The sequence below is a fragment of the Chelon labrosus genome (genome assembly GCF_963514085.1).
Source record: "Chelon labrosus genome assembly, chromosome: 2".
NCBI classification, from domain to species: Eukaryota; Metazoa; Chordata; class Actinopteri; order Mugiliformes; family Mugilidae; genus Chelon; species Chelon labrosus.
The window spans coordinates 1,342,248-1,453,880 of NC_140338.1; the positions used below are offsets into that span (position 1 = coordinate 1,342,248).

The 111,633-nt window shown below is 42.7% G+C and overlaps 2 protein-coding genes across 2 annotated transcripts in view; one reads left to right on the forward strand and one right to left on the reverse strand.

Annotated features, from left to right (window-relative positions):
• Positions 1–6,233, reverse strand: part of LOC311498098 (uncharacterized protein) — a gene marked incomplete at its 3' end in the record, with an annotated part of 10,536 nt that extends 4,303 nt beyond the window's left edge. Inside the window, exons 1-2 of the mRNA XM_084558540.1 lie at positions 5,836–6,233; positions 47–161 (exon numbers count right to left, since the gene is read on the reverse strand). Of these exons, the coding sequence (XP_084414666.1) occupies positions 47–161; positions 5,836–6,085 (365 nt within the window). The 5' untranslated portion in view covers positions 6,086–6,233. The remainder of the gene's footprint in view (positions 1–46; positions 162–5,835) is intronic.
• A 6,650-nt stretch (positions 6,234–12,883) lies between these two features.
• Positions 12,884–86,252, forward strand: lcor (ligand dependent nuclear receptor corepressor; the record flags this gene model as incomplete). Its single annotated transcript, XM_084558399.1, has 7 exons — positions 12,884–13,111; positions 57,292–57,357; positions 65,386–65,465; positions 69,598–69,730; positions 74,446–74,922; positions 79,174–79,264; positions 85,124–86,252. The coding sequence occupies exons 1-7, from the start codon at positions 13,015–13,017 to the stop codon at positions 86,250–86,252; spliced, it is 2,073 nt and encodes a 690-aa protein (XP_084414525.1). The 5' UTR covers positions 12,884–13,014.
• Positions 86,253–111,633: the final 25,381 nt, after the last annotated feature.

Genomic DNA, 111,633 nt, shown 5'->3' on the forward strand with positions numbered 1-111,633 from the left:
GAATAAAGATTTAAGGTCAAACGTTACCAGGAAGTGAGGCACAAACCTGGAGCCGTCAGGAAAGACCAGCAGCCCGCAGCCGTTGAAGAGGCCGTTCTCAAACTGTCCGATGTAGCACGTCCCGTCGCTGAAGGTCAGCTGACCCAGGCCATGACGCAGACCTGCAGCAGCGGGTCATAAAAGAAGAGGCTCATAAAATCAGCTCGACAGCCACGCAGATATGAAAAAACTCAAAAACAGAAGATGGATGATGGAACGTGCAAAATAAAAACAAGATGGTGATGATTATGAGATCATTAGGGCACAAAACAACAACTCCTCCAGGCGTAACTGAAACATGAACGCCTCCATCTTCACTGATTATATTTGTTCATCCTGGCGTTAGAGCCCATGTTTAGTTCATCCATACAAAATCAGAAAAGCTGCACAAACGTACAAATGAACCCATTATTTTCCATTATTAAATCTTTCTACTCCCCCTCTAGTTCAGTATGTTTGCAGCAGTTTTTTCATGGATTCATGTCAAAACAAGACATTATCTGATTGATCTGAATTGATCTGTTTCAATAATCTGGTCAGTGGCATCTCAGGAAGCTGCACATCCGTTCCCGCGGTCAAAATTACTGGAAAACAACCAAACTGCTGCAGCGTTGACGCAAACCCTTCATTGAGCGAGGGTTCAACTACATGCGGGATGTTAGATGGGAAAAATACATAAATACAATGTTCTGATGATTCAGAGCATCAGGCCACGTTTCATTCAGGGGTACATGATGAGGATGCTGCATGCTAAATTTATATCTGTTCTTGTATCGTTGGAATGTTTCTGAGATGTAGAGGTTGCGGCCTCGGGAATAAAAGGCTAACTAAAGTTCATTCATGTACAAAAGCACTGTTAATTATGTCCTTGAAGCCAGATGAGTTGTGGAGGTTAACTCTGAGGAGACTGTATCCCTTGTGTTTACTCTATCTTCTGTTTTTACCATATCTCTGAGAGAGGATAACCTGGATAACTTGAACCTTAACAGATCGAAGACGAAGCATTGCCATGAACTTCCACTGTGCAACTAAAAGACACAACAGAGCAAGTACATACAGGCGTTGTTAGTCTGTGAAACATCCGCCTGCAGGGATACGATCTTATTTATGCACACAAGCAAGTACAAAACTTTAGGAAACAAAACGGTCAAATGTAATGGTCACTGCAAACTGCATGGCTAATGTCCACAGTTAGAGTAGTGGTAGTGATGAGACCTGTTTGTGTGAGATCCACGGCAGCATCTTTGAGCAAACTCTAAAAAATCTGCAAAATCCCAAACAACGTGGGTTCACATGACGATGGAGATTTACTGCAGAAGTCATTTTGGGCTGAGAAAGAGAGGAGGAAGGCAGACATATCATTATGCCTTGGTTCAGCTTTTTAAGTTAGCAGGTTCATAATTGTGTGAGATGACAGAAGGTGAGCCACTCTCGACCGTTTTTCAGTTCTTAAAATGTTCCCACTGAGCTGAGACCCAGTTTTCTCTCTAATTCTGCCGCTAATATCCAGCACCGGGAGGATGGTAGTCGACAACGACGTGGAGGGAGAAGAGGTGAGCGCTTCTCCTCGCCAGCCTCCAGCAGGAATCAGAGGGATAACTGCATGAGAGGCACAGTTGGATGACGGGTTGAGGACGTCCTAAAAGCAGACTGGGAGGCACTGGTGGGTAAACTGGCAGCTTGTCAGAGGGTGAGGCGGGGGGTGGGGCTAGCGGGTGTTGTCCCTTGCTCCCAGCTAAGGGCAAAGTAAATTAGGCAGTCCATCTGTCACGGCTGCTTAAAGTCCTACTCTCTGCCTAATCTCAGCAGGGTTCTCACAGGAGATTTGGAGAAGAGATTTGGCTGACACTAAACCTAGAGCTCTGCATTCCTTTTTCCTGAAACACCCTGCATCCATATATTTAGATGCATGTGACTCCATTAAGTATATTTATGTAGAATATGAACTGAACGCTTGCAAAAGAGCCCTGACGAGAAAGCAACAGCCCGAGGCCTGAAATGTCACGGACTAGCCGTCTGTTAAAGTATGAATGGTTTTACTGAATCTAATGGAATCAAGTGGCGTCGGTGTTGGCGTTTCTCAGACAGCTCTGAAGAATGATTTTGTTTTACTTGGGGTGCAGATTATCAGCGGACTGCTGCAGCAAGAGACAGTAATTTCCTTTCTGTCTCCTTGGATTTGATCCCTCCAGACGGACTCTAATCTGTCATTCAGCTTCTTTGTAACGCCTCTCTCCAATCTCTTGTTGGGTCACGGTCTTCGGCTAATTACGGTTTAGCTGAATTTGTCTGGCTTTTATGTCAATCAATAGCGGTAATGCATAGATGTTAAATGACCGCATGGGTAAAGTACAGTAGTAAATGGCTTCTGGCTGTGCCTCGGCTGCTGTGGATATACCCAACCTACTTCCTGTAACCTGATAGCCCCCAGGCCTGTCTTCAACCAGCGCTCCACTGAATTATTCATGTGACACCATAGACCTTTGTCTGGAACACACCTACATGTTTGTGTGCAAACAGTGACTTTGCATGCACGGACGCAGAGACATAATGCACAGCACGCATCAGGCTGCGTTCAAGACAACACTTTGCAGCACGCACGCGCACGTGCCCGCACAATTACATATTACTGTGCAACGTCAGCTGTGTTAATTCAACTGTTCATGAGGAAGTGTAATCACACATATTTTGAAAACAGCTAAAAATCTTAGACTCTCTGGGACAGGGAATGGGAAGTGTTACGAAATAATTCACAGCAGTAATTTAGCACTGTTTACACAAGGGTTTGTATAAGACGGGGAGAAATATTTAATTAGAAGATATTAACGGTGGAAATTAAGCATCTAAAATGATCCATTATCTAATTATTTAGCTCACAGGGATGGAAAAAAAAAACATAATAATTTTAACAACAATTAACACTGTTTAAGGTGTGTTTTAGAGACTCAAAGTCAAGGGCTCTGCTTTTTTATTAGACTGTTGCAACAATTTCTAAATACACAGATCAGGCATAACATTATGACCACCTTCCTAATATCATGCAGTATCTTGTGGTGACTCCTCAGTGAATGGACATGGGCCTTCTGGGGGTGTCCTGTGGTGTCTGATCAGTTTGGGATCTAGTGAATCTGGAGGCCAGGTCAACACCTTGTGCTGTTCTTCATGTTTTTGTTTTTAGTTGTTCCTAAAGTGTTTTTGTGTGTGTGTCTGTGTCAGGCTGCATCCTGCTGGGGATGGCTGCTGCCATCAAGGAGTGTCATTGCTATGGGGTGGGGGTGTCTGGTCTGGTCTAGGTGGGTGCTACATGTCTAAGTAACATCCACACCAATGAATGCCAGGTCCAGAAGTTTCCCAGCAGAACACTGAACTGTCACAAGATGGTTTAAATGTTATTGACTTCTCCTGTCAGTGGTCATAATGTTGTGGCTGATCGTTGTATGTTTGCTTAAGAAGGAAGTAAGATGCCTGAAATGCAGTCACAAAAAAAGAAAGAAGGCAGTTGTACGTTGGGTGTTATTTTACTACACACCTTCAAGTCATAAACGTAGATACCAGATAAGGCGTTAGGTGTGACAGGTAGAACCTCTTGTTAATTATCAGTCTTAACCTTTGAAACTCCTGTTATAATAGTGTTTGTTTTAATAGTCTAATTTATCTCAGCTTCTGTGCACACCTCCCAGGAGTCTTTTAAATGCTTAAGAAACTCTGTTATGATGAGATTGTTCCAGACTCTGTGTGTTTTTCTATCATCTTTCTAAAGCTTGAAAACAGATGGAGTGTGTAGTGAGACGATATCCTCAACCGTTCAAGTTCAAACGTCAAGAGGAAACTTTGTAAACTCCATCTTTTATTTCAACCTACACTCAACTGATCTGCAGCAGCAGTGGCTCGTGTTTAATGTGTGATAAAAAGCCCAGGCAGAGCTGCATCTATTAGTGGACTCGTTTCTCCTCACTTAGAAACTCCCATGTACTAAAACCAGACCGTATCAGTGCATCACAGCCAAACCAGTTTAACAGTTTTTTTTTTTTTTTTTTTGCTAATCATGCAGAGACCATATGTTTCTCCCCACGGCCTCACGCTTGTTTTTGTGCCAAACTTTTGTTCTTTATTTAACCTTGCCCTTAAGGTTGTCTAAGTGTTTTTGTCAAAGTGCAAATACTGGTATAGGTAGTGTGATATCCTGCCTCAGCATGCTCACTGCCACCAGATGGTCTCTGTCTGCATGTGTGTGTATAGATTGGTTACGGGCTTCGTTTGGTTTGACACCTTTTTCTGTGATTATACTCCCGGACAGGGTCTCCTGGTGGTGCTGGTGGTGGAGGAGGAGTATTATTATTTAACTTGCTAATGTGATTCAGGAAATTTAAATGGATGTACTTAACATGCTCATCAGACACCTAAACACCTGCACCATGGTATGTAAAACTCAGAGGGGATGTTATGTCTCAGGAAGGTCATCACAGCAGCAAATATTTTATCATCATCTTGCAAGTTGATAGAACTAAAATTGTAAATAAACTAAACAACCAATTATTACCATTTGGAGCATCTATAATACCAAATGCCCTCTGCATGATAGTGCTGGTATCAGACAGGTCCCAGAGGTATGCAAGGTAAACCAGCCTGCCCCGAGCTAGTGGACAGTAAGTCTGAGTTGACTTGGGCCAAAGAAGTTTGTGGGGCCACCACTATGGTGCCCTATGGTAACATCTACAGTACTGTGGTTTTATGGACTACAAGTGAAGTCATGATGCTTTAAAAACTACTCCATGAACTGGTCTAGTTATGAGCTAACTTCTGTCAAAGTGACGTTCACACAGTTAACCCCAGATCAATGGTGTTTCCGATAACACCAGATATGTTCAAACACTGTTTTTTTTTAAAGGTATGCCGGTAGGTTGTAGGACAGTGCCTTGAAGAACAATGTACAGTTCTTGATGTTGAGATCAACTCTGCTGCAGTAGTTCTTCCAAAAAGCGTTTTTAAAACCTTCTCTAAACAGAGGAGGTGGACTGAGAGTCAATCTGCCATCAGTTTACAACACAGTTTTAACTTCTGTCCCCAAGAAGTTTCAACCTCATTCACACCTTCCCAATGAAGCCTCTGACTGACAAAGTTCCTTAGAGCACCATTCATAGGGCAAGAGGTCAAGGACAAACAGTCCCCCCTCAACGACAGGTAAGTATCTAACTGTTAATGGAAATTAGCTGCACCAACTTCCCACCAGTCCCTTAGAGCTGAAGAAGCTACTCAGTTGAGTGGTGAAACGTTTTCTCAAAAACTCTACAAGTCCAGTTGCCCTTTTTTTAAAAACGCTTTTTGGATAAACCTTGACCTGGATGACTGAGAACCTTCACAGACACATGCAGTAATCCTTGTTCCTACTGATTCTGAAGATAGTTCTTCATGAGTCTGGTTGCATGTTAGGGCTCGCCGTGCCGTCGCAGAACGAATATGGGATCGATCGGGCGCCTTCCTGATTGTACTGCGTGATAGATAAGAATCTAAACGTCTTGAGTGCCTAAACCATTTGCACAGTATGTTGTATCTCAACGGGACATCACTGAGTCAGTGAAAAACTCCACGGTGGCAAAAACACCAGGGCTGAGAAGCTGTCAGGGGTTTTAATGTTGTGGCTGATTGGTGTGTGTTTATGGAGAGTGCACTTCTTATGTTTAAGAGCATTATTTCATTGCCATGAGGTATTTACATGGGCTCTGCTGCTGCCTGTGAATTATCGTCTTACGTCTCACTTCTCATCAACAATCCTGCCGTTCATGCAAATGTGGCTACGGTGATGGGGGATGGACGGGTGAAGGAGCAGGTGAAGGAGCAGGTGAAGGAGCAGGTGAGTCTTGCCTTCTTTCCATTCCCCGTGGTACTCCTCGCCGTTGGAGTAGGTGAAGGATCCTCGTGTCAGGGTCATGGGTCCTGTTGGCAGACGAGACAACACACAGGACCGATCATGTAGACCTGTAGCTTTGACACTCTGACACATGCAAACAGAGCTGGGATGTTCATCAAGTAATGGCCCCACTTTCATCAAATAATGCCCCCCGCCTGAGGAGCAATCAACCTCAGATTGTGCATTCAGGGGATCCACGGAGCATGCACACGCCCAGTAACCCCCGCCGTAATGAGAACTGCTCAGTACACAGCCTCTGATGAGAACCGAGATACGCTGAAAGACTCAAAGGATGTGGCCACCCCAATCTTGTGTGATTGTTGAACATCTCATTCATTCATTCATCACATTTTGGAGCTGAGCTGCAGGGACTGTTCTCCAGCTCAGTGTCCACAGTGGACATTCCAGGTAGGATAGAAAGTACAGACAGTACCACAAATCAAATAACTGTTTAAGCTATAAACACATGTCCATAATAATCCCCCAGAGCCCAGTGTCATGTCCTATTCTGTTTGACTCAATGACATAACCAAAAATAAATAAATAAATTAAATTTACTGTGACGTAAAACACAGAGGAATGAAAAAAAATTAATATCTGACAAGCTGTAAACAACATTTTAAGGATTTCTGGTTAATAATGGCCTACATATTTTAATGAGAAATTGTGGACATCTAATTTTCTGCCTATTTGAAGATAAGTTAAAGTTCATCCTAAATGTGTTGTGACTGGGCAGAGGGAAGGCGACCGGCTCGCATGAACCACGTGATGAGGTTGTGCCAAGGCTGCCGTGTGACTCCTGTTCCAGATGTAAGAAACCCTCAACGGTTCGTTGAGAGTTTCTTACATCTGGAACAGGAGTCACATGGTACCACCTTCACTTGACCCTTTACTTGGCTACGACATTAACGTCTCCCTACATTGACGACCTAAGTCTCAAGACACTTGCATACAATGACTGACTCTGGTTTGTTGCACGGTACACACCACCAGCGTGTTGCCCTTCTTAAATATCAGCACTAACTTTGGCGTTCAACACCTCCCTGTTCTGCTGCCATCAAGGAGTGTCATTGCTATGGGGTGGGGGGGGTCTGGTCTGGTCTAGGTGGGTGCTACATGTCTAAGTAACATCCACACCAATGAATGCCAGGTCCAGAAGTTTCCCAGCAGAACATTTAATATCAAAGCTACGTGTCGATACTAAATTCCAGGGAAGTAAAACTGGTCTATCTTCGTGCCCCTATAAGCTCCGTTGAACCTGCTTGGTGAAGTAACACAAGTATCTTGTTTCATACAGAAATGAGCAGCACAAACTCAGATCAGATCCTAACACTGTGTCTCCTTGTCAGCGACTCCATCCTAGTCCTGCTTAAAGATTAACGCAGTACATGGGATGGTTGTCCCCGAAAAACAGTTTGGTGATCAGAGGCTGCATGGTGTACGGACAGGGGTGGTGGTAACTGTGTGCATCAATCCCGAACAAGACGTGACCTAAACAGCTGCTGTTAGAAATCTATTTATTGACCCTCCAGAATGGAAACAGCCTCGAAGCCAAGGCCAGCGTGAAGTTGGTCTGGAGTTGCTCCGTTGGGAACTTATTATGATCCTGCAAACATGTGCTCAGCCAATCAAATCACTCAGGAGGGATTTATGTGGACAGAAGAGTCACAACCGAGTCATCCACATCATCTGATCTCTGTGGAGTGGCTCTGATTGGTTCTCTCTGATAAGAACTGAGTTTGGCTATGCTAGGCTAGAATTAAAGTGTTCACATTTGTATTTTATTAATTGTATACTTTTGTGCTATTTACTGTAGTCTTTTAAACTGACAATGTGTGAGTATTTGAGTGCATTACAGTGAGATTTATTTCAAAATAGAGAATAACAAGTTTTATTGTAATGTCCAGTAAAAAACAACAACAAACAAACAACGAAATACAGTTTAGCAGCTCTCTGGTTTGGAAGCAATAAAAATAAAAGATAAAAACTATGGTAGCAACATACAATAAAATATACAAGTGACACAAAACTTGAGGTAATTAGTGCAGTGGTGGATGAAAGGGAGATTGAACAGGAATGTTAAAACAACACAGAATGAGAAAAAATAATAAATTACGTATTTAATAGTGGTACATGTGGACTAGGGGGTAGGGATGAGGGGTTATTACACAACAGTCTTATGAAAGAGAGGTTGAAGAGTATAGAAACTGTTTTTAAGTCTACTGGTTCTGGATCTGATGACATCTGTACCATGTAGATGTTATGTTGTACGTTGGACCATGACCCGAAAAAAAGGCTAAACCCTTAATGTCCACAAGCTTCTGACCATGTGAACAACCTATACCTGTACATGCAGCTGTATATTCCATAGCCATATTTATACTGATATTCAGATATTTTCCCTTTTCTTCCTGTTTATCGTGGTGTGGTGGTCAGCACTGATGCCTCCCAGCTACCAGAAGGTTCTGGGTTCTAATCCAGGCCGACTGGTTCCTTTCTGTGTGTAGTCTGCATGTTCTCCCTGTGTCTGCGTGGGTTCTCTCCAGGTTCTCCAGCTTCCTCCCACCGTCCAAAGACATGCTGCTTAGGTTCATTGGTGATTCTAAATTGGCCGTAGGTGTGAGTGTCTCTCTGTGTTAGCCCTGTGATAGACTGGAGACCTGTCCAGGGTGGACCCCCCCTCTAGACCAATGACAGCTGGGATAGACTGGAGACCTGTCCAGGGTGGACCCCCCCTCTAGACCAATGACAGGTGGGATAGACTGGAGACCTGTCCAGGGTGGACCCCCCTCTAGACCAATGACAGCCGGGATAGACTGGAGACCTGTCCAGGGTGGACCCCTCCTCTAGACCAATGACAGCCGGGATAGACTGGAGACCTTTCCAGGGTGGACCCCCCCTCTAGACCAGTGACAGCTGGGATAGACTGGAGACCTGTCCAGGTTGGACCCCCCCTCTAGACCAATGACAGCTGGGATAGACTGGAGACCTGTCCAGGGTGGACCCCCCCTCTAGACCAGTGACAGCTGGGATAGACTGGAGACCTGTCCAGGTTGGACCCCCCCTCTAGACCAATGACAGCTGGGATAGACTGGAGACCTGTCCAGGGTGGACCCCTCCTCTAGACCAGTGACAGCTGGGATAGACTGGAGACCTGTCCAGGTTGGACCCCCCCTCTAGACCAATGACAGCTGGGATAGACTGGAGACCTGTCCAGGGTGGACCCCCCCTCTAGACCAATGACAGCTGGGATAGACTCCAGACCCCCATGACCGGCCTCCAGAGGACAACAGGTTAGAGAAGATGAATGAATGAATGAACTTATAATCTTAGAAGTGCATTTACGTACCTTTGTAAATCATAGATATGTAATATCGGCTCATTTTCCAGAATAAACAAGTATTATATTTTTATATTTCTGTTTCATTTGTTTGGTTGGATTCTCTTTGCCTCTGCTGATGTTCTGAGTCATTTTTATGCAGAAATAGAAAATTCAGAGTGACGCAAAACATGTAAGGGGCAGTGTACAGGCGGTGTATGTATTATAATGTGTACGTACACATTTAGCCTGATCATCAGCAGCTTTGGACTACATTTGCAGTGTACTGTATTAGCTGGGATAGGATCCAGACCCCCACGTGACCCCCCCAGAGGACAAGAGGTTACAGAAGATGAACGAATGAACTAGTGTTTATTTTTATCTTTTGAACACCTGCAGAGCTGTAAACAAGATCTGAATAAAGGAGGTTCTATTCTAGTCTATGGATTGAACACAGTAGGAGTAAGGAGGAGCTGCTAAATACCAGGCTGGTAGGAGGCCTATTGTTAATCTAAGAGTGGTGTTTTATTCATTTAGGTTTCCTTGTGATAAAATAATCACATAATCATTAATGTGGTCCTCTGTGATGTGTCTTCTCCTCTCCATTGTTTCCTAAATGAGATGACAACAAACAACCAGCCACCGACGGACGCAGAGCAGGACAGGAGCATTTAGGCTGCTGACCCGGGGAATAAAGAAAGAGGAAGGAATGATTGTTGGTCTGAATAATAATAATAATAACAGGAGCTGAGATGCCACCAGAGCCCGTGTCAGATCAGACGGGAGGAGGAGTGTGTATCCCTCCATCTAATGTTGCCACAGTAACGGCTCCTCAGTCCTCTTTCATCCTGCCGGCATGTCGCTGTCAGCCTCCAAACACACACACACACACACACACACACCGGAAGCAGGTCTGGATAAATAAATAAACGCTTTACCTGTTTATTAAAGTCCCTTTTTCTCTACATCGCTGAAAACAAGGCGGCAGTTGGAGGATTTCTGCTCCTCTCACCGACTATTTACCCCTTTTTTTTTCCTCTTGAGGCTGTTAGCTTCCTGGCAGAGCTGCCTCAGCGCCGCTCTAAAGCCGCGCGACGCGATTGGCTGCGACTCGCCCACCTCGATACAAGACGCGCTCCCATTGGCTGCTCCGCTCCGCCGTCCAGCCCTCCGCAGGAGACATCTTTGTCGAGGGCAACGGGTTCAGCGGACTTAATTAGCCGGAGTGCTCCTCCGTTAAAGCGTTTTGCCCTTGCCTTTTTTATGTGCTGCTGTCCACCGTCTCCGTAGGATTAGATATAAAAAGGCCCTTTAATGATCCCGTGTCATTTCATGTTTCAATTTGGTGATTAGACCCGCGTTTTGGCGAGTTTTATGGAACTTGATTTATTGTTCTGCCGATGCGTTAAAACAGCTGCACTGAGGCGCTGAGGGTTTGTTAAATGGGCTGATATGGATTCAAAGCCAATAAGGATTTAATTCAGTAAAAAGCTAAGAAGGAAAAAAGAAAAAAAAAGAAAAAGAATAATCAAGGTGACCCAGTTGAAACAAAACTCTGGTGTCCTCGTTTTGTTTCTCTTGGGGGAAACCGGGGCTGATTTAACCAGAGACTTATGAATATTAATGAGGCAGGAAACAATGAACCGATCATTTATCAATAAGAGCCTTAAGTGTCTTGACTGTGTTGTGAAGTTATGTCATATTTTGCATATGAAGCCAGTGTGAAGCCACTTGGGCATTTTCTTTCTCTTTATTAAAAACACAACACTCACAGCCATCAGCTCCCAGGTTCTAGTGTGTTTAGTTATTCAGTTAAACACTTGGTGCAGCTCCTAAAAGGATATGATGATGTTAACATTTCACACCACTCTGTCACACCACACAAATAAAACTAAACACAGCTCTGGAAAAAAAAAAAGAGACCACTGCAAAATGATCAGTTTTGCTGGTTTTGCTATGTGTTTATTAAAATGAACATTTTTGTTTCATTCTATAAAGTGCTGACAACATTTCTCTCAAATTTGAAATTAAAATATTGCCATTTAGAACATTTATTGGCCATCTCTTGAACAACACAACACTAATATTTTAACTTAGGAAGAGTTTAGAAATCATTATTGCTGGGGTAATCTCAATCTTTAATCACAGCAGTGTTTTTTATAATCTTCCTCATAAAATAAGATGTGGTTCAGGTGATCAGCTGATCAGTGTCTCAGTCAGTAGAATGAGGAGGTTTGTGTTGGAATCGAACAAACACTGGGATGGACTGGCTGCCATAGATGTAGAGATGCTGATTTAAGAAACATTGGTGGGAGTGGTTTTCCAGAGATGTATATAAAAAAATAAATAGGCGAGTGAAGTCCTGGATTTCCGCTTTTTTAAAATCGCTTGGAGCAGAAACATCTTGGAGAGCTGAGTGATATGTGTAACAGCTGATACGTTTGAGTTCAGACTGTTTGCTTGACATTATTTCCAATAAACTGATGACTTTTGGGAACTAATTGAGTGTACCCCTTCTCGCCCCAGTCACAGCTGGGATAGGCTCCAGCCCCCCTGTAACCCTTCACAGGACAAGCAGTTACAGAAGATGAATGAATATTTTTGTGTTTCCATGACGTTCTGTGTGTTTGTACTTTTCCTCCTGTGGTGCTGGTCATGTCCTGACGTCAGACTCTATTTTGACGACTTTTCTGCGCTGAAAGCAGCTGAGGACGCCGACATCACACCACTACTCCTCCATCCAAATTTTAATTACTGGCAGCATGGAGACGATGTTGAACATCCTCATAACACATGAGGTCTGTAATTTGGTAATGATCTTTGGTTCTTATTTGAAATGAATGTAGTCTGGTAGCCATCTAATAAAGGCTGCTAGCCCAGTATCATTCTTATTTAGTCCTTATTTTTGTTGGTTTTAATTACTTGATGCTCTGTTTAAATAAATCTGTCAGAAAATATGACAAGTTTCTTTTTGTAGTCGGGGTAGAGTATCTAATATCCCATCTTTGAACACAGGGTTTTGTAAAATACCCTAAATGTCACATGTGGAAAATCCTGTGATGGAGGCCATGGAAAAAAGATGCAATGGGTGGAAACAGCCTAATGACTGCACATTAATGAATGAATTTAAAACTGTCCTAATCCATTAATTGGCTAAGTAAGAAGTGTGCAGATGCTGTTACCACTCTGTCTTACAGGAACATTATGGGGATCTTTGAGAGACGCTGGCCCCTAAGAGCTGCAGGCCGTGTTGATGTTTTAATAGATTTGGATAACAATGCCTCTTCATATAGGCTGCAGCCATGGAAATCTGGGCCTCACTTTATTTACTACCATGTTAAGCAGTGCACTGTAACACATCTGTTGGTTTAAACAATGCTGCGTCTTTATGGCCGCTTTTTAAATCCCCGGAACACACTCGCCCTTTGACACACATAGCTTAAAGCCATGGTAAATTTGGAGCACAGGCGCCATGTGCCTCACTCCAGCCTATACAACATTAAAACAGACAAACATCCCATTAAACGGCCAATGGCAGCACGTCGCCGCGCAGAGATGCTGCGAGAGAAGGAGGGGAGGGGGCGCATTTCGGTGGGTGGGACGAACGAGCGCTATAGAAAGGGGGATGCTGCAGCCGCGTCCCCCTCACATCGCTCTCCACCCAGCCCTAGAATAAAAACCACCGGTGACGTGCGCGCAGGGAAGCACCCAGCAGTATGTGCGCGCCCACGGGAGGGGCCGATAGAAAATGGCGAGTCTGTGCAAAAGGCAGCAATGCACGATAGAGAGGCGCGGCTTTCGGCAGGAACTTGACTCTTGGAGGCACAAACTCATTCACTGTGTAGGTAAGCTCGTTTGGCATTGTGTGTGTGCGTGTGTGCGGCTCGGTCCCGGCGGCCGGGGGGTGCCGGTAACTGTGTGTTTTAGTTTGTTTTTGGGAGTGTGTCGGGCAGAGGGAGCCGGGGCTGCAGCGTCCAGCTATAGGGTCTCCATGAAGCTGTCATTTTTTGTTGCGCACGGCTGTAGCCTGGCGCTGCCCTCCTCCTACCGGACACATCCTAAACGAGCCCAAGTTTTTGGTGTCATGTCGGGAACGTCTCCAGGTGTTCCACCTGCACACTTTGTGTTTATGTGTGAGTGGTCTGTGTGGTTTTAGTCAGTGTTTCTGTGTGATCTGGGTTCATTTTATACATTATTACTCCATAGCTGTTTATTTATTGTAAGCAGGGCTGGTCACGTGTGCAGATGGAGCTGCGCTTCGGCCAATGGGCTCCTTCGCTATAGGCTGACTCGTGCCCGAGTGCGCGTCTCCGGATTGAGTTATTTTTTTTATTTTTTATGATGGTGGAGGTGGGGGGGGCAGGCCAGTGCGCGCTCTCGGTCTCCAAACATGACGCCCCCTCCTCCTCCCACTCCGCTGCCCTGGAAAGCGGCTTTTGGGAGCGCGCTTTGCTGCATTGGGGGGGATATGTCAGTGGAAATAATTTTAGTATTTTAGGGGGAAGGTAGCTCGTGAGGGGAGCGGGGGGTCGTTGGGGAGCGATGCCTCTGCGCTTGCCTGTAAATCGGCCTTGATACTTGTTGAAACGTCGCTCCTGGATGCGGAGGAAAAGTCCGAGGTTTGCCCCGCGGCGCAGTTTGCCTTCAGACGTGTTTATGATTATTTTAATATGTTTATGACATGACAGCATCCAGAGCTCTGCAGAGCGGCTGGAGGCAGCGGCTTGGCTCAGGCTTTGTCTTAATGTGGAGGAAAAAAGAATCAGTCCTTCTGACCTCTTCCTGCTTTGGCCGTTAGTTAGTTCATGTCAGCTTTTATTTGGGGTTACTCCTGTATACATCCCACCACCCCTACCTCCCCCTCCCCTCCTCCCCCAAATCCTCCATCATTCCTGGTGTATTTCATTAGCTCAGTTTAATCCGGTTACTCTGACCCATCTCGATGTTATGGCAAGATTATCATCCACTCTTCGCCTCTGATCTCCTAACCTCTCCGGGTTTCCTCGCCTCTCCGCCAGGCTCCTAATCTGGCTTTTATCAGCGGTTTAAAAAAGCAGCAGCTCCACCTCCACCACCTCCTCCACCACCACCACCACCGCTGCAGCAGCAGCAGCAGCCTCAGCAGCAGCAGCAGAGTCGGGGTGTTGCTGCTCCACTTGTTTTTGGATGCGTCTCTGTGTCCAGATGTTGCGTGTTGACCTGTCACCTAGCCTACTTACCCGTCCAACCGCTTTATAATAACTCCAGTTTCTGAGCAGGCTGCTGGAGCCTGTTTAGTGTGTGGTGGAAAAAAATAAATAAACTCGTAATCTGCAACCTTCATCTGATCAACACGAAGCCAGGAGGTATCAACAAAAGAAACCAAGGCTCATCTCATGCTTCTGTCCTCCATGTGTCTTACATCTCGTCAGTTTAACTCAAAAGTCTCTTTTCTGTTTCGTGTGCTGGCGTTGATGGCGCCTCATGCGTTGGGGGGGGGGGGGGGGGGGGGGTTTCTGCCTATATTCATAGTGTAATTAGTGCTGTTTAGATGATTTATTGGGTCACTGGGTTTGAGTTAAAAGCTGGATGATGTTGGCCCCTCCCTAAAAATGTAACGCAGCTCGGAGAGTCCCAATTACCTATAATGTGAAAGAGCTGCATGTAACCCATTATAATGATAAGAAATCTGATGGGGGGAGGAGGGAGGAGGGAGGAGGGGGTGATTCAACACACCTCAAGCTCACTATTATGCACAGAGCGATGCTACACTACAATGATTCCACAGGGCATTCAGATACTACAAAGCCCAACCATTAACTCACAGGTGGATGTTAAAGCTTGCTTCAGCTCGGTGCAGGGTGCCGCGTGTAGGCAAAGTAGTTCAGCATCGTTCTTTATAGCTGGGTGTTCGTTGGTTTGCAAGGCCTGGCTGGTCCTAGTGATCGGAGACGTTGATATGTTTGAATCTGTTGAATCTGGAAACTGTGAAAAAATAAAAAAAAACAATACTTTAAAGTGTTGACAGTGCAGTAAGTAGCCTAAACATGTGCCATTATTAATCTTATGTGCTGTCAGTCATCTTGTGCAAGTTTATAGATAGATTAGCACATTATTAGGCTGCAGTAGTCAATAGTTTTCTTAGTTCATCAACTGCTTTGTTAAGAAAAGGTCCAAAAGTAGACAGAGTGTTATTTTGTCTGACTACCGATCAGACATAACATCAAAATAAGAATAAGAAGCTTTGTTGTCACTGTCTGATGAAAAACAATGGAATATAGTAAATTATGACCACTAACAGGAGAAGTGAATAACATTTAAACCATCTTGTGACAGTTCAATGTTCTGCTGGGAAACTTCTGGACCTGGCATTCATTGGTGTGGATGTTACTTAGACATGTAGCACCCACCTAGACCAGACCAGGCACCCCCACCCCATAGCAATGACACTCCTTGATGGCAGCAGCCATCCCCAGCAGGATGCAGCCTGACACAGACACACACACAAAAACACTTTAGGAACAACTAAAAAAAAAAACATGAAGAACAGCACAAGGTGTTGACCTGGCCTCCAGATTCACTAGATCCCAAACTGATCAAGTATCTGTGGGATGATCCACAGAGGCCCCTCCCCTCAAAGACCCCCCTACTAATATCATCCTGTTGATCAGACACCACAGGAGCATACTTAACCTTAACTGCAGTGATGTTTTATTTTGCTAAAATACTTCTTTAAAGTCCAGAATTACACACAAAGGAGGATTGTAGAGAGAGCATGAAAGTTCCCACCTTTATCAGAAGTTTCTCAGAGTTCACTGTGTGGGAGACATTTGGTTTCAGAAGGTCAGGTAACAACAAAGGACGTCTAACAGTTTATTACAGCTCATAGTCTTGCACATGGATGCAGCTTGTCAAGCCTCATCCCGCCTCTCTCTGCAGGACCGATGATGAAGTTCAGCCTGTGTGCCATAAAAAGGTTAACATTATTAGTTGGTGGCAATTATAGTCCAACTGCTGATTCCTTTGGCACACATTCTGGGTAAGAGAGTGCAGCTAATTTGATTGCTGAAAGGTTGGCAGCGCTGGAGAGAGACAGACTGTGGAGGAGAGAGAGAGAGAGGTGTGAGTCTGAGTGGCAGCAGATTGCTATTTTACTTCCAACACTTCTCCAAATGCAGCGCTGATGCCGTCAGGGCTGCAGCTTTGACTCACTCGAGCTTCCAACGCGGTGTTGGTCCGGTTGAGCACAGGTTGAGGCAGGCGTCAGGGCAGGGCTGCTGCTTTAGTTTTTTTGTTAATTTTATTTGAACAAATAAACCCCCACCGACGTTAGCGCCGGTTAGCGCCAGACGACACAACGCCAGGCCTGCCAATGAAACACTATGAGAGGAGGACAGGTGACAGGGTGTGAATGCTCCAAGGACAGAAAGTCGCTGTTAATGAAGCTAGAATGAGCAGAAACAGTGATGTGAAAAAGGAAACTAGCAGATGCACTGGAGATGCATGTTTGTCTTTTTTAAATTCGACAGGAAAACATTTCACTCATTAAAGGACTAATGGCTAGAATTCAGACATCCACCTGTGAGTTAGTCCTGTCCCTCTGACTGATGTGACTCTGGTTAATGTCCTTTTGTTATCCGCTGATTAATGAACGAGCTGAACATGAATCATGCTGATTTTGCGAGAGGGATTTAAGAGAGTGGGCCGGGGCTCTAAAGGCAGGAAACGTCTTCAGTGATTACAGTTAAACCGTGATGTGCAAGATCAACCCTTTTGTTTAAAGCTATCAGTGAATGATTACCCTTTGGTTATCTATCTATCTATCTATATGTCTTTCTATCTATATGTCTTTCTATGTCGTCCCTCGATTACTCACAGTATTACAGCATCAAATCCGCATCAGGTCAACAAAATCCCTCCATCACGCCTCCCTCTCTGAGCGGACAGCTTTTATTTCAGTAATGGACAGATGGACGCCCCGAGAGATCTGCCTGCTACTTTCTCATCTTGCTAATTCTTTTCATGGGCTTTCTGAAGGAAAACAAAACATGGCACATTTATCTGGAGCCGGTGGGGGAGGAGGAGGAGGAGGAGGAGGGGACGGGGATGGGGACGGGGCGGGGGTGGAGTGGCAGCGATCCACCCATTTGACCAGACCGGATGCCAACACTGTAAATCTCTGCATACACTCTTCATTACACATGCATGCACACACACATACACACTGCTGCAGTGGATATATATGCGTGTGTGTGTGTGTGTGTGTGGAGCTGTCTCAGGGGCTGATCCATGCCAACCAGGAGACCCGTGGGAGGAGGGCTGCTCTCTTTGGGGTGGGGGTGGGGGTTGCAATCTGTGGAAAAGCAAAATACACCACTGGCACTGAGTGGATGTCGACAGAAGGCTAGTGTGTGTGTGTGTGTGTGTGTGTGTGTGTGTGTGTGTGTGTGTGTGTGTGTGTGTGTGTGTGTGTGTGTCCGCTGAGCGATGTGCTCTTTTGCAGCAGCAGCATCCCACCTCACGTTCAAACACGCTAACACGTTTATCCAAACCGCCGTCGCCATGGTTGCACGCGTTCTCCTGAATCTGTGTCTCAAAGTGTTTTTGTGTTTTTACAGGATGTTGAGAAAGTGCGACGCTTTATTACTAACTGTGTGTTTTTGTGAGTCTCTGGAGAGGAGGAGGAGGGCAGCCGAGTTTTTTACATGGCGGGATGTTATTCTCTTTTATTGTGTGTGTTTGTGTGTTTGTGTGTAAGACACAGTCGTCTCTTTGAGGTTTACCTCCCGTGAGATTTTTGAAAACACGTAATGTAGAGCGGCTGATTATTGGACCATCTTCACTGGAAATGTTTGTGCCTCGAAAACCACGCGAGAGGCTGAAAGGCTTGTTGTTTTAAGTCCATGAGAAGGGCTGGGCCTCAAACTGCTCAGGCTGATCAGATTAACTTCTCTTCTTCTTCTCTTCTCTTTTTATTTTGAACCAAAACAGTCAGTTAATAGACCTGGTTCTCTTAGTTAATGGTTTACCAGGACTGGCTGTCGCTGCTGTGACTCACAAGGTCCTGATCTGATTCAGTGTCGGTTCATTTAGAGATGTTTGTTTCTTCTTAACATAAAAATATCACAATAATTCTCTGTCCTGTAATTGTAAAAATGAAGGACTGATAAACACAAGGTTTAAGTTAAGATAAATATCAAACTAAAACTAATCATTGTGATATTTTCTGCAGATTTGTCCTTCTAGTTCACATCTTTTTTTTTTATTCCTTTGGTTTCGGTGCAGCTATTCTCTGTCTGTGTTTTTAATTTTTTGGATGTCCCTCCTACGTGGACTCACCTCATTGCTTACCTCTCCAAAGTATTGTCATGTGAAACCAGTCTCATGAGGCCAAAGCAACACTTCAACACTTCAAACAAGAAGATCCAGGACATGCAGGTTGAAAATCGATCTGAGGATTTTATGAATTGAATGATCTTCCAAATGAGGGTCAGTTGGAATTAGGAAATCATTTTTGTTTGAACGCAGCCCAAGGTTTAATGCTGCGTTCCAGAAAACTGGGAGGTCCTACTAGGAAAAGTGATCTGGAACGCCACTTGAAGCCGAAGGTCCTACTAGTGAAGTTGGGGCTAATCGATCTACGTTGACTTCACTGAGACGTCCCAGAACAATGGCAGCACCCGTGGAGATGCACACTGTGAGAACATAATTTACTAGACTTTAAAATGCATTTATCTGTGAGGATAAAATCTCTCTGCATAAAGTTATTAGATGAAGTGTAGCCTGACCTTAAAAACTAACAAAAACAAACGAACAAGTCTGACAAACAGAGAGGAGGTTTGTTGAGCGTCTACCGTCGTTAGCTTTCACCACAGAGAGAAGTATTTCACCTGTTGCTGGTGGAAAAAACTCAATTTCAATCATTGTCAGCAACTTCAGAAACAAAACAAATATTATCTTATGGCGGTCGGCCATGTTTGTAGTTTAGGTTCAACTTGGTTCTCCTGGAACGTTTTGAGGTCACATCTAGTTCACTCCAACGTCCCAGCTTTCTAGAACGCAGCGTTCGTCTCGTTATAAGTGGAACATCTATGATAATAATCTTCCATCTTCATAATCATTATTAACAGTCGTTAAAATACTGTTAATGATTGACGTGTGTCCAATCACAGCAACAGTAGCAGAAAACAAACAAGTGTTTTATAGACCCAGCTGAAATAAAGGAAGCAGCAGATTAAACAGCCGTCGTTCCACCGCTGGTCGTCGCCTTCATCAGCTCAGGATCAAACACGTTTAAGATGTTTCATTATTGAAAACAGAGCTTGGTTTTCAAAGAGTCTTCAGAGTTCAAAGACTCTAAAGTGTGTCTGAGATGTTAAAAGTAGCACTAGCCTGTCATATCATAGACACCTTTCTGTTTTTACAACATGAAGCTACAGAATCAAGCTCTGAGAAACGTTTGAGACCTGCTCCGCGGCCTTTCGGTCCCTTTTTCTTTCAGCGGGCCAAAGTCCTCTATTTCCTCAGTCTTTGTACACGGCGTGCCTGACTCAACCCAAAATTTATGTAAGTGCTCCATTGTGTACATGTGCCTGAGTTCCTTTTGTTATGTGAGCTACCTGACCTCATTGGTACAGTTCTTTGGACGCTGACGCCATGTGGGCTAATGCACGGCTTGTAGTTTGTGTTTGGAGTACACACACACACTCACACACACACACACACACACAGGATGGGTGAGAGGTGTTGAGGCTTTAGAGCAGCAGGAATGTTTACTTGGACCCGCCTTTAGTGAATTCCTCCTTGTTCTTCAATAGGGGCTGCTTTTGTGTGGAAGGTCATATTTGTGCAATCTGCTTTTCAGAGTGTTTGATTAATGGCACAAAGGAGCGTATATATATATGTATATATGTGTGTGTGTGTGTGTGTGTGTGTGTGTGTGTGTGTGCACTGCCAGATTTTTAAAAGCCGCAGTCTTAAAAGAAATTTCAGAACATCGAGGACAATTTGTTCATTCTTAACCTCCAGTGAGAACAGCGCGGGGGTTAAGAGCTCGGACTAATGGAGCGCTTGTAAGGAATGCCGTGTTATTTTAATTCGGGGGAATTTTCCCATCTCTTCCACTTCTCCCCGAGAATTTAGCATTAATGGATTTAAAAATGTGTGTCATTCCGACTGCCATTAACAATTAATTAATACTAAGCAGCACCTCGGTGTTCCTGCACAAGAGGAAGCAGCTAATGAGATAATGATGGGGCTGAGCAGTCGGTTAAGCAGTGGTAAGCTGTCACGGTTCACAGTTAAAGGGGCAGTCCGTGGGCAACTCAACACGTCTGCTCTGCATCACTAAAGCAGTTTTTTAAGCGAATACATGTTTGTGATGTAGTTTGTTGCTGGTAGATATAAAGTTAGATGTGTACCCAGCTCTACAGCAGTGGAGTTTCTCTTCCAGAGTACATGATGTTAGTTTTCGGCGCTATCACAGGATCACTGTGACTCAGTTTGGAGTGTCTCTGTAATGTACACTGACTTATCAATAATTGTAGTAGACCGATAAGAAACCAAACGGACATTTCTCCTGAAACGTATCGTTGTTTCTGTGAATTATTGACTTTAAGCAGCTCGTGCAAAAATTTAAGTGAAATACGGTGAATACTGGTGAATACTGGTGCATATACGAGCCACCGCACTCTAAGTTTATATTTCAAGTTTACAGTCTGTATTTTATATTGTTTTTCTCAGTTTTACATTTAAACTTATATTGTTTACCTCGTGTGTTATGTGCAGTTATTACTGTTTTACTGTAGTACTACTTTACTACTGGCTGCAGGTACAAAAATACATTTCACTGTCGTTGTACTATGTATAACTGTACATGTGACAAATAAAAACCTATATTATAGGTGAAGCGTAGTGAAAGATATAAAACACTGAATTTAATATCATGTGTAACGGGTCGTAACAGACTGAGTCAGGCTGATGTATGACATGTGTCACTTATAAATTAATTATTCTATTAAATTATTTAAGAATGTGTTATTTCTTCTTCTAAAATACACGTAGTCTTGCTTTAAGTCATTTCTAACACATGATAATAGTTGAGAATCCAATAATGTGATTAGTGATTAATGTATGAGAAGAATAATGAAATAAAAGGCACGAGGATAGTGAATAAATGTCAGGGTGAACATTTTAGAAGCTGAGTTTAATTTGGGCACGTTGAGTTTGAAAGACTCTACTGATGCACCCTGGGAAATGGCAGATGGGCGAGTCGGAGCGAGTGAGAGAGAGAGAGGAGGGAGTGTTTATTAAGGTATGTTCTTTTTTTTTTTTTTTCGCGGAGGACGCGTGACGGATGAGGTTTGCACAACAAATGACACGGAAACAATGAGCAATTATTTGCAATTCAAACACCGAAAGGGACTTGATTATTATTTTGGCCTTGGACATGAGATTGCTCATGGAGACGCAGATAAAACCTCTGCTGCTGACTCACAGACGAAAAACAACGGTGCTTCAAAGGACCAGTGAACAATTAAAGAACTCTTTTTGTTTTTTATTCTCAGACTCAGAGTGAGTGAACCTTTCTCAGCTGACTGTGTTTAATAAGAGAGACTCAGAGAATGTGGAGGATCCAAACTGAAACACTTGATGTGATAGATGTGTGTAAACTCCCTCACACACCTATGTGGACATCATATAAGCTGCTGTGTTCTCCCTTGTAATCATCAACTCGGGGCAGTGATATTTTTTTTTTTATTACAGTTCCCGGTGTATTAGTCACACAAAAGAGTGTTTCTCGGATATGATATGATTCTAAAAGTAATACGTTTAGCCTTTGAAAGTGTTTGGAAAAAGCTGCGATGCACCAGCACGTTCAGGAGATTCAGATGTGAAACCCCAGGAAACGAAGAGGTGGAGTGACGGCAGGTTTAACCCTAAAGGTCACCTGCTACCAGGAAGGTGGATCTGAGGAGCGTGAAAGAACTAGAGGAAGAAGGTATGATCTGCTCCAGTTAGCTTTCAGTGAAACCTTTAGTTCTTAAATGTTTTTGGTTTCACTTTTCCTGATAACCTCTCGCTGGCTGTAAAGCAGGGCTGCCCAGTACGTTGATCGCGGTAGATTGTGAAGGAAGGTAGTGTTGGTAGCTCGATGTTAGTCTGTCATTTATCTGTTGCACAGCATCTTCTTTTTAACTTTTTATTGCACCAGTCCCTCAGTTCAGCGGCAGCACAACAACAACTCAGGACTACTGTCTTTCTTAAAGGGACAGCGCTATAGTTCTAAAGGTGCCATGCAACACATTTTCTTCCCACCCTCTAATATCTGTTTGGACCTCCTTTATCTTTGATTCCAGCTCATTCTCTGTATCATTGTTTCTATAATCTTCTCCAATGTCTCCAGATTTATTTCCATCCAGTGTTTCATTCATTTTCCACCAAGATCTTGTATTGATGATGGGAGAGTCTGACCACTGCACAAAGCCTTCTCCAGCACATCCCAAAGATTCTCAATGGGGTTCAGGTCTGGACTCTGTGGTGGCCAATCCATGTGTGAACATGATGTCTCATGCTCCCTGAACCACTCTTTGACAATCTGAGCCCCATGAATCCTGACATTGTCATCTTGGAATATGATCCATTGATGGAATAACCTGGTCATGCAGTATATTCAGGTAGTCAGCTGACCTCATTCTTTGGACACATAATGTTGCTGAACCTAGACCTGAGCAACTGCAGCAACCCCAGATCATAGCACTGCCCCCACAGGCTTGTACAGTAGACACTAGGCATGATGGGTGCATCACTTCATCTGCCTCTCTTCTTACCCTGATGCTTCTCCACTATCCTTCCAGTTTTTAATAATGCCTTGGACAGTTCTTAACCCAGTTTTAGTAGTTTCTACAATCTCCTTAGATGTTTTCTCTGCTTGATGCATGCCAATGATTTGACCCTTCTCAAACAGACGACCACAGGATGTGTCTTTAGACATGGTTGTTGAAGAAATGAGAAGCTACTCATTGCATCAGTTGGGCTTAAATAACTTGTTGTCAGCTGAAAGATAATCACCCATGCAGTAATTATCCAATAGGAGGCTCCTACCTGTTTGCTTGTGTATATGTCGGTAGATCACTTTGACTTTGTAAAAATAGCCTGCAGGCCAAAAAAAGTGTGGGCATCCCTGCCGTAAAGTCTTGAGTGACAAAGACTGAGGAGAAAGCTCCAACCTTCCCTCACATGTCACCTCTGTCTTTTAGTTTCATCTCATTGTTTCACTGTTCACTCCTTCCTCTCTATAAATAAAACTCGAGCATAGATGTTGTGATCGAGTCTCCACCGCGGGCTCAGTGTCCCTGTTTCCATCGTCGACGGTGAGAGCGCACGGCGATGTCAGCGTTGTCACCAACACACAGTCGTCATTGTATGAGGAGAAGGACAGAGGGGGTGATCCCCTGCGATGGCTTCTGAAGCCACGGGGCGAGTTAGGGCCTGACTCACATCGCCTAAAGAAGACTGACCTCATTGTTTGCCGCCGCCACCGCTGAAGCTTCTTCTGTTCAGACCGAGAGATTTGGCGTGTCAGTGCAGAGCCGCGACGTTTGAGTGACACAAAATGGAATTTGATGGAAATGTTGCCACAGCAGAGACGCTCATTTGGTTTGTTAATACGGAGCCAGAATCTCTTGAGCTCCCTGATGACGGATCTTTAAATTCCGGCTTTTCCATTTTATATTTTAATGTAATCTGTACGATGCACTCTGAAGAATTTATTATGTTGGGAATGTATTGCTCTTAAAATGCTTTACAATGATAAATTCACCCAGGTCATGTGAGGAATATAAATCTTAAAATCTGCAAAAACATATTCGTAGATTCTAAACAACACTTTCTTATAGCATCACCTTCGGCCAAAATATCTGCTCCAGTTATCTTTTAGTAAAACCTTTAGTTCTTGAATGTTTTTGGTCACATTTTTCTTGATAACCTCTCACAAGCAGTAAAGTCTTGAGCGACAAAGACTGAGAAGAACGTACCAACCTTCCCTCGTTTAGTTTCATTTCATTGTCTGTTGATTTTCTTTTTTGGGCATTTTTAGTCTTTCCTTGTTGATGTTGTGATTGAGCCAAATTACTTTCCCTGTGGCACCACCACAGGCCGATACGACCTCCTATTTATAACCACACAATTATATAACCAAGCAGTTTACATGATGCGTCTTTGGAAGAGCGACCGTCAGCTGAGTAGGTCGTCGTACGCTTCCGGAGCTCATCTTCTCCGTGGTGTTTGGTAGTAGCAGTGCATCTTCTCCTCATAGTCTGGATGCTTGATCAGACTGAACGGATGTTGCTCATAAACAGGACACTGATACTTGAACCACAGAACAGCAGTAAATGCCAGCGCCCACAGCTGCTGCTGATGCTCCACTTTTGATTCGATTAATTCCTGAAATCCAACCGATCGCTAAACTGCGCGCCAGAACGTAGAGTCGAGGACGTGTCAGGATTTTTTCTTGGTGTTTTTGTCTCGACTGCCGGCGCGTCCAAATCACATGACCGATTTAAGACGATGTAGCAACTGGTGTAGAAAGTGCTAACTTCAAACCACAAACCAGTTTTTAAATTGTGTTGATAGACCAAGTAAAACTAGACTCATTATAAATAAATTACGTCAGGCTTTTTCCTGATTCCTGCCGTCACGTTTAGTGCAAGAAGAAATGCTAGCAAGCAGAGAGCGCTAGCCTCCCCTCTGCATGACGCCCTCTTTCCTGTTGGTGGAAAAATGCATCACGTCAACCAATCAGAAAATGATATAGCAATGGTTGCTGAGGAAGAGGGAAACGTTGTGGGAGTGACGCTGTATACAATCTATGGAGAGATGATGGTGAAAGAAAGAGTTTTGAGATTTAAGAGATTTGTGACCTTTAGACGTTACAGATTGTGACGCCTGGTAGTTTTGTAAATGATTGTAAATAGTCGTACAAATAATGCCTGATGCATTTCCTGCATTTTAATGTAAACAGTTGTAAATAACTTTTGTCGTTTGCCAAATTTTTACACAAGGTTTTAAAATGTACAGTTTAGATTTGCATTCTAAATTATAAAAATGGTTCGTTAAACATGTTTGTAGTTTTCACAGTGAAAAAGTTTTTACTGCTTGGATTTTATGTTTTTAGTTGGGTTTTAGGTCCAAAGTATTAATACAGTTTGTCAGAATGAAAAAAATAACTGTACAGTCACACATGAGAGGTTGAGATGAAGAGAATGACACAAGGACAAGGAGAGGTAAAACCAACAGTAGTCAGTAACGGCCAATTATACCAGAGACATCTGAGGGTTAAACGCAACATTTTCAACTAGAGATGATGGGACGTTAGCGAATGAACCGAATCTAAAAAAAAAGCATCTGTCCATGTAGAATCTATATTTCAGATATAGATAAGACTCAGGTATCCCACAAAGAGAATATGTTCAGGTGGGAAGTCTAAGTTTGAATGATTCTGATCCAAATCTTACCCTGTCACAGCGCTTAGTTCAAGGATAAAATAAGGCTGGTATCTTTTAAATAAATAAACATGTGGAGGACCAGCAGCTGTTTTCCATCTATGTAGGTCAGTGGTGATTTTGATCAGTAAATGTCTGTGTATTAATGTATTAGTCTGTCCCTTAATGTCCCAAATCTCCAAAAGTATTGGTTTCTGATGTTAAATCTTTAGAAACCGCAAAGGGATATACATTTTGATTTCTTTAAAGGTAATCTCAGTAATCCTGACAAACAGCTGGCCAGCGGAGATTTTTAGCAAATATTACTCGAGCAGGAGGAAAAAAAAAAAAAGCTGCATTTGTTGGGGATTATTTTTTAGCAGCAGATTAATACACATTTCATACACTAGTAAGTACTATTACTACTACTACGACTAGAAGTACATGTGGGGTAGAGTTAAAATGTGTGTGTGTTGGTGGTAATGAAGCTAAGGCCGTGGATGTGGTCGCTGCACAAAAGGCTTTGGAGAGAAAAAGAGAAAATATATCAGAGTATAAACTGTACACAGTTAATATTATACATCTGTTTAGCCATTAGACTATCAGAGCTTTGCAGACATTACGCTCGGGGAGTAGTACGTGAACTGACGAGCAGCGATGCAGATTTCTGCTTCCAGATTTGTTTTTCATCGCCGCCTACGACCTACCTTATCTCCCACCTTATCTCCCACCTTATCTCCCACCTTATCTCCCACCTTACACGCCATTTTCATTTCTTTGTCTACAAACCTGCAGTCTGCCGTTCAGCCTGCTTCTCCTGCCCGCCGCTAGCACAGCTCCTCACATGTGTAGGTGTGCAGTCAAACGCGTCCGTTGTTGTTTTGTTTGTTGCAGCGTTCAGGTTATTGTTTTATTCGTGGGTGTTAATTTCATTGTCTGTGAGTACAGGCGTAAATGGAGGTGATAAATTAGCCGCGGCTGGAGAGAATTTAGATGAAGACCGGCCTGATTTTCAGACACACTCTCGACCTTGAGTTAAAGCGGAGATGATTGAATCAGCGGTGAATCTATTTGTCCAAGCTCTGGCTGCTTTTCTCTGCAACGTGGTTTTTAAGATTTAAAGCACAATTAAATAAGCCAGTGCACTTATTTAATTTATTTATTTTTGGCAGCATCCACTCATCTGTACCTCCACTTAATAAGATAATCCTTTATTTATCCCACAGTGGGGAAATTTGCAGCCTTGCAGCAGCAGCATGCAGTTTAAGGGGCGGTGCACACAGGAGATGACAACAAAGTAGGGACATTGGGGAAATTTGTAGACATACGTAGGTTATTGCACATATATTACAGATGTTACAGATGATGCTGCAAGAAGTTGTCCTAACTATTATTGGGTGTTAGTGATTTTATGTGGTTTAAGCCGTTAGACAGAGGTTATTTCAGAGCTGAAGTCATATATCATAAAATCCCCATCCTAGCTTGAGTACCCACACTCGATTCTTATCAGATATGAGTCTGTAACATGACATTTGGATTTTATTATGAAAAAAAACATATCTCAGCATGCATTTGGACAGTCCTACAAGTAATCAGAGGAACGAAGTAAAGCATTCTCGACATAATCGGTTCACAACGGAGAGACTCCAGGCCGCGTGGAAGTTGTTCTTGCTTCCTGGTTGCATTCTCGCTGCGACCAACCAACCAAAGCTGCCGTCCTGAAGCTTTACGGGACGTTAACAATTAAACTCACCGTGTCCACGAGGAGACTTTGTGACCTTCATTTTTGTTCTAAATCCGCCGGCAGTTATTAGTAGTTAGCACTGGACGACCAACCTGGCAACCCTTCAGATAATTTATGGTTCCACTGAGCAGTGGGACAGTAAAATTTAATTTGATGCACTTTAATGCTCACGAGCTTTTCCATCTGGTTTTTACTCAACACTGTACTGGATACACACACACACACACACACACACACGGTACTGTACATGTGGTCTTGGAGGCTGGTGGGATAAGTGGAGGTGACAGGGCCAGCTGTGCTGTGTGAGGGCCTTGCTGGCTGCCAGAGCTGGGGGCTCTCAGCTGTCCTCTGTGTGTGACCATGTCACCCTCAGTTAGGTGTCAAGCCCACCAGGCTGCATAAACACACACACACACACACACACGCACACACGCACACACACACACCAGCAAAACTGAAGGTCAAGCAATGAACACCAGCACCGCCGCTCCCGTCACCGTCGAGAGAAATGTCACTTGTATTTTTATCTTCTTTTATCTTCTCCCTCCTGGATCTTTTCCATTGCTCGTCTTTTTCTTCTTTTCACTTTAGTTTTTTTATTAATTCACCCCCCACACACACACACACACACACACATACTTTTTCTATATTTTTTCTATCGTCTTTTTATTCTGACCTTTTTCTTTTCATCTCCTCACTTTTCCACCTCAGTCGCTCGTCATTTCGTTACATAATCTTATTTGCGTCTCAGTATATGTATTTTTAGTTTTTACAAATGTTTTCTGTCTACACTGACTTGTAAGTATTTTGACATTTTATGTCACACGTTGCCTGAACAGGCAATTTTTGGGGGGAGGTAGGAATAATACACATAACGCACATAAAATAACACTTATGAACAACAAGTAAAAGGAAAAACTAAACTAAAAATCTATTAAAATAAAATAAAATAGCATAAGCAAAAATGTGCAAAATAAAAATAAACAAATGTACAAGAAATAGAGACAAGTAAATATTAAACAAAGGATTAATGACCAACCGTCCCTTGATGAGTCCGCAGCGAGCTGAAGGATCTCTTGTATAATTATAATATTTTTTTTTTTTTCATTTCTGCCAAGAGGCACTTATATTCTGCAAACTTTTTCATCCTGGTAGATTTTCAGACACCTACCCTCAGAATGAGTGTGTTCCTGTCTAGACGTGCACACACACATGCTTGCAGAGTGTGTTGCAGTGGCAGCTATGGATATTTTTCTCTCAGACTTAATTCAGGCGTGGGTGGATGTTTTTTTTTTTTTCTTTCCTCCATATTTCCTCCTTATTTGTGTGTGTGTCTTTTAATATATATATATATATATATATATATGTACATACACTTTTCTAGTGCTTATTGCACATATGTACAGATTTGGTGACGCCATGGTTCAGATCATGTGAAGGCTTTGAGTAGCTGCACCAAGGACAAAAAAAAAAACCCAACTCACATTCCACTTGTTTCATTTAGCTTGGATCACAAAAACATACATCTTCTTTCAGCACAGCACAGACATGTGATTTCATTATCCAGATGTAAAGCCGTGGAGAAAAAAAATCTACGTTCAGTTTCTGTGCACTCAATAGTTAAAATAACTGGAGATGAACTGAAGAGAAAATGTTTCAGAAGTAATTGCTTTTTCCGACAGTCAAAGAAGAGCCAGAGGATGTTCAAGGTTTGGATGTGACTTAAATGTTACGGTTTTTAGCGTGATGTACCGAACGGGCTCATAACACGTCAAGAAGATTTCAGCTGCCAGCGTTTCTTTACACAACAATGAACGCACTGTGTCGTATGTCAAGAAGCTGGAACCCGTAGTCGAATGAATGTGAGGGTCAAAAGCAGAAGGACAAATTCCTTTGAAATATCATCTATGAGAGAAACGGTGCTAAAAGGGGGAGGAAGGGGGAGGAAGAGGGGGTGGGCTTCAGTAGGGTAGTGGAGTGGGTTAAAGTCAGTGGAGGGTGACTCTCAACTGGAGTTTTCATAAAACTGCAGAAAATTGTATGGTCATGAAGTTCTGAGTTGAATAATAAATAAATAGACACTTTATCGACTTGCACCGATCAGCCACAACATTATGACCACTGACAGGAGAAGTGAATAACATTTAAACCATCTTGTGACAGTTCAGTGTTCTGCTGGGAAACTTCTGGACCTGGCATTCATTGGTGTGGATGTTACTTAGACATGTAGCACCCACCTAGACCAGACCAGGCACCCCCACCCCATAGCAATGACACTCCTTGATGGCAGCAGCCATCCCCAGCAGGATGCAGCCTGACACAGACACACACACAAAAACACTTTAGGAACAACTAAAAAAAAACATGAAGAACAGCACAAGGTGTTGACCTGGCCTCCAAATTCACTAGATCCCAAACTGATCAAGTATCTGTGGGACGATCCACAGAGGCCCCTCCCCTCAAAGCCTAATCAGCCTAATCAGTGCAGCTCACTGATCAGTTACAGAGCGTACTAGATGCATGTTTGTGGTTTGCCCTAGAATCAGCTTGAATCACATCTTCCAATATTTTTCATAACGGTAAAATAACCATAAATCCTATAAGCCCTGCAGTATATAGGTTTAATAGACGTCATGTGAAGGGAAGAAATCTATATAATTTCTCAGTCTGTTCAGTTTACAATGTGAAAGATAAAATCAGTTCTGCGTGTTTACATGAAGAGACACATTTGTCGTCATTTTGCCTCTACAGTTAATCATCACTCGTTCCTCTGCAGCAGTTCACACGGCCGTCGTGGCTTCACCACAATAATCGAAGCTCTGTGTTGCTCACTGAGGGGCAGACAAGCAACCTATAAATCAGTGTAATAGATCAGAACCGCAAGGATAAACTCGTGAATCATATAAAAGATAATACTATTATTACCCGACCATGTCTGCCCAGGGAGCGGTTACTTGACGGAGTCCTGTCGTCACGGCGAGGATGCCGTACCGTGAGCTAACTGGTGAGCGTTAGAGGATTAGTTACCTTTGGACAGTGACATGCTGGGCCCTCTTCCTCCTGATTCCACAGATAGACAGATAGAGGGATACATTTCTCATTTAACAGTTAAAAAAAAAAATGCATTTGAAATGTTTCTCTCTTTGATTAACCAGCTCTGTTGTGGTTGACAGTTTCCAAATGCTTTGTGGTGCATTTGTTAGTAGCATGGTTGCATTTCGTTATTTCGAGCCATTTAAGAGATTTGCAGAATCTGATTAAATTAAAACAGGTCAGTGATTTTAGAGTCAGCTGCAGAGAGACCGTGATCCTGAAGCCTCAAACTGCTGAGTAGTATCTGGACCTGAGGCCGTTTCTGGTTCTTTTCCGTTTAGGCAGCGTAAAAATGGAATAAAATCCAGATAAGTGGGGTTTTATCTTTGTCACACTGTTTTGCAATGTGTCGGATTTGGATGAGGTTAATGAGTGCTGAACGTTTTTTGTAAACTAAGGTGTGTTGCTGCGTATCAGTGGCTCTTTGGACCGGCCACCTTTAGACCGTGTGGACAAATTGGGCAGAGGCTGTTTGAGGAACGGTTCAAGGATAGATGCAGCCATAAAAAAAAAGAAACGCCCAGAGGGATGACTTCCTGTGTGTGTGTGTGTGTGTGTGTGTGTGTGTGTGTGTGTGTGCACGCTGCATTCCTCCATATTAGTGATAACATCATCTAATATTAATGTGAGGAGGCTCTTCCACTGCTGTGTCAATATTGGACTGTAGAGATGCTCTCTCTCTCTCGCTCCTCTCTCTCTCTCGCTCCTCTCTCTCTCTACACACACACACACACACACACACACACACACACACACACACACACACAGAGGCAAACTAAAAGAGTTCACCACACCTTTGATTTGCAAAAATGGAAATATTTATGACCAGCTGTTAAAGGCCTCCTGGGTACAGTGATATATGTGTGTGTGTGGGTGTGTGTGTGTGTGTGTGTGTGTGTGTGTTCACTGTATGCAAGTGCACTGCATATATTTCTATTTAAAAACCTCCTTCTCTCTGTGCACGCTCTTTGAAGGTTAGTATTGTGTGTGTGTGTGTGTGTGTGTGCGTGTGTGTGTGCTGTAAGATAACTTAAAAGCAGACATGTGGTCCTATGTGTGTGTGTCTGTGCACACACCAGCTCATATATATCTATATGTGTGTGTGTGTGTGTGTGTGTGTGTGTGTGTGTGTGTGTGTGCAATTATGTATGTGTGTCACGTGGTTCCCTATTAAAATCAGTGCAGCACTAAGCCTTGGCTCCAAAATGGCTCCAGGTCTGAGACTCCCTGGGCTGTGGGGAGTCTTTCTTTCTTTCTCTGTCTTTCCAAGGAATTTTTTTTTTCTGCTTGGCTGCTCTTGCAGGTCTACCTGCCCCCCCCCCCAACCCCCACCCCAGCAGCTTGTAAGCATCTATTAGATGTGTTTTGCTGCTTTAGAGACTCATAGGTAGCAAATAAAACCTTGTGTTAGTCATGCATATCCAAAAGCATTGTGTTATTACGATGGTGGAAAAATACACATGACACCGTGAAATAAAATAAAATCTGTAAATTACAAAGGATCCAGATTAAAGACCATCTAAGAATGGGTTCTAGGCTTCCCACCTTTCAGGTCGTCTGATAATCTGAGCTGCTCAGTCAGAATTAAAGCAATAACATTTGAAAACATAACAGAGACCCTGCACACTGGTGTGGTGGTTAGAACTGATGCCTCACAGCCAGAAGGTTCTGGGTTCTAATCCAGGCCGACTGGTTCCTTTCTGTGTGTAGTCTGCATGTTCTCCCTGTGTCTGCGTGGGTTCTCTTCAGGTTCTCCAGCTTCCTCCCACTGTCCCGCCCTGATCCTTCACATGGCAAACGGTTACAGAAGATGAATGAATGAACACAAACCCTCTGGTTCACCTTTTGTACTTGATGCAGAGTTGTGTCCACTAGCAGTTTTTCCATGTAGGTTACTGTTTACGAGTTAAATCATTTTAAAGGAGATCTAGGCTGTCAGCGACAAAACAAAGCAAAGCTTTAAATAAAACACACTGAACGTGTCCGTGTCCGTGTCTGGGATGGAGAGCTGACTGTTTTGTGTTGGACTGAATCATGTGACACACCGGAGCACAAAAATGTGATTTCATGTCTCAGCTTTAACAACCAAACACATTAGAGCTCGTCGTCTCGTCCTTTAGATTCCTCTCCAGTGTTACACTCAACAATGTAAATAAGGTTATTGTTGGATTCGTGGCAGTGAATGTGCTCCAGCTGTCCTACATATTGTCTCGGGTCCGTTTGCTTTTCAAACTTTGAAGCGTGTAACGTGCAGCGCCACCAGGTCTGACCAGTCGGGTGTCGTCACCTGTAGCCACACCCTGCAGAGATATCACAGCGTACTCACACACTGTGCAGAACAAGTTCAACTCTTGGCTGAGCTTTCTTTCCTGGAAAACAGCCTCTCAGATTTTAAGAGAAATAAACCGTGTGAGCTCCCAGAGCCAGATTACCGCCCGTATGCGTCTCTTTTGATACGAAGCAGAGGCTCCATCTGTGGTTTGTAGGAAGTCGGCTTCCAATTATAACAACACACAACAATCCTTATGTGTGTGTTGGTGTGTTTTAGGGGAATTTCATTCATTAAATCCATACATCTTTGCCTTATGTGCACGACTGGCTGCCTTTGAATCGCTTCCTTTGTCCTCCAAACAGTGAGCAGCTCGACTTCATGTGAAAATCATATGATGACAAGAAGCCTACCCTCACACACACTCACACACAGTCACACACACTCACACACAGTGTGCACATTTAACAGAAATACAACAAAGTCCAAAATGTGTCTTTGTTCCGTCGGCTCCAGGCTTCCTGACCTTGTGAACTCCCCCAGATATGAGCCCGTCTTAACATCTGGCCAATGCACAAGTATTTGTGTATGTGTGTGTGTGTGTGTGTGTGTGTGTGTGGGTGTGTGACTGCGAATGCATTTGCATGAGCTAACAGCTGCTATAAACATAACTTCAGTTGGTAAATTTAAATGTTTGAAGGTGGACACCTGAACGCATCGTTGTTTTTTGTGTGGGCTGTTTTTAATGGAGAGATGGCTTCCAATTATAACAACAGAGAATATAGTTGTGCGTGGTCGGTGAAGGAAACACAAAGAATATTGTGAAGAATATGAAGTTTATGATACATTTTTTCCATCTTTAAGCATCTGTTCACACCAAATTACAAATAAAATGTATGTCCAGTGTTTGAGTATCACAGAAAACACTGCCAGGTTTTGTTTTTTCTTTTATACCAAGTGGGATCTTCCAGGACTGAAAGACGAAGCCAACGTTAAAATGTCCATCTGTACGGCTGAAATCATTTAATTCAATTCACTTTATTTGTCTCCATTAAGGGTCAATTTAAAAGGACATAAAGTAGCTTAAAAAATAGACACAATCACAGTCAATAGAAACAATTAGACTCAAAAATCAGTCCCAGATAATTTATAGATGTTTTGTACATTTGTGCATTTATTAAGACACTTAAATTGAGTTTGTGCTGCTGCGTCCGTGCGTTTTAAGAGCTGCACCTCCCTGCTACGTTCAGGGTTTTCCTGGTTCTGTAAAGAGATATTGTCGTTGAATCTTGTGCAGACAACTCTCCAGCGCTTTAGGGACCACAAACTAAAACCCGTTCCACCTCCATGTACAGTTCTGAACAGATTAAACGATCATCTTTGGTGGACTGACCCTTTAATCCGAGCTGCTTCTTAATCATGATGTTTCTCTTCCACTCCTCCCTGTTGACTGATGGTGATGAACAAAGTGCCATCAGCTTCTTCTGCTGTGAAATGCTTTAGATAAAAAGGCTCAGATAAAGGAGAAACTGAAGCTGTAATATTCTTGACGGTTCAGTTCTTGGCGCTGACCGGACCGCTGCATTCCAGCAGACTCAGGCTGGTGTAGAGTGCTCCACCTTTGACCTCCGAGCGGCACAGAGACTTAATGTCAAGGAGCTTGTTGCTGTGTTTCCATCTGAGCACGGCGCTGTGCTATTATTTCCTCCTCATGCTTATATAGTTTGTGTGTTTGTTCTTTCCAGTGTTCCACATCGACGCCCCTATGAGGTTGTACCGGTTAACTCTTTTTTTAGAAAGTCTCTGTCGCCTCTTTCACCTCCAGCGTTTCACCCAGTAACCCAGCTCCTCCCACCACACAGTGTTGACATGTATAGAGAACGTGTTGGTCTGTGGTCGTCGGTGGATTCACGTCGTCGTAAACTTTCCGTTTTGCGTTAAATCCGTCAGGTGTTATTGACAGCGCCAGAAGAAAGCAGCAGCTAGCATGAATATGGGCCCAAATGAAGTAATAATGAATACATAAATGCATTAAATAAGATTAAAGTTGTTCCAAGAATGTACATAAACTCAGAAGAGATCTAATTCCATTTGTACAATGGGTGCAGTCTGAGGTCTGTAATGTCTGAATAACAAACTGCTGTTTCACATGTAATCACATCAAACTGCAGTCAAGGAGTCTAATCTGTTTAGCTCATTTCAAATGAAATTATCCAATGAAACCTTTTTGTGCCAAAAAACATTACTGCAGATAAACATTCACTCACACACTAACTGGGAATTGGAGTGTCGTTGCTGTTATTGTTGCTGAGAGGACGGTGATGGCGTGGCTCTGAATCCTCCCTAAAAGACACAACACTGGTAGACGTCTTGATTTTGTCTCAGACTAAGAGTTATTGTCTCTAAGTCACCTCAAAGGGAAGCAGGCTCCTTACTCCAAGACAAAGCTGGGTATCATTTAACATGTTTCAATACTCATGGTTTCTCATACCATGATGGCAGCGTGCTAGGGTCTGATTTACTCTGCCATGGTTTCAGAACGAATCAGAAAACCTGATGTTCGTGCTCTTGATTTTTAGACCATGGAGATGTAACATTATTAAAAGAGAGTTGGTCAAAAACATAGTCTGTATATAAATATGAACAACACGTCTCCACTTCCTCTCATTGGTCAAACTGACTCTATTTTCACGGGGATACGGGCGGCGTATATATTTATCCAAAAAACGGACACTTCAACATTCAAAAAATATCTGATGTGTGATTCAGTATTTTAGTTTGGTCCAAGTCCCGCCCACTAACATAGAGGGGGCGGAGCTTATGATATATACTGCAGCCGGCCACCAGGGGGAGCTCTACTTGCTCTGGCTTCGCTTTAGAGGAGCAGTTCCATCGTCCATCTTTATACAGTCAGTCGGAAGAATCGACTCCAGACGTGACATGAACTATCTTAACTTTATAGCAAAGTACTAACATACATTTGTCCACAGAATGCCACATTAACAGCTTATGTTTAGTTTTCCTGTAGATGAGCTGATGAACTGCACAGACTGCTGCTATTTGTCACTAATTCCAATAATTGTTACTAATAATAGATGTAATTTAAAGACGGACTACGTGCTCTTATGTGCAGACATTTCATAGTAAATAGTTTTTAACAGTTGGGATAGGATCATGATTAGCAGCACCCTCCCCCGGGTGAAAACAAATAGGCTGACTAACAATAGCTAAGTCAACACAGATAATGAATTCAGGCCTTGATGTTTGTGCTGGTATCTGTTTTGAACGCTGTTAAATTACACATTTCATCATGTGACTACTGCCTAACATACAGAGGAGACTTTTACTTGAACGACTCCAATGTCCAGCGGCGGTGGGGACGCAGTGCATATCAGGACTGTAGTATGGACTCATCCAGATTTAGTTTTAAAATGAAACGTTGAAATGTGTATCAGTGTTTTTTCGTTTTGTTTTGTTTTGGAAATCGATGCCTCTCTGTGTGTTGGAGATCTACGTTTTAAAAACATGAATTCGTAAAGTGAGAGGAGGAGTAGATGCCAAATCTAACCCATGGTGTAATTATATTTGGCCCATGAGATAATATCAAATGTCTACTATATAGCACATGCACCAGCAGGACTATAGATCCCACAATGCTTTGCTGACGCTACTGATTAGCAGCCAGTCACTCAAAAAATGTCCAAACGAAACATGGAAACCAGGAGAGAACTTGAACGGCCACAGACAGAGACAAACATAAGAATTTATTTTATTTTCCGTTTAACTTCTCATGTGTTTATCATATTAAACTTTGCTTGTTCCACATTGAAGTGTTTAAATAAATCTTCTGTGTGAAAAGGTTTTTCATTTTATATCTGGAGAGGAGGGAGAACATGAGAACATGAGAACATGAGAACATGAGCGTTGTCAGTCAGTTTTTTAATAAATAGTTTTTAATTTTGGTCCAGCATGTCTGAGAGGCCTGGCCTAGAGTGATGGGATGACTGCATTAATCTGCCTCTATGTGTGTGTGTGTGTGTGTGTGTGTGTGTGTGCGCGTGTGTGTGTGTTGCACAGGTTTATAGATTTAACGCCATAATGGCTTCTGTGGGCGTCGCTCTTTTCCTCGTCCATCAGTCTGGTGGGGCTCATTTAGAGCATGTTTGTCTATGAGTCAGTCGACAGGAGGCCCAGGTAACAACCCACAGAGCTCTGGGCGTCATGTGACTTTATTTGTTGACACCTTGGCAGGAAAACTCGGAGCCAGCTCTGATTTCAGGACGTCAGAGTTTACTGAGCACTTTGAACAGATAGAAACTGACCAGTACAAGACATAACTCCACAGATTATATATCACAGACTCTTATCATGTGATTTTATCGAGCATTGAAACAGCTGGTGTGGACAATGTTCCTGACCTGCAGTATCCAGATATATATAGAACTACCTCATTAACTTAATGTTTCTGAGCAGGTTCATGACAGTAACACAACTACAATAACAAGTAACTGTTTAATCCTGAGTTTCTTTCTCATTGTGAATAGTTTTAGTTCTGAATGATCAACACCTCTTTATAATCCACGTTATAAACATCAGCCTAACTTCTCTTTATGAACAGAAATCTGTTGGACATGGTGTTAAAACATGATAAATATACAAGACATTACACTTGGAAAACTCTGGATTCTGTCCCTGATATAAAGTGATCATTACACAAGACAAACCCGTCTCTTGAAGGATCCCACCGCTCCGTTTTCTCCTTCCTGCTTCTTGAGTGTTTTATTGCAGTAATCCACATCTGACGTCTTGAGGGATCTTTGGGAATCCTAGAAAACCATTTGCTTGTCCCAGACTATTCTGACATCCTGGGACACAACAGCTGTCGACCATTTTTGGATGAAACTGGTACAAGGACAAGTTAGTTAGTTGCTGCAGTTGTCACTGTATGTCAGTTAGTAATTTGAAAAGCGCGCTTTCCTGCCAGTATGGTGGTGCAGTGATTGCTGGTGCAGGGTGACGTCAGATACCAGAGCTCTATACCGTGGGTTCATGACAGCGGGGCAGATTTCCTCTCTTGGCTGGTGCTGGATCGCTCCATCAAATCTTTGTGTCTGATGACAAAAAGCATGCTTCCTTTTGTTTTTATTTCTTATTAGATTGTAAAAGTGAAGCTACTCCATCTATGAATTTCCTCCATCAGCGTAGAGCAGTGGTGGTATTTTAGCAGCACGAGTCAACCGTGTCATCCAGAGGCAGCGAATCAGTGGCGACGCTCAGAGCCCAGAGCTGCAGAAATCAAAAAGTGTGCACTCAACACTGTTCTCCTGCGTTTGTGTTCACTGTGAAGAGACTACATCACAGAATACTTGTAATTATCATCATGTCATGTGTCTTGTATTTTGTACCAGACATTGAGAAGAGTTGTGTTACTTTCCCTGCAAAAAAAGAAAAAGAAAAAGGATTCACCAGGATGCTTCCAGTACAGATATGTGTTTTTAGACTGTCCAGACTGATGCTGCAACATCTGGACAGCAAAAAAAGAAGAAGGTTTTAGAGCGTGATGAAACGAGGCGTTAGATCCACGCTGGAGACACGGACCCAAAATAAACCACCTGCTTTGCTCGTCTTCTTCTGCACAATGAACGCTGGAAGAAATCCGAAAGCGCCAGACGATGTAAAGCTATGTCAGCGCCGTAGCTGCTAGTTAGTGACACCTATGTGCATCGTTACCACGGCAACGCATGCAGAGGGAGAGAGGCTGGCGGCGTGAATCCTATATGATCGCTTTCAAAAAACAGTGTGGACGTTTATGATGAACGCCGTCCTGAAGATCTGGTTTGAGAGACAAGGTGCGTTTGTCCTGCAGTCTGAGCTAAGCTTTGGTTTGTTCATATAAGAGATCACCGGTTCTACATCATTAACACAGACGTCTAACACTTGCAGAAAGATTTGCTGATGGTTCTCTGATTTTATTTAGATGCACACGACCGCCACTGCCAGAGGTCTTCTAGTTAAATGTCAGCCGCCTTTAACTGATTGAGACAGAGTGTGAGATGACTTTCCATGTAATACGTTTCATCTGATAAATGTGAAAAGATAAAACAAGATCCGGGAGAACTGAAACATGACAAAAATAAAACTTGGACACATGGTTTGCATCTTTCTGCTGGTTTGTTTCTGTAATAACTCCTGGCATCGCCTTAGATTGTTGTAATAATAACAGTATTTGCATAACGCAAGCGTTATTTGCACCCGTGTTGATAAAAGCATGAAAAACTTGATCGATGCTCGGCCTTTCCCTCCTTCCTTCAAGCTCAGGTCTGCTGCCACAGGTCTGGGAGCTTCAGGGTCCTGCTCGGTGTCTCAGCTCGTTCCTAGTGCTGCACTCTTCTGGACAGATATCTCAGTCGCCTTCAGCTTCTGCATGGCTTTTAGTTCTTCTTTCAGGCCTTGGTGTATTTCACAGGATGTCAGGATTGCTGCACCAATCACTGCAGATGATTTACTCAAAAGGACATGAAAGAATGGAAAACATTTATTCATATTTATTCGTATTCGTAAGACGTTTCATAGAGCAAACCATTAATGTGTGCTATTAAGGTGTGAAGCATCTCGATGAAGGCGTTAAGAGCTGTGATCATTTATGTTTTGTTACTTAAACAATCCGTTCATCCTTCTTAACTCTGAGTATCTTGACCTGTATGTGAGAGAGGGAGGGAGGTCTAGGATGGTGCATTGTTACTGAAGAAGCAGAGTCCGTACAAAAGGAACAATGAAGGACAGGAGATATGAATATAAAATGAAAGAAAAAGAAATGAGAGTGAAAAGAATAAAAGGTTTAATTTAGGAATTAGTTTCAAAATGAAGGAACAGAGGAGCCCAACCCTGAGAAACAGGTATGATTCAGGAAAGAACGGAGGCTTAAGGAGGATTCAGGTTAGAGTTGAAGAAACTGAACAGCAGCGATGGGGAGGTGCACAATGATGGAGATGGGAGTGGGAGGAAAATGAATAAATGTAAATAAAGAGCGGATAAAAATGGTATTCATGAGAGAGAGGAGGGAAAAGGCATCTGTGTGGAGAGAGAGAGAGAAGGAACAAGAGAAGAAGCCGTGCAAAGAATAAAACGGACTGAATGAAACGAACTCAAAGACGAGTAGTCGACAAACGTTGGTAAAGACGAAGGATCATGTGTTTGTTCACCTGTTGTCTGGGTTCAGGGACCAATCCAACCCCTCGCTGTTGTTCTGTCTGTGAATACAGAGCCACGATCATCTATCTGAGCATGTGGAGCCCTCTTGATTCCTTTTGTCTCATCTAAATCTTTAAATCTCGTAAGGAATTTACCCACGTGCCCCGGCAGGTTAAGAGGAGCGAGGAGAGAAGGGTTCAGCTCTGGAGGTTTAGTCAGCTATCAGCTGCTTTATATCCAGCAGAAAGCACAAATAAACTGTGGGCTCAGTGGATCACAGCCGGGGATGAAGCGCCGTGGTGGTGCTGGTGTGGAGCAGTGAGGGCAGCTTCCAGTCCAGAGCCACCACTTCAGATCTGAGCTCAGCTTCGTGCTCTGCGTGCAGACAAACACCAACGTCACTGTACCAAAATACTGCTTCTCTACTGCTGCTGTTAGGAGCATTTGGGAACAGGATATAAATCCTGGAACGTAAAGAGCTGGAGAGTCTCTCATTTATCGCCACCTTGACGTCAGCACAAAGCTCAGATTGTCAGATTTTTGGTTTTGGATGAATTTGCAAAGTGTGAAACGTACTTGGAAGACTTTCCACTAGGACGAAATATTTTAGTAATCGTTGCAGAAATAAGGCAACACTGAGACTAACCTGTAGATGGCAGCAATGCACCCAAGTTGCACTTATTTTTCTTAAAAATAAGCTCTGGGAGTTTCAGGCCGGGTTTTGTAAAGCGTCTTGAGACGATTTGTATTGTTACTGACACTATATGAATAGAACTGAATTGAATTAAAAGATTTTAGACATAATTATTCATTCATTCATTCATTCATCTTCCGTAACCTCTTGCGATGTCAAGATGGGATGTTGAGATGTCGTTATTTTAGGTTATCGTCCTGTTATTTTACTGCTCCGACCTGTTTAAGATCAAACGTCTGTGGCCTCTGGACTAAAATGACAGCACAGCAGTCAAAGACACATCTCTGGTAATAAAAGTAAAAGGCACTCCTCATTAGTGAACAGTATGTACCTTAACTCCACATCACTAGTTTGCATACATCAACATAAACACAAATAGTTATCGGCTCATTAAAGAGGACGACCGAGGGAAGCTGCTCCCAAACGTGTCTCGGATGCATCGTGGATGTTTTTGGTGTGTTTCCTCTGTGGACTGAAATCTGCCCTGGATCAGTCCGATCAGTAAACCATCGTATTTTATGCCAGAAATAAGGTCCAGGTTGTAAAAAACAGTGGTTCCCCTTAAATGTTTAGTTGTTAAGGAACAACTGATTGGCGGGTTTCAGTTAGGATCTTATGCAGCATGCAGCCATTTGCACGCCTCACATCTGAATCCTCTTATTCAAGGAGAAATAAAAGCTCCAGCATTCAAAGTTTAGTTTTTTTTAGTTACAGTATACACGTGTTCAAACATGCATCAGTCATGGACTACCTCAAGTAACTCTACTTGACTGTCTACATTTCAGTTTGCACACGTACAGTATTGCACACTCATTGCTAAATGTTGCAGCCGATGCAGTTTCTATTTTATACTTCACATTGTGTGGCGTTCTTTGCGGACACATGAGGGACAGGGAGACATGTTTCCTCACCGCTGCATACGACAATAAACTCATCTTTGAATCTTGAAAGTCAGGACTGATTTTAATGACTTTATTTACAGCAGAAACTCAGCAGTCGTCAAACGTTTCCCGTGAATCAAATGACCTGCGTTCATGTCGGGATGTGCATGTGTCTGTACGCACGTAAAACCATGGTAGCCAAGAGCCTTTTGCGGATGGGCAGTCGAGAACGTCGCGCTGATACGTGGACGTCGTTTGGGACGTGTTCTGTTGTTAATTACATGAGGAGATGTCGTGTTTTGTCGACTTTAAATTGATGCTTTTATCTGCAGGCTGCACAGGCTGTTTATCTACTGAGGCTCACAGGTCAATAATAATAAGCCACTAGACTGGGACTCTGCAACCAACGCCCCTCTACAGCGGCAAGTTGTTCTTCATTAGACTTTATATTTATTTCATTATTTCAAAAAGAACACCTCTTATCTTGGAAGTTTGAGGCGATACTGTGACTCTGATGAATGCTGCGTTGGTGCCAGGATCATGATCTGTGAAACGGAGAGCATTAGTTTCATCCTCAACAAACTGTAACAGGGAAGATTCTTTAAAATTTTAGGACAGCTGGAATAAGAAGCATCCAGTAGAGATTAAAACCTGACGGCAGCTGGTCCGGGTGGCAGATGTCCCACATCTGTCCCCTCAGCTCAGCTGTGCCTTTAAAAAAGAGAAAAAAGATTCAGTGCTTAGTGAAGAACCTCCAACGTCGCCTCTGGCTTTAATCACTGGCATTAAAAGCTTTATAAAAAAATCCATCTCACCCCTCTGCTGCTGCTGTGTCTGGATGTAGAAGGGGTGGAGTGGAGGGGGTGGAGCGGCTGGGGGGCAGGGGGGAGTGGAGGAGGGTGTTAGAGCTGAAAAAGCAACCCCTCGGTGTGTCGGGTGGCCGAGGTCCTGCCTGAGCAAATTGGATTTTCTGCTCTCCAGTAGCTCAGCTGTTCAGTACGCATGATGTCACTGGTGCCCCCCCCCCCCCCCCCCAGTCAGAGTGAGTTTTAATTCATGTGAAATCTGGGTCAAGTGGGAACCAGATGAGATTGTTTAGTGCAGTAATGCTGCCTGATGCTTCTGCTGCACAAAATCAAAACAAATAGTGTGTAACGTAGTGCATGCACGCATTAGTGTCCCTGTGTGTGTGTGTGTGTGTGTGTGTGTGTGTGTGTGTGTGTGGAAGCTGCACATCATGCTACAGTTTCAGTTTCTAGCCTTTGAGAAGTTATGCTGTGGTGACACGAACATGCAGAGTCATGAATTCCATCCATTTATTTTCTGTTCTTGTGACCAGAACTGATCCTGAGAAAAATAAATAAATGTGTGGAGAAAGTCAACAGATTTACTCCTTATTTAATCTTGTTCTGTGCTCCACAAGAGAAAATAAGATTGTTCTTGCTCCTAGGGCTGCGAGAACAAGAACAAAGTTCGTTCTGGTCAGGTCATTTATACCTCGCTAGCCTTCTTAAAATCTCTGAACAGTCACAGAATAGTTGCCGGACACCACACGAGACAAAAGTTCTGCCTGGTTGATGTGTTGAGAACAAGCTGTTAGAACAAAACGGCGCTGATGTTGATTTTACTGACATGAAATGAGCCGCGATAGTGAAGAGGTCAGAGGTCAGAATCACTGATAATAATCTGCTGGGGAGCATGTATCTACACAGCTGACTGAATAAGTATCTGGCCAGATATATACTGAGATAAGATGATCTGGAACACATGTTTGACAAGCAACACACTCATCACAACAAATCTATCTGTTTCTGCAAACCAGGAACTTTCTAAAGCTGCTTAACAGTCCACTGATCTACAGAAAAATAATTTGAACCTAGTCTGACGCCTGATTGGCTGATTATTAAATCTGTTTTAAACATGAATGCCAAATACTTTCAGGCTTTTCTGTCTTTTGAGATAGGAAGGTGTATTTGAAAATGTTCCAGTAGCATTTAGGAGTATTTTTTATTTAATTTATTTTTTTATTATTATTATTTTTTTAATTTTAAATTTTTTTTTATTTTTTATTTTTTATTTTTTTTGTTTTTTGTTTTATTTTTTTATTTTATTTTTTATTTTGAGCAGAAAATGCAGCGTATAACTCCAGAGGATTTTTTTTTATTTTTTTTTATTTAACCTTTAATTTCACCAGGTTTGTCCTGTTGAGATCAAATATCTCTTTTACGAGGCCTGACCAAGAGTGAATTAACATAAAAACATAAAATCACAGAGTTGCTTAACATAGAAAATGCTCTGGTGAAACATTTGCACACAGACAAACAGGACTCAACAGATTCCAGCATCGTTTTAAAGTCGTTCAGGGACGCTAAGTTTTGCAGTTTGAGGTTGGACTGTAGATTGTTCTGTGCAGCAGGAGCAGAATAAAACCTGAGCTCTCGTTACCAATTCAGTTCGTCCTTTTTATATCGTGATGTCGACCCCAAACTAGACCCAGGAAGGTGCTGAACAAGCAGCTGAAAAACAACATAATGATGTCAAAGTTAAGACTCAATCACAGAAGCACAAACCTCCAAATTCACCATCATCTGCTCTCCGTCCGAGTCTGAATGTTTGTCTTTTGGTAGCGCCTCATTTGTGTCGAACCGATCATGCTTTGCTCTCTTGAAATGATCAAATCCCTACCTCTCTTATGAAAGAACATGATAGTAATTGCCAGTGGAAGATGGACCGTGGAGCTTCAGTAAGGAGATAATGAAGTAGACAAAGGCTTCAGTTCCTCAGCTCTTTGATGCTAACGAGGATATTCAGCGGCGTGTGGTTGTTGACTCATGTGCCGCTGCAGCAGAACTTTTCCCGTAGTGTTCATTTCAAAGCTTGAATGTTCACCACGCTCCTGACAGACAGAAAGCCTCCGACACTCTGCATCCCCTGGAACGGCTCTGAGCTAAAACCGTTCATGATCTGCTCTGAAAGCCTCGGTCAGATCTAGGGGATGTGTTTTTTTACCCCGATCCAATAACGATCTTCTAATAATCAGTATCAACCGAACCGAGATCCAACCCGATCTTAAATAATAAAAATGTCATTCCCTGCAGGTCCATAAAAGCTTTCCTTATCTTCCTTGTATTCTCCCAGATGACGTATCCATCGTACGACTTGAATAGCGCCGTCAAAGCTAATGTAGCATGAGGAGGGCGGCTCAGAAACGTTCTGGTCATCCAACGATACCATGAACTCTGTAACTCTCTCTGGAAGATTTTTCAGGAAACTTTTAAGTGTCAGTGTTTGTTGAATGTACTTGGCGTCTTCCAGTTTTCTACTGTGACCTCACCAAACATCCACATTGCACAGTTTACAAGTCTCTGTCTGACTGACTTCATTTGTTAAGTCAGAAGAGGACGAAGACGTTTTGACGCACATCATTTAACGGCCCAGATACCGATCTTCTGACACCCACTGGGACGTCCCTGGTCAAATGTATGAACCTGTTAACGAAGGTGCAGTTAGAAGAACGTGAGACATCAAAACAAGTGGTCTGCCCAACTCAAATGGCATCTACACATCAGCCTGACCCAAAGGGTGGTCCACCCAGAACAAGGAGACCCGATAAGGAGAAGGACAATATTAACGCCTGTAACTTGATGTTTCACCCGTTTACAGGCAGCAGCAGTCAAAAAGGAGTAATAGCACCTTTATGTTCCTGCACTTCAGAGTTCACATCACGATGCACCATGTAATCAGAGGTGTCAAGTCGTCTCTGACACTTCATTGGACATGCTGATGCACAAACCCGACACACACACACACGTGGCAGTGCAGCAGAATACTGTTGCTTCTTCCATCTCTGAAAGGAAACTCCTCTCACCTGAAGAAATGATTCTAAACCTTGGAGCTAAAATGTCAGGAACTGGCCCCTGATCTCAGCTAACAGGACACGGGGTCCTCCTTGTTCTCTGGACGGTGCTGTTCCGTCTAAACAATTATGTCCCAACACTAATCGTCATTAATTAAAGCAGATTACACAAACCATAATTATTGTTCGGCTTAAAAAGTCGATTGAGGCTGGTCTTCACCGGTTGCTATGCCAACTCCTGAGAGACGTACTCGGTGATCTCGCCTGCTCTCTCTCTGTTCCTGCAATACATGTGATGGAAACGGTAATAAATCATAAGTCTCTCTCTCTGTGGAGAATAAGTAAGAGACTGTGTCACCTTTGGGCTCTTCACATCTGTCAGAGTCCTCCAAGAAAGAGGAGCTGTCCGTTCATGTCAGTGTGTTTGTGGTTGACGGTTTGGCGTCCATTTAGAGGGATGACGATGTTCAGTCAAAAAAACAAAGGAAACAGAAAGCAAGTCAAGGCCAGAGTATGTTGGTTCGTCAGATACGTCGACCTCCTCGTCCCCAAAGGCTTCTGCTTCCAGTGAATTGTGAATCGCTGCCCTTTCAGAAATGATTTTGAGTGGTTGTGTAGCCTCAGTGCAGCGAAGCGAGATGATCTATTAAAGACAAGGTCTCGGTCTCAGTAACAGTTTAAAATCTTTTCTCTTACTTTCACATTCACCTCCCACCTGAAAGCCACGAGGTGACAATCCAGAATCTTTTAATTTGATGCTGTGAATAATTTGAAAAGAATTTTTGGAGCGTTATTCAGGTTTTCATGCATTTCATATTTAACTTTCTTCTTGACATTCATTCATTTTTCGTGACCTTGCAGCATAAAGAGGAGGACGTGTGCTGGCCGTAGAAATTAGAGACTCTTGTCCTTTTCATGGGGATTTCTTTAGAAATTTATAATTATTTATTGACTTTCTTTACAGAGTGAAGGATCCAACAGAATATACTGCAGGTTTTCACAGTTCACGTGTTGACACGGGTCGTGTTCCAGCGTATATTAAGAAGCCACAGTAAATGGACGCCAACCCATTTTACACCCAATGTCGTCAAGCTAGTCACATTTAATTATTTAGACGTGCTTCCTGTAGCAAGACGGTGGAAATATATTAATAAGAACATACAAGAATAACTGTGGCTGAAAGGTAATAGCTCTACAGCCTGGTGGTTTCACACACATATTTATTTATACTTCAGATTCAAGGAGTAATTGATACGATATTGGTTTCAGTGTCGTATTTCTGACACGTCCTCAACTCTGCGGTCTTGCAAACAGTTTGGTGACTGGTCATAGTTTGAACAAATGAACCGAGCTGACGGATAAACACTCTTACTGTAGGAACAAACGGCTGAGCAGATTGACACAGACTGCAGAATTATAGTTATAAAATGATAGTGTCGCAGTAGGAATGTTGTGACGGTGTTCCAGTCCCAAAGTTATGTTTTACCGTTCAGACGTGACAGTGAAAGATTTGATTAAATATCCTTTGATGAATCCAGTAGATGATGCATTTGCATCTTTAGTTGAGTTTCTTTACTCTCAGATTGACTGTACGTTATGAATTCAAGGACTGTAAATGAGTTGACTAAAGCTGGAGAACACGCTGCACAACTTTCACAGTCTTTACAGATCTTATGTAAAGACTAGGAGTAACTAACAGACTGGCTTCAGCAGATTTTTGTATGACGACTGAAAGAAGGATGATTTACATGATTTGTCATACCAACTAAAGCCAACTGAACGCATCAAACTCTTGTGCAAACTCTCGCGAGCGTCCGACATCACCTAGGCACTCGTGCTCCAGCCACAACTCTTTAAAATTCTCCTTCATTTCTGAAGTTCAGGTTCAATTTGATGCCACTCTTGCTGTTCCCGGTACCGGCGCTATGTCCTGTGCCTCTGTGTCCCAGCTTGGTGGGTAATCCATTCACTCTACCAGATTCGGCTTGAAAAATTCGGGTCGGGTCCGATCCCCTCACACTCTAACAGATTTTTGTGCTAACTACCCGTGCTGACTGTCCCCCCCCCCAGTGTAGACTGGTGCAGACTTTCCCCATCTGGGAATTGTGGGTAAAATCTTGCTGTATGGAAGTTCAGCTTGGAATTAGCTGTGCTCTAAACCTCTAAACTATTTTAACCACAGTAATTCTAGATTATCTCATATAAATAGTGTGTGTTTCAAATATAAAAAATGATAAACAAATTAGTTGTGTTCTAGAGTCAAAGGTGGAGAAACGTTTCATTAAACTGAGAGGTTCATTTCTCTTGTACTGTGTCCAGAATCCATCCTGCAACCTAAATAAAAAGATGAACACACCCAACACAGTCCAGCGTTTATTCCCCAGTCTGCTCTTATGTCTTTTGCTCCATCACACCTCCACCATGTTATCAGGCAACGTAATTGGCAAGAAAATGAAAGAATACACAAAGTGCCGCTCCCGTTCTTTAATCCCCTCCCGCCCTCATACTGCATCATTTGCACAAACGCGCAAACTCCCCCATCTCTCCTTTAATTGTTTTCAATTAGCTTCTTGTTAGCACTTCCGTACGCCTTCACCTCCTCCTCCTCCTCCTCCCTGTCTTCTCAACATAACAGGGTGTCGAGAGAGAGGGAGAGAGAGAGAGAGAGAGAGAGCATGCGAAAACAAAAGGGGTGACCTGAGGGTCAAAAACAAATTAACAAGAGGAAGTAAACAGCCTCAAATTTTTTGTTCAGAGCAGCTAGAACTGAGCTGAGAGGTGATGCAGGTGCCGTCTCCAGGATTGAGCACAAAGGCTGAAAGGAAATACAGAGGCCCATCTTCGTCCTTCCTGCTCTCCACCACATAATGAAATAATTAGATAGTTAGACGAGTAATGATTCTTTTTCTCTTTTTTTTTTCTCTCCTCCCACTGAGAAATTTGCCTCGCTGCACAAATGAGCAAAGACGTACAGAAAAGACAGCGCCGATCTAGAGCTGGCCTCACCACACCCCGTCCAATCGGATCCGAGTGCGTGATGGGGAAACAGGAACCCAAATTTGCCTCGACCCAAATGTTTGCATTTTCAAACTATCTCTGTCTGGACAGTATTTGCCTGTACTTTGGGAGCGGGGATGACATTGGTCGCACGCCATGCAGCCAAGAGGAGATGGGTCAGTGAAGCAGAAAGCAAGTTTATTTTCCTTCCCTCCCCAAAGCAACGACGTACACATGTTGAAATTATGGGAAAAGGGCTCAAGCTACAAACCTGCAGGCTGCTGCGTGTTGCGCCGGCATGCATCCGCTCACCAGACCCCACCCAGCTTTGACTGCTAATACAGCGTTTTATTTATTTATCTATTTTTTTGCAGCGTTAAGGAAGCATGTGCACATGCGCGTGTGATGGTCACAGAAATAGCTGCCAGCTCACATCCAGCCTCCTTTGAGCCCATCACCGGATACTTCAGAGAACATACAGATGGGATGAGATTAGGGATTTGGTTTGCAGAGAGAGGCCGTCAGATTGAATCGACACGCCGTGTTTGGGTTGTGCGTTTCCTCGTTATTTGTGGGTTTCCTGCAGCCTGTTTGAGTCTCTGTGTTTTTACCGCGCCTTTGTCCAATTATTCACATATTTGCTTTGTTCATTTTCCCCTTCAGTCTCCAGGACACCCACCCACACACACACAGGCAAACACGCTTACATGCATATATATTTATATGTATGTATATATACGCACACACACACACACAGCCACACGATGCCAGGGATGCTTGTGACTCTGAGTAAACAAGCTTTTATATTTATATTTGTTCTCGCACAGACACACGAAAATGGTTCAACTGTTCCACTGAAGTTTGTTTTCCTGCTGAGAAAAAAGGATTTAGTTGATCTTTCCTGTGCTGTGATGTTTGTGGATCACTGCTCTCCCTCTCTCTCTATGTTCTGCACTTCTTTGTGTTTTCCTTTTGTTTCTTTTCTTTTTTTTAATTGAATTCTGACTGTCTGGGAAACTGGCTGATGGGTGTTAATAAAAATCTAGTCGTGCACAGCTGCCACCAGTGCTGTGTTAGTCTAACGTATTGTTCTACAAGCAGCTACAGCGACGGTAGCTCAACAGGTCGAGTCACTTTTAAAGACTTCAAGAAAGAAACTCTGAGCTCATCAAGGTTGTGGCGTATTAACAAGCTACTGCCTGAAACAGAGCAAACACACGTCCTGTTGTTCATCATATAAACCTGCTTCATTGTTGTTAAGTTCTAATAACTAACGATAAAAAGAGTCGACTTCTGTGACATGATAAATCAAACCTCTTATACGTTGTGACATATCAGGGATCGTCTTGTGTTCATATTCCTTCGGGTGCCGTGACACAATGATCGAGCAAAGGGTCGTCGCCAGGCATAAACAATATCAACCGCAAGACATGTCATCCTCTACTTATCACCACATTAGTCACAGTGGATAGAGAGTCAAAAACAAATCACGTAATAACTGAACCGTGTGTGGAAAAAATAGATTAGCGTCCCAGAACATTTCTGTTTTAGTGTTTCTGGTTATGAGCTCGTCATGTGATTCCCTCGTGTCATTCCAAATCCTGGTCCCCCCTCGCCGCGCCCCTCCTTGTCACCGGAGTGGATTATGTGTTTCGCTGCGTGGAGGTTGTAATCAGGGTCAAAGGTCAAAGCCTTTCTGAGAATAATGTTATTTTTACCCCACAAACACCACAACGTCTCCGTGGAACGAGCTGCAGCTAATTAGAGCTGCTACACACGGAGAGAGAGATCAGAGAGATCAGAGAGATCAGAGAGGTCTGCAGCGTCAGATAAAGTTGGAGTTAAAGTTTTATTTCAAAGCCTCGTCCACCTGACTGGTTGCCAATCAATCAGCCACAACATTATGACCACTGACGGGAGAAGTCAATAACATTTAAACCATCTTGTGACAGTTCAGTGTTCTGCTGGGAAACTTCTGGACCTGGCATTCATTGGTGTGGATGTTACTTAGACATGTAGCACCCACCTAGACCAGACCAGGCACCCCCACCCCATAGCAATGACACTCCTTGATGGCAGCAGCCATCCCCAGCAGGATGCAGCCTGACACAGACACACACACAAAAACATGAAGAACAGCACAAGGTGTTGACCTGGCCTCCAAATTCACTAGATCCCAAACTGATCAAGTATCTGTGGGATGATCCACAGAGGCCCCTCCCCTCAAAGACCCCCCCCCCCCCCATTAACAACAAGGCCCATGTCCATTCTCTGATGAGTCACCACAAGGGAGACCGGCACAATATTAGGAAGGTGGTCATAATGTTATGGTATATATGACATTATTCATACTGTTGCAGCTCTGTCCTCCCTGACCTTATGTGTCGTAGGTTTCTGATTCCACATCAGTCCAGTGTTTATTCCCCAGTCTGCTCTTATGTCTTTTGCTCATCACACCTCCACCACGTTATCAGGCGACGTAATTGGCAAGAAAATGAAAGAATACACAAAGTGCCTCTCCCGTTCTTTAATCCCCTCCCGCCCTCATACTGCACCATTTGCACAAACTCCCCCATCTCTCCTTTAATTGTGTCTGAAAGGAGGAACCCTGAGGACAAACATGTACCCCATCCTGTAAGGGGTAAAGAGTGTTGAGTATTGATCCTCCTGATCTTTCTCCTACATGTTGTCTCATTCTCTTGTAAACCAGACTCATGTTTCGTGCCCGTACTGTCCAATCCATGTTGGACTGGTAAACCTTTCCAACTTTACGTGTTTAACATTTGCTGTAACTTCCACTTTACTCTCTGTAACCACCACCAGACCCCTGGTCTTTCACTCCACCTTCTAATATTAAAATAAACTATCACCATGAGTGATTTCTCTCCTGGTCAGACAGCACATATTAATAACTAGATCTAGGTGAGACCATAAGCCTGCGCTGCCTTAACTACATACTCTTCCTAGGGTTAATTAGATATTGATTTGATGAGGACCAGGCAAGGGGTGCGTTCTAGAAGATTTGGTCATGCTAAATTATTGATGCTCATGCAGCTCTATATATAGCTTATATGCAGTGGTCACAAGAAAGCCAAACGTTGGCTCCTCCCCCCATTCCCGGATTGATTGCTCCACTTCCTCTTTTCCATGGCTGCTGGAAACCGGAGAGAGATGCTCTTTCTTCAGTCGCTTGCATGTGTGTGTGTGTGTGTTTTGACAAGCATACCCTGAATTAATTTTTGAGCAGCTCAGTTGCTCTCAACAGAGACCAAAAAAAAAAAAAAAAACACTCCCAGTGCAAAAGCACTTTAATGTTTCCGAGCTCTGGCTGAATTTCCCTGATGCCGTGTTCAGATTAGTCGAGCGTTTCCCGGTCATTTCTGAATCAATTCAGACGACTGAGTGAGAACAGCTTCCTCTAGCAAGTAGATCAAAGCAGCAGTTTATGTTCTCAAGCCTTTACCCATGTGTGAACAAGATAGATTTCTTTATTTATTATGTTTTATGTGTTGGCAATGCATAGCAGGCTGCATACATTGACTTTATGGTATGTACATGTTTAAATGTTAAAGTATATTTAAGATTTGATTGATATAATCTGAACCGTTCAAACATCTTGCATCTCACTCGACAGAGAAACAAACGTACTACCCGGCTTGACCACTAGCAAACTAAGGCACTCAGACGCTCACTCACTTACGCACAATATGCAGAGAAACAAAACTTAACCGACTCATAACCGACTATTGCACTACTAATCAAGAGAGACAAGAGCCAGTTAATATGCTCACTCGCCACCAAAATGACAGATGGCCTTCATATTTTTCCGTCACTGTTTTAAAAAAACAGCCATTGACGGAAAATATTCGGTTAACGCGACCCCTGATGTCAGGAGGATTTTTGTGCGTCAGGCCGATTCCTCTCGTGCGTCTTAATGGCATTCATAGAAGAAAAGGTCGACTCGCATGTATAGGTGGAGGGAAGCATCGTCAGCACATAAAGGCGAGTTTCCTGATCCATCTGCACTCATCTGAGCATCTAAAAGTCATCCACGGATTGCGCACTTTTGAGCGCATCGCTGACCAGAGAGGTTGTTTGGAAATCAATAAGCTCCAGTTGAAATGCGGCCTCATCCAACGAGGGGATGGTTTCTTTGGCCAGGGAGGATAAATCTGCACTTCGGACAGTGAGAGGGTCATGAACAAAAGCGATGATGTCCCTCGGGATGGAGTAGTAAGTAATTTAAGAAAGTCGTTCCTTTAAAATTTAAACAAATGACTTTCTTAAAATTATTTTTTTTTGTACAAGATATAACAGTATCCTATTGATAAGGGGAAACGTTTTGTTAAGTAAAAAAAAAAACATGTTTCTGATTGATGTGATGTTTTGGCCCGCCATTCAGTTGCTCGGAAAAAATTTGGCCCCAGGTCAAACTTACTTGCCGACCCCTGACGTAGACGGTGTAACCTACGTACGTAGCCGACGCCGGTGCAAGCGTCAGTCTGTCTCACTCTCTGAAAACTCCACCCAGACACTAGTCGGCCTTGTGTCTTTTTGCCTGCTTCACTTTCAACAACGGCGACTGAAACTCTCACGGAAATTTCACCAAAGACGAGTCGTACAAATATTTGTGTCTCTGAACCTCCTCAGTTAACTTTTCCTCCATGTGTTCCATCTTTATTCATCTAAAACATTTGATTAGATAGAAAAATGTGTAGATGGAGAAGCAGCTGGAAATACTAAAGAGGAAACACGCTACTACCAAGCGGACCAATCACAGCTGTTGATTTCTGGGGAGGTGCACGTCATGCTACAGCGTTAGTGTCTGAGCTGAAGTATTAACCGTGTGTTGCTGTTACATTTTTATACCTGAAGCCGGTGGATGTCAGAGAACAGCTACAGTTCTGAAGGTTTCATCAGTTTATCCTGAATAAATCTTCAGATGAATATAACCAGCTCAGTTGTGAGTAACGTGCAGAGTGTGTTTGCATAATCCACCTGTTTTTGTTTTTTTTTTATATTTAAATTGCTCCGTTTTATCCTGTATCTGCAGCGGGGGGGTTTTCCATTTAAGTCAAGTTAACGTGGCGGTGCTCATGGATTAGCTGCATGTCTTGTGATTCCCTCCATGCATGTATTTGTGTATGTGTGTGTGTGTGTGTGTGTGTGTGTGTGAGAGAGTCTCTTAAGTTTGTGTCACGCTGCTCTCGGCTCTCGACCCTGTGAAGTGAAATGAAGTGACACAATAGAGGTTTCAGAGACTGGGAACAAATCTCTTTCTCTTTGAGTGTGTGTGTTAGAGAAAGAGAAAGGTCTTATATTCACATGCATTTCTGCACAACACATGGACAGATCCCACATGCATTCATTCATTCATCTTCTGTAACCACTTGTCTTCTGGAGGGTCACGAGGGGAGGGGCTGGAGCCTATCCCAGCTGTCATTGGTCTAGAGGTGGGGTCCACCCTGGACAGGTCTCCAGTCTATCCCAGCTGTCATTGGTCTAGAGGGGGGGTCCACCCTGGACAGGTCTCCAGTCTATCCCAGCTGTCATTGGTCTAGAGGGGGGGTCCACCCTGGACAGGTCTCCAGTCTATCACAGGGCTAACACAGAGAGACACTCACACCTACGGCCAATTTAGAATCACCAATGAACCTAACCAGCATGTCTTTGGACGGTGGGAGGAAGCTGGAGAACCTGGAGAGAACCCACGCAGACACAGGGAGAACATGCAGACTACACACAGAAAGGAACCAGTCGGAACATGGATTAGAACCCAGAACCTTCTGGTGGCTGAGAGGCATCAGTGCTAACCACCACACCACTGTGCCGCCCTGAATCCCAGATGCCATGATATAAGTATATATGTGTGTGTGGTCCCTCTCTCTCTCTCTCTCTCTCTCTCTCTCTCTCTCTCTCTCTCTCTCTCTCTCTCTCTCTCTCTCTCTCTCTCTCTCTCGCTCGACCATGTCATGTGTGAATGCTTTTGGGCCCAGAGTGTGTGTTCACTAACTGACCTACATTTCTGGAGCTTTTTGCCCGTGGCTCGAGAGACTTTGTTGCCGTTATCTCATCCAGCCAATCACATCCCTCTGATATCATCTGTCCAATTGCAGCTCTGGCCTTGCGGGGAGGGGGGCAGTGTGGTGGGGGGGGGGGGGGGGGGGGGGGGGGTTGTCATCCACGCAGGTCACTGCTGGAGAATTATTCGTGACTTTCTAAATATGAAAATGGCAGCCATTTTCTCTGGGTCCACGGGGGCCCAGTGTAACTTTGACTTCTCAGCCCTGATCTCCGTGACGCTGCAGCGCTGCAACCCTAATTATTTCCCTCTGACTTGAAGGCAGAGCTGTATTTCTCTGCATATTGGCAGCTGAATGTGCAGGTTTAAGAGAGCTTGATGTGCAGCCCCCCCCAATGTGTAGCACTCTGCAATTTTGAGAAAGTGAGGAAAGAGAGGGACATGAGAAACATGAGGCTTCAGTTAGAAGAGGATTATTAATTTGTCATTTTGCAACTTGAAGGATTTCAGGTTCGTAATATGTTGGTCGTTCATTTCATGTTCATTAAGCCCAAAACCAAAAAAAACTACAAAGCTTCTTATACACCGATCAGCCACAACATTATGACCACTGACAGGAGAAGTGAATAACATTGACCATCTTGTGACAGTTCAGTGTTCTGCTGGGAAACTTCTGGACCTGGCATTCATTGGTGTGGATGTTACTTAGACATGTAGCACCCACCTAGACCAGACCAGTTCAGGTGAGAGGCGGGGTCCACCCTGGACAGGTCTCCAGTCTATCACAGGGATAACACAGAGAGACACTCACACCTACGGCCAAGGACCCAGTCGGCCCATGGATTAGAACCCAGAACCTTGTGGTGGCTGTGAGGCATCAGTGCTAACCTGCCTGTACTTACGGCACAGATTCCACAGATTACCGGTCAAACATGGGATGTTGTCCTCCTCCATGTTTCATCAGTTTTCCTGCAGCATTTTGATCTTGACCATGACATCGCCACGCCAGAGGCCTCACTGGGATTTAAAGAATAACACAGCTTCATTTGTTTCTGAGCTGAGACAAGCTGATGGTCTAAAGGATTGGCAGAGACTCAGCAGTTACACATGTGACTTTATCAGACCTGTCTGAACATAAACGTACCTGTTGAATAGAAACACATTTTCATACCAACAAATATAATGTCATTAAATGCATCTATAGACATGAGCTTTAAGTTCTTACTTTCCAGTGGAGGTCTGCATCTGTCTATGTTTAAGGTAAAGCTGTAGCTCAGCCGTCCTCATACATGGGCCTTAGAGTTCAGGTTCATAACAGCAATGCTACAAATAAATGTTTGTCTTTGATTGTATAGTCGGTCACGTACATACACTAAAACACATGCCATCGTCTTACCTCTAACCAATTAATCGTGGCATTAAAACAGAAGAGTCAGGTTTCTTTCTGAGCTAATCATTGGACGGGCACTTATGAAAACACAGCTGCAGTCCTTGAATCTTTGACCTCCTTCCTTTTGGTCGCCGGCAGCGTTTGTGCTGCGGGAGCCGAAGCGTCCTCGCTGTCGGTAATGATTTTATAAGAGAAGCACGTTTTTATACGGGCCGCGGCGGTTCATCAATCTCGTTTATTCCCGCAATAAAAAAGAAAAAAAAAGCGTGCGTGGCCTCAGACATCCCCTCAGCTCTGAGAGAAGTGGCTGCACTTGAACCGCGTGGTGCACACACACTGCAGCGTGAGTGTATGTACGAGCTCCGCTAACCTCTCCATTCTCTGCTGAGAATGTGGACACATTCACGCTGGCATGTACGTGTCTTTGTCTCCGTCTCTCGCCGTCTGCCTCCATTTCCATTTAATGGAGGATGAAGTGGGGGGTGGAGGAAGGAGAAGAGAAAAAGAAACAGTGGGGGGAGGGAGGGTCATGTTGAAAATTACAATATGTATTTATGTTTCTCTGTATGCCGTTGCCAGGCAACAGTAGATCGAGGGTATTTACAGTTAATAAAAAATGAGTAACATTAGCTTGGTCTATTAGATGTAAAGCTCATTTGCTTTAAGAGGTGGGAAGAAAGATGTGTGTGTGTGCAAGTCCTTTGTGCATATATATATATATATATATATATATATATATGTGTGTGTGTATATATATATATATATATATATATAGTGTGTGTGTGTGTGTGTGTGTGTAGGCATCAGAAGCCTTATCTATTGTTGATTTTTCGGTGTGATTCTATTTGTTAGTGCGTCCAGATAGCCATTGTTTTTGTTGTGCTCTCACGCCACTGTGCATCTATAAAAACCTTCCCTGCCGTTGTCTGAATATATGCACGCATGTTCTATCAGTTTGCAAAAGAAAAAATACAAATAAATATATTCATTAATTAAGAAAACCTTTATTTGCCTCGCTGTGCGGAAATTACAGAAATACCAGTCAGATGTTGCACACATGGAGCAGGTGTAACTGGGTTAAGAAGGTGTACACAGCACATAGTAAATAATAAACGCGTTGAACCTTGACGTGTAATAATATTTCACATCATTGTGGAGCCTAACAGCAGCAGGAAGTAAAGACCTTCCTGAATCTTTCCTTCTCATGGTGTGAAGGCTTGTTTACATCCATTCATTTAAGACTATAAGCTGCTTTGTTTAGCATATTTTTTTTATAAACCTTTAAAGATCATTTAAAGCGGGTTTCTTGTGTCTAATAAACATTTGTTTTTTTCTGCCTGACAGTGATGTAGTTGCTGTAATGTGTTGCTGTGACGGTAAACATGTCAGCGGGCATTAACGTCTCTCGCTCTGTCCTTTTCTTGGCAGGCTTTGAGAGCATCTTGGAAGGCTTGTTTGGGCCGGGACTAGTCAAAGACATCACTCTTTTCCAAGGTAAACATCCACAAACACACAAACAATCAAATATGCAATCTTAGATTACTGCAAACAACATGGCTGAAATGCAAATATTATTTGTCCTATTTTTTCAAAACATTTGCACATTTGTAATTTACGGTTAATGAAACGGTAGCGACTAGAAACTGACGTATAAAATAAAACATTATTTATTTATTTATAGGTAATAGTGTAGTTTAGAAGGACTGGAATTAATTTCATACAGTTGTTCTATGAGTTCTTGTCTTATTACATTTTGCTGTCTAATAAATGAATGAAGTATTTATTCAGTGTGACAGATAACAAAGGCATTCAGTGAATGAAGCCAAATAACAAAGAGCAAAGCAGCATCTCATCAGTTCCTTATCTAAACTACATTTACAGGCACACGGTCGATAAGGCTGTAAAAAACAACATGATTATTTTATACAATAGCCGTCATTTACTATTTATTAGGGAAAGAAAACAGGTTTAAAACTGATTCTTCCAACTACAGGTAAGTATCAGGTTGTTACAGACATCTTCAAGAAAACCCAACAAGTCCTGTTGCCCTCGTTTTGACTTTTTTATATATAAAAATATATATACACCAATCAGCCACAACATTATGACCACTGACAGGAGAAGTGAATACCATTTAAACCATCTTGTGACAGTTCAATGTTCTGCTGGGAAACTTCTGGACCTGAAGGCCCATGTCCATTCTCTGATGAGTCACCACAAGGGAGACCTGCACAATATTAGGAAGGTGGTCATAACGTTATGGCTGATCGGTGTATGCCATGACTGGGAACAGACATTCTTAACATTTTCTTCTACACAAAGTGATTTTGAATTATTAAAAATAAATAGTTTAGTATAAAACTGACCTCAGTGACTAGGTCTATAGGTCTCGACCTTCTGGAATAAAATAATTGTCACTGTTGCTGAATAATTATTAGATTTAAATACGAATTCCTCAGAAGAAAAGGGAACCAAATTTAGCTTTCTGTCAAACCACACATCTGACTTGAGTGGCTCCATCAGTCAGTGTTGAACTCGCACTTGAAAGAAGTAATGAAAGATGAAAGAAAGAAGTAAGTCAGGAGCTCTTAAACAAGGAAGTATATATATATATATATATATATATATATATATAATCTTAAAGGGGGACATCCATATTACCATTTCCAATAATTTCATTATTGCATTGCAGTACAAAGCTCTACTCTCACAGGATTAGTTTTACCTGGGGACGTCATGTGATTTAGAAATGACCGCTCTGTTTCATGTGGCGCATTCACACGGATAAGCAGCCTCTGTGTTTTACTCTAATTCACCGTCCATGGTTGTGATGTGTCTGCTGCTTTAATATGGTACGACATTTTATACCTCTACACTTTTTGACGGCCTTAGTTACTGTGCTAATTCAGATTTGGATAATAAAAACACAGACCCCCCCTCCCAAAACACAGAGATGCTGATTCCCGATGGGTTAGCGTTATCCCAGGACCTCTGTGTTAAGAGAAATAGGTAATATGTTTAATTTTGTACTTTACAAATTACCAGCATATCCTATTCACACGGGATTAAAATCACAGACGGCCTCCGCAGTTATTACAAATTACTAGAGGTCCCCAGGTAAAACTAGTCCTGTGCGATTAAGGCTTAAGGCGACATGTTCTGTATGAAACAAGCCCAGTGTGAAATATCTAGACTAATAGGCTTCTGTGTCAATGTGACGCTGTAGCTACAGCGACAGTCCAGACCCTACGCAGACCCTAGCGCCGTAGCTAGCGCCGTAGCTAGCGGCTGCCAGACGCAATTTTCAAAATTGATTGTTTTGAATCAATAAAGATGGAACACATGGAGGAAAGGTTCAGAGATACAAACATCTGTATGAATCATGTTTGGTCTCCGTTGTTGAAAGTGAAACAGGAAGTAGAAACAAAAACTAACCCGACTAGCGTTTGGGCGTCGTCGCTACAGAGCGTAGGCTACATACGTAGGTTACAGCGTCTGTGTCCCGTAGAGACGTAAACTCTGCTTCAGGAGAAAAGAAAATGGGTTGGCATAAGTTTCAACAAGAACTTTTGACTTTCTATGAAAGATAACGTTGTGGGATGGGTCTTTGAAACACATCAAAGTCAGACTTCAGACTTCCTGTAATCATTTTTTACCAAAGAGACGAGTTTTAGAAGTCTTTCTCTCGGGACGGCTCGTTGGTTTAGTTTGGGAGCGTAATTGTTTTGCTGCTTCTCTTGTTTGGGTGCATGAGGTCTGGAAGAAAGATGATTTATGCTGACGCCTATTTCTGTTTGTCAGCTCTTAAAACTAAAGGTTCTCACAAACATTGCTCTTGTTCATAATGACCTTTAAAGCCTCCTTTCAGCATGCTTCCAATCAGGAGTGAGTTTAACGGCCCTTCATTTATTTAAAAAGTACGATTAAATCTAAATAATCCCTGCAGCCAGTCAAATAAAGTGTTATTCTTACAAAGTCCCACATTCTCTCTCTACATGTTTCCTGGCGTAGTTGTGGTTGAATGAATATTTAGGAATGTACTTTCACGACTGCTTGAGTGTTGAACACATATAAGACCTCTATTATACTATTACTGTAAAATACTAACTTAAACGCCTACCTGCATATCTGTACTATATGTAACGATAATACAGTTAAATCTAATGTAATCTAATGTCTCAGAGACTCTGTGTAAGAAATAAAAAGATAAATCTTGCATATACAATTTAAATGTTAGTGTTTGAAAGTATTGAACATGAACAGAGCGCTGTACAAACAAAAACTGGATCTCAGGATGTTAAGAGAGTCGTCCTGTGTTTGGATTCATGTATTCATGTACTTCATGTACTTCATGTACACTATTTATTTATGTATTAGAGTATGTAGTGTTACGTAGGAAGCAAACAGTCAAGGCCCTTTTTGAAGGAGGTCACCAAATCTCCCAAACCAACAGTATTTCCTGATCTGAGTGTCACGAATCAAATATGGATGTCGTGGGAATAAATGAAGATCACCTAAACACCCAGATCTTTAGTTCTTTTCCTCCCCCACTCTGTCTCTCCCTTTCTCTCCCTTTCTCTCCCTCCCTTCCTCCCTCTCTCTCTCTCTCTCTCTTTGAGAAACAAGGTCAACATGGCGTCCAGGAGTCATGTGACCCATCCCCCACCAACTTAGGGCATTTTTAGAATATTTCTGGCACGTCTGCATCATTATTTTCCCCTCATGCACACACACACACACACACACACACACACACACACACACGTATATGGTCTCTATAAGCAAAGCTGGCGTTCACTCATTCACAAATCACGACATACATCTCTCAAACATGCAACAACTACTACATCTGTGAACTGTGGGTTGTTTTCCCTCAGTCAGCACACATTAAGTCTAAAAAATGTAAAATGACAGTTTAGCCTTCACCAGTAGCCTTCTGTGTTATGTCTTAGTTTCTCTCTTGCCTGTGGAGCAGAAAGCAGCTTCTCTGCTGACGACTGATTTCTGCTGTTGAAAGTGTTAAAGGCTGATAACTGAGCCAATAACGTTAAAGCCTGTGGTTTACATTAGATACTGATATTAGACTGTTTGCGGTATCAGCTGTCCCTAATGAACAGACAACACATAAATGAGAAAATGGAGATTTAACCGTACAAGTGAGCACAGGTAAAAGCACGCAGATGCATATCAGAAGAGGTAAATGAAGAAAATACTCTTTGAAATGTTTAAATTCCATAACTGGCGTTCGGGTCCCATAATGACTCCCTATGCACCAGTCAGATTGCTCTTTATTCTCTGCTCCCACCGTGATGTTTCTCCTCTCTTTGTCATGCACACACCGACATGTGTGCAGATGCAGCAGCAGAGAAATCTCTCTCTTAATGTCAGACAAAGAAAGTGTTTCTTGTTTACACGATGTTTAGGAAACTGGGTTGCTGTAGAAACAGTAAGCAGATTAATTAAGTGTGTGTGTGTGTGTGTGTGTTACTGTTCAATAGGGCCATACACACACACACTTAACGCTTCATATAGACACAGTCGATACCGTCCTCATGTCCACACACACACACCTTGACAGCTGTGAGAAGGGAGGGGGTCAAGCCAGCAGTGGGCCTGGAGGTAATTGCTCCCTTTCCAGGGATATTGTAAGAGGCACAAGCGTTTCAAGCACAGCTCACATTTGACCCTTCATTACTGCAAGAGACAGACAGAGAGAGAGACAGAGACAGAGAGACAGAGAGCAGGGACTACATCAGGTGCATGTCTCACAGCAGGGTTTCTCATACCATGTTAATACTATATCAGCCCATCAGGGTCTAATTTCCTCCGCCATGGTCTCATAATGAATTGGAAATATTTTTGCACATCTCAAACAACATTGTGCTTGCGTTGTGTTTCGCCGCCACCCAAACCCTCCACCACACACACCGGCTGCTCACCTGCTCTACTGAATTTAACCTGCGTAACGTGGAGTTGGAGGGAAGCTTAGCCACGGATGCTAGTAGCATAGCTTCAACATGAATAAAGCTGCAAGGCAGGAGACGAAGTGGAGGGATTTATACACAATACTCTGATTTATTCAACACAGACAAGGACCAGGTCATATTCTCACAGATATTAGAACCAGCGTCCACATCACTCAAGTTGAAGAAGTCAAAAGAGAGGTGGAAAAAGCAGTGAAAACAAAGGAGGCGCCACCCTGTGGTGTAAACTGGTAATGCTCCATGTACTCTGGCTGTTCCATCTGACGGAGCTATTTGTGGTGTTCACTAATAAAAATGACCGTTTAAAACACGTTTAACACAAGTTTGTGCTCTTGATATTTTTAGACCACAGAGGTTTTAAATTATTTTCTGACAGTTCGTCAAAACTTGGAGGAAACAACTGCAGACGTAGCCTGAGCTAGCTAAACTTTGTAAGAGAAATAGCTAGCAAAGTAAAATAGAAAGTCAACTGTTTACTATAGAGCAGAGCGTAGTATTAATTAATTAAACTACAACATGAGTGAGCCTGGAGGAAGTGTGGGCGGGGCATCAATACGCCCGTATCCCCGGGAAAATAGAGTCAGTTTGACCAATGAGAGGAAGAGGAGACGTGGTGTCCATGTTTATATACAGACTATGTTTTATTGGGATCTTTTCTCTGTGTGAATGACAAAAATAGAAGATTGTGTATCTAAGCTTAAAACATTCTCAAAACTAGACCTTCAGTCAAAACAGGAAGTGGGAAATGATGGAAAATAAAGGTTTAACAACTCAGTATTCATACTGGCTCTATAATATACGTTTGATGAAGGTGACGATTTGGTTTAAATTTCAAATATTTCCATTTGTGTTATTTATTTTTCTCGTGTTGAATGAGTATAAACGAACTGTGGAACTGTGACAATAAACTCTCTCTCTCTCTCTTTTATTCTCTCTCCTAACCGCTGACCTTGTTCCTTTGGCCAAATACCTTCTACCTACAGTTTATATGTGGGAGAAGAATGCTCACTTGACATATAAGTTACGTGCTTTGAAAATGAAGACATCAAACAAATTCACATCAGATGTGTCTCTAAAGGAAGAAGCAGAAAAACACACTGAAAAAAGAGAAAAATACAATAGTTGAAGAGGTCATTTAGAAATTGTGTCTCTGTTGTATGTATTTGGTTTGTCCACATGGAATAAATGTTTGGTCTATATATATATAAAGATGGTTCTAAGATGAGCCAACGCAACATGAATATCACTGTTCAATCTTTTCTTGTTAAAGTGAAACTCTGAGTTTGTTTACCCATTAAGATCTTGAAGTGTGTGTTATTAATTTCCTAAATTAAAACGGTCTGAGGTTAACGGTGTGAAGGAGCGTGTTAAAAGGATTTTCACAGTTTAACATCTGATAGAGGATCATGTGTTTATTCCCCCGTCCTCACAGCTGATGAAACACTTTATCCTCAAGTTCAGCTCGTTTTCCAGCAGCTGAAAAGGTGACGATGTGGAGATTTGAGGTTTTGATCTGATGTTCTGCATGTTCACGGTATATTCAGAGCATATTGATTATTTTCTCCTGTTTCTGTTCTCTCTCTTCTTCTTCTTTCTCCTCTTCCTATCTGTAACTCACTCCTTTCACTCCTCAGTCCTTCTTGTCTTTCACCACATCTCTGTCTCTCTCTCTTGTCTCCGTCTCTGTCTGACAATGTGAAGTGAAAGTATTTAAACACAAGTGTAGCACCATGGCAACAGCTCAGCTGTAACCACTCTCCTCACTCTTTCTCAGATCGGAAGGTGTTATATACAGTATATACACCGATCAAGCATAACGTTATGACCACCTTCCTAATATGGTGTAGGTGACTCATCAGGGAATGGGCATGGGCCTTCTGAGGGTGTCCTGTTGTTAGTGGGGGGGGCCTTTGAGGGGAGGGGCCTCTGTGGATCATCCCACAGATACTTGATCAGTTTGGGATCTAGTGAATTTGGAGGCCAGGTCAACACCTTGTGCTGTTCTTCATGTTTTTTTTTAGTTGTTCCTAAAGTGTTTTTGTGTGTGTGTCTGTGTCAGGCTGCATCCTGCTGGGGATGGCTGCTGCCATCAAGGAGTGTCATTGCTATGGGGTGGAACGTGTTCAGATCTGTTTCAGACGTTGACATTTTTGGGTGAAGAACAAACAAACTGAGTGAAATCTATCTTCTACTGTTCCTGCTCATCGTCTCCAGAGCTGACATGTAGAGTATCTGCTGCTGGCCAGTTTCCAGAAGTCGGCCAATCAGAACAGAGATCATGAGGAGGGTGGTTTTAAAGAGAGAGCAGTCCGTTTCAGACTGTTTTCCGGCCGAACTGTGTAAAGTTATCAACGTTATCAAATCACCTGAACAGCCCTTCAGGTGATTTGACTGCAAACCACATGAACATATGCAGGTGGAGTCCCAGCATCAGAACACAGATGCTGAAATGTGCATGGTGTGACTCGTCTTTTAAGACTCTTGATGCAAAACTTAAACATGCAATTTCACATAATCTCCATTTTCTCAAAACACAGGATGTAATAAAACACAAAGTAGAGGTCTTTGCTTTAAGAAGTTGACTTTGGTCCCTAACTGCTAAACTAAAACCTTAAAGTAGAAGTATAGAAGTAGTCCTCAGCAGTCCCAGTTCTTTTTTTCTCTTGTGATGAATAAAACAACCACAATCAGAGCTGACATAAACACTGGACAGTAGAAGATGTTCTGAAGCGGCGCGGTCCTATAGAAATACTGTTTGGTTTAACTATATTTTAAATTGCTTCAGCTTGTATTTTGAATTTCTCCAGAAGACTTGTGTGTGTGTGTGCTTGTAGAGATGTCGTCCTTTGCTTTTAAGTGTGAAATAAGTAATATACATAGAGGAAAGCTGCAGGGAGAGAGACGTGATGCTCAGTGAACTAAAGCCACAGGACACCAGTGAATTTCTCTAGATGAACACGTTAAAGAGAACGCATCCTTGGAAAATGGTAATTAGTTCTTTGCAAATACAGCTTTAGGACACGAATGCTTCACAAACTGATGCAGACATATTTACATGCACGCTCTCTCTTGCAGCTTTAGAGGTGTATTTATTTTAGGCAGTGATATTCATGATCAATCACAGGTGTGTCGTTCCTGACGTATGAAGCTAGTGATCGCTGGGATGTCATCACTGGCCGTAATTAAAAGGGAATCATTTTAATGCTGTTGTCGTTGAGTGCTGCGGTCCCTCAGCTGTCAGCCAGCGCAGCCTTGACTGGATGCTGATTGGAGACAGATGTGTGCGTTGGGATTTCTCCTCTCAGTCATGTGACAGTTAAGATTAAACCTGCATTTAATTGTTGAAAATGAACAGTTGCAACAGTTTGCAAACAAATGCAAAGTACAAACTAAAATAGACTCACAAGGTTTGTGTTTCAACGTGCCACTGATTGTTCTTGACATAATGTTAGCTAATCTGGGAGTTACTGAGGATTATGGGAGTTGGAGTTTGTCACGACTTTAATCTGGTGTCTTTCTGTCTTCCCCTCCGATCCAGACTGCGAGCCAGAGGAAGTGTCTGACTGGTCCTTCGATGAAAACTGTCTCTTCTGCTGCTTAAGACGCGAGAAAGGAAAGGTAGGAGTCAGTCCAGCCGGCAAAATAAGTTCAGCTGATCCAGTCCCATCTGCAGCTGTCTTAGTTCTTCTTCCATTAACTTAAAAAACAAAAAGACAAAAAAGACCATGAGACGTTATCAACTGGGTTTAAATCTTTAAAAACTATGAGCAATATTTAAGGCTTACAAATAGAAATTCTTGAGTCAAATGTAAGAAAAGCTTGTTCTCTGGAGGTCACACCTACGGCCAGTTTAGAATCACCAATGAGCCTGACCAGCATGTCTTTGGACGGTGGCAGGAAGCCCAAAAATTCATTTTCAAACACATAGAAAAAATGAATCAGTGTGTTTACATCAGATGTTTCCACTTCCACCAGCTTTCCTGTATCTGCTCCCTTTCTTTGTCCAAACGCTCTGTGTTTTTGTCAGTGTCTGTTTTTCAGGCTTCCCACTGGAAGCATCTTTGTCCCTCCTCCTCCTCTTCCTCCTCTTCCTCCTCTTCCTCTTCCTCCTCCCCCCGCTGCCGCACTATTTGTTATTTGTGTTGTTGAACCATCATGGTCTTGACCCCAATTTAGCATATGAAAAGAGCGGGACATAATGATTTGGAGGTGAGTGTGTGTGTGTGTTTGTGGGTGAATGTGTGAGAGGAGGAGGAGGAGGAGGAAGAGGAGGAGGACTGAGACATGGGTGTAAATTAGTGAGCGTCCCACAGCGGCAGAGTGGCTGAGGACGGGCTCTCATCGGCTAAAAAACATGACGAGCAGAATGATAATGAGTTCAGCCACAACATTATGACCACTGACAGGAGAAGTGAATAACATTTAAACCATCTTGTGACAGTTCAGTGTTCTGCTGGGAAACTTCTGGACCTGGCATTCATTGGTGTGGATGTTACTTAGACATGTAGCACCCACCTAGACCAGACCAGGCACCCCCACCCCATAGCAATGACACTCCTTGATGGCAGCAGCCATCCCCAGCAGGATGCAGCCTGACACAGACACACACACAAAAACACTTTAGGAGCAACTAAAAAAAAAACATGAAGAACAGCACAAGGTCACAAGATCAAGTATCTGTGGGATGATCCACAGAGGCCCCTCCCCTCAAAGCCCCCCCACTAACAACATTGTGTTGATCAAACACCACAGGACACCCTCAGAAGGCCCATGTCCATTGACTGGGTGAGTGTGTTTAAGGGCCCGTTCATAGCTAGCATTAAAATCCGATCCGGGCGATCCGATCACGTAAAAGACAGGTGTGAACACCCCCAAGAACGCATTGAGTTCACATTTGAGAGATCCGATCTCTGACCACATGTGGGTGAAAATTAACATGAGTGCCCATGTCATGTTTCACACACATAAAACAGCGCTGAAAGGAACTCTGAATGCTTCAGCCGACCAAGAGATTTTGGACAGTTCCATGCTCCCAACTTAGTGGGAACAGTTTGGGGATGGCCCCTTCCTGTTCCAACATGACTGAGCACCAGTGCACAAAGAAAGGTCCATAAAGACATGGATGAGAGAGTTTGGTGAGGAAGAACTTGACTGGCCTGCACAGAGTCCTGACCTCAACCTGATAGAAGACCTTTAGGATGAATTAGAGTGAAGACTGAGAGCCAGACCTTCTGGTCCAACATCAGTGTCTGACCTCACTAATGTGCTTCTGGAAGAGTGGTCAAAACTTCCTATGAACACACTCCTGAACCTTGTTGAAGCTGTTCTAGCTGCAGAGGGTGGGCCCACGTCATATTAAACCCTATGGATTAAGAATGGGACGTCACTTTAGTTCATATGTGTGTAAAGGCAGATGAGTGAATACTTTATAGTGTACGATCATTTTAAAGCGACAGTACGATATCTCTTCATTTCCCATCAGGCTACACTGTTCATCGTCTGTATACGTTCATGAAACAACAGGATGAAGGAGCGAATGAGGGAGGGGAGGAAGTGAGGTGGGGGAGTGTGTGGGGGTGGGGGCGTCCTTCCCTCAGTCATCGATTGTCACTTGATTTTTCGACTTGACCCCGGTTTGACCTCCAAGGTCAGCCATCTGTCTATGCAGAACATCCCTGCTTCAGTACAGCCCTCCGTCAACCCCCATCCGTCCCCCCCTCCCTCTCTCTTTCTCCCGTCTCTGTCTCCCTCTGCTTTTGCTAAATGAGCCGTGCTAACAGTGGTTGTGTTGTCAAAGCTTACTTACGTATGTAATACAATAACCATAGATAAGTATTGAATGGACCTGCAGGAAAATAAATAAACAATCTGAATTAATAACCAGAGCAAAATCTATTTAAAAAAAAAGGCCAACAGGGATTACGGGAATTTATTATATTTGTATGAGAACGCAAACCACAGAACTGTTTTCACCTTTATTCATCTTCTAGGATTTTGAGCACTCTCTCTATCTCTCTATCTCGCTGTTATTATCCTCTGCTTGTTGTGAAATATCGGGGGGTGGTTGGGGGGGGGTTGGCATTGATTCATTGATCTGAAGCGATGCACGCCGCCCGCAGAGAGAGGACCGAGGGTTAAAATAAAGAGACGGGGAGATGAAAAAATCTTTAAAAACACACTCATGTCTCTAGCTTTGTCTCACAAAGACACAAATTCCACGTTTGCTGTGGTGTTGATAATAGCACACGATTGACAGCCACAACAAACAGTCAGGAAAGCATCAAAGCGGAGACACACCGAGCTGATAGTCGTCTGTTTGCCGGTGCTGGGTTGTCAGAGTTTTTCTGGCCTGTCCTGTTGGCTCCAGTCGACCGGCCTGTCGGTGAAGGATTCAGATGATTCAGGTTGTTGCTGCTGTGGCGGAACGGGTTCACTCTGACGGGCTGATCAGTTTAGAGAACCAGTGCATGAGAAGAGAAACAGAAGGTTGGGCTGGGTTTAAAAAAAAAAAAATCCAATTCAAATCGATCTTGATTTGAAAGATCTCATGCTGACTGATAAAATCCTCGGATATCTCTTTTTAAACAGAAAGAGATCTCTCTGTGGTCTCACAAGGCTGCCCCTGCTTGACAGACTCTCAGCTCTACCATAACTATCATCGCTCACATGGTGCATTCACTGACATCAAGGACAAAAAACACACTCTGCAACCACAGCAACAATGTCAGCTAATAGAACACAACAGAACTGAACATAAACACATGAGCTTATCAATACTGTGAGCTGCAGATATGTATAGTCTGTATAAAAACAGGCAGCACCTCAGCACCATCAGTAGCATTTAATAGTCCTCCACATCGTGTTGTTAGATGGGATAGTGTAGCAGCTAAAGGTCTAATAACTTTATCAGATAGTTGATGTGCAGCCTCCTTCTCTCTGTTACCACAGGACGTTTGGTCAAGTTGTTAACTGACTGCTGTCCAGAGAATTTGGACCGTTCCTCTGCTAGTGTTAGCCTTAGCATGTCTTGTTTGCAGTAGTACTTTAGTTGTATTTCAGGACTGACATGTCACGGTAGTATGGGCTTCATCTTTGAAGTATTTCCACACACTTGATGAACCACTGACCCACTGGGCTCCTCACCTGTCTTCTAGGAGGCATCCATGTTGTTATTGTCACGTGATCAGTGACTAGTCCACATGATGCTTAAAGAGTCACGGTACAGCAGTGAAGTCGACTAGTCGGTACAACCCCTAGGATATACCACAAATCTCTGGAACCAGTGATGATACTAGTTCTGTGAATTATTTTTTTCAGTAAGAAATTTTTATAATTATAGGTTGCTCCAATAAAGTAAATATTCATATTAAATGATCAGAAATTACATAAATTATGCTCTTACTGTAATCTTTTCAAAATTAGCAAATATTTCCCTGCAAAAAAGTCAGTCCATGAAAGCAGCCATTTTGGAAAAGTGCCAAAAGCCTGATATTGACTGCAGAGCATGGATAAGTTGTGCACACCTTCAGACTTGAAGAAAAAAATCGTCATATTCATACATGTACATGCACTCGTCTCTTGACTCCCATGGAAGCAGGAAACCGTGGGACATCTGCAGCGTTGCTTGTTTAAACAGCCATAATGAAAACAAGCTAGCTGTGTCGCGTGTTTCTTTACGTATGAGGACATTGTTTCTCCACACCTCTGAACCTTTTATCCCACTCATTCGTCTCTGCGTTTGTTTCTGTAGGATCACGGCGTAGAGAACGGCGGAGGCAGCCACGCGCTGTCGGAGTGTGAAGACTTCAAACTAGAGCAGTCTCGCATCAGCCGGCTGGAGAGACAGGCCCAAGACTTCCTCAATGCTGTGTTGCACAGAAAAGGTGAGACATACTTCCTCACAGGTATCTGGAATGCAGTGTCTTCGGATTGGTCAACTCAGAAAATGTGGTTAATTTTCCTTGGAATGAAATGCCTGAGTTCATTATGTATTCAAGACATTCATAGCATTTCATTGTTTTCAGGCCCAAAGAGAGTTCAAAATGTCTTACCCCTAGAGACAGACCAGACCCCTCAGGATGAAGTCATTTGCATACAGTAAAACTATTTTAGGTAACTCACTTTTGGAAATAACCTTGGGAATTAAAAGAGGTGTTTTACCTTTGTTGTCATGTCTCTGTGTAAAAAAAATGTAGCTACAGAGGACGTGTGTGAAGCAGGCTGTCGTTTTCATAAAAAGGACAATTTTAGCATTTGGGATAAAAAGGGTGCAGGGGATCGATCCCTGAGGAACTCCGCATGTGACTTTTTCTGAGTTTCACAACTGGATCAAAGACGTTTCTGCCTCGCAGGTAGACCCTAAACCAGTTGAGATCTGGGCCAGAGAGGCCGACCCACTTTTACGACCTGTACTAACGGAGCCATGATTAATTTGGGAAACTATGTAGACGGATATTTTGCATGGTGGTTTTAGCATGAGGAACTGGTGCTGAATTAGGGAGTGCAAAATCACACAGCTTCTAGAAAAGGTAAACTATCACACTAGCAGCAGTAACACAAATATATGAATCAGTTATCAGTCACCAGAATGATGATCAAATCTGGGCTGAACCTTTTTTTGGGGCTTACAAGAATTTGATCATCTCTAATGTTTAATGGGTTTATTTTGAGAGGAAAATATTAAATTATACTCTATAAACTAAACAAAAAGCATTGTTTATTTAGGAGTGAAGGAGCTTTGCATGTGGTTTTCACTACCCATCATGTAAATGCAAGAGTCCTTTTCATCTGCCTCTTCAATGCTTTTGCTCTGACTCAAGACAAAGACTAAATGGACTTCACAACCTTGTGAGAAGTAAATGTAATCAACATGTTTTTCGTAACCAACCTCAGATTTTTGCACATTTAACAGGTTAAACGTCCCTATTCATACTCGAATTCTTTGTTTAAATCATGATACATTTTTGTGATTAATGTTCTGTTGCCTTTGATGGATTCTGTTCTCCATCATCGTACAGATGAGCTAAGCTACACGCTGCTCTATCAGTCTCTTATATGTTCACTTCTACTCCACACTCGCTGGTGTACATCTAAATTAATTTTAGCTTCTTATTATGCATTAGGGCATACATATCAGCTGTGTCACTCAGTCATTCACTCTCATCTTTTGTGCAGGCGTCAAATCAGCATCCATTCAGTGTGTAAATATTTGCTGAGCTGGCTTAATCCCCTCTAAACTCAAAATGTTTCCTGTTCTGTCTTGATATTTGTGCTGCAGGCTGAGCCTGGGAGACAGTAGCTGTTGTGGATTTTTTTTTACATTTTTTTTATTCCAGGAGGGAGGAAGCAGATGTTTGTACAATCAATAGACAGCCTTAATCAATTTGGCTTCATGCACACGGGCAGGGCGGCCTGTGGAGCTGCTATATTTAGACAGATAAACAGTCACAAAGGCATAGGCATGATGAGCACACATTCACAAACACTAAACAATCCAGCCCATATTCCCCAGCAGACAGTAACGGAGCTGCTGAAAAGGAGCGTGTGGGACTTAGTGTTGATTCTCTGCAGCGAGATGTGGATAGAGTTCTGTTTGAACTTTGATTCTGGAAAAAAAAAAAAAAATGAATTCAGATTGGTGTAGATGAAATCTAAACCTGCACAACTGAAGGTGAATAGTTGCAACGTCTTAGAGCTGGATTAACTGATTAGTACATCAGTGTATTTTCAGATATTTGCATTTTTTTAGTTATGATCTATTCAAAATATTGTTTAGGGAAAATAGGCAAATGTATGACGTTAGCTTCTGTATTAGGAAATTGAGTTCTGGTAATTTATAGAGACAATTAGTAATAAGAAAAGATGAATCTATATTAATAATAACAATTGATTATGAAAATAATCATTGGTTACAGCCCTACAGCTTGTTTAAATTGTTTGTAATTCTACTGATTGTAAGATAGGGTTGCTAAATTTTATTCAAACATTTTTGCAGTTTTATTTTGACTTGCATAATGTGTGGTTTATATCTCTCAATTTGATGCTGTAGCTACAGCATCAGCTCAGATCCTACACAGACCCTAACACCGTAGCTTGACATGCATCTCCCTAGAAAAGTAACTACACGGCAAAGAGCTGTGATTGGTCCACTTGCTAGCAGCGTGTTTCTGCTTTAGTATTTCCGGCTGCTGCTTCTCCATCTCCGCAATTTTCAGATTGATTGTTTTGGATCAATAAAGATGGAACACATGGAGGAAAGGTTAACTGAGGAGGTTCGGTGTTACAAACAAAAAACACACACCAACTAGTGTTTGGGTGGAGTTGTTACACAGCGAGCCAGACGGACAAGTATAAATGGCTCACACCGGCGTAGGCTACGTACGTAGGTTATAGCGTCTAGTCCAGCGGAGGTATAAGCCGCGCTTAAGGCTTTTGAAACCAACACATTTCCCAGTGGTTAGTAGTCTTTTCATGTGCATCATTCTGTGTCAAATTCAGCTATTGCAGAAATAAACCATGACATGCACATCAACATCAAGCCTCAGGAAGACTCCTCTACTGAAGTAGATGACAGATTTCAGAAACTACAAAAAAAAACAAAAAAAAAAACAGCTGCCAAATCACTCTGCTTTGTTGTGTGTCTTTGCACAAACTTGTAGTGTCACACGGCGGCCATTTCCTAGCAAACACTCTATAAATAGTCGCTGCTTGGCGGGATTTCCCCAGGAGACTTCCCATGGTGGCATTCTGCACCTGTCAAAAAGGAGCTATCTGGGTTTTCTTAGCGTTTGAGGTGTGTTCAGTAGAGGCAGAGTGGGCAAACGGCCACACAGTGTATTTACAAACCCAAATAACTTAGTGACACACAGCTCAAACACTTTAACTGTCGTGTCAACAATGTCATTTCAGTAGTGGGGATTACAAAGCGCAGTGTTTAAGTGGAGCACAGGAGTCACATAACAGCAACAGAGGATTATGAAAAACCCGACAACAAATAATAATATAGCACCTACGTATGTAGACCCGTCAAAAGGAACAATGGGATGATAGAAAAGAATATTATAGCTTTTCATTTCAGCAGTGCTGCCCTAGCTTATTTTTTTAAACAATTCAAGAGAATACAGCAACAACCAGACTTCATAGTTTTTTCTCTTACACGTGCATGGCTGTAGAGGAAGTTTGATATTTATATCCTCCAAAATGTGTATAATCAATTATTTTCCAGTAGACATGTGGTGAATGCCCCTGTTGCTATGACGAACTGGAACAAATCAGTTGAGAAAATGGAGTAAGGGTGTTAAATGAAGGGAAACAACCCGAGGAAATAGCAGTGCAGAGTTAAAAACAGGAAGTCTGCTGGGAAAGCAGATGTGTGAAGAATAACGGGGAAAGCGGCTCCATTCACCTGCTGTATGCTCGGCCGCCTTAACCTTCCTCAACAGGAAGGATTAATAGCTGAATGTACAGTGCATGTGATTTTTGGATTATTTCAGCACGGCTTCAGGATTACATTTTTGGGGCTGATGTATTGTTTGAAGGATTTATGGTTTGAGTCATTGACGTGCATGGGCAAGTATTCAAATAACGTAGCTACGGTTAAAAAGAGATAAGTGCAGACGACTTATCTGGGACAACGCCAGATTAATGCATTAATAGCAAATCGGTGTCGTCATCGTCGCCGCTGTTTTGCTGAGCGCGTATTCAACGATGAGATCAGTGACCAGTGTTTGATGTGGGTTTGTTTTGTCGCAGCAGGGGGCAACAGGAAGTTTGGGTTTGACATTTGTATTTCCTCCCTCTTAGGCCTCAGTTATATTCCCTTCCAATCAGCTGCCATCACAGTGAACAGCTGGTGCCGTTATGGAGCAATGGCGTGGCAAAAACAATTCATGCTGTATATTATGCTTATATATGATGATGATATAGAAAAGGGGAAGCAGAGGTGAATTTATGATCAAGACTTCCATTATTAACATACCTGTACTCACTGCAAGTTCATTTATCAAAAACCATCGAAAACATGATGATATTCTTTTGTTTACACTTTATTAACTTTAGTGGAGAAAGTATTATAGTAGCTAGTAGCTAGTAATACTAACTAGCAGTTGCATGTTTTGTTTAGGCTAATTGCTTAATATACAATACATACAATAATACAACTGAGAAAACAAATTCTCGTTTCAGCCCCAGGCTGTGTCTTCAAATAGAACTACAGTGGGACATTGTGGATATAAATACTGTGGTGTCTGTGCAGAAGTGAACATATTGATGCGAGAACATGAAACTGAAGTGGATTTCTAGACGTTGCATTGTGCATCTGAAATCGGAAATTGACGGAGAAGGCCGTGAAAGCCCCAGCTGAAGAAGTGCAGGCAGTAATCTGCTGTACACACTGATATCATGGTGCTTTTAGCATGGCCAATAGGCAGGATTAAGAGCTGCTTCCCAGTGTTTTTTGGATTATTTCAGCGTAGCGTCAGGATTACATTTTCAGGATGAAATGGGATAAATAAGCAGTGGAATGTGCCAACGACTAAAGAGTAAATTCCTGGAGGGCCGGATGCTGACATGTTTGCCCCTCTGTTTTGTTTCTCTCCAGACCTCCCAAGTTTCTCAGACCCTCACATTCCTCTAGTGGCTCGTGAGATCATGCAGCGAATGATCCGCCAGTTCGCTGCCGAATATACCTCAAAAACTACTCAGGACGACCCGCCCCTGCCCAACGGCACCATGAAGGACCAAAGCCTGCCGAGAGCGGTGTCTCTGGCCCCGGCCCCCGGCTCCCCGCCCGGGCCCCTGCCTGCGCCAGGCTCCCCTCCATCATCTGCCTCCTCCTCTCCATCCCCGACCCCAGGGCCGGGCTTCAGCCCCAACTCCGCTGCTGCTGCCTCAGCAGCCCTCTGCACCCAGAGCAGCAACGGTACGGGAGCCAGTAACGGTGGAGGAGCAGGAGGGGCCACGGCTGCTGCCTCTGCACAGAATCCCGTCCTCAGCAAGCTTCTCATGGCCGACCAGGACGGCCCGCTGGACCTCACCGTCAAAAGGAACCAGGCCGATCCAGAGCCCAGCCAGCAGGGTGAGAGCAGCGCTACACACACACTCTACATCCTGTCACACATAAAGACTTTGTGTTGACCTGAAATATGACACAAATCTGTAAAGAAACAGAACGGGAACTCCACACATTGTGGGGACCCTCTTTATTGGGTCACCACATTGCTATTAATATATGTGGACTCTACATTTACATAATGCTTTCTGCAACCCTGACTTTAACTTAATCATAAGCTTTACCCTAAAAAAAGGTCCTCATAAAGTTGTGGGGCCAGAACGTACGTACTCTGCAAGACTTTGGTCCCCACAACGTAATAAAAACAAGAACACACAGACCAGACACCATGATCCCTACTGACTGGTCTTATAGTAAAAACGGTCACCATGTATGCAATATAAAAAATGACATTAAAGATTCATAAGAATATCAACAAACTATCAAACAAAGAATATTGTTTAAATTATTTTCATGATACTAAGCACGTTGAGTTGATTGCCTCTCTCAGGCTCAGATTGAAACTATCCAATCCCTGGGTTTCCGTCTCCTCTGCGCTTGTTCTCATTTCATCTTACGGACAACAAACCCTCATTGTTAGAGGTACTATACGTGTCAGAGGATAAAACTCATTTGCGTTCATCTCGATGTTATATCACACACACGCAGGCTCAAATGAAGCACATGCACTTTTTGATGACTGAAAAGCCATTATCTTTTAGATCGGGCCTGTGCAGCGCTGAGCTCTGAAATATATCTCAGGGCTCAGTGTCCGTTTAATCAAACTAAAGCAGCAGGAGGTCAGCGGTTTGATCAGCTCTCTGTGTCAACCCTCAACCACAGTGTGACCGGGCACACACTTTAATACCAGCTTTTTGGAATCTGCTTACAGTAAGCCTCCTTAAATTTTTTATTTTTTTTAAGGATGGAGGCATTTACATCCACCTCATGCTCACAAATTATCTCTCTCTCACACATACAACACTGTTTGGAGGAATTCTGAGTCAGATTATCCTTCAAGCTGGATCATATATACACACATACTGCTAATGTAATAATAGATCTAATTTCAGCAGGGGGAGGGGCGCACATTTTTGTTGCCTCACCCATCAGTGTTTTGCTAAACAACCCTCTAAGACAGGGGTCTCATTTTAGTTTGGGGCCACATACAGCCCAGTTTGATGTCAAGGGGGCCAGACCAATAACACGAGAGCGTATTTACCTATAAATAATGACAACTCCAAATGTTTCCCTTTGTTTTAGTGCAAAGAAGAACATTATGAAAGTGTTTACATTTAATGACCGGACATTTCTTGAAAAAAAGAAATGCAAGTTCTAGGTCTCAGTGTTGTGTTATGTCCACAACTTTTACTAAATCTGTGTAAACCCTAGGAATAGTAATTTACTTTTATTGAAAACATTGCAGTTAATGTCTTCAATTTGCAATTCCCAAATTCATCCTGCGGGCTAGATTAGACCCTCCGGCGGCCTGGTTTTGGCCCCTGGGCCTTATGTTTGACACGTATGCTCTAAGAGAAGCAGGTCATAGTTTTATCTGCACAAAATAAATCCACTGGAGCTAGCTGTCTGTGCTAGCACGGCAGCTAACATGCGTAGCAGTGCTTTGGCTGCGTAACCACTGGTTGCAAGTTTTGCCTTCAGATTATATTTTAGAGACAATGACAGGCTTGATACCAATGCTTCAGAGAGGATTTTGGCACATTTGTCTAGACATCAGGGTTCCCATAAAAGATTAATACTATGGTACATAATTTATGGTCTTATTCAAGGATTCAAGGATTCAAGGATTCTTTATTGTCATTACGACACATGTTGGTACATGGGAAGGAACGAAATTGGTTACTCTGGTCCCGATTCAAGCCATAAGTAAAGAAACAAAAAAACAAAAGTATAAATATAGAATATAGAATAAAAATTAGCTTTCCAAGTATTATCCAAAATAGCAGGTATAAAAAATGTATAAATATAGGCGGTAAAAGTATCAACATAGAATTTAACAGCAATGAGTTGAGGTAGTGTGCAAATGGAGTTAAAGTGACAGTGCAAAACAAACTGCAATCTGTGCAGGTGTGTCCGTGGGTGGCTGTTGGAGGGGCGGCAGGGGGATGGGGGCTACGGAGGTCTTTCAGTGTTCGAGAGTCTCACAGCCTCCGGGAAGAAGCTGTTCCTCAGTCTAGAAGTTATGACAAATATTATACAAGTATTTTTTCACGTTTTAAACAACGTTGTGCTTGCGTTGTTTTTCTCTATTGCTCCTGAAAGCATCTCTCTCTCCTCCTACCCTTATCTTAACTTCATAAGCGTTAGCTAGCAAAGTTAGATTGAAAGTCAGCTGTTTACTAGAATTGAGGGCACGAGGCTGCATAAATATCCATGTTGATGAGGAAACTGAAACATTCTCCTCTGACTGTTTAATGCATTAACTAAAGTAAGCCGGTGTTACTACCGCTGATGTGTCCTGTCAAAACAAAGCATGCTAATGTAGGTGATAATTAAAATGTTCATTAGCTCAGAGGAGAACCTCGTTAGCGTACCTTGTTATGTGTCATTGTTGTTTTCCCTGGGCTTTGTCTGACTTGTGTGCAGTTTAAGATTACATTTGGACATATACAGCATTCATAAAGTATTTGTCCTGTTTTTTTTCTTTAATATCTCCTGGTGAGTAAACAACTAAAACAATCCTTGAAGATTAACACGGCAGTGACCAGTCCTGAGTCTGTGTAGGGTTTTGTGGTTTGCAGGGGGGTCAAAGGTTCAGCTGCACTGAAGGGATTATAGTGTATGTTCTGTTAATGAATGTATTGGTGTGTTTGTTAATCTCAGATTTTCAGTTTTTTTTTTGTTTTTGTTTTTTTGAAGAGTTATTTGCATTTTACTTTTCAAATAGATTTAAACAAGATCAAAACAGAGCAGGATGGAATAATGATATATTTAAATATATATAATAATATTGACTTTATATTGCCTCAAAGTAGGAGCTACGTTTTCTGCACATACTGTACACTAATTAGCCACAACATTATGACCACCGACAGAAGAAGTGAATAACATTTAAACCATCTTGTGACAGTTCAGTGTTCTGCTGGGAAACTTCTGGACCTGGCATTCATTGGTGTGGATGTTACTTAGACATGTAGCACCCACCTAGATTTCATAGCTAGTGTCACACCTAGTTCCTCTTGAACAGTTCAAACAGATGGACAGCAGTGATCTCTGACTGCCGTGGTAACCTGTGCTAAGATGATGCCTCTTATATTCATCTATCTGTAATAGACCTACAATTATCACTAAGAGTTTTATAACGTTGTGCTTGTGTTTATCCTGACACCAGTAACTTTATGAGCACTATACACCCACTAGACCTTTCTCCAATTAAAATTTTGAATTCTAGCTCGATCCATTCTTTTTTTAGTTCATTATCAGTCTCTTATGTAACGTGCATCAGCTCTATCTCTTCTCCTCCTTCTCTTCTCTTTCCTTTTTCTTCTCCGTCGGCGTCTTAGTTCATGCTCTGGGCGTTTGAGGCGCTAGGTTTCCAGTAAAGCGTCTTGATTGTCACTGACACTGTGTAAATATAAGTGAATGTAAGTGGTGGTGAATTTCACAAATGTTTAATGCAGTAAACTCGCACGTCTGAGTCATATGGGGTGTGAACTGCCTCCTTTAAAACACACACATCTCACATGATTTATTTTAAAATAAGGAAACTTCATACTAATTAATCCAAACGTAATATACAGTATAGAATAGCTGTCAATATGTTAATTTATTTATTTTTCTTTCTTTTTTTTTTAATCACATTGGCTCAGGAGTAAGGTATGGTTTCCATGGTAACTGGCTCCTTTGTACTTTCAGGTTAATCAGATTTTGATTGCAATCCAAAACGTTGTATAGGAAGCCCATTAAACATGTCTGGTGAAAATCAAGGGAGTCGAGCTGGACTGAGGAGGAGAACGTTTAAATGTTCAGTGAACTAAACGCAAACACGTCAGATAACGTCAGAAAATACTGGAACAGAGGCGAGATGAGATATCAGCACAGGAACTTTTGATGTGTTAATTCTGCAGAGCTGTGACTTTTTACCGTTTATCTGATTTTCTGCTGCACCATGTAAGTGACAGGGACCCTTACTTGCGTCACATAAAATTTTAGAATCTACTTTTCACCCACATTTTTTACAAATTGCCTCTTGCCCTTGAACAGAATGTGACCTCAGTCGTGTTTAACATCTTGTCCTGTGTGTGTTTTTTTCCTCAGATGGCGTCCTGGACCTCTCCACCAAGAAAAACCACAGCACAGGCAACCCCAAAACCTTGTCCGGCTTCACCCCGGCGCCTGGGGTCAAAGGGTAAGAGAACGGGATTAGGAACAGTGGCACATCCTAAAACAGTGTGTTGACTTTCTGCAGTGTGTTACCCAGAGAAAACTTCTCAGTCTACTCCAACACTAAATGTATGGAGACGTTCGTCGGCCTGAGGCGATGACGTCCGATTTAGATCTGAATGCAGATGCCAAACCGCAGTCAGGCCTCTCTAGTTTTTATTCAACAAGCACTGATTTCACAGGCGGAGGGGTGCTGGAGCCTATTCCAGCTGTCATGGGGCGAGAGGCAGGGACAGGACACCCTGGACAGGATGCCAGTCTATCACGGGGCTAGTCTAAAATTTGATAATCCAAATTTAAGGCCTTAAAAAGTCTTAAGTATGAGCGTATTTTGCGTTGTAGGTTTCAAATTACATTTAGTCAAGTCTTAAATCCTTACGTCCATTTACTGCTCCATTCGCTTTTTGATCAATGCGTTGGCATTCACAGTTAGTTCTGTGTGTTCTGTGTATTTTTTTTATGAAACTATTAGCAGTACGCAGAAATTAAATTTCAAATGAGACCTGGAAGTGGAATCCAAAGTTCAGCCTGGAATGTTTGGAATGTGTTGCTGCACCGGGCATGTTACGCGCTCAGGCGAAGCGGGGAGACTCTTTCGTCACGTAATGTTTGTTAGTCTAATGGATTCTGGCATCCTTTTGGATTCGAGTCTTCTTCTGTCACATGAACCTCGTTGTCAACTTGGGAAATGGGCAAATGTAAGTTTAATGATTGCTGGCTTGAACAAAGTGATTTCGTTGATTGACTGAAGCGTATGCCGAACAGTCCTTATGAGGCGTACTGCACATTGTGCAAGAGGAAACTCTGCAGCCTGGGAGTGAAGGTTAAAAGCAGAGAAACACCAGACGGCTCTTAAAAGGCTCCAGCAATCTCATGTGATCACCCAGTTTTGTTCACCGTTGCCAGGTCTGAGTACAGCCAGAGACGGTGTTAAAGCCAACTCTGTGCCAACTGTTCAAAACACAGACTCTAGCGATTCTGCTGCTTCATCGTCATCAAGTGACATGCAGGAAATCTTTGCATCATCTGCAACTCTGAAAGCTGAAGTCTTGTGGATTTTAAACACCGTAACAAAGCATCACTCGTATAAAAGCAATGATGTTACTGGGGGAACTTTCTCAGGCTATGTTTCCCTGTTCAAACCGATTCAACCGATCCAACCCTTTCCTAACGTCTCTCTCTCTCTCTTTCTCCCTCCCCCTCTCTTTCTTTCTCTCACTATAACCAACTCTCAGTGAAACCAGCTCTGGCCATGCTGAATGTGAATTGGAATGTTAACATTGAAAATTCTGGGATGCACTACCTGTTTCAGCCCCAGACCACTGAAAATCAATATGTTTCAAAGCCATTTAATTCCATTGAAATACATTACAAAACTATGCATGGCCCATGGGATGGAGGAGGTTGGGACATGTCTCAATGCATGTTAAATCACATCTAGAGGGTATAAGCTTTCAGAAAATGTTTGTGAATCAGGACTGATAAAAAAAGTCATTTCTTAAGACCTACACGTACTTTGTGTAGGTCTTAAATCTAACCCATAATGGTCTTAAAAAGGTCTTAAATTTCACTTATTCAACTTGTCAGTTAATCTGCAGGTGATCAGATTTAGTTATGATAGCAGTCAAGTCCTTTCCTACAGAACAGGTCTATACCTTGTTCTTTTATTAAACAACCCCCCTCCCTCTCTAAACACCACCCCCTGAAAGCCATAAATCTATGGGAAACCCTGTGTCATGATTAGATATTTCATATATTGCGATTTCTGAGGGTAAAGAGTGAGAATTGGCTGCACTGAATAGAGCACATCCACGGAGCAGCCTGCAAAAACATTTTAAAACTCACCTAGCAAATTGGGGGGTGGGGGTGCAACAGTGAGATCTTTGGACATTTTCATAAAACATGCATGAAGTAAAGCTGAGCAAAACAATGAAGCACGCCACAGGGAGCGAGATAAACCTCTAAAGAGATGAACGATGCACTACACTTGTAAGCATTCCCATCTCTGAGATGTATCATGAGTAGTTATTATTGAATTATTGTTCTAATACTTTCTATGCAGTTTCACATACAGAGAATATACTTGCTTGCTGGTGCCGACCTTCAGTTCCCCGTGGAGTTTTAGGACTTTAATCTACTCATGGTCATTCCCATGCAAGTGCTGTCAACAGATCCCACCTTTCATATCTCCCTTACCGGCTTGACTCTGCTGATCAGTACCGAAGCAGTCATTCGTGTTGTGGCAAGGTTATCCATATTTGTTTGTGTACTGGTATTTATAATAGACCTCATCTACCTCCCACCTCCATCCACGATAGAGTGAATCAACACATGACTGAGGTTATGATGGATTTCTCTCTTCAAAGAAAAAGCAGCCCATGTCATTGTCTTTATTGATGATCCTCTGCACTGCGTTGCATTCACTTATTGAAGAGTATTCTGCCTTGAAGTCATGTTTGAATCAGTAGTCATCGTGCTCGGTTCTGGCATCAAGAGGGAATAAACAATCGACGCTAATTGCGGCATCCATTTTCAAGAATGATCTGCAGGTCAAATATGGATTGAGAGAGGTTTGATTCAGAGAGCTGTACGCATGGGCATAGGAAACCTGCAACCACCATGTCAGCAGTGACTCTTTGATCCAGCAGTGAATAGAAGAGGAGTTTCGTCCTGGTGAAAGCTAATACTGCCTCCATACCAAACAAACACGATGTTTAGAAGACATGCACTTTCAATTAAGAACCTGGTAATCATGTAGGGGTTTCTGGTCTATTGCTCTTTGGGTCTTACTTTTATTATTTTGGTCTAGATATGCACAGTTTGCAGCCAAACTGGTTGCATGTAGTTTTCCTTTGCAGTCAAGTACTATCACTGATATTTCAGATATTGTCCAGGAGGAATGTTAACCAGATGTTTCAAACCAAAGGTGAGCTATTGTTCTGTTTCCACATCGGGCTTAAAGATAAAATAGAAACAGCCCCCTAGGCCCTTGAGGATGGAAATGAGTCTCCTTCCTGAGGCCCCAAAGACTCCAAAAGCCCCAGGGCCCCAAGGCCCCAGGCTCCACTCCCAGTGAGGCTTCTAACGATCAGGTCATGTAATATTAACTACAGATTCTATATTTCGACCCCCTCTACTTTCAATTCATCTTCCACAACCAGACAATCCCCAAAACACACAGTGGGTTTGTGTGTGCATTACAAGCTACTGGCTTTTATTCAGAAATATTTTTCTGATGATTTTTGAATGGAAATCTCAGAATCAAATCAATATATGTACTTCAGTCTGTATCTTTTATTGTGTTGTAATGTTAACTTTGCTCTAATTCGTGGTTTTATTGTTATTAGTATAAAAGATAAAGACTAGTGGACTAGTCTCTGATCACGTGACAATAACAACCTGGCTGCCTCCTAGAAGACGGGTGAGGAACCCAGTGGGTCATTGGTTCTTCACTAAAGATGAAGCCCATACTACCGTGACATGTCAGTACTGAAATACAACTAAAGTACTACTGCAAACAAGACATGCTAATGCTAACGCTAGCAGAGGAACGGTCCAAATCCTCTGGACAGCAGTCAGTTAACAACTTCACCAAACGTCCTGTGGTAACAGAGAGAAGGAGGCTGCACATCAACTATCTGATAAAGTTATTAGACCTTTAGCTGCTACACTATCCCATCTAACAACACGCTGTGGAGTACTATTAAATGCTACTGATGGTGCTGAGGTGCTGCATGTTTTTATACAGGCTATACATATCTGTAGAGTACAGTATTGATAAGCTCATGTGTTTATGTTCAGTTCTATTAGTTGACACTCACTGTTGCTGTGGTCGTAGACTGTGTTTTTTGTCCTTGATGTCAGTGAATGCACCATGTGAGACTCAGTACTTATGGTGGAGCTGAGAGTTTGTTGAGTGAGAGCCTCATATCAGAAGAGTCAGACTGACGGTGTTTATGGTGTTGACGTGGTCTACCGCTGACAGTAGCTCATGTTCAAGCTTCAATAAACTGAAGAAAATCCTCCGTAGCTTCTTTTGTGTAAAACAATATGTATTCAGGTCAAGAATATAGACTCCATTACTTTCTACTGTGTTTTTATGTGTGATGTCATCGACTAGTTGACGTCAGCTCGACTTTTACCACATATTAGTCGACTTTAAGAAGTCGGAAGTCACGCAACCCCTAACGGGAACTGCAAAAATATAAAAAATAATATTAACACTGCTGCTTAGAGAACACAGTCCTCAGATCCAGCGTCACTGTCGTGTCCGTCTCTGATGACCGTCTTCTTGCCGATAACAGAACGCTGTGTTAGCGTGTCCACTCCAACCCCTCTCACTAACCTTGTATCGTTTTCAACAAGCTCCAGACGGCCCACTGTGATAATCTGTCTTAAATCTCCTGCTGTGGACTCCCCACACAGTCACAGTCACTCTGCACTGTAGCTCAACTGAAAATGTCTCCAGTGGAGCATTCTTCTCCCGTGTACTGACTTGTCTGTTTATTATGAACCTATGGGAGACTTTTATTTTAAAGAGCCTTTTCCACTGTTGCTATAGTTACTTAGCTGTATAGACGTTGGCTGCAGCAGGTCCAGTATAGGCACTCAGGATGTAAGCATATAGGTTTCAGCAGAGATGGTCTTAAGAAATCTGAAACAAAGAAAAATACAAGATGCTTGCAATGTGACAGGAGTCTACACAGATAAATAGATGACTTTTATCAAATGACCCCATGTAGCATTTCCTATCCTCAGGTGAGAAACTACAGGGTGAACCAATGAGCAGCTGTCTTTTTAAATAGTTTATGAGCCGTTGACGTGTTTTTACGTAGTGTGGATTTAGTGTTTCCATGGATTGTGGTCATAAGTTGTGATGCTTATAATGGCATTTAAAAGCCAATACCTCGTATTCATCTCACAAATAAATACCCATAGCATTATTATATATTGACACATTTTTTTTTTACCAATATTTAGATCAGTCATTGTAATAAAATAATAAACTGTTGGACTAATTATAGATTACCTGAAGCCCTGCTGCTGTGTGCCCCCTTAGACATTAGATAAACTTTATTCATCCACAAGGGAAATTGTTTGGTCACGGTAGCTCAGTTCCACATAAAAAAACACTCTTGAGAACCACTATTTAAAAGAAAAAATACAATAAAATAAAAATCCAATAAAATAAAATTAAAAATATAAATAAAAATCTAGTATAATAAAATAAAAATAAAATCTAATTACCACAAGTAAAAACAAATAATCTAATAAAATAAAATATGAGTAAAAATCTTGTGAAATAAAACAAAATAGTATAAGCAAGAAATGTACAAAATAAAATACAAACAAATGTTCAGATGTACATGAAACAGAAGTACAGAGACAGAAGTAAATATATATTATATCCGTAGGAACACGGTCTTCACTGTTTATTTCCTTTTTGTAATTCATTCAAGACAACCGTAAAGACACAACATTCATCTACAAACCAAAAGCAGCAAGAAAACAGTCAATAAAAAGGACTGAGTTTGAGGTCTGGATTTATCTCAACTATGTTTGCTTGTTTTTAAATCATCATTTACTTGTGGCTGTCATTTGTAGTTTGGATGAGACTGTGTCACCACATCTGATCATGTAATGATTGTGATTCAGAGCAGTTTGAGTTAATAGAAAGTCTGACGCTAGAACATTGTAAAGCTGTAACATTTTCTCCCATATGTGCGACAGTAAAAAGTCAAATGATCAGCATAATCTTAAATTAGAGAATACGGCGACCCCCTGACACGGCTCCTAAACTGTCTTCTTGTTCTTCTCTCTCCAGACGTTCCCTCAAAGTGGAACAAGCCCTGTCAGAGGTGGACGAGGAGGACGGCCTGCTGCAGAGAAGCTTGCAGGACGGGCTGAGGGAGAACTACGTCGGTTCCAACACCTTCAAGCCTCCGCTGGCCCGCTCGCTGCGTATCAAGGAAGAGCTCCTCAGCCAGAAGCACCGCCTTCTGAGCCAGCCTGCTGCTCTTTCATTGGCTAATCTAGAGTCCGCCGGCTTGCTCAATCACGGGCAGACCCACTCTTTGCTCGGTCAGAAGGGCGCCTCCTCTTTCTGGGGAAGCAAAGCCCACCTTGAAAGCCTGATGAAGCTAAAACAAGCCAGTGGGGCTCTGAGCGACCTCAAAGACCTGCCTACATTCCTGGAGAATCACCACCACGGAGCCTTCTCCTTTAAGAGTTCCCTTCATTATCACCACCACAATCAGGTCTCGAAGGCCCAACACCACCACAGTGACGGAAAGAGAGACCAGGGCCACTCACCTCCTGTCGACCTCAAGATCCCCCAAGTTCGAGGCATGGATCTTTCCTGGGATTCCCACGCCTCTGAGCTGTATGGCTATGGTGCCATGGGGGTTGGGGGTGGTGGCCACGGGGAAAACACCCTGAGCCGGAAGCTGAGAGCCATCCTGCCCAAGCAGAACCGCCGTGGAGGAAGCCTCGGAAGCCTGCTGGACCCGGCAGCCGACTACTGGAGCTCCGACTTGGACCACTCCAGTTCCGGGCCAGCGTACTCCATCTCCGACGTGGAAGGGGACCCAAACTCTAAGCAACCAAGGAAGAAGAGGGGCCGTTACCGCCAGTACAACAGTGAGATCCTAGAGGAGGCCATAGCAGTAGTGATGAGCGGGAAGATGAGCGTGTCCAAGGCACAGAACATGTATGGGATCCCACACAGCACCCTGGAGTACAAGGTCAAGGAGCGCATGGGAACCTTGAAGAACCCCCCAAAGAAGAAGCTCAAGCTGATGATGAAGATGGAAGCAGGAGGGCAGGATTTCCCCACCGAGTCGGAGAACACGCACACCGCAACCTCACGAGACGACGGCCAGCCCCTGGCAGCCGCCGAGCTCAAGGACAATGTTAAAGAAGAGATTGATGACAATTTCAAACCAATCGACTAAACGACTTACACATGTAAACCTCAGTCAAATGACTTAAATAATTTGAAAGATAGATGGGGCTTTATTTGTGCCAATTTACTTTGCAGTATCTGGGTGAGCACAAACGCAGGGATAAAATGAGGAGGATTCTTTAAAAACAAACTGGAGAAAACAACTAATCGGGACGGTTTTTAACAGGTGTCACGTGGGCGACGCTGTACAAGCATTTGTTTAGCTTTTCTATCTGGGGGGCTCGACAAATGCAGATAAAGACATTAGTTAAATGACAATTAATGAAATTTCCTTAAGCATGCTGATAATCCCCAGCCCAAGAACCCAATCTCCCCTCTTTTATGAACTCGATAAACTGAACCGTTGCTGCGTATAAATGCAGTTTGGGCTTCGGACAATTTTCAATTTTGGGCGAAAAAAAAAAATGAGGGGAAGTTTGAAAATTAACTTAAAAAACAAAAACTGAGAAATTAGTCCCTTTACCACTCCCCTCTCTCATGGAGTACTAGCTGAAAATTGGTAAGTGAACTCTCTATTACATTTGTAAGGTGTAATCATGCCACTGATATTCCTCAATAGGGTTCTGAATCAAACCCATTCTCTTATTGCCAGGTAGCCATGACGCTTTAACTGCAAACCTTTTCTTTCCTCCTTAAAATATTCTGCTAATCTCTGTGTGGACAAAAGCAAGATTAACCCGTCCTCTTGTTTTGAACGAGAAAAGACACACACAAGTCATTCAGGGATGCATGTTTGTGAGTTTCGTGGACACTACTGACTTCTATAATCAACCTTTTTTTTCCCACTATCTTTTCGTTTGATTTGTTTTGCTTTCTTTTGCACTACACTTTGGGTCTGGCGCTTACAGACCAGGTTACCTCGGCATTGTTGCCCATGCATCATGCACTTATTATGGTCTGTCTCTGAAGCCCAACCTTGCATCGGGTCAGAGGTGCACATCGCCTGCATACGCTGATTCATATTCAGATGCAGGAGGCTCTTTATCCCTTTTTTTTTTTTTTTTTTTTTTTCGTTGCCAAGGGACAAGTTAAGGGGTTTATCTGATTATGGATCAGCTGTTTTTAAGGCGGAATGCTACCTCATGGACCTCCATCTGTCTCTCACTGCTGATTCTGGAAAGCTGGAGCCGTCTGCAGGTTGCCCTCCCTGTGGTGACCAAAGTCAGCTCACGGCCCTCGTGAAGATCTTTATTGGATGAAGGCATATTAGGATCAGAACGTGAAACTGTGCTGCTACCCAGTTCATTATCCATCTCCTATGAAGGCTCTAGCTAGTCTTAGCTAATAACAACTTACTGCTGATGTTTTTGTCTTTTTTTTTCCTTTTCTAGTCAAACTAAGCGGAGTTTTAGAAGAAATCCTTCTCCCTCAAATTCAAAGACAGTTTTAAAGGCAGTTTACTACAACAATGTGCATTTGTAGTTCTTTTTGTGGGTGGTGGGTGGGTAATATGCAGTTGGGGGGGTGGTCGGTAGGTGAGAGACAGGCAGATTTTAATATATTCTAAGTTATTATGACTATGTAAAAGCCAATCCATGATTCTCTGTGTTTCTTCTCCTCATTTTTAACTCAGGGTAACTGAGACAGATGACGTGGGTCACAAATATGGTCATTTCCTGTTGGACCTATAACAGACAGAGACGTGGACAGGACAGCGTCTAGCTAATGCTCGCTCTGTCTGTGAGGATGGCCTCATGATTAATACGCCAGTGCCATGTGCAGATACTGACAAAGAACAGAAGACGCTGACATTGCGTTTGGGGACTTAACTTACGGCGCTAAACTTCTAAGACAGCACTTTTCAAAAATAAGAGAAAAAAAAACAAGAGAGAAAGAAAGGAAGTAGTGAAGCTTTTCTTTGGGGGATAAGGAGCAGGGGAAGGAAGACGAGGACGTAAAGAGAGATGGAATTAAAAAAGAAAAAGAGCTTTACTGTGTGAAGACTTTCAGAGAGGTGCAGCTTGGACCCAAACTACTCTTATTTTTCCTCTCAATTACCTCCACGATTTAAAAAAAAAAAAAAAAAAAAAAGAAAGAAAAAAAAAGGTTGACAGCTTGATAAAATAATTCAGTTTTGTGTAGTGTCGTCTCGTTGGTTCCCCTCCCCTTAAATGTTGATCTTGGCTCCTAACACTGCCTGGTGCTCACCCAGTCTGTGAGAATTTATAACATGAGAATTGTAACTCTGCTCAGATGAAATGATGATTCACTCCTTTTTGAAATGTAATGTACATTTATTTATTTTTTATTATTATTCTCTTTTAAAAAATGGCATGCACCACTTTTTTTGGCTGATTTTGGGGGTGGGGGGGCCGGGCGATTATTCATTATATTATGTAGAGAGTAATCAGTTATTTAAAGTCCCACTGAGTTATAAATTAATCACAATCTAATTAAAATTAGAATCATTTACTACCTGTTGCATACAATCTTAGACCCCCTCTGTGGTTACTGGTGACCCACCTCCCTTGGCTTTGGCTGTTGGGCATCGCACGGCCGATGGAAAAAGCTCTAGAGAAGACCCGTGGGACGCTGATATCACCAGGGGTCGTCATGCATTAAATGCGTCCAACACTTTCACAATGCTGAGCATTTGAAGTGTCTAATAAAGTTGGACCCAGCGAAAGGACAATGCACTGATCTAAACGTCAAAGCGGGATCGTAAAGCACTTCTCTGTGAATACGAGCTCCTCTTACTGTAAAATAAAGAATCTGGCAAATCTGCCCCTTAGCTTCGTTCATGTAATGCATGTAAAGCATGGATCTGTGTTAATAACAAAAAAAGTTCAAATATATGTAATGTAATTGGCATTTAATGCGTAGGATTGCATGGATAAAAACTCCCAACAGCACTTAGACCTAATTCCCCTGAGAGGGGCCTCGAGGGCCAAACTATCTCATGTGTAGAATTTACACAAATCTCTAAATCGTCTTAAAATCTATCAGTAGTTAGTTAGAAATAGTCCCATTTTCAGCCTGATCTTATCTACTGAGGTGCATGCCATTTAAGGTATATATTTATTTTATTTCCATCTGATTTTTATTTTTTTTTTCTTGTGGTTCTATTGACTGTTCATAGTCATGTGGTTAACGGCTCCCCCTGTCCGAAAAAGTCCTCCTCCTTTCAACCGAGTCTCACCGCTGTTTGTTCTTTATTTTTATTTTTTTTGAAGAAACCTCATATTCTATATATTATACTTATGAGAACATATTATCTATTTATACACATATATGACAAAAACACTCAGTAATGTAATGAATGTAGTGAAGTGAAACGAATCTCTCAAAACTCACGACAAACCAGAACAGTGATCAACAAGAAGAATTCACATTTAACATTTAACAGACTGTTGGTTTTTATTTTGTTTTGTTTTATTATTATTATTTTTTTTTTTGCTTTTTATTTTTCACTTTACGCTGCTCGCTTTGGAAACGCAGTCGTTTTCTGACGCCGGCGTGCAACAGTAGCCTTCAGTACTGTAAAGTCTCAGGATCCAGCCAATGGGAAGGGCAGCAATATTCGTCAGTCGGAAAAACAGCGCACACTTAACTACCTGTACTATATTTAAAGACGCGCGCATGTGCACACGTATATAAATCTATCTAGATATAGAGATGGATATATATATGTGTGTGTTAACCACATGTCAGCTTGGTCTGCAGAGACCAAGAGCTATACCTCATTCTCAGAACTGACTCCTTTCTGTGCCTCGTACTTTTATGTATCCCTTAGCTGGGGGCTTGGCAAAGGGATAGCTGATACTCTGGGAAAATATAGTATCATCCTGCTTAGTTTCTTTTATTATCTTTTGTTTGTCTTTGTTTCGCCTTCCTCTTGCAAAGAGAAGACAGAGGGGGGGGGGGCGCTTCAAGTGTCTGACTGACCAATATTTGCCACCCTACCACTTTTCAGGTATTTTTTGTTTCTTTATTTTGTGTTTTTTTTGTTGTTTTTTTTAAAGTGTGTGAGCAAACATTTTGGGATTATGTCGTCCGGTTTCACCCTGGAGGCCGTGAGTCCCACCCTGGTCTCAGAGAGAATAAGAGGTTTATTGTTCGGTTTTATTGTTCGTAACTAAACTCCAGGCTGAAACTTGACTTTATGTCTCACACCCAGAGAAATCCAGAGACCGACCCAGAGGGGAGATTGGGGGACAGGTGGACAAGTTAACCTTTCCTTTTATCTGCTTATCTTTTTTTGAAAAGAAACATATTCTGTCCAAAAACAACCCTTTTACACTACGTTTCCCCCAAAAAACGCAGCACGCACAGTGAAAATGTACCTTAATATGATGAAATGTAAGAAAGCTATATACTTATGAATATGTATCTATTTATTTTACTGTTTTTGCATCTTCAGGTAAGCCAGTCAATTTCTCTTTGCTTTTCAGGTTATTTGATTATTTTATAATTTTTTTTTTCTTCTTCTGAGTGAGAAACTGTCACGATAAAAGAAAAAAAAAATGTCGAACAGCAACTACTGTAACCTCACCTAATAGACGCCGCATTACGTGCCATTTAGTTTTCAGGATGGCGCACGGTGTGGCGGGCTACCAGGAAAGAAACAACCATAATGTATATGATTGCCATGCTCCTCTCTGCAGAGGGCTTTCTCCTGTTTCTTATTCTGTCACGCTGCATATCTGGTTGTCATTTATACCTCAGGTCCGACCACTTCGAAGCAGCTGATTGTATACTAGAAACACACACACAAGAAGAATCAGGACTTTTAGTACGGCTTGTTTCCAGATTTTTAGACGTAACCGACAGGAACAGATTTTGAATAATTGTCGTTTCTCGTTGTTCGTACTGTTGTTATTCTGATGGCATCTTCTTTTACTTTAGTTTATTTTTTTTTGTTCTTCGTATAAACAAGAAAAAAAAAGACAAATTCTTGAAAAGCCAGAATCCAGGTTTCCATGAATACGACGGTGTATTCACTCTAGCACATAACGGCCGTGGAAGAGCAGAACGACATGACGCCAATACAGCAACACACACACACACACACACACACACACTCCCTTCTCATCAGGTAGCCGCACTTATTGTGTGGGTGGGTTATATGTAGAATTATGAAGCTGGAGTCTGCCGTGTCTCTTTTAGAAGCAGTGGGTGAGTTTTTGTCCACGGCTTTGCAGAACATCAGCCCTGCCAGCTGATTTAGATCTGACACACGGGGACACTGCAGGCACTGCCTCTGTGAAAAAAAAAAACACTTTGTTTTGTTCCTCCACTTCTTTTCTTCTCTCTGTTGTTCTCTTACGACTGGCTGGCCTGAGACGCTGTTTGCAATCCTGCTTTTATTCTTCTTATTTTTATATTTTTCCATTCCATCACAGTTTCCTCGTTCTGCTTCCCCTCGTCGACGACCCTTTACGAGTACGAGCGCGGGGTTTTGTTGCCTTCGCCTGTGTTAACTGTGGGTGGAGACGCACAGAGAATAGTAATTGTGAGGCTTTTGGTTGGATGTAGGAAATCAACAAGACACCTCTGTGTGCTGAGCAACATGGTGAGATCTGTTTGCTAAGAAGAGAAGCACAAACCTTTCATATGATAAGCATGTTGAAGGTCTGGGAGAATTCTTCTTCGTTTGTTTGCCACAAATGCCACATTTCAACCTGTGAGCAAACACTGGACAAAAGCGCAGGACAATGTTTTCCGGTGTTGCATTCAAGCTGTGTTGTAGCTGCATTGTGTGCTTCACCTAAAGACAAACAACACGACAAAAAGGCTGCAGCGCTGCAAAAAACACAGTGGTCCAGAGTTAATCCGAGTCATTGACCAAGGTTGTGTTAGAATAGATGCTTCAGGACCTGTCTGACGTAACTTCATATGCAACTACATATCCAACGGTCCCGTCCCCCTCTTTGCGGCGAGATATGTTGTACTAGCAGTTTTAAACAATAGAGGAATGAGCACACAGGTTGTTAGCTCTGCCACACTGGTGGTTTTATTTCTCTTCACGTGTCAGAGCGGCGCTAACTGTTCCGTTAAAGTGTGCATCTCCTCTGCTGTGGAGTGCGATGCCAAGTTTTGTAAATGTCAAAGCATTTGTGAGGCAGTCGCTCGGTTGCAGTCGTGCTTTGAAAGCGGAGCCGAGTACGGATCTTAAAGGTCAGACACGCCTCTGGAAGGATGCTGATCTGCAGCAATCAACACAACAGACGCCTTCGGTCCCTTTTGCAATTCACTAAAATGAGAAATTTGGAGATAATGAAAAAAAAAAAACATCCAAAGATTTGTGTTCTCTTGTTAAAAGCTGATGGTTTGATTCATATGTTTATATTATAACACACAAAAGGTGAGAGCGTAGCGGGGATACGTATCAATAAATGTCTGAAACTACATGAGGACTTTTATGACTAAACCTTGAAGTCCTCCCTTTAATACAGATACTGTATGAGCTTCAACAAAATCTTTCAAAATAGGAGCTGAACTCATTTAAAACTAAAATTTTCGAGGCTAAATGTGTTTTCAGACTGCACTCTTTAGTTGCTAACCGGGGCCCGGCTACCGTCTCGGCCCATTTGTCGACTATTTGGAAAAGTCACGTCTGATCTGATTCCTGTTACAGGATAGGTGATAGGTGTACACTAACTAGTTCTTCGGTGCCTTTTTGAAGACTAATCACGATCTCAAATCTAATCCTTTAAGGTTTGACGTCTCAATCACGTGTAATCCAGGCACCCAGTGGCAGTCGCTGCGAGAACAACATTCTTCTGTCGAAGCAAAAATGTCACGTGAGATTTCGGGTCAAATTTGTCATCTTAAACTGCCCCCGCCCTCCCCCCCTCCACCGACCCAACCCGTGATTCTGTTGCACCGTGAATAAACCTCGCAGGCAAGACACTTTCTCGCGCTGGCTGTTCTCGCCTCCGACAAGCCTGCGGTGCCGGCGTACGTCTCACCCCTCCGCCTCGTCTGCGAGCCTCCTTACAGATGGCAGCCAGACAGACCATCGCAGATAGACGTGGCGGTCTGAGGAGGTGGATGGGAGTGCGAGGATGAAAATCTAAGTGAAGTAGAAAAGAATAAAGGCCGCTGAAGGTCGCCGTCCCCACCCCCACGCCTCAGTTAAACTTCCAGCTTTTAATGGAAACTGAAATTCACACATTATGAGCATTACTTTGGCACACAGTGCTTATGATTCAAAGGTGCTACTGCAGATCTGAAACACCTCATCAGAGAGAGACGGGAGGGGGGTGAGACGGGGTTTAGGGACCGAAATATTCAGAGCTGATGCGAGTTGAAAAGGGAAAAATGTTGAAAATGCAAGCCAGGGCTTTGTGAAGGAAATCTGAGGTGCCCTTGTGTGTTGCCATGACAATCTTGCAGCATTGTTCCTATGTGGAGGTGTGTCTGGCCCTTTAGAGCCACCTACATGGACCAGCTGGTCTCTGCTAACTCTAGTTTATATCTTTACAGAGCATGGAGGTCGTAATGTGTAGATGCCGTCTCTAGCGAAGGTTCTTCTTCAGGTTTTGTCCAGTTTACTTTTGTTTTTTCAAAAGAAATGCTATTGGCCGAAGACAGCAGAATCCTGCAAACACTTCCGGCAATTGTTTTTAACGACGTGCTTTCTTTGTCCGCCTTTCATCCGTATCAGCGAGACGGCAGCCGTGAGCATAGAGCTGTCCTTGTCTTCGTTTGTCCCTGAGACGGTCCATCTTATCCCTGCTACCTGTGTCACAAAGGACCCCGTCTGACGAGTCGGTCAGTTGCACAAAGTTGACCTGAAGGCTGAAGCGTGTTCCGTTTTCCTTCCGCCTGTTGAGAACCATTACAAACATTTCATAGCACTCCAGACTTTGTGAGGTCGGGCTGGCTGGTTTGGAAAATGTTTTGATGAACTTGCAGAGATGATTTCTCAGGCCTCAGGCGTCTCTCAAAGCTGATATCGGCTGACCGTTGTGATCTCGTCGTTGTATTTGTTCTCTCCTCTCAGAAATGTGTCAGATCTTGATTGTCCTGTCACTCAAAGGCGTAAAGGTTCCTGGCGCATTGCAGCGCGTCCCATCCCACACTTCTGTAAACGGGGCTTGATTTTATTGTCACTTTCTTTGATGAAAAACTCGTAAACCGCCTTCCCTTCCCTTCACCTTTGCTCCATAACTGTGTGTCAGCCTGTCGGCATCCTTGGTCGGTGGACCATGAGCGCTGCAGGGTCAGGCCTCTTCAAAAACATCACTGTCTCTTGGTGGTGTGTTCACAACCCAGAGGCTTCTTCTTCTTCTTCTTCTTCTTTTCTATGTTTTCTTTTTCACAGAGGCTTTGCCGTTCTCTCCTTTCTGAGGGGGGATGCAAATTGTTTTGAGACGGGGCTTTAGGGGGAATCATCATCGGCCGTAATACTGAATCTTTCTAGGGAAACACAAATACACACACTGACGTACAGTACGCTTGGCAAATGTTTAATATTTCATCCTTGTTCTGTGTAAATTTTATGAACTCTCTCCACAAAAGATATTTAAAAAGGCCGGCAGTTGATGTTGTATGATGTCTCTGATCTCCTGTTTTGATGGTTCAGGGCGACGGGTTTGACTTTTGGTTTCTGTGTTAAAAAAAAAACAAAAAAAACAACAACAACAGGAAAACAAGAAAAAAATAATCAGCTAACGAGCGGAGTCGTGTTCCGCCGACGTGTGTTTCCGTGATCCTCGTGTAGCATCTGTTCGCCGTCTCTGGAGTTGCGCGCCGTCCTCTGACAGCCATGTACCTTTCTCTGTTACCTTGAGTCGTGAAGTCCACACTAACACGCAGATAACCACAGCGGCCGCCCGGTGTATTTATAGTCGAGCTAAAGAGCAACGCTGGCTCATGAGTGTGATCGATAGCCGGGTCAGACAGACCGGCACTCGCTGGCTGGATGTTGGAGTTCAGTCGTCAGACAGGAAGTTTGCCATGTGAGATAAATATTATACTCTCAGAAGCAGAAACAGATACTTTTCACAAACTTATTGGTGGAAAACCTGACACTCATCAGGCTGAAGCTGACTCTTGAAAGCGAGAACATCACTTTAAAAGAGTATTTGAAAAGCCTTTTTCTTTTTTTTTTTATCGTCTGTTATTTTCAGCCAAATACTTTTTCAGTGCTTTATAAACAGCAAGGATTGTAAATCTGAATAACTCTTTGCAGGGGAGGCTCATGCAGAGCTCACTTAAAGGCCCACCTCGTTGGCCCACTAGAGATCTAACTTACAAGACTTGGACTGTTGCCTTCCCAAAATGTCAAAATTAAGGAGAAGCTGCTTGAAACAAAAACAAACAAAAAAAAAAAAAAAACGAGCGCTTTGACTGAATACTTGTACGGGAAAGTAACGCTGAGTGTTTGTTCTTTCTTTCAGTCTTTGATGATGTTTTCCATCTTCTTCTTCTTCTACTTGTTTTATTTTGTCGTGTGCAAAAATGTAAAGAAGAAAAAAACTTACAACACAGAATACCTCAGAAAAAGAAATTCATGTAACCTTGATAACCTCCATATATTGTCAGATCCTGTTCATGAACACTCATCTCCTGGGCACTTTCATCTCGCCCCCTCCCCCACCCCCCTGTCCCCTCCCCCGCCTCCCAGCCATCCTCCTCTTGCTTATCTTGCCAATGCAGTGCGTAGCACCCGCTGCAGGTTCCATAGCTTTTTACGCCCGTATCTGTTCTGACCCTTTTGATTTGTGAACATCGTTGGTCTGGAAAGCTTCGGCAGCCCCACGCCGCGTTCTCCAGACGTTTTTAAGATAATTAACGGAGAGGAAAGATTCACTCAGAGGATCTTCTTTGGATCCCCGCGAATCATCAAAACACAACAGAACCTTTTGTTTTTAACCGTGGGGTCTGCTGAAAGAACCGAGGCCAACGCCGTGGAACACTTGAAAAAACTACACATTCCCCACCTTGTTCCTTTACCTCTCTCTCTATCTATTCTTTTCTTATTTGTTAAAAACTGAATGTAAAAAGAAAAAAAAGAAAAAACGCAAACACAACAAACCTCTAATTTAACTATACATATTTATGAATAAAAATGACTCTATATGTGCACATAGATATACCTATACAAGCCCCACACACAAACACAAATGCATATGTAAATACAAATCTCTAATGTCATATACTTATATCTTGAGAAGGAAGAGGATGAGCCTTTTCCATTGATGATTCAGGGATACAATACAGAAGTCCAGTGCAGTATGTTCGATGAAATCACTCCCACTCTGTTGCTTTTGGTGTTCGTTTTCTTACTCTGTTCTTGCTCGTTATTTTTCCCACGATGTAGCATAGGGCGAAGGGGCTGGAGTTATTTTCTTTGTTTTGTTAACGGACGAAGTAACGAAACTCGGATCTTGTGTAGGTGTAGTCTTTTCGAGCCTGATTCTGTGAAACATGGGGGGTGGGACGTTTGGTTTTTTATTCTAAAGTGGACACTGTAAAGACAGGATATTTATGAAGATGACTTGGACGTGAACGTCACATTGGGGGTGGGGGTGGGGGAAGGGACTGCAGGGAGGGGGAGGGGTGTCTTCAGGATGGTTGTGTATATAGAACTGCTTTACCCATCAACTCTTACCTGTCTTTTTTACAGGTGAGGTGGAACTGTATACTGGAGGCGCTGGGGGGATGGTTGTTGTGTTTTTATGTCTAGAAACATAAAGACGGTTTGAAATGAAGGAGGTGGAGGGAGGGAGGGGCGGGGGGAGGGGTCCTGTTCAGGTTCCGTAGCGAACCCAACAGACAGTGAAGTGGCGTGTCCCTCATATGTGGCTGGGACGGTTTCATGGACGGTGAACCTCTTGATATTTTTGCATGCTGGTGTACATACCCTTGTATCAGTCCTTTTTGTTTGAAGAGACTGGTTAATCAAAAAGCGCTTTGTTTTGGATGTTGTCCGCAGGACAGATTCTGATGTTTTGAATAGAAAATATTGCCCCTAAGAAAAAAAAAAAAAAGTCCCTTTTGTGAGAAGGAGGCGCACCTAAGGTGTTTGTTTGTCACTGCAGCGGCTTTCGTAGTGGTTTTTGGCTAAAGCTCTTTTGCAATCATTGATTTTTTTCCCTTGTGTAAAGAAAAAAAAAACGTGCGTATGAGTGTGAACCTGTGAAAAATGTGTTTGCTCTCTTTGGTTTCCTTCAGTTGTCCGACCGTATTTTAGCCTCAGAGCTTTTTTAGGAACATGAATCTACTCAACGGACTAGTGTGCAAATCTGAAGAACTGGATCTCTGAACTAACCGTCTGTAGAACACGATGCCCCTCTCTGGGCGCTTCACAGACCCAAATTACATGACTCAGACACCCTCAGGGACCCCCCCGACTACACTGCTCTCACTCTTATTCAGGTACTTAATCTACACCGAGGCCTAGCAGTGATCAACCTTAACTATGGTTTATGTCCATTAGCCTGTTTCTATGAAAACTATTTCCAGTCAAAATCTTAAAATGATCAGAAGCAGTTTTTTCTTTTGGGTTCTGCTCATGGGATTACTTCAGTTTGACTGTCTCCATCCTCCTTTCTGTTTCTATCTCTAGATACTTTACTATGTTATGAATGTCAGCCTTCTCAGTTCAGAACCACTGAGGCTTTGTTAGTTAGCGCTCTGTTCTTGCATCAAGTGCCATGGCTTGTGTAACCAAACCTGCAGAAGGCTCGTAGAAGCCGCTGAGGAGCACGGCGAGTCCAACTGGTTCTTTGGCGTCCTGAACGGCTGCGATTGGTCGAAGCCTCTGCCGCGCGTTAAAGAGTTTGTGTCGCTGCACACAGCTCGGCCGAAGCCATGGGTTTTTGGCGGTCACTTGTAAGCTTCAGAGTCCGTTGGTCGCTGAGCAGTTATTTATTGGCCTGGTCTGGGTGACAGGTGTATTATGAATTTTTTGCCTAAATTTTGTACCTCTTACAACAAACGACATCAGTGATGTTTAGTGAGAACTGTGTAAAGATAAGTTGTATTTCACGTCGTAGGAGCTCTTAAGATTACTTTCTACATTCCTGATGTTGCTTTTGGTAGTGACCTGACTTTGTTGTCATAGAGATAGCTCTGACTGGTTTTGGAGATGGCTTGTGATATTTGGGTAGATGCAAGAAGTGTCCAAGGGGGTTGGACTCTAATTTGGACAGAACAACAAACCTCTTCTTTCTTTGGTTAACGGTTTTTGTCCTGCGGAGGTTTCTTATATTTCGTAACTCTCACCTCGGTTCTTAACGGGTGGCTGGACGCCCCGCGGTGGGGCCTGCTGGGCTTCTTTTTCCTCATTTCCGTTGAGATTCTCTTTTTTGGGTTTGACGATATACCTCATTCCTTGAGTCCAGCGGGCCCGAGGGGGGCGCTGTGCCGATGCTCAGGACGCTCAAGCCCCCTTTCACGGTTCGGTCCCACCTGGACTGTACCTCTCACAAACACACACACACACCTGCATACACTTACACACTTACACACAATTTCTCCAAATACCCCAATGGACCTCATTTTTCAATATCTACTGTTTACAGTTTGACAAAAAAATTGTATAATTTAAAAAATATTTTTCTCATATTGTAGTTTTATTTATGTACAATTTTTTTTGTTCTAATTTTGTACCTTGTGAGTTGAACTTTTATTCTTCTAGGCTTATATTATTGATGTCCATGTAAATGAGCACTTAACAAGGATCACAATGATTGGTTTTAGTTTGATTGACGCACTGTTTTAGTTTTCCCTTTCTCTCTCTCCCTGTTTTGAATGCAAAATCTGATTTTATGTTTTGGGCTAATGAATAATGAATTGTCTCATAATGTCTGTGATTTTTCTTTTTTAACAAAAAGATGAAAGATGATTTGATTTCCTACCGTTTTCTTTTTTTTGTTGTTTTTTTTTTTAAACTTCATTTTGCATTAAACATCAAGCGACGCTGATTAGATCTGTCTTTGTGCATGTGTAAAATATTTTACTGGTTATGTTATATTCAATTTGGTAAAAAAGAAAATTCAAAAAAAAAAAAAAGAAAATTGCCATTTTTGCCACACATTTCAGCTGTAATGTTGTGTAAGGTAGTATTCACTGGATGCTAGAACCTTCTTTTCAAAACCACTATTCTTCTAATAAATTTTGTTGTGAAAATATCTCTGTTCTCGTCTGAGTTCGTCTGTTCTTGTATCATCTCTCGTCGTGTGGAGAACGTAGAGATGCAGGTGAACGTTCTCCTCCCTGAGCCAACGAGTCAGGATGACGTCAAAAAATGATCCTGACGCTGCACAACCTAAACTCCTCCCATTCAGCTGCCTCATTAATACTTTGACTTTTTAAACTCTGTGCAGTCAGGCTCATTGCAACCTTTTAAAGATACACCGATCAGCCACAACATTATGACCTCCTTCCTAATATTGTGCAGGTCTCCCTTGTGGTGACTCATCAGAGAAGGGACATGGGCCTTCTAAGGGTGTCCTGTGGTGTCTGATCAACAGAATGCTGTTAGTGGGGGGGCCTTTGAGGGGAGGGGCCTCATTGCTATGGGGTGGGGGTGGTCTGGTCTAGGTGGGTGCTACATGTCTAAGTAACATCCACACCAATGAATGCCAGGTCCAGAAGTTTCCCAGCAGAACACTGAACTGTCACAAGATGGTTTCAATGTTACTGACTTCTCCTGTCAGTGGTCATAATGTTGTGGCTGATGTTCCATTTCATTCTGCCAGTTTGGAACAACCAATGGGAAAATTGGTTGTTCCAAACTGGCAGAATGAAATGGACACTGCAAAAAGGACCAAAGATGGATGGATCCATAAAGTCGATGCCTGACACCATGGTGGACGGCTAAAAACAGGACTAGAAGAAATAAAATAAAATAAAATAAAGGAGGTCAGACCTGGAGAAAATCTCCAAATATTAATTCAATTCAATTTTCAATTCAATTTTATTTATATAGCGTCAATAACAATACAAATCGTCTCAAGACGCTTTACAAAAACCCGGCCTGAAACCCCCAGAGCAAGCCTGAAGGCAACGGTGGCAAGGAAAAACTCCCTTTTAACAGGAAGAAACCTCGAGCAGAACCCAGCTCATATGGAGGGACCCATCTGCCTAAGGCCAGCCGGGTACAGACAGAAGAAAGAGAGAAGAGAACAGCAAAGAGAGAAGAGAAGAGAACAGCAAGATAAACATACGTCTGTCATAGATACACATATCTGACTAAAGTGTACATGTGGAATCTTATGATACAAACTGATGATGTTACATGACAGTTTGAAAATGTAAGAGGAATCATAGGCAGGTTGGAGAATTGTTCATTCAGGTAGGAGTGGATAACTGCAGGATTCCATGAAGACTGGGCAGGCTGATGAGACCACGACAACAGATGTAGTATAGAGCTCTACAGGAAACACACCACTCCAGGCCAGAGATACTCACAAGAAGAGGGGGGAAGGGGGGGAAGGGAGGGGGAAGGGGGGTGGGACACACACAGCAGTAAACATTCTACATAGTAATAGCACAGAATTGTATGACTAGTAGTATATAGGAAATTAGAGGGCAAGAGCTCTGTGCCAGAGAAAAGAAAGTGGAGGATGCGAGAGAGGAGAGAGAAGAAAGAAGGAGGACATGTGTTTGGTGCATCGTCCCCCAGCAGCCTAGGCCTATAGCAGCATAACTAAGGGATGGTTTAATCCAGCCCTAACTATAAGCCTGATCAAAAAGGAAAGTCTTAAGCCTGACCTTAAAAATAGAGAGAGTGTCTGCCTCCCGAACCCAAACTGGGAGCTGGTTCCATAGGAGAGGAGCCTGATAGCTGAAAGCTCTACCTCCCATTCTACTTTTTGAAATTCTAGGAACCACAAGTAGGCCTGCACTTTCAGACCGAAGTGATCTGCTGGGATGATATGGTACAATAAGGTCTTTAAGATACGATGGAGCTAGGCCTTTAAGGGCCTTGTATGTAAGGAGGAGGATTTTAAATTCTATTCTAGACTTTAAAGGGAGCCAGTGAAGAGAAGCTAAAACTGGAGTAATATGATCTCTCTTGCTAATTCCTGTCAATGCTCTTGCTGCGGCATTTTGAATCAACTGGAGGCTTTTTAAAGAGCTATTTGGACAGCCAGACAGTAATGAATTACAATAATCCAGTCTGGACGACACAAATGCATGAACTAGTTTTTCAGCATCACTCTGAGACAGGATGTTCCTAATTTTGACGATATTACGCAGGTGAAAGAAGGCAGTCCTGGTCACTTGCTTTATGTGACATTTAAAGGACATATCCTCATCAAATATAACACCAAGGTTTTTTACAGTAGTACTGGAGGCCAAGGTAATGCCATCCAAAGACACCATGTGATTAGATAATGAATCTCTGAGATGCTTAGGACCGAATACAATAACTTCTGTTTTGTCTGAGTTTAAGAGTAGGAAATTACAGGTCATCCAAGCCTTTATGTCTTTAAGGCATGCTTGGAGTTTAACCAACTGATTAGTTTCATCTGGTTTCATAGATAAATATAGCTGGGTGTCGTCTGCATAGCAATGAAAGTTTATGCCATGTTTTCTAATAATCTTGCCTAATGGCAACATGTATAACGTGAAGAGTATTGGTCCTAGCACAGAACCCTGAGGAACTCCATAACTTACTTTTGTATAAGTAGAGGAATCATTATTGACATGAACAAACTGGAATCTGTCAGATAGATAGGATTCAAACCAGTCTAATGCAGTTCCTTTAATCTTGACCTCACTTTCAAGTCTCTGTAGTAATATATTATGATCAATAGTGTCAAATGCAGCACTAAGATCTAGCAGAACAAGTATAGAGACAAGTCCACTGTCTGAAGCCATGAGGAGATCATTGGTAACTTTAACCAGAGCTGTTTCTGTACTATGATGAACTCTAAAACCTGACTGAAACTCTTCAAACAGACCATTCTTGTTTAAGTGGTCACACAACTGATTGGCAACAACTTTTTCTAGAATTTTGGAAATAAAGGGAAGGTTGGAGATTGGTCTATAGTTGGCTAAAACATCTGGATCTAGAGTGGCTTTCTTGAGTAAGGGCTTAATTACAGCAATCTTAAAAGACTGAGGCACATATCCTGTTAATAAAGATACATTTATCTGGTTCAATATGGAGATGTTAATTAATGGAAAAACTTCTTTGAGCAATTTAGTTGGGATTGGATCTAGAAGACAGGTTGATGGTTTAGATGCTGTAATTGTTGAAGAGAGCTCAAGAAGATCTACTGGGGAGAAGGATTCCAGATATTGATAAGGTCGTACAAAAGTTTCTAATGTCGCTGTACTTGCATCTTTAACAGCTGTACTCATTCAGTCAGACACAGACCGTGGGCAGCTATATGTGTGCAAATGCATAGAGTAGGAGGGAGAGAGAGAGAGAGGGAGGGTATTTAAAGAGGGAGTCCTTTTGGAGCCTTAGGCACAGTGTGAGAAATAAATATTTGATAGGAGGATGACCTACTTCCTGTGCCCTGAAAAGTTATTTGTCTTTTTCTGCTTCCTTCCACCACAGAGGACTCTGTCCTCAAGCCCTGCAGCAGGGGAAACCAGAGAGAGAGAGAGAGAGAGAGAGAGAGGAAGAGTCACAAAAAGACAAAAGAAATGGAGAGCATAATGAGAGGAGAAGTGGAGGGAGAGGATAAATGTTCCAGTGGAGTCGTTGCTCCTCAGAGGCCAAAGAGTCAAAGACTGTTAATAATGTAATTGGTTGAACGAAGCCTCACGGCGCCGGGGCTCGGCTAAATAACGCTGATGTGAATCATAACGACACAAACGGAGAGTTTTCTTTAACGGGAGAAACTGAAACTAAGAAGGTTGAGATCAGGAGGAGGAGCCACGCAGTCTTTATTACGCTCATTTCTTTATCTCCAGGGCAGAGTAGTACACCCCTCCATCCTGGGACGTGTTCAGGAAGATGTGTCTCACAGTCAGAAGTTATGTTGACTGGCTCCGGCCGAGATATTTAAATAGATTTGTGTCAGTGATTATTATTCTTTTTTTTTTTTTAATGATTTCATATTGTTGAGTTTGATTCAGTTGCTTATGTTGATTGTAACTGGAAAATTTCCCATTGCTTTTTACACCAATCAGCCACAACATTACGACCACTGACAGGAGAAGTGAATAACATTTAAACCATCTTGTGACAGTTCAGTGTTCTGCTGGGAAACTTCTGGACCTGGCATTCATTGGTGTGGATGTTACTTAGACATGTAGCACCCACCTAGACCAGACCAGGCACCCCCACCCCATAGCAATGACACTCCTTGATGGCAGCAGCCATCCCCAGCAGGATGCAGCCTGACACAGACACACACACAAAAACACTTTAGGAACAACTAAAAAAAAAACATGAAGAACAGCACAAGGTGTTGACCTGGCCTCCAAATTCACTAGATCCCAAACTGATCAAGTATCTGTGGGATGATCCACAGAGGACCCTCCCCTCAAAGACCCCCCCACTAACAACAGGACACCCTCAGAAGGCCCATGTCCATTCAATGGGTTTTGTTTGTTTCTTATTATTTCTACATAGGATAACACTCACGGATGTACGTAGTTAACAAATAAATGATGTTTTCCATTATTTCTTCTTCAGGTTCTCACTCTTGTCGTTCTCTCAGTCGGTTTTTAATGAGCCATTCACCAGGAATAGTTTTCAATTATCAGCTGAGCCTCGTCAAAAGTGAATTAGTGGAGTTTCTTACCTTCTTACACATTGTGTTTGACACCATCAGATGTGCAGAGGAAGGACAGTCCATCAGTGCTGGAAGGTTTCTTCATCAACTCAAGACGAGAGGTCATCTGTAAACCAGTTGCACAAGTCACTGAACCCCCAGATCATCACAGAGAGGGGATACCATGTCCTGTTGGTGCCTTGTCTGTGGTGATGACACCAATCTGAGACACAGACTGAGTGATCCACAGCAGCAGGATCTAACAGTGCATATAAAATGAAACTAGGTTCATCACAACCTTATGCAGATAAAAAAAGAAAAGGGCATTTCAAGCTACGAGCAACAAAAGCCATTAAATCAAACTCCACAGTACGTTTGCTAATCAATAGCAGGATGGAGTAAACAATGTCGTTACTAATTAGGTGTGAGTCTTAACATTTGTGATTTGTGTCATTAGCTAAAAGTTCAACTTAGTTTATTTATGAGAAAGAGTAACGGTGCAGGTTGAGTTTATTATTTAGTGGTAAATCAACCAACTTTACACCGACTGACTCCTCGACTGATTCCTCTCTACAGGTGAGAGGCAGGTATTTAATTCCTAGCAGCGGTTAAACCAGTTGTGCAGCGCCCGCTGATGTCGGCCTTTCTATTGTGAGATTATAGAGCAAACAATGCAAAGGTAGCGGCCTCGTCATAAAAAGCTTTAACGGCTCACGGCGCGTCCTTCAGCGCAGAGCGTGACAGAAATGTGCGCCATAGAAATGTACAAGTAGAATCATTTGATATGAAACATTCTCCTCATTCCAACCTTTACTCCTGAGACATGAACACATTTCCCTGCTCTCACTCTGTTTTTCATACACACACTGACTGCTGTGAAAATGTCAGAGGCCCCATCAGACGCCCGTCCCGCTGTGCCGTGTGGGTGGCGGGGCCCAGCAAGGCTCCCCATTACTGATTAATGGAACCACATCAGCTCCGTTCAATTAAGACTCAGCGGCGGCCCCATGCCGGCCCCCTCTCCCCGGGCCTGTCTGAGCTGCACTTAGCCGCGACACACAGAAGACAGCGCTTCCTAACAAGCTCCTGTACAGAAGCCGGCGTGCAGTCAAGGGTGAATCACCGTAACTCACATCCCTGTTAACCTAGTTTAAACAAAAAAATAAATAAATAAAAAAAGTGTCTGATTTTCATTTTAAATCTTGTTCTGTTTGTCTTCTATCTGCAGTGCCACGACTCGCCTCCCTGCATGAAATGTAGATATAAAGCAGGCATGTAAGAAAATGAATTATTAATATAAAGCTCCAGAAACAGCTGATCAGTTAAAAAAACAATCCTGATTATCAGTAAATCATCAGTAGCTCAACAACCGGCTCATATATCTGGGATTTAGACTGAAACACAGAAAAGGCCAAAAGGGATTTAAGCAATTATAAGAAGTCATCTTTGTTCTGGGAAACTATGATGTGATTTATATATGAGCTAACCACTCAGACATCACAATCACAGTCGCTATGGTGACGGAGGGTCGGTTCAGTTAAATGGAGAACCAGAAAAATAAAAACAGCACTTATTGATTCAGTTAGTAATCACGTCTAATTAAATCAAAAACAACATTTAAAATGAGTGTTCAGATGCACCGATCAGCCACAACATTATGACCACCTTCCTAATATTGTGCAGGCCTCCTGACTCATCAGAGAATGGACATGGGCCTTCTGAGGGTGTCCTGTTGTTAGTGGGGGGGCCTTTGAGGGGAGGGGCCTCTGTGGATCATCCCACAGATACTTGATCAGTTTGGGATCTAGTGAATTTGGAGGCCAGGTCAACACCTTGTGCTGTTCTTCATGTTTTTTTTTTAGTTGTTCCTAAAGTGTTTTTGTGTGTGTGTCTGTGTCAGGCTGCATCCTGCTGGGGATGGCTGCTGCCATCAAGGAGTGTCATTGCTATGGGGTGGGGGTGCCTGGTCTGGTCTAGGTGGGTGCTACATGTCTAAGTAACATCCACACCAATGAATGCCAGGTCCAGAAGTTTCCCAGCAGAACATTGAACTGTCACAGGATGAAGTCAATGGTCATAATGTTGTGGCTGATCGGTGTATTTTGACTGGACGACTGCACATGTGACGGCTCCCACAGTGAAAGCAAACCATGCATCTCTTTGAGTCTACTGAAAAAAAAAAATTCCTATTTCCTACAGTTACTGATTTGCAGAGACGTCCTAAAACATTTGCACTTTGTCTCCAAGACACAGAATTTCACACCTGAACAGGAGCCCAGTGTTTTACCTTGGCGTTCCTCTTTTATTGCATGCCAGTCCAACTGATTAACTCTGGTTAACTGTGCTGTGCTGCGGAGGACTGCTCTACAAGTCGACCCAGAACAACAATCAGAGTCAAGATGACCCTGGACTTTATCTGTTGACAGGCAGAGAGCTCAGATTTTAATCTTACTGCAGAAACAAAGAACAACAACGCTAGCTTCAAAGTACGACGTCTCACTCTGTTACACCAAGTTAAGGTTGTCGTTTGTTCCTGGTTTAATGAGCAGCACCGTTATCTGTTGGTGGGAACAGTTTGGGGATGGACCCTTCCTGTTCCAACATGACTGAGCACCAGAGCACAAAGCAAGGTCCATAAAGACATGGATGAGTCAGTGTCTGACCTCACTAATGTGCTTCTGGAAGAATGGTCAAAACTTCCCATGAACACACTCCTGGACCTTGTGGAAGAGTTGAAGCTGTTCTAGCTGCAGAGGGTGGACGTCATATTAAACCCTATGGATTAAGAATGGAGGTCAGTGAAGTTCATATGTGTGTAAAGGCAGATGAGTGAATACTTTTGGTGATATAGTGAATGTTGTTGTATCCATATGGAAAAATAAATCAATCCTCCATCCACGCTCTCACTCTGTTCACAGAAAATGAATTTGTCCTAATTTGATGTGAACAAGATATTTCAGCACGTGTCTGTTCTGGATGTCAAGAATGTTTCACATTCAAATACAAAAGCGTGACCTCAAACTGAATGTAGGAAATAAATAAAATCCGTCCATGGTGTGTTTCTTTGATTCATCCTTCAGTGCTGAAGAACCCGGAGACAACCGCAGCCTTCATGAACCTTTGTACGTAGACGCAGCGCCCTCACAACCTCCGTCAAACTTTCACATCTGATTGGACGCCTTCCACTCCTCCACAAAAAAATTACTTTTTTTTTTTCATTTTCATTTTCAGGAGACTAAATGAAAACCTCTCGTTCTCAACTTAATTTGACGCAGAAGAAAGAGCGAGCGAACGCTCAACAAGGTCACATCTAATTGAAAGTGATTGAAACTCGGCTCTATAGGGGACAACCTTTTCAGTCTTACTGTTTCTTTCTCTTCTTCTGCAACAGCAACTCCTCCCAGGTCACCTTGGTAGGTTCAACTTCTTTTAGCAAATGCCTGAAATATTCAGTTTGCCTCTGGCGCCGTCAAACCCCTTCCCTCCCCCCATCATTTCTCTCCAACCTCCCCCAAACCTCCTTTCATAACTTCTTTCCTCCCCCCCTTCTCCTCTATTCTTTGCAAACCTTCTTCTTAAATTTGTTGACTGCCTTCAATCACCCCCTTCCTCTTCATCTCATCTTTTCCCCTCTTGATGCCCTCTGTATCTTTGAGAGGCAGTAGCCGCAGGGTGTGTGCATGCATACGTGTGTGTGCATGTGTGTGTGTGTGTGTGTGTGTGGTGTGTGTGTGTGTGTGTGTGTGTGTGTGTGTGTGTGCATGTGTGTGTGTGTCAAGCCGCTGCCTGCAGGAGGTGCCACAGTGGATCTGATGAGCACCTGGAGACCACTAACCATGATCATATCAATAAAACGACATCTGCTCCACGGCACAGACACTGGCACAAGAGGAGAGGAGGAAAAAAGATAACAGAAAGAGAGAAAGAGAGAGAGAGAGAGAGAGAGAGAGGATGGGGGAGGAAAAAGAGGAGGACTAGGCAAAGGGAGGTGGGAATGAACAAAGAGGTGACAGAGGAGCAGCAGATAGATGGGAACAAAAGAAAGAGAGTGAAAGAGAAGTGTTGAGGAGAAGGTGATGAAGAGGAATCAGAGGAGAGATGAGCAGAGGAAGAAAAAAGAACCAGAAAAAAAAAGCGATTAAGTGGGGAAACATGCACGAAGAAAAGAAAAGTAGAAGAATGAGGATCGAAGAATTGAGGGACAAGAACGAGATATATACATATATATATATATATATATATATATATATATATATATATATATATATAAAGGAGGATTTGAGAGCTGCATAAAAGTAGGAGGAGGAGGAGGAGGAGGAGGAAGGAGAGAGGCTGGAGCACTGTGAAAGATGAGAAAGAGAAACAAGAGGAGAGAGAGGAGCAATAGGGCAAGGACGATGGAAAGGAAAAACAAAACACAAAAACTGGGAGAAGTGTGAGAGAACAATGAAACGTAAGTGTAAGAGGAGCTGAGAGGAAGAATCAATGAGAGAGAGAGAGAGAGAGAGAGAGAGAGAGAGGAACTGAAAAGATAAGGAGAGGAAACAAGAGGGGAGGAGGAGAAAGAGGAGGAGAGGAGTGTGTGTGTGTGTGTGTGTGTGTGTGTGTGTGTGTGTGTGATGGTGTGTGTGTGTGTGTGTGTGTGCGCGCCCAGGTAAACCAGCTCATGTGCAGGTGTGGAGAACTTACTGCTGCCCCCTGCTGCTGAGAGGCAGCATCAACACATGACGCCTGCTTGTTTATTCAGCAGCAACGTTCAAATAATTAATTACACACTAATAATTAAAGAGTCAAACAAATACCTCCTCCATGTAGAAGGACGGGAGGGTTATTAGAGCTCACAGCTGATTCTTCACCTTGTTTAAAAGTTTGAGGAGCCCGGTCAAACATCATCAGACGTAGATTCAGGGTTAGTTGATGGATCTCAACATTTATGTGGGAAAAAAACCCTAAAAGGAGTCAGGAAGAGTCAAAGTCATCTTCCAGAATAAAATGCAAATACAGAATCACATTATTTTATTATCTGAATCTGCCAACGTGACAGTTTGTGATATGCTCAGCTCTGTGGTGCAGGATTTACAGAATCAGCAAAAAACCCTGTGTACAGTAAAGATGCAGGGTTCATGTATAAAAACTGATATCTGCTTTTTGCATGTATTGCGTCCTATGTTGTGCATAACGACGAATGTAACAAACGTTTTAATGGCTGCTCTCTTGAAGATGAACAAACTAAACACTTGAGCAGCGCCACGTTCAGATCAAGAGGAGTTTGTGTTGGTGGATTAATGAGGCCAGACTGAAACAGATAAATAGAATAAATGTAATAATAAATCTAATGACTTTAAGACCCTGAGCCAATCAGTGTGTTTACCTTGTTTACATTGTTGATGTGCGTCTTCTTATCATGACTACATGTTTATTTATCTTACAGCAGACACAGTGAAGACTCTAAGGGTTAAATGTAGGTATGCTTTATTCTAATATTTAGAATATATTTATATCTAATATGTATATATGTTTTTTGGTTATGTTCTTTGTGTGCAGCAGTGACACAACGTGGAGCCTTTATTAGAGCTGGGGGGTTGGGAAGGTGCTGCTGCTGCTGCTGTGGTTTTATCCTCCTTTAAAAACCAAGAGAAACAGAGGAGAGGAGGAGAGGAGGAGAGGAGAGGGGGAAGGGGTGATGAAGATGGTGATGAAGAAAGGTTGACGGAGGGGTGGGAGGCTGCCTGGATGGTTTGCAGGGGTGAGGTGGGGGTGATGGAGAGACGCAGCAGCTTTCACTGGAGAGGAGACTGGAAATGTGAGTGTGTGCGTTGGGGGAGGAGGCCTCTGTCAGAGCTGATGGGGGGATATATTATGTTTTATGGTTACGGAGGGACGCATAAATCACTGTTTCATTAAACGGCTTCGGTCTCCCAGCGCTGCCCTCCACCACCACCACCACCACCACCACCCCTCCTCCCAGCGGGACGTCGCTTTTTCTTTCTTTCTTTCTTTCTTTCTTCTCCAGCCATCCCTACTTTGTCCTGCACCCCTCCTCTTCCTCCATCACTCCATCCACCTTTCCCTCTCGCCGCTGTCTCAATGAGCTGCCGTCACCCGTCGACTCAGCCTTGCGCTCTAGATGGCTGTGGCACAATGAGGTCAAAGGTCAGAGCAACGACAACGAGGAAACCAGAGTCAGCGTCAAGGTTGAAGAGAGAGAGAGAGAGAGAGAGAGAGTGCAAAACAACTTAGGAGAAACAGCTCTTTATTTAAATAAATAGGAAAAACAAGAGGAGCTACGACTGGTCGTCTCCACGAATCATTCTCAGAAGTTTTTGTTTCTTTTTGTAAAACTCCCACAAATGACGCAAACAAAGACTCCTCTACAGGCTACATATACATACAAAAAAAAATCTAAATGCATTATAAGCTCATAATATATATTACATATCTGTTAGTTTGTTACTGTGTGTAGATTCACTGCAGTTAAAAATAAAAATAAAATTAAAAGCTGAGGACATTTTCACTCAAAGGTTAAAATAAAAATAAAAACATGTTAAAACTCAATATTACGTCTGGTTTTATTATAGTTTCACATCCATATAAATAACATGATATCATACATATATATATGTATATATATATATATATATATATATATATATATATGATTCCTTCACTGACTCTTCTGACAAATCAGAGAGAGAAGCGTTTCACTGCCGCATAATAAGTCTTGTTATTCGTTATGACGGACGCTGTCCTGTCGTCAGATGAGTCTCAAATTGACACACACACACACACACACACCAACACACACACACACTGCTCATAATAACACGTTCTACAGCCGTTCACATTGAACCCTCCACGTCCCGTCCAGTACACGTGTATTCCCATTTCTTCTCTAGAGCAGTAGATCTAATTTTGCAAATAATAATAACAAAATGTAAATGTTGCACGTTTGAGCACATTTATTAAAAATCATACCTTGAATCATGACCAACCATTCAAACAATGTGCTATGCTGTGTATGAAAGAAAATAAAGGACTTTGACACGCTTGAGTTTTTTCCCCCATAGTCTGTATATAAATATGGACACCACGTCTCCTCTTCCTCTCATTGGTCAAACTGACTCTAGGTTTCCCGGGGATACGGGCGGCGCCATCTTGTGAGTTTGGATCCAGAGTCTGATCAGTACGGTCTGAGGGCGGAGCCACGTGGAGCCGTGATATTGATGCCCCGCCCACACTTCCTCCAGACTCACTCATGTTTTAGTTTAATTAATACTACGCTCTGCTCTACCTCCACCTGTTACAAGGACATGATGGATTATACACTGGACTAGTTTTTATTATTCTTTTTTTTTTTTTTTTCCAACTCTCACAGTCCCATGGGACCGCTTCATAAAGTGGTTGGCACGGCAACACATCCTGTTTTTTTCTCATCAAATAACTTGAACGCTTGAACATTCATCAACATTATATTAACTACCTAAAATGACAGAAACCATCCTTGAAAAATAATTATTTGACGTGTATTTTAGTGTTTTTTGTTTGGCCCAAGCCCCGCCCACTAACATGGAGGGGGTGGAGCTTATGACCTATACTGCAGCCAGACACCAGGGGGAGCTCTACTTGATTTGGCTTCACTTTAGAGGAGCTGTTCCTCCGTCCATCTTTATTTACAGTCTATAGTTTTAACATACTTCTCAGGACAATTAGCATCAGTTTACTTCCTGGTCTAAG